At 41.0% G+C, this 120538-nt stretch overlaps 4 protein-coding genes across 6 annotated transcripts; 2 read left to right on the forward strand and 2 right to left on the reverse strand.

The window, feature by feature from the left end:
- Nucleotides 1-3673: 3673 nt before the first annotated feature.
- tmem167a (transmembrane protein 167A) lies at nucleotides 3674-8353 on the reverse strand. The gene is made up of 4 exons (XM_059336590.1): nucleotides 8236-8353; nucleotides 6639-6748; nucleotides 4721-4755; nucleotides 3674-4603 (listed from the first exon to the last, which is right to left on the reverse strand). Exons 1-4 carry the CDS (start codon nucleotides 8236-8238, stop codon nucleotides 4533-4535), a joined length of 219 nt encoding a protein of 72 aa, XP_059192573.1. The 5' UTR covers nucleotides 8239-8353; the 3' UTR covers nucleotides 3674-4532.
- A 16-nt stretch (nucleotides 8354-8369) lies between these two features.
- Nucleotides 8370-33374, forward strand: LOC131974329 (DNA repair protein XRCC4-like). 3 transcript variants are annotated; one of them, XM_059336587.1, is made up of 8 exons: nucleotides 8370-8484; nucleotides 12605-12746; nucleotides 13835-14037; nucleotides 24057-24223; nucleotides 24851-25015; nucleotides 25953-26053; nucleotides 29758-29890; nucleotides 31634-33374. In XM_059336587.1, exons 2-7 carry the CDS (start codon nucleotides 12608-12610, stop codon nucleotides 29880-29882), a joined length of 900 nt encoding a protein of 299 aa, XP_059192570.1. In that variant the 5' UTR covers nucleotides 8370-8484; nucleotides 12605-12607; the 3' UTR covers nucleotides 29883-29890; nucleotides 31634-33374. The 3 variants fall into 3 exon arrangements, with proteins under 3 accessions (XP_059192570.1, XP_059192571.1, XP_059192572.1); XM_059336588.1 differs by having other exon boundaries at nucleotides 32560-33374; XM_059336589.1 differs by having other exon boundaries at nucleotides 32684-33374.
- Nucleotides 33375-38097: 4723 nt separating this feature from the next.
- LOC131974409 (versican core protein-like) lies at nucleotides 38098-94041 on the forward strand. The gene is made up of 13 exons (XM_059336699.1): nucleotides 38098-38134; nucleotides 38470-38520; nucleotides 43518-43901; nucleotides 45032-45206; nucleotides 45320-45447; nucleotides 47675-47968; nucleotides 87390-87503; nucleotides 87631-87744; nucleotides 89368-89526; nucleotides 89794-89876; nucleotides 92258-92402; nucleotides 92536-92718; nucleotides 92832-94041. Exons 1-13 carry the CDS (start codon nucleotides 38098-38100, stop codon nucleotides 92987-92989), a joined length of 2025 nt encoding a protein of 674 aa, XP_059192682.1. The 3' UTR covers nucleotides 92990-94041.
- A 3585-nt stretch (nucleotides 94042-97626) lies between these two features.
- Nucleotides 97627-105535, reverse strand: LOC131974328 (hyaluronan and proteoglycan link protein 1-like). The gene is made up of 4 exons (XM_059336586.1): nucleotides 105270-105535; nucleotides 100279-100617; nucleotides 98855-99157; nucleotides 97627-98694 (listed from the first exon to the last, which is right to left on the reverse strand). Exons 1-4 carry the CDS (start codon nucleotides 105358-105360, stop codon nucleotides 98405-98407), a joined length of 1023 nt encoding a protein of 340 aa, XP_059192569.1. The 5' UTR covers nucleotides 105361-105535; the 3' UTR covers nucleotides 97627-98404.
- Between the last annotated feature and the right edge of the window lie 15003 nt (nucleotides 105536-120538).

Here is a 120538-nt window from a genome sequence, read left to right on the forward strand (position 1 = left end):
CTATTAGGCTATGAACAACCAGAATAATGTTTCCTGACAGCTTTCTACAACTGCAAACACAACTTAGAATTCAAAGATTTTCAAGGATTTCCAGCACCAGTAGGAACCCCGTGTCTATTATAAAGTCAATCAGACACATGTCCATCAGGCCTGCCGACCCAGACTTGCCCTACACGGAGGATATTGGTATCTTTCAGCTGGCAACATTATTCTTTTCGTTTGTTCCCTCAAAGGCTGAAAACAAAGGTTGCACTTTCCTAATGAGGAAGTGAGGACAGAACAAAGGCTTTACAGTATGAATGTGATGTCAAGCAGTTTTAATCTATCATACTGTGGCCTTTGTAATCCTCTATGTCTAAAGAGGCGTTTGGGGTTGTGACTGAAACCAAAAACAGCCACAAGAGAGGACTTGCCCTCCTCAGTATCAGTAAACTAAGACACCAAAAGCTTTTAAATAAATGAATAACCAGGAAGAAAAATATGGGGTCATTGGGAGGTTGATCACTGAGATACACCAGCAGTACTCGTTTTAGTAACTCTTTTTCTGTCTCATAATCATATTACTTTTGCAGATTTCTTCCTTCTGGTCATCTTTTATTCCTTCCAACAACAACAAAAAAACAAAACGTTAAGTGGTTAAAACAGGCTCCACTGATCATTTAAAGGGTCAAGGTCTGTTTGGGCACTTCTGGTCTGCTCAGCATGGCATCACAGAGACTTTATTAGCCTGATTGCCTTTGAAGTCTTCAAAACGACTGCAAGGAACTCTCCTGCCTGATCAAAGGAGGAAAGAGACAAGGAAATGAGAATAATGTGCTCTTTTGCTGCTGTACGGATGATAATGTATATGGCATATTACTTTAGGTATGAATTATCATGGACATCATTAGAGCTGCCTAAGGAACATTACAAATGTCCAATTAACTGCTGAGGGAAAGTTTGCAAAACAGTGACTGATTGGCATTTGATTTAGCCAAGATGTAATTGTCCTTATCGCTCATCTGCGAATTATTTCAATCATTACAGCAAGAAAAAGTATCAGCTGCAAATTAAAGTGAATGAGCTCAGTATTGTACCAATCAGTGAGGTCGACATGACTATCTGCATCAATCATGTGCTTTTTTACGGCGCAGCTGGCATTTGTCGTAATTATTCATGTAAATTAATGATGCATGAAACACCACACTGTATTAGATGAAGTGCTTTGGATTAATTGTCCAAATTTCATGTCGCCACATTTTTGGCTGCATCTCTAAATCTCTTCAAAATAAAATTTAAAAGGGTTTGTGGAGAATTGTCAATTGGGCCTCATTTAGGCAAAAACAGGGTGCATGCACTATGTGCTAAGATCTGGATTTTATCCTTTGCTGCCTGTCATTCCCTCTCACTCCCCTGACTTTCCTGTCTCTCCCCAAGCTGCCACTATCAAAATAAAGCACAAAATGGCAAAAAATAAACAAATAATCAAAATTCGGAAATAAAATCAGGTCATAAGGCCAAAGACAGAAAGTTTTTAAGAAACGCCACAACGTTTTCATATTTTTCTAATCAGTTAACTGTTTATATTGTCTGTAGGTGTTATTTTCCTAAATTGAGGTCTAAAAACTATTTTGAACCCTCCGTCCCACTGCCAGGAATAGAGTTCTTGTGCATGGAATATTTATTTACCTATTTGTTAACACAGATGCAGTAAAATGTGAATATATTAAATAAAAAAGTGTGCTTTGTTTTTAATTGTGAAATGTTCACAAATTAAGAGTATAACGAAGGAAGTCATATTTGACATCTACAGTGTACCAATTTAAAACGGGACCTATGAGAAAGAAAGGAAGACTTAAGGTAAGTAGGTAGTAATGGGACATTTAAAACAGAACTCAAACTGAAAGGAAAAAGGTCTATTTTCTTATGTTTTTAGCCATTTGGCGTCTACAGCAAAGCCAACTCAAACACAGAAATCAGGACATGCATTAAGTCACTTTAAAAACAGGCACAGTCCAAATGTTGTTTTAGGCGTCCACTTACTGAGTCACTGCCAGATATTTTCTGTGTCATCGTAAACTGTGCCCACAGTTTAAGGGGGATTAAGAATAGTCATTTTGATTTAGAAAAAAAAAGTTTTTCTTTGTCCTCAACCGACCTTTAAGCCAGACCCATAAATCTGCAGTTTCCAACCATCTGTTTACTTTATTAATATTTTGAAGAATTATTCTTTACCACTGCACTACAGAAGACTAATTTGTCAATTTGTTGTGTATGTTTGCTAATTTTGTGTGAATAACAACACTGATGATAACAGCCGCTATCATCAGCTGGAGAAAGTGACTGCGGGTCTTCTCTATCGGTTTCCTTTCATCATCACCCAAGACATTAGCTTGTTCATTGACCCAGTGATGTCCCCCCGGTCCAACAGTATCTCTGCTTCCCAAGATAGAAGCAGATCACAGAGAGTTTCCTGCTCCTCTGTGTCTCCTGTATCTGCGTCACTGCCTGATAATCCAGACTTTACCGGCAGCCTTCACTTGATGCTTTATCTCAACCTGGGAGTGCCAAAACGGATGCACACCAATATGGTGCCAATGTTTCCTAACAAGGCACTGTGTGGGAGGGTGTCGGGATCTGGACACTCATCAGTGATCAGGGTATCAAAGGTGAGTGTGTCAACAAGTCTACCCCTTTATTTAAATCGGAACCACACAGAGGAGACGGAATGTGTGTGGGGTTGTTTTTATCCAATACAACTTAGTGCTTACCTCGACGCTTTTTCTTTCAATTTCTCACGACAAACACATTCTGCAATTGTACTATTTCCTTAACTAGTACATGTCAGATTTGATGAATTAAAACATTTTGTGGCTGACGATATAAATCAAGTCAGACACAGTGTTCTGAAGTTGAAACTTGCCACAATTATTTCAGAGGAATCTTATAATTTAAGCTTGTCTCATGTGGTATTTAAAATAAAAACAATATCGGGAAATCTGCTTTCATGTTGCCACATTTGTCCACAATTACATAATGAAAAATTGAGTAAATTTGTCATCTAAATCCACAATTACACATTGTTTTAACTTCTGTCTCCTGACTTTCAACCAACACTTAAATTACATCTCATTGGTATGCATGTACCCCCTGCTTTCAATTCTAATGCATCTTCAACTAATACATACACAGAACTGAATACTAGACAGATATCTAGTCATGTCATGTCATGTGGTACAATCAGCTGACAGCTCTTTGCAGTGAACCTTGTTGGGATGAGTGTTGACTGCAAGGTTATAGAAGAGGTTATCGCAAACTCTTCACTGTCCATCTCACTCCATGAGAACTTCAGATAGGAGCTAATGCAGAAATAATGCAGAAATAATCAGTTGTGGAAGTAAACTGAGTACGCTGACTCAAGTACTGTACTACTGCAGTTTTGAGGTACGTGTACTTTAATTGAAACTTTTCTCTTCATGCACCTTTCTACTTCTTCTCAACAAGATTGGATATATTTTGACTACTCAAATTAACGTTTCACAGCTTTATAGTTACTTTAAAAAATAAAATAAAAATTGATTTGATTTATAAATTGAGAATTCTGCACAGAAAACATGGAGTATGATTAAAACCTTTTCATTTTTTCAGACAAAAACATTTCATGTTTTCAAACTTCTCAAATGAAAAGATTTGCTGATTTTTCTTTTTTTCTTTAATGTTCTAAGAAAAAATATATTTTTAAGTTTTAAGTCACACTACACCGTACAGTGTGGCATTATCACTATAAACAGGTTTCATCACAAAAAAAGACAAAAACCAGCCTTCTCAAACCAGACTTCCAAAAAGCTCCTTTAATAAATAGCGGCAAACTGACTGACTTTAAAAACATCAGAAGCTCTTTGAGGCAAATCTGTAGGACAATTAGCCACCTCAATAGCTATGCTATCATTCTGTTTGCTGTGTAATATGATCACCATTTCTAGATACAACAAACAGGGCGGAAGTTACAAAGAGTGCTGAGATTATTTAAAATCGCAGCTCGTTCTAACTCAGCTTACAAATATAAACCTCCAAGTGAATCGCATAATAGTTATGAACATTTATGAGGGTCCTTGTCGATGCAATTGTGAAAAACTGAAAAGGGGAAAAAAACCTGTTTGAAATGTTTGGACAAACAATGTATTCATTTGATCCCACCAATGATGCCAGAATGTGACTTTTTTTTCCTTTAACTGAATGGCAGATAACAGAAAGCATTGGCCCCCCACACACATACATCTAGAGTAAACATTCCACAAAAGCAAACACAGGGACAGACGTGGAAGTCCGTGAAGGGATCTTGACACACTCTGGGGCTATCAGCTCATCCCCGGGCCCCTACACAAGACCCATTTTCTCTCCCCGTGGCTGCGATGAGTGGTGACGGCTTTCCGTTTTTACATTATCTGAGTGACAACCACTGGATGTCCTGTTGTGCTTCTAGGATCATACTGTCCAGGCCTCGTTGTCTCTTCATTTCCCCAATGTTTCCATTCCTGGTGTTCTTTGGACTGCTACTGTAGAAACAATATACTGAAAGCCATGATGACACAGCAGCAGGCCACCCAGGGGCTCTTCCGCTCACCTGGACAAAAGAAATAATGTAAAGTTTAAGGCTACATTGTTTAGAAACATTTCACAAACATGATGAGAATAAAAAAAGATATTATGATAAAAAAATATGGAGCAATCAAGGGCTTACCTATTCTAGCACACTTCCAGAAAATTCCTAGAAGCCTAGGAGATAAAATGATTGGAAAAATTACAAGCAGGAACGGCTGCCTCAATTGATTTTATTGCTTTGTAAAAGATAATTGTCTGTTTAATACAATAAAACAGAAATGGCACTGTTGATATTAAAAGAGGATGGATTCTGTCTGCTTTGATATGCCAAGGTGGCATGGTTCCTACATCTTTTCCAAAGTGAAATTCAAGCACCTTTCAAGCATTTTCCAGCACTTTACAGCTGTGGTATCAGTTATCATATTGAATTGTGTAACAACCAGAAGTTTCTTTCATCACACCATTCTACAGAAGTTTGACAAATTAAAACATGTTTCAAAAATGTGTTGCCTGTTTGTAAGTAGACTTGGCATCCTTTATATTGTAAATTTCAAGCACTTTATTTAAAATCCAAGCACTTTTAATCCTTGAAAATACCACAATAAATTAAAGCGGTCAAGGATTTCCAGCATTTGTACAAACCCTGGTAGCTACAGTGACTGCTTGTCAGACTCCTGTCATAACTTTAGAAGAGGACTGTGATCACCTTTCCCAAACAAAAAAGAGAGGGACAGCAGGGAAGTCGTATTATCTCTTGTGACAGCTGAGGCAAATGTGGCATTCCAGGCCTCCACTTTTCTGATGCGTTTGTTGGCCTGTGTGAGGGTGTGTGTGTGTGTGTCTGCAAGTTATTTGAAGCCAACTTTCCTCAACTTTCAAACTGACCAGATGGTGTCAGCATCCCATTGTGAAATTCCTTTTTATTGACTTAAAAAAACACTGGTTTTAAAAGGTATATTTTCCACAATTATTTTATGTATTTTTTGTAATTTTTCTGTACAAAATATAATTTCTTCTCCTTAGATTCCTGGCCTATCCCAACAAAACAAGAATTATTTGCATGTGTGGCACCACATCAACACAAATAACAGCTCATGCCTTAGTCAACGAATCAATCAAGAGGGAAAAACTATTAAATCATCCCATCTGCCATTCTCAGTCTCATGTGTGTGTCTAAGAGGATGTCCCTCCCTGCTCCAATGGTGTGTGTGTGTGTGTGTGTGTGTGTGTGTGTGTGTGTGAGGAGTGTGTGTGTAAGTAAGAGTGTGAGAGTGTGTCTGGCTGTTCCTGGGCTGTGCCAGACTTATTCGAAGTGAATCATGGAGTTTGTACATCCAAGAATAATAATGATCCAGTGATGATGAACATTTAGGCCTTCTGCTACTTTACTCGCCTCAATGAGGAGCTTCTTATTAGCTGAAATAATAAGCAAGTGTCCTTATTGGCACCATAGTGGAGAGAATTACAGATTATAATACACTAGTGAGTAAAAGGGGGATGGATGATTTCAAACTGTAGGGCTTAAACACATACACTTCATTTTGATTCTACACTCCACGTACAATCAGCTTTATCACAGACAAGTTCTTGATGGTAAAAAAAAAGGTTTTCTATTCAGAAAGAAATTTGCTCTAATATAAGTTGAAATACAAATGTGAACTACTTGGAATCAGCTGTTTGAATTGGAAAAGTTGATAGTGAAAAGAAGAAGCAGAATGTATATAATTTAAATGAAACTCAAAACTTTTATGCATCTTATTACTGCCTAAGCATCTTCATGAATTGCTGTAACATTACACAGTAGTAGGCACTGACTTAAATGATAGTGACCATAAAATTATGATGTGATCTTTTTAAAAAATATTTTTCAGTGTCCTTATTGCACACTGAGGCTTAGTCTCAGATGGTGAGTATATTAACACTCTATAATTTGGTTATGCAGTTTGATATAACAGGGTGTCCTATTCCAAGGAAAGTGTTTGAGAGGTAAATTAATCACTGGGAAGACTTCAATGGCAGATTCATTGTTAAGTAGCTTATCTCTAATAGTATCATACCCGGTCTTGTTCTTGTCTAGCAGACTGGGAGCCATCGCTCGGACATAGGCACAGGTACAGATCAGGAGGAGAATCACTGTTAACAGTGACTGGAAGTTGAAAATGGCCGACTGCAAGATGAAAGAGAATGATATATTTAGTAGACATGATCAAGCAGCTGACAAGCAATAAGTCATACACATTAGAAACACTGACTTCACTTTGGTACATGTTCTGTAACTCTAATGTAACTCTACTTGACACAAGGAATGTTGTTGTACCAGCTGTTCATTCTGTGCTACAAAGGAGCGGGCTGGCTGTTAGATCCAGTTAGGCTCTCATGCCTGAAAAAGATTCACTGCTGGATTGGAGGACAAATAGCATGTTTTTTTTCCATAGAGTGTAAGCCAGTCAAATTGTTTCCCTGATTGAAATATAAATTAGTGGCCCTATTGTTAAACAGACCTGCAATGTAAGTTACGAAAATAAGTTAAACTCCACATCTATACTGAAGTGGGGATTAGTTGCCGGACAATACTGGACATCTAATGGACAAATTTAAGGGTGCTCACACATTTCATCAACTACTTGCATAGGCACTGCATACCAATGGGCATTGCATTGATTTTTATGTAACCCTTTCAGTAACTTTGGTTTCTATGGACAGAAATATGTGCATTGATCCAAAACGTCTCTGTTTGTGTAGTGCCATTCTGGGATGATCTTTGTGCACCTTTAACTTGAGTTTTAGGAAAATTTTACATTATGCATGAAAATCACAAAAATAGAAATAAAAAATATATAATACAATTTTTTAATAATTAGCAAGGACAACAGATATTTTTTTCTGGTCTTGTCCCCACAGCACTAATTACACCCCTGCCATATCAAAATTAGGAGTAAAATATAATTACTAACTGATTGTGAGAACGATTAATACATTACTGCCATTTTTTATTTTAAACGTATACATTTTGTATAATAATTGTGTAGGTTGTGATGCAAAGTTGCTCAAGATTACTGCCTGCAGCAATGTATATTATACTTTTAATAAATGTCAACGAATAATCAATAATCAAGTCATCAATTACTCAACTTAGCATAACCGTTTGTTTTAACTGTCCCCGTTATTGCAAGCTTATAAACAACATCCTCGTAATGCTAATTCACAAAGTGAAGCTGCAGAGTTACACACATACAAATGCATGCTCTATGTACTCTGTGCAGCTACGTGGCACACGCCTCAAAACATTGCGATGCTAGCATTCATCGCACTCATTCGTTTATTATACATTACATTAAGCCTTTGTGATCAAAAGACTCGCGTTGACACACCATCACAACTTGCACGACGATTTAAAAATAGATATTACGGATATTTCAGGACATAAACATAGATGTGATGAATAGATTGGCTAAACTTTTAGCCTCTTTTAGCTATCCCTTGCTAGCATGCTAGTTTAGCATTTACTATAAGTCCTGATTTACACCGATTGCTAGAAGTAGTTGTTGTCACAGTGCTTTTCCAACACAGATTAGATGTGGAATGTGTTATAGATCCTGGATAAAATGAGCTGTAAAATAACAGAAGTACTTGATCAATGAAATACAAGCTTACCATTTTTGTTGTGAATCAAAGCCACATCACACTTCCTGCTCTATGGAACGTGCGTGACGTAACCACAGACGTTTACGAACGTAATTACGCAGTGCGCCGCGAAACCGCGTTCCCTAATTGGCTGAGAGCAAAACACGGGTGACAGTTGAATTCTTTCAGAACCGACAGGAGAGAGAGCAGCTTCAATCATTCCAGTTCATTAAAAATGCCGTCGTTTTGGACACTGCAGTAGTAAGCCAATACAATACCGTAAGTTTTTTGAGGAAATATGTTCGATAAACGTTTTATCCACAACCCAAATTATTGTCAATTTGGGTCGACTGAGAAAACCACTGATATAAAAGCAGCGCGAACCCACTGCAACATAGCACGTTAAAACACTCGCTGACTTGCCTTTAAATGTGCATTATATGCAACCAAACTTACCGGTAATATTACCACACTTTGTTACACTATGGTGCACTTTGTGTTGAGGGTAGTGGTAAGCTAGGTAGACAGCAGACTTGCAGAACCCGGAAGTTAATGTAACATATTAATAATTAGTCTGTGAATAACATACAACCCAAAGTATTTGGGAAAGAAAAGGAAGTGAACATCTGCATCATAAGACAGTAGTGCTGAAAGACTGCTTTAATATTTCCACTTTGGTCACTGCTAACTTGAGATGGATGTCTGTCTTTTTTTTCACATGTTGCAGACTCCACAATGAGACAGTTATTAAAAATAATCCATAGTTGTAATCCTCTAGAGAAATGTGACATGTACAGGTCCATCCATAGCCTAGATCCTCCCCTCTTTTTTTGGTGACGTAAGACATACATTTTTGTGGTCCACTTTTCCCTCAGAGTTTTCACAATGAAGTCCCCTCCCTCCAATCAGCCACGACAGCATCTTGATCCTATTGAAACCATGTTTCATAAATCCCCCTCAACCCTTCCTTTACAGACACTCCTGGGGAGCTCTTCATGTAAGAAGAAATCTGTCACATTGTAAACCACACATAAATTATGTTTTGCATATTTTACAACAAGAGCGTGGATAAAAACTTGGTGTTTTAAAAGCAACTAAGTCTTGGAATGGAGAGTCTGATTTCTGAGAGCAAGTGATGAGCATGTGGACTTTTAACAGACTATCATTGATGTGATAAAGTTTTATAGCCTACAGTGCTATGACTGATTTAGGCTACATGCCCGATTACTGCAGTCAAATCAAGGCTTGGTTTAGCCTCAGTATTTAATTTTTTTATTAAAGAGTACATTAGGTCAAACTCTTTAGAGTAACATGCATGCGTGATGCCAAGAGTGAAGCTTTTTTTTAAAGCTGTGGTTGATGCTGGTTTGAAGTGATACTGGAACTTCTGTAGTGACAAATGTCATGTGGATTCTTTGCAGTTTTGACCCTCAAAGAAAATATGAGCCTTGGTCTCTCTATACTTTTACACAACCACAAGCTTCACTGAGACATTTGTGACTGAGCACGGCTTAGGTTTTCACAACTGTAACTTATGTGAATATTGGAGATGTGGGAATGACCTGTTATTGTGCGGTTGAATCCGGGTTAGCACGATGTTGTGTACAGCATTACACGGAAGAGCTGAGGTCAGGAGGACAGCCTTTGCAGGCTGGCAATGTATGTTTGTTTAAAATGATTGCCATCCTTTAGAAATTAGTCATCTCTTCAAGGTTTTGAATGCAGAGCTGGAGCTGGTGTGATCGCTGTTCTGCTGCGGCTCACTCCTGTTTGTTCCAGTAGATTGCAGATTGCGTTTTCTTTGCAAACAAACTGTGGTACAGTTTCTATTCTGAAATGTGTTATTGACTGAGGTTATATTTAGCCAATTCTTTGTGTGATTTCAGTGGAATTTAAATTACGGCAGTACATTATCTAGCATAGCTGAATTATTGTTGTTCTGCTGCTGCTCTAATTTCATTTCCACTGATTTTTAACAACTATAACAACTCATCACAGATAGAAATATAGTTTTATTCCAGATTATCTTAAGGCAATATGTCCTCTCTGAGGAGTAGAAAGACAGATGCATTGTAGTAGTGCTGTTTTGATCACACACATACATATCTGAAACTCATTGTCACCACTCTCAATGCATCTTTTTAATCTTTTAAGAGTTCTTCATGAAAAAGAAGACATGTCTTGTCATACAGCACAAGACAGAGCATGACGCTGATCCATCACAACTACAGCACAGTCTCCGCAAGCAAAATGCCCTTGGTTAAAATTACAGCAGTTTTCAAACCTGGTCTTTATGTAGAGGCATGCATCAGTCAGCTTATGGTCACACACGCTTTAGCCTTTAAGCCTTGATTTATTGTAGTCTGTTTTGTAATTGTAACTCATACTGTTTCTATTTGTCAAGTGGCTTAAGGTAACCAATACTTGGAAAGAACAATGAATAAAAGGCAATGGCAGAGTCTGTTGCTGTTTAGAGCACTACTGCTTTAATCCCTGTCTGCTCATGATATCAGTGGACTTGCCAAGGAGTTCTCCTTTTCATCTTGAAACCGCTGTATTGGAGAAAGCAGGAGGGGAAAGTCCAGTGAAAGGACAGTGAGAGGACTGGCCTAATTGTCTGGGCCCATTAAAGAGACAGTTAACTGCCTTTGCTTTTCCTAGTCTGAATGAACTCCTCATTTAAGACACAAGATGCATAATTAGAGACTCTCTCTCAGTGACTCATTTGCCTAGTACTTCCTGCACAGTTATGCCTTACAGTTTTCATAGGCATCACGAATGACAATGAAAAGGTTGAGGAAAAAAAATTATAGAGGGAGTAAGAGAAGAGGCTAAAACTTGTGCGTCAAAGCTGTAGGGGAGCTTTGGTTGATGATTTAAGCATTCCAGTGATTGCCGATTTAGTAACTGAACAAGAAGACTTTGGGATTGACTTTGAAGATTTCGCCCAGCTCTCCATTCCTGACAGACAGCACTGTTTATTTAATTGGAGTGTCCTTCTGTCATTACCACAGGTCATCGTCCCTGCACAACAGATGTTACAGTAACTAATGAGTAGCTGGGCTCACTTTATGAGGTTAAAGTTGAACCCTTCAGCTCCCTCATCTGGTTCATCCCCCTTTCGTCCAGCCACACCCCTTCTTGAAGCACAAAGGGTCAACTTTAATCTGCTGTAAGGTTCTTTGTGCATGTGCACATGTGCAAGCACTCGTGTGTGTGTGTGCAGAGGGCACATGTGTACATCTGTGTCAGATCTCTGCTGCATGTCTCATTTTGAATAACCTTGACCACCTGCTGTCAGCGTATAGGCGAGGCATGCAAAGAGAGGATACAAAGAAAAACGTGCTGTCACATTCTAACTTATAGCACGGTGTCCGAAGGCGCTCATTTTCATTTTTTCCAAACATGTCCAGCTTGGCTAACTGCCAATTTAGCTGTCCTTTTCCCTCCATCCCAACACACTTTGCCCTGTAGTTAAGCAGGGAAGATGTCCAACTCACCTCTCACTTCACGTGGAAGCAGTAATCACATGTTTTGGCCTGGACATCCGTAATCAAGTAAAAGTTTCTCAAGCCCTCTGAGACGAAAAACCCCCAATGTGTAGCCAGTAAACCAAAAGGACATGTCAGCTACAATGTCACGGATCATATTGTAATCCTTAGATCAACTTGTTTTGTAAGTGATCTGTTGAACATAGGCAGTTTCTGGCAGGAGACTTAACTTTAACTGCATTAGTGAATCAGTTAGCCAAGGCATTAACCTGAGGGCAAGGTGACATTACCAAAAATGCTTGCTCAGCACAATCATTGAGCAGTGTAGTGTTGGCTAATAATGATTTAGTTTAGTTCAGCAGTACAAAGTAACTCGAAGAGCATGGATCCCATTGGCTTTGCTTTGGCCGTCATGCTCTGGCATGGCCATGAATAAATTAGTTTAAGATGTGTAAGCAGTGGCAATAGATGATTGTCAGTTCATGACGGTCAGGATATCATCTGTTTTCAAACAGCCTTTTAGGTTATATTCTTCTATTTATCTCTAACAGTGTGTAATTACCCTGCTGGTGGTCAGTGAGCCCACACCTTCATGCAGAAACCTGCCAAATCTCTCCATGATTCCACTGACTCAGAAAGACCTCCATTGAAGAAACACACAGGGATGTTTATTACCGAATCCAAGATGGAGAACAATGATGCTCATTGATGCAACAGGAATATTAACACAATCTTACAATGTCATAATGGGTTGATAGGGGGCTGTTTTCGACAGAGGTGCTAGGACCAAATACTAACAATAGGCCTGCAATATATCCTGAACATAATGCCATGGGCCCATTGCTGGAAAAGTGAATCATAATGGCACTTTGTTAAGTTTCTTAATTTCTATCTTTGATGTTCTGCAGGTCATGAGTGGTACAGTCCGACAGATCACTGTAGCTACGGATCAGGGCACCCCTTACTTCCTGCGAGTGGACTGGGCCGAAGACCTGGGTGCTGGGTTCACATTAGCTCTCACTGATGGCAACTCTGCATGGATTGGAGAAGGTAAAGACTTCACATATGCAGCAAAAAAACAAACAGTCATGGACAACTCAAATTATTAGTTAATTAACAGTCTTAGGCCACCTTTGTAATGATTCCATTGAACCCACAATTTTCAGCTGATGTGGACCAGAAATCGTTTTACAATGTTCTTTATGAACTGGTGCTTTCTTACAATAGCTTTTGCAACTTGGTTCTTATGATTGGGTGCAAAATAATATTCTTTCCAACCGCACATTAACACCAGTCTCCCAGGTCAAAGCTCTGGGTTTGTGCCATCCTCTTCCGCCTCATCAACCCATAATGCATCCACAGCCTTTATGCAACAGGAATGGACAAAATATCTTTTGATACCTTTCGAAATTCAGTTATTTATTTGGTGGGATATTTACAACATTTAGTGGGTTACCTTTTGCAGGGACAACCATTGACTAGACTGGGTTGTCACCTGGTCTACCATTCACTAGACCGTCCAAGCTGTGTAGGCACCTGGCTGAATCCCATCTCAGAATATTATAACTGCTGCTTCTTTAACTGGAGGGACAGCAGTGACCTTGTTTCAGAATCCCTCTTCACTCCTGTTCTGCAGCTTACAGGTGTAGAAAGTAGATTAAACTCTACAAGGCTTGTCTTTGTATGTGCAAGTCAGTGTTCAGTGTGTGTGTGTGTGTGTGTATGTGTGTGTACGTGTGTGTGTGTGTCTGTGGTAACATATGCACACGAGTACATTTTCTCTGGAAGGACACCTGGAACATAACCGCTCCCTGTTTTCTATTGCTGTCCATCTGCGGAGTTGACAGGCAGAGAGATGGGGTTGTGACAGATATGTGCGGGCTTCTGGGTCGTCAGTGTTTCAGTGTTTGATGTGTTAATTGGGACCCTCAGCCCCGTGTGAGCAGCTGTGCAACAGCTGACGACATTCTCCTCGGTTTCTCCGCATGCTTCCTTTTAAATCCACTTTGCATGCATTGCTACATAATTAATGTTTATAGTTTTTTTCCTGCAGTCTGCCATCACCTCTTTGCCCTTCTGTCAACTGTAGGATTTGAAAATGATGCAAACAATTAGAAAAATGCCTTCTGTGTGTCCAGTTTCAGAAGATGAGGTGACAAGAGAAGCCAACGATATCGGAACCACGAGGGAACGACATGTTGAGGATCTTCTTCAAGTGCTAGCAGGAGATGAAGGAGGAAGAGGAGGAGGAAGGAAAGGAGACGGCAAGGAGGTGTATTCTTTCCATGTCTCTCCAGATCACTGTCATCTCTCATATCAGAAGACCTGTAGTGACATCTCGGTAAGCAAAAGCTTTGGGTAGATTTATACTTCTTCATTATAACCTGTACTGATAAAGCCTTTACATATCTGCAGTGCCACCAGCATTGCCTGCATGCAAGTGTCAAAAATTGCAGCAGGTATTAACATACCATACTTTTAGATGGAGTGTATTGATATTTCTGCAGTTTTAAACTGCTGACCTCTCGTACTGACATATGGCACAAGGTTGGACTGAAACACTAAGGATAATGAGATCATCTGTGGATGATATTTCCTGTGCTTTGCACCATTGTTCAGGGACGCATGACTTTTATAGTAATGATCCAAAAGAGGTATAGCCAACTGATTAACTTAAGTGTATGGTGAGAAACACAAGTATTGAGGAATATGTTGTTGAAAGTCAATGTACAGAGCTCTTAGATTTATTCTTACTGTAATTCTGTAGATCTATCAGTAATTCACCCTTTAATTCCACATCATACACTTCCCCCTTGTCACTGTTCCCTGAGGATAAAAACATCTAACGACATGCAGCAAAATAGAAAGGAAGTCTTATTTTTTTTTACAGGGGGGCTGTTAAAAAGATAAGGTTTATATTGTCCCCACATTAAAGCAGAATTAGAATGGTTGCCTCTAGGCCAGTGTGGAAAAAGCCAGAGATAGGAATCATTCTGTCATCCAATTGCAACAATATAAGGCCGTTGTCTTACGGCCACAGCTCATAAATGCTTGGGGAAAAAGGTTCGCTGTTGGTTAGGTGGACGTAGCTTGCGTTAATGTAAACAATCAGTTCCCTCAATAAAGGCACAACTCGTCTTGAATTGATGTAGTAGTCACTGACAGAGACACGTATTGCACGCCTTGCGTGGCGATTCTTGCTTAGTTCACATTGAGTGACAGGTTTGATGGAGTACAAGTCGCAGTGCTTCAGTGGATTTTGGAGTTCTTCTGCCTCCAGGGAGTAGGTCACTTGGGGTCCTGGGACTGCTGTGCAGGTAGAGGAGACCAGAAGGCCAGGGGGTTAGGAACACTGTTGAGACAATAAAACCCAGATTTATGGACAGGGCCGTCCCCATCTAACAATGTTAAACAACAGTTGATTAAAGCCTTTTTCTTTTCTTTCTCCAACTCCACCCTGGCTTTCTGGGCCGTGTATGTGTGCTCAGACACATGCACACAGACTTTTTCACAAAACAATTATTTTTGCTGTTTGTCTTTTGTACAATGCCTATACAAAGTATGCACCCCCTTGGATGTTTCACCCTTTTGTTGCTTTTACACATGAAATCATGGTAAATATAATTTGGCTAGAATTAGCAAAAAAAAACCCTATTTAATTTCAAAGTGAAAACAGATTTTTTAAAGGGGATGAAAATTTATGCAATCTTTAACTTAACCTTATATATTTTTCACTAATAGACATTATTTTGTAAAAATCTTGTTTATTGACTGGATTTCTTGTGTAAAAGCAACAAAAGGTTGAAACATCCAAGGGGGGTACATACTTTTTATAGGCATTGTAGCTGCATTTCATATTTTAATAATAAAATCATGACATCAAGAAGAGAAAAAAGTGATATTTTAAACAACATTTTTTGTTGTTGTGTATTTGTTGATGCTCTCTCTTCGTTCAGAAACCCATACAGGTACACGAGATTTCCCAGAAGGCACCCCAGTTTAACTTTTAATCAAACTTTTAACTTTTTATCAAAGCAGTGCAAACAACAGTAACAGAGCTAATATTGTTAATGGGGGTTTGCACACACCTGGCTACTACAACAATATGGTCTCGACAGCGTGGGACGGGATGTTCTTATCAATGGTGCTGACAGAGCTATTAGTTGTTCATTGAGAGTGAATGGTGTAATTTAATAAAGGTTTTTTGATGGAATAATAGATAATTGATTTTTGACAATAAATCAAAATGCATTTCTGATGCCTTTATTGTTGAAACTCTTGGTGCCTCAATGCACTCCATCAAATCACTGAAACTTCTTCCAAATGCATGTCATTACTAGCAAGTAAATCACAAGAGAGACAAACAAATAAACAGCAGCCATCATTTAACTTTTGTATTCCCAAATGAAACGATTTCACTGCTTTTGACATGACATAAATAAACTCTTTGTGTGAGTGGAAGTTTTTTAGTTTCTTTGCACAGGGAAAAAAGTTGTTGCCAGAACGATCAACTAGACCACACAAAATGATTGACAGTGGTCTAAATGTGTCCAGCCCCAAGTGTGCTTTTCAAAAATGTAATTCATGCTCACATTGTTATTGACAGTGATCATTACTGTGTGCAGTATGTGTGCGGTAGACGCAAATCTAAGAATCCTGGGGGGCTATTTGCATTAAGTGCTAATGACCAGTCTTGTCTAACACCTGCTTCTTTTCTTTTTTCTTCCTCTCCCTCATTTGCCGTTTTTTTTTTTTCAACACGTCAGAGTTTAAAAGTGGAACATATTTTCCCAGCCTGATAATTTCAGGGTGCAGAAATGACCAAAAATGAGGCAAGTTTCTTTTGGGAATGGAGGAAAAGAGGCTGGAGACAAAACAGGTGGCGAACTTAACCTGACATTAATTTTTTATGAATATAACCCCAGAAGTTGTAATGATGAATGTAATTTGGGTCTTTGTTGTTAAACTGCTATGAAGCAGGTGTTTTGCATGGCTAAGTCAGACATTATCTCCTCCTTAATGTCAGTTTAAGTACCAATCTGTCACTGGTGGAAAAATAAATATTCTCGTACTGACACTTGCTTATACAGACACCTAAAGATCTTGCAGATAAAGGACTTTAGAGCATTTAGGACTAAATGATTTGGCTCCTGAACAACTTAATAACTCTGTAACTAATATTTTTTTTTCAGTTTAGTTTTTTGATTGGCCTATTTTTGTAGAATGATATAAGCTGGCTTACTTTATTTGACTTCAATATGTTTCTGCCTGAGTTGCCTTGATTTGCAGAATATTTTAAAATGCATGATGTAGTGTTGTGACAAGCAGCATAATGGTCACATATGTTTAATCAGTCATCCGGAGGCATTTTCTAAAAATTTGTCTTGGAGTAGCACTTACAGCTCAGTTCTTACTTCCTAGCTATCGATCTGGGAAACTGAGACTAATTCGTCCCAGCTGTAGTAATTGACGCTGCAGGATTCTGGATGAGTTTTGGTGGATACATGTGACACTGATTTTCAGCGTTTTATATTTGTCAAATAGAACTTGTTTTATAGTTCACTCGGGATTCCAGCTGTGCAGCATGACGCCAGTAGTCCATGTTTTTGTATTTTGATTGAATTATCCCAAATTCTGAAGTGTGAAATTACACAAAAATTATACTTGAACATATTGAGTGTGTTTGTACATTCACAGCATGTGTTTGTCAACATTATTTTCAATATAAATACTAATATTTCTTAATCGTCAACATTATGATTTTAATTGTTGGGACCAAAAGTAAAAACTTCAAAGATAAAATGATGACAAAATGTTTATAGGTAACCTACTGTCCGAGTCACATTTTAGCTTTAATGTGGTCATTCATTGGCTTGTTGTTTTCCTTTCTGTCTTCATGTAAGTAGACTTTTCTTTTTTCTTTTTGTTCTCATTTGTTAAGTGTCTTTTCCCCTGTTTTTAAAAGTTGCAACTTTTAAATGATGCTTGGTTGCAGATGTCAAAGCTCTCTTATTTTCATTTTTTCTTTCTTCTCTATTTTTGTGTCCTACACCAAACATCACCAAGCCATGTATCTAATAGGAAACCTCTGCAGTTTTTTAATGTCTAGTTCACTGTGCATATAATTAGCCATAATAATATGTTGGAAAACAACTAGAGAAACTGCAAGCTGGAGATAAATGACAGGATGAGAGATCCCTTCATCAGGGTTTCCTTTTGGTTTTCCAAAACAAGTATTTCCAGAGTGTAAGGATGTTCAGCCTTTGATTCTCAATCAATTGTGGAGTTACTTATTGCTGTTTTGATGGAGTTGTCATACTGGCATGTAGTGCTGCAACCAGTACTTATTTTCATACGGATTCATTTTGTGAATGTATTCACCATTAAACCAGCAAATGTTTGGTATCTTTGCCCCAAATGATTGATAGGTTATCATAATAGACATATAAATTGTAAAATGCAGTGAAGCTGAATTAAATAGCAGCAAAAAATAGAAACACCCCAGCAAGGCCAGGGCCTCTCCCACATGATTTTTTGAAGCACCATCTGTCTTCTCCTGCAGACTTATCTTTCTAATCACATTAGTTATGTTAACAGTGGCCATGTTCTGATAGGCCCAAACACAAATGCCCACTAAACCCACTGCTGGCAATGCAAATTTTCAATCCCATGAAGCGGCCAAAAAGCTTTTTATTGTGGTTTCTGCAATCATGAGTGGTTACACATTTTTTTTTTTTTTTTACAGTTTTAGTTAAGTTTTGTTCTGCTTTTTAGTGTGGGAAGTTGTGGTAAAACTGGAAGCCAGATTTTTATCCTGACCACATGATAGAGTCTGATCCACCGACGCATCTCTCCTTCTGTCACCACCAGCAACTTCCACATCACAGTAGTGTTTCACTGAGATGTTTTGTCTCTCAGGTTAAGAGTGAATCTTAATAATACTTTTAAACCTCTCTCAACCCAGCATTCGAGGCAGGTACCTGAATGAAATGAAATATTTTAACCATTCTCTCCTGCTATCTGCTCTGGTACTGTGCCATAGCACGGCCTGTGTTTATGGGAACATTCACGTTATCAGGGATGGACTGAGTGACGTGGCCCCTCACTTCCTGCTCTTTATCTGGCCCTACGCCTCTGCACTGCGGACGATGGAGCTGATGGGACAAGCTGATCCAGCTCCATGCCCACACTTCCCATACTGAGTACCCTTGCCCACCCTTGAACACTGTCTCTTTGTCAGCAGGCACACAGACGTGATCACCCACTCACTTCCCTATTCCCTTCGACACAACAGCTTTTTTAAAATGGCAAAAAAGGAGACACATTCACTTATTTTTTCCCTTCTAAGAAATAAGATGATGATAAAAACATGTTATTATGAAGTGGACTGTAAATCAGCAAATAAGATTAATGCATATGTCAGATATATTTAATCTTTGAATTCCAATGATGCTAACTTACTGTAATAGCATTGATTAATAGATATTGATTAATGGGGTTATTGTTCTCTGATCCATGGGAATAAAAGGTGGGTTTTGTCTCTGGCGATGTGTTGGACAGTGTGATAAGGAAAGCTTTGTGTCCTCCATGCCCACAGTGTGTTATGGTATCTTTTTCACTGGGACTGTGTTCTTTTGGCTTTGTCCTCCACACCTACGTCCCTCTTCTCCACGGGTTTGACCTTAAGGTCTGGCTTGCTGTCTAGAGACACACACACAAACAAACAGTTGGACCACACACGCATCCGAGCGTGTTGTCCAACAAACTTTTTAACCTTAATCCTGAAAGACGGTCACAGAGTTTGCTCAGTTGTTTTGTCTTTTATACAGTATCCCATAAAAGCAGATTTTTGGGGGATTTGCAAGGTCATGATATTTGTCTCCGCAAGACGTAGGGAGAAACCCTTTTTTTAAATGTCCTTTCCTTTTCTGTCACTACTGTCCTGACATCTTACAGTAGCTGCATTGATTGTTTCATTTTCATGTATCACCCTACCCTGTCATTAATATAACATATGTGTAACGCTGTTAGAGGCTGATACAACAGCTACAGACAATTTATTTACTTTATTGTTGTAGCAGAAAAATGTGGCAGTAGGTTGTGGACCACAGACAAACAGTCTGACCTCCCACACCTTGGCAGAGGCCGGCAACAGAGTGCAGATTGACCTTTAACTTTATCTCCGCATCTCTGGAGAGAAGCTTGAGAAAATAAATAGAGCTTTTTTAGCCATTTTCTGTCTCTCAACAAGATACTCAATTCACTAAAAACATGTTTTACTATCTATCACTGCCTGGTATGCAAAACGTGTGTGCTTGCCTACAATTCTAGATTTATATTTTGTTTAGTGATTCCTTCCTCTTTCCATGCTGCACAGTAAGCTAAAGGTAAACTTTTGATGATCTGGAATTTGCTTGTTTACTTCAGCAGGTTTTCTCAGAAACCCTGAAAGTAAAGACAGCGAAACACACAACCTCTGGTATTTAAAAGAAGCGACAGAAGAAACAAACAGCAGCTGCAGTGTCATTTGCAATGTTAATCCGGTAAATAAGGGTTGTGCTTGCAGCAGTTTAGATCTCTGTATCTGGTGTCTTGAACTTGTAATACCATGCTGGTTAGGGAGATTTATGGCTTTGAACAATGTCAATGGGTAAAACTTTGATGACAAAGTTGGACTTTTGACATTATAATGGAGCGAGATTTGTATTGTAAATGTAGGACATTACAACATTCTTTCAAGTGTGGAAATATTAGTGTACTCAGCATGTCAGAGTCCTAAGCCTTCACATTATCCTTTCTCACCTGGCTGATTTATTGCCAAATGCTTTTCCTCTGGAAGCACAGCGCAGATTTGGCCACAGGTAGTAAAAGATAGAGGAGGGGTTTTTGAGGAGAAGATGGATGGGAGGTTTGAAGGGAGATCAAAGCTTTCGTGGTTATCACACGTCCTATGTGTGCATACTGTAGATAGTAATATGTAGCTTACCTTAGTGGGCAAGTTACTATGTCTTTGAAGTGGCCATGATGATTTCTACACTTTTAAAACTGAAAACCATGACTGATCAGCCATTCTTACTGGGCCTCTTCTCACACCAGTCACACCATTTCTTATTAATGATGGACATTCTTGCACAAACACTGAATCACTTTGTCAACTTGCCGATGACAAACTTCCTCTAAATCCCAGAGAGAAGCCTGCACTGTATCACTGTGACATCCTGTTGTTGTTTTAGATTTTTATGAGTTCTCGGGAAGCTCATCCTGCTTAGATCCTGGGTGGTCTCCTCTGTGTTCCTGTCCTATTAAGTTGACTTTTGTTAAATAATTGAACACAGACTGGCAGCACTGGCACTGAATAAGCCTGCCACTTGTCAAAGCATTTTTTTTTTACATATTTATCTCTTAATTTATTTTATTTTGGAAAAATACTGAATAGAGTCAAGCGGCACTAGATTTCGACTATGTGTACTATCGTTCAAAATACTTTTGTGTAAATGAACATTAGTATGTATCTTTTCAGATGCATTACTTCCTGAGAGTCTCCTGACTAGTTGGAGATGCGTAACCATGTGCCAACCCGTGCCAACCTCAATTATCATTCTGCCATAGGGGGAAGAAACACTTTGGCTTCTTTATATTTCGTTATACCAGTCACTATTGTATTGGGGGTTGCAAAGCCCAGGATGCAGGGAGTAAAAGTATCAAAAGAACACATGAAGAAGACCATGTGTAAACAGGGTATGTTTCAATTTCCAGAATACTAGTTAGCATGACGGAAAAAGATTCAATATATTTTAATTAATCGATGATCGATCAATGGTCATTGAGAATTTGGTCGATCATGTGGAATTTTTAATCGATCTGTGTATTTTTTTATTTTAATATTATCTATGACTGCGTATCAGTACTCACTGAACTGAAACACGGCCGAGCGTTCACTTCTGCGGCCGTACGTTAATAAGCCAATGAGCTGAGAATTAAGTTGGATAAAGCTAGAGTTTGCAAACCGTAATGTTGCAATAACAATTATAAAACGCACAGAAATACAAGTTGAGTATTAGTTTGAATAAAAAATAGCTTACTGTATCAAACCTTGCTAGCATGAATTACTAGGTTTAATTTTATCCAAAACTTATTTAAACACAAAACATATTTAAATATGCAAAACTACTGTGAAAACTAACCTCATGCCTTTTTTGGGGGCTAAAACATAAAACATTGAACTGTTTGACATTATCTTTACAGTATCACCTCACGTGAGTTAGTTTTACGATTGACAGAATCAAGTCTCTTTTCGTCCTTTCAAAATAAAAGTGTCCGTTATCAAAACAGGCTTTTGCATAGTACTGTATATAAATATTTTTTGCCCATGTGTGCATGCAGCGATTAATTGATTCATTGATCATTAACTTTATAGATATTCCAGTTGGCATTTTTCTTCCAAATGCCTATCCCTAGTCCTGGTATATAGTATATCAAATGCAGAACGTCAAAAAATGAAGGATGTCCAACTGCATCCGGTTGCATTTTGCAGTATGCAAGCCAGCATGCTTCTCTGTCTATTCTAACCCACAATCCTCTGCACAGTGGAACTTATGTCACAATGACTGAGCCACCGAGAGAGCAAAAGCAGATGACAGCTCATTGACAGAAGCCGCAACAGATATATGGTCAAATGACAAAGTAGTATGTCTCAATTCTATGCATGAAGCATGCCAACTTCAGGCGATTAGAGAAAAGTCAGTTTATCAACAAAGTCATTAGGATACATGGTCTCAGAACTATCAATGTCTTGTGCAAATCCATCTTGTAGATGTTGAGATGTGAAAATGTTTGACAGGATAAGTGAACATTTGATCCTCTGGCAACTTCAGATGGAAAATCAGGGGATCTCCAAAGTGAGGATTTGTCAAATTTTGTCAAAATGGATTTGGCAGAATATACAAGTTAATACAGTGATTATATTTCTCTTTGTTTCACTGAATTGTAGTCTTTTCTGCACCAAACATTACAGAAAAGTTTGTATTTCTTGCGATAAAGTGAGAGTGGAGCAGAAAAGCAGAGGAAAAGAGAGAGAAGACAATTAAACTTTGAGAGAAGACAATTAAACTTTGAGAGAAGACACTACCAAAGAAACAGTTATGGCCAAATTAGTGAAGGAGCGGCAGCGATGTGAAGCAAATGTCCATTCAGCATGCTGAGGTTCACCAGTGGAAGGAAAACAGCTGTGCGGCCTGCCAGGACAGCATCGACCTAGGACAAAAATGACAAGTATTTTATGAGAGCTTTTGAAGATGGCGGCTTTATTACAGTGGGTCTGCGACCCCGACACAGCCCAGTGAAGATTTAGCACCTTGTCACCTTCTGGTTTCCCAGTGCATCACAAGCCGTACCTGTATCTGTGTGTGTCTGGGAGAATCTCCAATGCAACAAGCAAACAAAGATTGTGCAGCTATTTGAAAATACATTTGGCAGCTTTAATGAGCACGATCCAGGTCAAATGGTACTTCTTTGCCTCTGAGTATTTTTTATTTAATCACAGCTGTTTGCTGTAGATTCAGTCCGACTGCTATGGTAGAATTTTGAAAATTTGACACATAAACTAAATGTTTGAAAAACTTCCGGATTTTTCTACTGCCAGCTGCCAGATGCAACGCCACAGCCCCGCTCTGTGACTTTGTGCCAAAATACAAACCAAATGAGGAATGCTTTAATAAACCTGAAGCCTGTCTGCGATTTCAAAGAGTTACAGACAAGAAGCAACAGAGAGGAAACTGTGTGCTCACTTGCATAGTTTACTGATGACCAATGAGTTCATCCTGAATTTCTACCAGACAGAAGAGACACCTCAACATTTGAAAAAGTCTCGCACTTCAAAGAAAATGTGATGTAATGGTTTGTTGCACCTCTATTTTGCAGAACTTCTTGGGATGACATTGTGGTGCAAATGCTTACTCATTTTTCAGATCAGCTTTCTAGTGCCCTACTCATGCCAGGATTGTAGTGCTTTTCCCAGGTGCTTTCCCCCAGCCTCTCCTAGAGGGTCCCCTGGTACTCCCAGGGCAGCTGGGAAATGCAGTCTTAAATCTGTCCTGTTGTTTCTCCAAGTCGGTCTAATCAAAGGAAGGCACCCAGCGGTTATGCTTACCATGTACCATGAACTATCTTAACTGTCACCTGTCAATGCAGAGATTGATTGAGTACTGAGGTACTCCCACATTGCTGAGCTGTTCATGAATAATGAAGCCAGTATACCTGCAAAGAAACATGAAATTGATGCTGAAGCTCATGCAATTTATACTTTGACTTTGCTCTCTCATTTTCCTTCTTTTTCTTCTCTTCTTTCTCTGATTTCTTCAGGTGCACTTGGGTTCTGTGGAGCTCCAGCCAGCTCCGGACCCTCTAGAGCTGAACCGGGAGATGATTGGCCAGTCCCTAAAGCACAGTACAGATCTGGAGTCAAGAAACTGCCAGCTGTTGGAGGAGAACCGTAAACTGAAACAGGAGCACCAGAGAATACTCAGAGAGTAAGGATGAGGAGAAAAACGGCCCTGTGTTTTGTGGTCATTACAAAGAAAGGATATGTGATGAGAGCAAATGCCAAGCTCGAATGGAAAATACCCAGACGGAATCTAATTATTTTCTTAAGATGTTCAGTAATGGTATTTGTTTGTTGGTTGTCTTGATCGCATGCAAGCTTTCTTTGCTTCAGTCAAGTCATGCTGCCAGCTGTTTATATGCACCCAGTATGACATCATCACTGGTCGCCCATTTGAGAGTATTAAGGGTTCCACCCAGTTTTGCAAACTGTGCTTGTGATTTCTGGGAACTTACTTCAAATGATTCACTTGTGTGTCTTTTATTTCATATGTGACTTTTTTTCAAATGGCATTTTTGTGTGTTTGTTTATCTGCTTGTGGATTCCTTGGCCAATGAATGAATTGCCAGAGCCACAGGGTGAGGGTGACTTACGTCTGCACAGGATGGGGACATCGGCATCATTCCTCTTTGCAAATTACTTTAAGAAAGCAAACAACATGGAGCTTTTAAAACATGCATTTTCTGTCTGTGTTTGCAGGTGCACGTGTGTCCATGTCCAACTGAAAGTCTGTTTAACTTGTGTTTTTGCACATACGTTATTTTTTTCTCACCAGGCTGGAGCTGCAGGTTGAGGATAAAGAAAAGTTGGAGGGGGAGCTGTACTCACGTTTTGTCATGGTGCTGAATAAGAAGAAGGCCAAGATCAGAGGCCTGCAGGACGCTGTCCGCCAGCTCCAACAGACTGATGAGCAGCAGAGAGATGAGGAGGGGAGACAAAGGTCAGGATACTGATTGTGCATGGCTTACACTAATTCTGTGATGATTCGATATAACTGGCTAGCTTTGCTACTTTAAAATGCAGTTGAAATATGTCACATGAAATATGTTTGATTCTATGTGCCTGTCACATATTTTCTGTTTTTATTGAAGGGTTTATTTTCTGCCTTATTATTTGGTGAGAAATTTAAAACTGTGAAAATGCCCATCACAACTTCAGAGATCCCGATATCATGTCAGCCTGAAACACAAAAATATATAATTTGCAAGAAAAAACAGCTTATTCTTACTTTTAAGGAGCCGGATCAATTGTTTGTCCATCATTAGTTTGGAAGCTGAAATAAATCAATAATCAAAAAAAAGAGGCTATTAATATTCTGTTAAATGACTAATTGTTGCAACTCTTGTCTTGTATTCTTGTAAGTATGCCCTAATATTTTTTGGGAAACACTAAACTCTGGCATGGATTTAGCTATTTTACTGTGTAGCACTGAGGAAAATCGGCATATTCAGGTCATTGCTTTCATTGCACATTTGCAAGTTTTGGATCCAAGCAGGTCAGCACAGCGCTGTCAGATCAGCAAATGTGTTTGTCACACCTTTGGAGTTTGCAGGACACAGACGGTGGCTAATTTGTTTCTTTACAAGCCTGTATTATTATATCTTCCATCATTGCAGGCCAGTGTACGGATGGAAGATTTTACTCATACTCGCTGCTTACGTGTCTGGCTTTGCCCTTGTCCCTTGTGGCCAATAATATAAAATATTGAAAGATGATTACCAAGAGGTTTTGCCAGCATAGTAAAATGAGACGCTGTATTTTGTAGGCCATATTCACACATTAACAATAATAACTTTGTTTTCCACACTTTCCCTCACACACACTGATTTAATAGATTAAACATGTTCTCTTCTCTCAAACCTGTGTCTTTCCTTTAGTGACAATGACACAACTCACATTGAAGACAACAGTCAGGACAGAAGAGAGGAGACAGTTGAGAGCATCCATCCATCTATGGAGCCAACTATTCTCATCACAGGTATGCGATGCAATTAAATAAACAATTCTATGCCAACTCAGAATAAATATTTTGGTATTAAAAATCAAAGAATTAAAAGTCTTTTCCTGCGTCAGAATGTTGCAACAACAATATCAATGATAATAACCAGACTGAAACATCTCCTTGTTCTCTAATTACTCAGAATGAAATAACAAAGACTTTTTCTCTAGGGGTAGGGCAGAGCCTAACCAGTGCAATTCATAACATGATGAGAATTGGCAGTTAGTTGTGTGTTTGTGAGTTAATGTGCACAAATGTGTGTGAGTTTGATCTCAGTCTATGCTAAAGTATAATTTGGGTTCAGGTCATAGGATTATGATTCTAGTGCTGCATATGAATGCGTAAACACAAAGCAAGCAGATATCCCATGTATCAGTTAAAGAGGATAGAAGGCGGGGCTAAAAAAAGCTAAATGCACTTTTTATGCTTCAGAAAGTAATTTCAACTGGACTTTTAGTCTCATAGGTCACATTTATAGAACCAATACAATCAAGTCAAGACAAAGTTTATTTCTATTGCACATTTAAAACAACCAATTGACTTTTATTGACCAAAGTGCTGTACAATTAAGTCTAAATACAGTAAAAAAAAAAAGAAGGTAAATTAAAAGTTGTACAATAGAAACAAGATAGAAACAGAAAAGAATAAAATAAAAATACAATCATAATAAACAGCTACAATATATTTTGTGGGTCCAGCTCAACTAGAATTAAAAGCCAGCTCAAAGAGATTCATTTTTAGAAGGGACTTTTCCAGGGTCTGATATGCTCTGATATGGAGAGGTAAGTCGTTCCACAATTATGTAGCAACCACAGCAAAAGATCTAAGCCGAGACTGCGGAGTATCCAGAAGTATCTGGTGAGCAAACCTCAGAGCTCTCCCTGCAGTACGCAGGTGCAAAATGTTGGCTAAATAAAAAAAGTGCCAGCCCAGTGACACAATGACACAACATCAGCACATTGTGCTCCAATGTTTCACTAACATACACATGCACCATGTTTTGGTGGAGCAGGGTGTGCAAGCATTGAACATGGCAAACTTTCGCCCATTCCCGGTACTCTTTGTGATGTCATAGGTCACAATGTGACTCAGTATTAATGCAGACTCTTAGTTAAACTCTTGAGTTTTAGCTTTCCTTGAACTGATTTTACTGTCTAATAAACTTGACAGTTGAATGTAATTGATCATGTAAGCAGGGGGTTCTAACGTAAACTTAAAAGCACACACAAGCAGAGAATATACCCTCGGGTAGCCAGGTTCTGGGAAACACTTGTGAGTGAGTCATAAACCCACCCAGAGAAGTCTACTGTGATTGCTTCAACACGGGCCAGCCGTGAGGTGGTCTTCTCCTTCCTGCATCATGCAGAGCAGGCGTGATGTCACATCTGCTGAATCATACCCCCCCGTACAACAAGTTGCTATCTGCTGGGATAACCCACTGATTGTTGTCTTAATGGTTGTGTTTGTGTTCAGAGCAAACTCAAGCCCTGCACCCCGTGAGACTTACAGTTGCAAAACACATTGATGCTGTAGTGACATCAGCAGGTTCTGTTGTTTGGCACGTTTTCTCACTTTCACACAAATGCATGCGCACACACCCTCCCCTTCAGTGAAGATGGATGGAGGTTTTTGATTGCGCAGTATGGGTCTTGGCTCACACAATTTGTTGTTTGCAGTCCAAAAGGGTTTTACAATGCTTTCTTGTGTTTTCTGCTTGTCAGTAAAAATCACTCAGCATTTACAGTATCTCCTATCGTTGTGCTTCGAGGAATTTTTCTCTGTTCTCTCCATAATTGCAGCTTTTTAACATCATGGCTGTGTTTTTCCAATAATGTTGTAGTATTTACACTAATTCAGCTGTCCAACAAATCCGTCTCTGGGCGTTTCTCTCTTGGCGTGCACTTGGTCGCTCTGGAAACACGCCATATTCATGTCAGTCGTTGTTGCAGTATGCTAATGGATGCCTAATGCATTGTTATTCCTTCTTGTTTATATTGTGCAGCCTTTGTCTTGTAACCTCAGCAACCAATCAATTCACAGCAAGCTTCATAATGATCTGAGGACATGAAACATACAGTATAAGCCACAGCAGTACTTTGTTTTTACACATTCAGTAAACAAAAACAGTAAGTAGATTAACTTGTATTTCCATGTAGAATCTATCCAAACTCCACACAATTCCCCTTTCACATGCTTGACCCCAGTTAACCCTCGTGCCTTGAGGTGTGTTTTCATATTGCCAGGTCTGATAAGAAGGAGTAATGGCAGGGCAGAATTGGAGACAATAGAGGAAACTCTCTATTTGACCTGTTCCCTCCAGTTTAGCATCTGATAGTGACAACATAGGAAGCATATCACTCACAATAGGGTGATTGAAGATAAAAGAGATAGATAAAAGAAGGTGAATGAAAGGAGAAGAGGGATGGCAGTGTGACATAAGGGATGAGGGGGTGTCTGAGATGGAAAAAAAGATACTGATAAAAAAGATGGAAGAGGTCTTTTTAACAGTCTTCTTTTTAACTGACTCAAATGTCAGACTGGTTTCCCCCGTTGTTAATTTTACTGTGAATATCAACACGAGCCTCAATTTAACCATCAACATTAAAACGTTTTATCCCTTAATCAGACAGCTGATCAAGTTTTCTGTTCATGTAACCTGACTGCTTAATCTGCCAATCTTGAATTTGAGTGAGCTAGCAGCAGTGTTAAAGGGCAAACAGGTGTGCTTGTGTGTCTGTCCGTATATAAATGATTGTATGACCGGGCTTGTGTGGAATGCCAGATCTCTTCCCGATAAAAGTCGCAGGACTTCAGGTGTGGAGTTGTACAGGGTTAACAGAGGTTATCTGAGGCAGTATGTCCTGAGACTGCAACCAATGTGCCTCAAATAACACTAATGGACAATCTGTTTAAGTAGTGAAAATGGAGAGTTTGGGCTTTGGTAATGAATGAATGAATAAATCCCAAAAATTTAGAGGGATTTGAGGAATTTTCAGGCCAGCAGTCTGAGATAGAAATGTAATCAGCATCTAGTACCTTTGATGTACTGTAGGCATGATTGATTTCTTAAATGACCTAGATATTTCAGTTATATTAGCAATCATTAACACCTAGAAGCGCAGATTTTCAGTGTAGTTTCTTTGTCTCTGTCAGCTGAATTCTGGAAAAACTATTGGCCTGAGTTTCTTGGAACTTGGTAGGAGGGTGTAGCATGGGCCAGTTCTTCATTAAATCTGGGAGCGGATCTAGATCATGGGTCAGATATGGCAATTAAAATGTAGCTTTTGCTAACGTTGTGAGGTAAAGTCTTGTGCTACGTTCATGTGGTGTCGGAATGATAAAAAAAATGACTACCTAATCATATTTAATTCTTCATGTGATCTGTTTCCTTTTCTCTTTGACTGGAACGAATGGATGAATGCTATTAATTTCGTCTATTTGAATGCTGTCATAAGTGAAAAAATAGAACACATCTTTATAGTGTTCATGCTGTTTCCACATTACAATATAAATTTCATAAACACACAGATGGAAGACTGACCATAGCATGTGAATGCCCCACTGGCTTTGGTGTAGGTCTGTGTGATATAGGAAGATCCACAGTACCAGAGGTATTTTTCTAAACAGTTTTATCTGTGTGTGTGTGTGTGTGTGCGTGCGTGCACTGTATATATTGTTTGCAGGTCGTAATCTTGTGTGCCATGGCATCTCTGTGGATCATACTTTTTCTGACGAGGAAGATGAACGGCTGAGCCGGAAGCGTAGGATGCTTCACTCCCAGAGCCCAGAACCTTCACAGCAGGAATAAAACCGCAGGTGAGTCAGATAACCAATGTATCACCATATTTGGTATTATAGTTGTTCCTGCCACTGCCTCCCCTAGATTACTTACATTTTTCAGTTCAGAGCTGTTTTGCTGAGCCTCTTTTCACGTTCAGTAGCTTTACAAAACTTATCATTGGAGGAGTGGAGATGGGAAAACAAGATTACACATTACAGACTTTCAAGTAGCTCATATTAAGATAGTGTCAACATGACACACAATCTTTGTAGTCTTCTTTCAGTTTAAGAGTAAGCTGTTCCATGTGGCCCCAAAACCAGAGTTTAACAACAATGCAAGAAGATCATTTCAAGCTTTCTTTTATGGGCCTGTGAAACATGTCCCTCGTTTCCCTAAATTTAAGTTTTTTTTAATTTTCTGCACTTAGACATACTTCTGAAAAACCACATGCAGTAACTGATGTGGGGTGCCTATTGAATTTAGCCCCCATTCCTTCCACTCCTCCCATTAAAGGAGGTTGAATCATCATTTTGTCGTCATCACTGGTGTTACAGAAAAGAACCACACATGCACACTTCCCAGCATCCAACAGCGTCAGCTCTGGACCCTTGCACATTTCTGCATAATTATCTGATTTTCTCTGTCATACACCTTAAAGTATTAATTGCTCCCGCTGCCTGACCACAGGACTGGTCTTGCATGTGGAGTTGGTCTCTAGATGCTGCTTCCTCCTAATAAATGGGCCACAAAAAACAAAAAAAACAAGAAACGAAATGAATGTTCAAATTCTTTCTATGACATTTACCTTCTGAATTTCTTCTGAAATCCCTTTGGGATCATTATTGGAATTTAGAATACATATCTATGGGTGTGAACATCTTAACAACATGACTAGAAAGATGACTGACTCACTGGTGGGTCTGACAGAGTTTAAGATATTAATCAGCTTCTGTTAATGTTTGGATTGTCAGAGGAGTCGCCTGAACATCCGCCTCATACATACAATGTTGTGAGGTCTTTCTACATCCAACAACAGCTGTGTGTTTTCTCATACTGACGCACTGCAATAGAATGACCAGAGCTTCTTGGACTGCTTCCTTTTTGGACTGCAAATGGGCTCAGACTAACATTGCACGTTATTTGCATTCTACTGCTGCCAAAAAAGAGTCTAAAAAGCAACCTTTGTCACGCTTAATTATCTCTATCTACATTAAAAAATGCACATAAGTGGTTACTTTGGGATCATAACATCATTCTTCATGCTGTCAGTCAGTTTATGGTACAGTTGGTAAGCTGATCACCTATCTTACATTTGTTGTGGTGACACCTCTTTTGAATCTAAAAACCTCATAACATCCTCCCACAGCTTACATCTGGGTGTTGGCTGGCAAATAAACAAAACTGAAAATTACTGCACTGTGTACTGCCGTTTGCTCCAACTAAGCACTGGCAGCAGTGAAAACGTGCACTTCTTTCTCTGTCATTTGCACCTCGCCTTTGCATTCTATCAGATTTCATTCGTTGCACATCTTTTCTCATGAACTTCTTGGGCAAAATACATGGTGATATTATTCAGCCTTGGCTCATATCAAGATACTGAAATGTAATTGCCAGTACATCTCCATAGAGAGGGATGACATATTACGTTTGTAATATGATGTTTGTTTTATTACCGCAGTTTATATACAACCTCTAACTTTTCCCTCTTTCTACTCTCTATTCCCTTCTGCTCTGCCTCTCTTTCCCCATGTCTTGTCTCCACCCTCCTCAATGAATAGATGACATCCGGGACTCCTCATGAACATGATTAAAGCCCTAAATCTAAGGCTTTTCTGATGAACAGGTTTTCTTGATCCCTCTCCAGATATGTGGCAAGCTATTTTTCGGCTAGTCAAACCTTACCTCGATACATACAACCAAAACAGTGACAACCAGGCAACAGTGTCCTGGAGGTGTCCCCGCATTTGATGCCAGATTTTGTCTCAGATTGAGAAAGCAATTCTGAGAAAGCCAGAGCATGTTACTGCCATCTGGTTTGCTTTAACTGCAACAATTACCTGCCGCAACTCTCATGAGAGACTTGCCGCTTGTCTCTTGTCTTCAATAAATCAAAAGACGAACAATTAATGATGCTGTGTTTCTCTAAACTCTCCACATTGAGTGGCCATGTGATAGCAGGCACTTAACGCCCTCCAGTGCTTCCTCAGGAACTGCTGGTGCTGCTAATGACTTGGAGACCATGGTGGAGAATCTGGACCAGGAGGATGGAAGCAATTTCTCAAGATTTTGACTTCGCCCTGAGCTCCAATTTGGCTGCCAAGACCCTCTGCCTTGGCTTGGTGTGAGACCAGAGAAAGAGTAACAACTACTGAGGGACAGCAGGCTACACCCAGAAAACAGGGTGTCACCAACAACGAACCGTAGCTGCTTTGGTGCTGCTTATTCATCATGTCTTGCTGATGTTTTCCTCCCTCTTTTCATTATGAAAATAAACTATACGCCATCTCTTTCATTTCCACTTTCTAAGCTAGCATTTTGAATACAATAATTTGACCTCCCCCTCATTTCTCATTTTCATCTGCCCTTTTATTCTGTAGATGTTCTGTGGCCCAAACTACCTGAGGGGTGTTTTCCAGAGGGTTAATGGGGTTGTGTTGTCTCTGTGTCTTCACCTCCTCACCTCTTCCTTTACCTCTGCTACCAGCTTTAGGTCCTGAGGTCATCACAGTGTGTCTTCACACTGACAGTAATGAACGTACGGAGACCTGTTCAGGGTCTTTATCTGACCATTCTACCTTTGACTTCTGGACCTTGCTGCTGTCTTTTAGGATTGTGATGTTACCTATATGTCTGCTGAAGACCACGGGTGGCCGCTGGATAATCCCACAACACGCGCTTGCTGGTTTAGTAATCCTCACAGGAATGTCTCACTCCTCTATACATCCCATAAATAAGACACTTTAAAAAAGGGGAGGTGCAGATCAGTTTCTGATGATCATTTACAGATGAGTGCCTAACTGTGCGATGGAAGTTGAGACAAAGTATGAAATACTAGAAAACTATTGGTTCCATCAGAATATTAAGATAGCATGCTTTGTTATTGAATGCATTATATTGCAAAACCAGCCCCTTTGTGTTATTTCCTTATTTTGAAAAGAGCCATATGATCATTTTTCATAGCCTTATATCAAATTTATTCATTTAAAAGACATGAATCACTTTGAATTAGCTAATTTTAGAAAACATGTTTTTATTTGGTTTTATATATATATATCAAATGATCCCTGGAGGAGAAAGTAATATTTTATTTTGTATAATATTGTATTGTATCTTATGTGAAATGTCTCAAAGATGAGGTTGAAGATGTTAATTTCAATGTGACTTGAATAAACATTTTACTTTGGATTGTCTTTGCCTGTATTTACTAAATCACATCACTGACCAGCTATTAAGCAGCATACGTTTCTGTTTTGTTGGAGCTCTGTATTGGCTTTAGCCTCAATTAAACCAATCAACAATTATATTTAAAGGTCAGTAATTGTTGAATTCCTGTTAGTCCATTGATTTTTATTAACATCTGATAGCATTTTGGAATAAAAATGTGAAGTTACAACCAAATGGCCTTCTAGCGAGGGCAGTCTATAGATCAGTGTGGCTATGCAGCAGCCCGAGCAGATGAAAGGGTTAACACTGTTTGTGAGAGAGCGATGATGGCTGTGCCTGCCTGAAATTAAGTGTTCAGTCACTTGCTTATCATCGTCATTCACTTACTGCATGCACCTGTAGATTTCCCATCATCCAGGGAAATGACAGGAGTCTTCCTGCCACGGAGCTGCAGAGAAACAGAGTGGTCTTTGTCTGCGCTCTCACTGCTCACCGCCATGCACTGTAATGTCTGAAACAACTTGGCTCTACACAAACAATCTCCTGAAACTAAAGATGGCAACTTATTTGAGAAGATTTAATCAGATACCCTGTTATGAGTACCATGCTTCAGACATGGTGGGCCAATGGATGAATGATTCCACATTTGATGATTGCGCTGCAGCCCGCTTACTGTGTGAATGATCCAAATTTTGCTATCCAATAAAATCTGTGCAGCAATAAACAGATTTTAAATGCTAATTTATTTGTCGATTTTCTTTTTCTCAACTCAGAAATTTAATTTGTTTTATTGCACCAGTTATGTCAGACTGAATTATCTGTTACTCCTTTTGCTCACAGTGGGCAGTACTGCTGTTTTGCTGGGGGCGGGCACACAGATGGAAGTAAAGCAGTGGGCAGGCTGTTTAAAACTGAGGGAATATATTTCAGGGCAGTACAAAACCAGCAGTGAGTCTTCCTGCTATACCACTTTGAATTTAATCTGCTATGTGTGTTAACTATGTGAGACCTAAGAGCTAGTCTATACATATACAAAGACTTGTAGCTTGTTCTTTACCTTCTAGTACAACTGTATGGCCGTTAAACCACAATAGTCAACATATACAACACCTTTTTTAGATGTTGAATATCCATTGATAATGTGAAAAATGAATACAGTGTGAGGTGTATCTGATATACCATTACATACCATAAAAGCCTCATATATTGAAGACACACAGTATACTGTACATTAGGCAAAATCTTACTAAACCAAACAGAAATGTCTGCTCCACATTTGATGCTGACTTGTCTTCTAGTCGTAAAGTCTTTTCTGCACACGTCTGCTAAGTTTTGCCAGTGGCAAAGAGTATACGCTTTGTTTCAACCAAGTCATTAAAACAGTCTTTTGATCATTACAATTAACGAGTGGCTTCTCTTTGAGATGCTGGTGTGAACTGATTGGACTCATTATTTAAATTAAACCAAATGTTCTGCAGGTTTTAAGAGCATGGTAGTTGAACATCGACTGTGTGATAATGACAACCCGCTGCAGAGTGTGCTTGAGGGAGACTTTCTCTTTTTTCACATTGTGAAACAGTTTTTAACTTTGTTAAGACATAAGTATATATTTTCTTCTTTAGATACTGATGCATGGATAAAACTTTTTTAGCAAACTTTAATAACAAAGTTCACCATTTACTTTTATTACCCTTTAGTATTAATAGACTAAGCTCTGACTCACATATTTGCTTCTTAATACTCGTTTGCAAGTGTGTTGGCTTGTGTTACCATCATATTTTTTTCATGGTTTTGCATGTGAGAGTGCTACTCAGACATGTACAGTAATGTATAGCTACCACGAAGCAATTATCATCATTATATCAGTGCATGCCACCCAAGTATTTTAATAGATGACTAAAATGGATTTTCATTGCAGTTTTACCAAAACATCCTTTAAAATGGTAATTGAAACCAAAGAAACCAAAATGACTTTCTACAGTTGACTTGATTTTCTCTCATGGCTGGGAATGCATTATGTTATTATCTTGACTTCCTCTTGGTCAGAGACCAAAGGATCGACGGGCCACATTGCCGTCTGTCGTGTAGGCCTAATTGCTGCTTGGCTTAATAACTGACTGTCTCACACACCCATTTTTTTCCTGTGGTTTAAATACAGTGAGACACATGACTCCTCTGGGAAATTTTATCATAGGTACTTGTGCAAATGTCGTAGATCACACATATTTAAATATGTCGGTGCTAAGTTGTCATATATGACACAAACTCAGATTTGAAATACTGTAATCCTGCGTTCTCAGAGGTCGTGCATAGGGTGACTTCAGCTGAAGGAATGAGGTTAGAGAATTAAATGTTTCCCACAATTCTGCATTATGTTAACTGCAATTGGCAAAGATCTGTGACGTGGGAATGGTCTGGTTCTAGTTATCAAACTCTCCCCCACCTCTCTCTCTCTGTGTCTCTCTCTCGCTTCCCCTGTCTTTGTTCCTTTGCCATCCTCTCAGATTTAAGTGGTTTGCTCGAAGGTGGTGGATGCGGTGAATCATGAAGTTCCAGTCTGCTGGGTCTCTCAAACCGGCACAATCAGATCAATCTCGATCCTTTCTCAGGGGCTTTGACACTGAGGTTTGGGTTGGGTGGTTGAGTCATAATCTGATGAAATCTTGTAATCACCGAACACAAATGCGTTTTAAGTGTATTACATTTAACAGACAGGTCTTAATTGTCTCAGTGATTCAGCTTCACCACAGCACCTGTGCTGTGATTTTATCTCCGTTCTCAGGTGATGATTTATGGAGATTAAAGAGATTATTGATATGACTTGGAGAGACAGAGTGTGACTCTTGTCAACCCAGAGGCTGATCCCCACTGTGATCCAAACTACTGTATCCTAAGTAGAGCTGGAGTGAGAAATACATTCCCTTTAATGAAACTGAGACTGGAGTTCGCCAGCAACACATGACTGAAGAGTAGAGAGATAAAAAAAAATAAGAATGGAACACCAGATGACTAAATAAATATAGGTTTGAGGAGGTTGATGGCTCTCACGAGGCGTGTTAGTGGACAGCATGACAAACCTACGAGTCGGTATCTTTGTAACAACCGTCAGATCGACTGACAGTCCACCAGCTGTCAGCCCCATGACAGACACCTGCCTGTTGATTGACACCTGGTGCTTACCTGATTGACACCTGGTACCGAGGACTCCAGACAGTCGTGCCACTTGTGCACTCGTCCTCACAATGGCAGTGTGAAGCCTTTTCCACCTTTTCTTTGGCTTTTTTCCTTTCAACTATTTTTATGTTCTTCGGAAGTCGTAGAAATGACTGGGTGTGTCTTTCGGCTGCTGCTGTCTGGTTGTGTATCTATTAAAACACAGTTTATAGTTTACTGTAACATTTCCAAGTCTAAAATACTTCATGTAAAACATGTTAGACTTGGCCAGCAAGGTAAAGGGCAAGCAGCTTTGATGCAGATGTGTCCAACATATCTCTTCAGAATATGAATAAGAAATCTAGCAACATTTTCTATACAATTTCATATACCAGCAGGACATTAATGGCCTTTATTAGAGCCTGACTGATATATTAACATGTCAATATAAATACTGATCTTACCTTACTGACCCTTATTCAATCCTAATTAATGTTCAGTATTTAATATATCTTTATTGTATTTGTGTAACTTATTATTGTTTTAGTGTTTAAAACTTGCACTCATCGCACTGCTGATGTCATGTTTATTACAGTGTATTGTTAAACTGTGTGTATGTATTTGTCACAGTTCTATAATAACATTTGAGGGCTCAATGTCAAAAATGAATTTCAGATAATATATTATCTGTATGACTCTCAAATACAAATATTGGTGTCAGCCTCAGAAACCCAATGTTCACACTGCACCATTATTTTATTTTTAAGCTTCCTTTGTGGTACTTTTACCTCAGACAATAGCGTTAAATGGTTTAAAAAAATTATTTTGGTCTGAAAGATCATGATTAAAATCAGTTCCTGTGTTGTCGCTGACCTTGCCTGGCCTCTTACTAAAGCTGAAGGGATCAGCTTCGGTGGTCTGGGCCTCCACACTTGGCTCCAAAGGATCAAGGTTCATGTCTGTCCAGAGGCAACTTAATTTTCCCACATTTTCTGCTCTAAACAGGGGGTTCGCTCACAAAACACAAACACACACACACACACACACACACGCTTATTTCCCCTTACCTTGGGAAATCACAGCAAGCTGTTCTTACTCTGTGCGTCACAGGTTTGGCTTTTGTTCAACACTTAAATTGTACATCTTGATTCACACTGTTGTTTATTAATAAAGCTCATTTATACAGTAGGAAACATAATGGCAAACATATCAGCTGGCTACATAATTCCAGATTTCCTCTACTCTGTTTATAGATTTGCATGATTTACTTTTACAGAATCACAGAAAATCCAGATCTAGGTAGATACTGTACATGCAATCAATAAATCAGAGAAGCTTTCGGCCTTTGACATTGACAGTTTCATTACATTGGATCCCTTGCAGTTAGAGAAATTTGACTCCCTTTTGATGCTGTCTGAGGTGGCATGGGGCCGGAGGTAGACCACCTTTATAGGTCATGTGATATGTGGGTCATCTTGGGGCCCACACAGCAGATCACCAGGATCAAACGCTCTTTGATTGGCTCTTTGACTCATTGATTTACGAGTAGTGAAAGGCAACATGAGTTCCACAGTTACACATAGAGACGTTTTACACGGCAGTAAGTGACTTGCAACTTCTAACTTAACGATGACTCAGTTAAGAAGCTGCAGTTGTAAAATGATTAAATGATTCCCGTAACTCTAAAACTGAGTAGTGGTCAATTATGTCGGTGTCAGGTGGCAAATTCCACCCAGAATCAGGTCAGTTTGAGCTCTTTGTCAAGTTTTTGGTTAAAGTATGAAACGTATTTCCTGGAGCTTTGACATCAGAATGCAATCTGTCTTTGTCACGGTGTGTTATTGATTGCTGTACACTCACCTTTTATCTGCTTGCTCAGAGCTCAAAACTGTCTCAAACTGCTTAAGTTGAAGATGCGCTTAAAGGAAACTTTCAATTTTGGGGTAAACTGTCTCTGTAAGTGTCATTTGCTAATTGTCTAATGGAGATAGGAAATTAGTCAAAATTGACAACCTGTGAACTCCAGCCTTCTCTCTCTGTCTAACTTAGTGTTTCTCTTGTCTCCTTTCTTTCTCAGAGTCCGGCTGTCCAGACCAGTCCAGCCTTGCAGAGAAGAAATGCACTGTGGGTAACTGGTGCGGAGCCCTGAGATGATTACAATGCACTCAGGTATGGAAAAGGCACCTAGGATTGTTTACAAGGGCCCTCGGGCTTCAAGGGCAATCTTCTGTGTTAGAGGCTTATCACCTCTGCTCTGGCTCTCAGCTGGTGTGAGCGCCTTCAGAAGGCAGCACCATGATTTTGAACAATTAGTCCGCCTCACTAGAGTCAGCAACCAGACCCACCATTCAGTTTGATTCACATGCAGAAGCCTTCACGTCTGTCAGGCTGTCATTAAGGAGCATGAACATGATACCATTGTGTGACCTTCTGCTGAAACCATCCATGATGTTGTGCTATTAAAATGAAAAAAAAGCTCCAATGCAAAGTATGTTGAAGGAAAAAAATGATTATTTTGCTCTTACAAGAAAATATGCTTAGATAAATGTTCATTAGTTTATGCACTAAACAAACTGATAAAGAATAACTAACGATCACCTTGATAAGTTGGAAGTGCTTTGCAGTCTTCATACAATCACTCTGCTTGCTTTACGTTTCAAATCCTACAGGGATCATTAAATATTGAAAACGTGCATACAGGAAGTCTACTTTAAAATACTTTTATTTTAAGGTTCATGAAGTATCATTATATGAAGTATCAAGTATTATCATCAAAGAGGATCTCTCATACAATGAACACCAAAACAGATAGTTAAAATAATAAATAAATATACATAATATGTAAACAATGTATATGTTTGCATTCAACACCATTCTGGTTTTATGTCAGATGAACAACAAATTGGATTATTCTGTCAATTTATTTTTATTATTCTGAGATGTCAAACAAGTAATGTAGGTTTTATGTTCAGTCTAAATATTCTTAATATGGACATATCAAACTATTTGCTGTCCTGCCATATCCCTAACTGCTGGGAGTTATAATCACTGCCACACAGAAGATTACCTACCACACACACACACACACACACACACACACACACGCTCAGCCCACTCAGCTAAGCCCTCCTATCTATCTAACAGTAGCCAATCGTGGAGATTATTAGGCAGCAGTCGATAAACTGTGGTCCATCCTCTCCCCCGTGTGGAAAAGCCAAGCACAAAGGTTAACAGTTAACCACTGTTTGCTGAGTACTTCCTTTGCGCATCTCGAAATCGAGGCACCACACCTGCAACTCCAAAAACTGTCCAAAGTGGCTCAATGGGGTGGATGGTCAGAACTCCCTCATAGTATTGACAAAAATGTGTTGTCAGAAAAAACAGCAGACTGTGACTCAAATCCAGCCAGAGACATGTCTGCACCACCCCGTTTCCATTGCGCACCCTTGGATATGACTGTTGCGCTCTACACAGAGTATCAACACGAGACTTGCATCAAAAATTGTTGATTTTAACCAACAAGCGCTATAAACATGACACACCCATCATAAAAGTTTATGTTTGGCGTAATTATTTTCTCATTTGATTGCTTTTATATGAAAATATCACATTTGGAACTCTCCTGATGTGAAAATACCCTCACTCTAAAATGACAAATGTGTCACCTGCACAAATGATCCACGTGATTTCGGAACCGTCTGATTGGATGAGGATGCACCTCTCAGGCACAGGGCCAAATTAAGTTTTACCCCTCCTCTCTAAGGTGTCTCATTCACTTTTCTGATGGGCACTCTGCCCCTCCTCTCCAACACTGACGAAATAACAGCGTGCGTTAGGCAAAATTGAACTTGTTGCTTGCCAGCACTTCACGGTTTCTGTCGCCTCGTTCAGAACCAGGATCATCCCGAAGTGGGACCCTGCAACTCTGGAACATCAAGGAGAAGAGAGAGGCGCACCGAGGAGATAAGTGCTGTTGCGCCGACTTGGAGTGGACCTATTTGGGCACATTTTACGCACCCATGTTACGCACTGGGACTAACTGGATTTAAGGACATACATCATTATTCGTGTATTTTATGGAATAAAACAACTTTAAACGTAAGTATTTTACTTTTTTTTTACCTGTTTGAACTGAACCATACATCTAGACTCCAAAGTAGAGAATTGGCAATTAATGCCTTGTTGGCTTTATTGTTCGCACCGTATGTAACATTTTATTATCATATATAGCAAACGGTGACACATAAAACAAATAAATCTATTTCAGTAAACTTCTCAGTCTACAAATGGTTTAACTCGGACGCACCCAGTGATGCCGTGTTGTCCTCAGATAACCTACACAGTGTCCCGCTACTGAGCGACGCAAGTGAATGTCAGCCCTGCGGATTGAAGAAGTTTTAGCAGTAAATTCACACTTTACAATCTGAAATTAGAATGAATGCCGCGCTATTTATATTTCTGCTGAACGAGCAGCAGGTGTTTCCGTGAAGAAAAAAAAGAAAAAGTCACAGAAGCAGCAGCAAAACCAGAAGTCAAAGTTTTCATCAACTTCCTACTGGATGACAATATCAATATTTTATCTTCCAGATATTTCTGTTTGATAGCGGAGAGCATCTCCGAGTTGCACATAAAGATACACCGGCTTCAAAAATCTGCAAACAGTTGTAAGCCTGTGTGATGCTTAAGTGCTGATTTTTCTCTGAACTATTGTTTTTTTTTTCTCTTCTCGATTTCCTAGAAAACCCTTCTGCGAGTGCCAGTAACTCACGCTCATTCTTCATATATAAATTATGTTGTTGCTATTATTCTATTATTATTATTATTATTATTATTATTATTATTATTATTATTATTACAACATGTATTTTAGTTAGTTTATTTATTTATTTTACATAAATCAGAAACATACATGCAGAAAGAGATTTAAAGGTTATTAGCCGTAGACCTCATTCTCTTATTGTCTTCTCAAAGTCTCATTTTATTTAGTTTCCATTAGGGTGGGTCTGTTGACTTGGGATACCCACCCTGAAATAGTTCAGATGATGATCTTTTGCCATTGCCAATTGCCATTATATAGTGTGAGTAGCTCGTTTTTATAGACTATAACAGTTTGCAGCTCCCACTGAGACCCACCACTTGTGTTTATACAGTGGGGTGGAAATAAGGACAGGGGGCTTACAACTCCTGTCGTCCTGTCTACAAAAACTCTGCAGTGTGACCCCACAGGAAGCTTTATCGCTGCCTATTTCTAATAAAATCAAATGAAAATGTTCAGATATATGTGATGTTGATAGCTTCCACGGGCTCTTTAAAGTCAGCTTATTTATAAGAGGGAGCTCCATCCATTATTATCTAGAAGAATGTATGAAACTGTATTTATATTAAAGTTAAGAGCAAGTAATCTAGGTTAGGCTGTGCTTATGTCTGGATATTTGATTTTTTTTTAGATGAGGAATCAGATTCCTTTTAGATGAGGAATCAGCTCTGTCAGAGCACAGAGAATATCTTCAGCAGTTTTATGTATATTATAACTCAACAAACGTATGGAACATGGATGCACGAAAAGAAAACCAAGAGAAGCAACACAAAATGTAAAGACATTGTATAAAATGTTTCCTAATGCACATTTTTTTAATTTTTCCAACAGATGATACAATATATAAAGTATATCCTGTGGTTATATTGTCTCTGTGAAGCTGCGACTGCAACAGGTAAGTTATGAATGAGTGAATGCTTCTCCCCCTACCTCTCTGCTCCTCAGTCACTCCTTTCTCCCTCCCTCCTTCTCACCAAATCTCTTCCTCTCTCTCTCTTCTTTTCTTTATCACCCTCCCTCTCTCCCTTCCCCTCACTCCTTTTCCACTCTGCTCACCTCTGTGAGTTTCCCTAAAAGTCATTAGACGTGGTCACATTCAGCTGGCGTCTGTATTCAGCTTATCAGCAGCAAACTGACTGATGTGTCAGCTGTGCCTCACAACATTAAAGTTTCACTCTGTGCTTATAGTAGCAGGCTGTGATGAGCCCCCTCCAGTCTTCCCGTCAAACCTGCAAAACTTTAGTCAGTGGTGAAGGTGACCATTGAGGTTCACATGTAGGGCTCCTCTGGCCCCCCTGGCTCTGCAGGCCCCCAGACTCTGGGTACAGATGGACACCTTTCAATTAGACTTGGCTCTCAGTCTGGAACAGCTGGTTTCACCCCTCATCCTAATAAGGCCCTCTGCTAAAGCACACACACTCATGCCTCTGGGGCTGTCCCACCACTGTTTCCAGAGCATTCCCCACATTGTTCCCTGTGACCCCCCCCTCTCTAAAAAAAATAAAAAGGTGAATCCTTCTTCCTCTCCACAGGGCTGAGCGTGATTCAGCCTGTTGCCATTCATTTGTGTCTGACATCCCCTTTGCTTCGCTTCATCACATAGAAGTGGAGTGAGACTGAGATGCAGTCAACAGCTTTAAATGACCTCAGGGGGAGGTGGATTACACTGTGTAACAGTTAACCTTGTATGGCTTTGCAGTGGCGCAGTTCCTTACTGTTTGCAATATATTCAAGATGTGGGATTAAATCAAATATCTTTACCCAGAGTAGTAATGTAGGTGTGCAACATGAGCTGCAACTGTTCAGCTGAGAAAAGAGTAGGAGGTCATGAGAAGGGAGATACGTAATATTTTCTGGTGTGCACCACATTGATGACATATTTTACTTGTGTTTATGTGGGTCTACCTGTCATCATCTCAGCAGTGGCCCAACATGAATTGATGCAGCCATGACTCCACTGTTCAGCCAATTATCTCTAACATACTGTACATACACTGCAGTCAGTGTTGAATATGTTCCCACACCCAGCATTTTAAGGATGAGGTTTGACTTTCCAAGAGCCGTTTTCAGGCCATGATGCATGTTCTCTTTTATTAGGCTGGGTGTAGTTGTCACACCCCGTCAACATAAATGAGTCGGGCAGTTTATAGTGTCTACATGTATCTGTAGGAATGAGAGTAAACAGAAGAGACATGCTTTTGTGTTTAAGATGAAAAAATGCATAAAAGAGCAGCAAGAAATGCACAATACAGTAGTGAATAAAATGTGATTTTGAAATGCATTTAACTGTTTTGCTTTTTGCCTTTCAGCCTCCAATGCATTATCAATAATCAGACCAGTCACTGGGTCCCTCTCAGGCAAGGTAAACCTTCCCTGCTTCTTCTCCACCATCCCAACATCAGCACCAGTGATCAGTCCCAATGGAGTTGCCACTTATACCAGAGATTACTTACGGATCAAATGGACCAAAATAGAAGGAGAAGTGGAATCCACAGTGCTGGTGGCACAAAATGGCGTCATCAAAATAGGCTCCATCTACAGGAACCGTGTATCCGTGCCCAGTCACCCTGAGGATGTAGGCGACGCCTCATTGACGATGGTCAAGCTGCGAGCCAGTGATGCCGGCACTTATCGATGTGAGGTCATGTACGGCATAGAGGACACCCAGGATACAGTTAACCTCGATGTCAATGGTAAGAGATTCATGATAACTTTCCCACGTCATACCAAAAGCTCTAAAATTGCTTCCCCGAGATCCTCTCTGAACATGGAGGGGGGTTGCTGCAAGGGTTTAATAATAGTGAAATGCAATACAAGTGGTGATAGAAATGTAAACGATATGAGAGAACTATGGGCGCCCTTCTGCTTACTTTGATAGCAGCAGCTACCCAGTAGTTACGCAGAGTAACCACAGTTTTAAGTTCTTTTTTTAGCGGCGATGATGCCCCCTTAAAAAGAGATGAGACTTCACGTCCCTGTCCATACCAAGAACTGTAGTGTTTTAATTCCAGTGTTCAGCCATCTAACCCAATAAGCCATTAGAGCCTAAATATGGATGGTATTACAAATGTTGGCCCACAAAAGCTATGTTATAAACTCATCCATCCCTGTCATCTTGGGTGCCACCTTGTCAGTGGGGATTTTTCTCTTGGTGGGGCACACAGTGGGTGTTACCAAGTTTTTTTTTACTTTGCCTTTACTGAGTAATAACAGTATTCCCCAATATCCCTCCTCAAATTTACACAAGTACTAAATTATGTATATGATGATGCAACAATAGTGTCGTACTCTACTTGGGAGGGATTATTCAGTCCATACCTAGTGTCATTATATGCACTCTACATGTCAGTTGAGAAGTATTCTGGGAGATATAATTCATGTTTTAGGGATGTACAAAACATGGGTGGGGTGGGGGGATGCTGGGATAGTTTTGGTTTTCACTGGTTTACAGTCTGCATAACCTCTGTTCCAGCTGCAATATCTGCAATGTTAATTAGGTCTATCAATCATATACTCTGCGTCTGTTTACTGTCCACAAATATGGGGATTTCAAGGCCATGGCATCATCTGCAGTTATCTTGTTCATTTGTGGTGAACTGTGGAGTATTTCGCTTATCCTCTTGGTTTATTGCAAAGTTCCCCCTTTCCAGAGAAGCTGAGAGACTCAATTATTTCCCCCATGGTGTGTGCTTTATAAGACATTTGATATAATTTATAGCACTGAAATTATGCTGATGAATTGCAGATCACTATGTTCATGATATTATACAAAACATTAAGTTTCGTTTTTGATGGTCAATTTTTGTCTTCTATTTGTGGCCAGGTGTTGTGTTTCACTACCGGGCAAAAGCCAGCAGGTACACTTTGGACTACCAGACAGCCGTCCAAACTTGCCAAGACATTGGAGCCACCATCGCTACATCTGACCAACTGAGAGCAGCCTATGAAGATGGCTTTGATCAATGTGATGCCGGCTGGATTGCTGACCAGACAGTGAGGTTAGCTGCATTTTAATTATCTGCTGTAAAGGCATTTATCTTTAACAACACTGCTATTCACTGATATACATTTGATGGCTAAAACTAGTTTTGTTGTTTGTCTTTCTGTACAGATACCCAATCACAAAGCCAAGGGTGGGCTGCTATGGGAACCTTAAGAGTAAGCCTGGTGTGAGGTCATATGGGACCAGGAAACCCACGGACACCTATGATGTATACTGTTACGTAGACAAACTTGATGGTGAGTATGCCACAAAATGCGGCTCTTCTAGTCCTAAGCAATGAGATGTCATTAAGAGGCAGTGACACACCCTCTGAAATGCCTCCGAGTTATTACAGTCCCAAAGTAATTATTTTTACAGCTTATAAGACCTTTGTGAACATAAACTTAAATGTTATTTGAATACTGCACTGGTGGCAATGTGTGAACTTTTATATATCTTGTTGCACCAAATCATTTAATGTGTTGAACAAAGGGAGTTGGGGTTAAAGAGAAGCTCCTAATAAATTCACTCTAAAGCAGCAATCGACAATTATTCCTAACCATAATGGTTTTTGAAAAAATCGGAAACCAAAATGTGATAATAGGAGTTTTGAATGTCTTTGGCACTGTTAATGGGAAGTCCTCACTTCTCAGCCAACAGCCTCTGTCTGTCTGTTCATTATCCAGCCGGTTACTGCTGATGGACTCCACTCCACTCAGAGCGTTTTATGAGCGTTTAAATCCCTTTTGACACATTTTTAACTCCAGTCAGGCCTCTGTAGTCGCTCTTCTTATCTGGGCAGTTTATACAGTGCAGCCCTGCTACAATAGATAATATCAGTTTCAACTTATTTGGCACAGGTTGCAAATGAATTAGTTGTGCATATGAAGCCACCAGTCAGCATTGTGACATCTGTATTATAAGATGTAGACAAATGGTGTCAGCCAGGGAATGTCAGCCCGCCCTAAAGCCCCCTGGGACATGCACATATATCTTCCACTTAGTGCTTCAATATCTCCAAGAAAATATACATGCATCTTTGACCTCACTGTTCTCTGGGCTATTTGTACATGACATGTAGGTGTTTTCTCATTAAACTGGGGTTTACACACATACATCAAAACACTCTACTTAGGAGTTAGTTGCTGTGATTTACTGAGTTGAATCATTATTGTTTGTATTAATTGGTGATATAAAGTTGCATAATACACACTTTTGTCTGACATTTTTGCCTCATTTTATATATATTAAAGCAGAGAGCTACCCAAAACATGGTGGAGAAAAAGAGGAGGAGAGAGAAAGGAGAGGTTTTTGTTGCATTGGCATGGGCCTCCTGCTGCTGGCACACCACAATGCCATAGTTCTTCATTAGTGTAATAATGTTAATCAATAAAAGCTCAGTTTTATTTTGCCTTTTAATACACTGGGAAAACAGGCATGTTTGTCTGATGTGGTTTGATAGGCTTTGAAGTTGAAATGAAAATGCAGTAACCATACCATACAAAATAACCATAAGTTATGTGTGATTGTAGTGTATATATTTAAAATCTATTACACCTTTGAGATGCACACTTTTTTATTTGTCTATAATCATATGGTTTATATAGATTAAAATTAGCTTTTTCAAAATTTCCAATAAAATTAGCATGAAAAATAGTGAAGATTGGTTGTTGAAAGTGACTGTTTGTGGAGGATTTCTATGTCTCTTGTCTGCTTTTAAGAGGGGAAGATATGTCTGGGTGGAAAGTATCTCCTAATCTCAATGCAATTGTAAATCAATGGGATAAAACCAACATGGGATATTTAAACGCTACGCCCAAGACTAACTGAAAACATATAGTCAGTCAGTCATCCTCTTTTGTAATGTTTGGTTTCAATTAAGATCTCGACTCTCTGTAGTCCATGTATTATCCTGCAGGCAAAGACAAATGGCCATAATTGCCATTGTGCAGTGACCTTTCTGAAGGTAAGACCCTCACACGAACACTGAAAGAAGGAAACATAGAAGGTGTAATCTTGTTAATTCACCCCGAGGGGAAACCCAATGTCCTGAAGCACAGACACATTCATTGACAGGCTACGCACATTGTCTGCATTGCTATCCCACCTCAGATTAATATAATGAATGAACTACTGTTGTCCTAAATATGATAGGTGGGAGAAGTTTTGGGACCGTGCCTTGCACAGCTGTGACTTTTGTCAGCTGTTTTTGGGCTATGTCTCTTCTGAAAGGTCAAAATGATGTAAAAGATCTGTAGTTTGAGGTAACTCCAAATGCCTTTTCAGCTCAGTTTTAGTTCAAATAATTTCAAATGAAATATGCAATGACTGCACATCTGTTATTGAGTTGTGTTATATTGAACTGAATCCTCTGCCCGGGGTGTCTTAGAGTAATCAAATTTTGTTGCCATGATCACTCACGATATGTTGCCATGATGTCTTTGACTTATTACTTTTTCTAACTTTTTACCATCTTTATTTCAGGTGAAGTCTTCTATGCCCCTGTGACCAATAAAATGACTTTGGAGGAGGCCAGTGCAGAGTGTAAGAAGAGGAATGCTGTCCTTGCAACCCCTGGTCAACTCCATGCTGCCTGGCGACAGGGTCTGGACAGATGCGACTATGGCTGGCTCTCCGACGGCAGTGCAAGACACCCTGTTGCATTACCCAGAAAGAAGTGTGGAGGAGGCCTGCTCGGCGTCAGGACCATGTACCGCTACAGAAACCAGACTGGCTTCCCAGAACCAACCAAGAAGCTCGGAGCCTACTGTTTTAAAGGTAGACTCACTCACAGGGAGTTGTTGTTAGTAATTAGAATATTCACTGTATGTCATGGAACAAAGTGTTACATGCATATGGTAGGTCATATATGTTTATATTTTTGTTTAGACAGATAGCAATTGAAGGCGCAGACCATGCCCTGTGAAAACCAGGCCTGGACTGTGGGGAGCTATGATCTCATCTCCTATTCCCCTCTGCTCCCCCACCCTTTGATTTTCTGCTTCTTTGCACTGCTGTACATATTCCCACATTTGAAACAGACAAACATTTTGAAATGTTTACAACCTGTCTCATCTTTTGTCCATTGTTCTGGAGGCAGAAGTTTCTTCGGAGCATTGCCTGTTACGTGCCAGACTAGACTTACAGATTACAGTGTTCAGTTGACCTCACTGTCTCACAGTTTAGTTTCCCTCCCATTTCCGTGGCAACAAAAATTAGTCAAGAGGAGAGTAGAATCATAGTGCAAACCTCTGTTTACTTTGAAAGCAATGGACAAGGCAGTTCTTATTCTAATGGGGGATTAATGACCAACCGTTTGCTTAAGAGTTTGTGAACAGTCAGTATCTGTCTGTGTTTTTTTCTAATCTTTATTACTTCCATCTGGGCTAATCAAGGCTCTGTAAGCCTTATCCTTATACAACCTCACTGGTGATGTGAAACAAACTAAACAATTTATGCTGTTCAAAATATTCAAGTGTTTCATTTTAGATAATGTTATCACATTTAGGAAAGACCAAATTCATTTTTATTCATATCATAACAAATTAAAAATAAAACTTTGTAGCCAAGGTGTTATCACAAGGAGTTGTGAACTCTTTGTTTCAAACCATGGCTAAAGAGAATATAGCTAAGGATCTTATAAATAGTGACACTTCATGGTTCACTGAAGGTATGCAAAATTAGACTAATCCTTCAAAATGTGAGTGTTCTTAACTAATCAGTGTCCCCGGGGTAAAACCAAATGACAGAAGATAGTCGGCATCTAGAGAACGAGCAAAAGTAACGAATACCTCACCTGTCAGCCTTTTTAGTCTTGCTATCTTATTCCCTTTTCGCCTTTCTCATCTTGTTTCCGCTGTCAAAGTTTGCCCTCCGTCATTCTCACTTGTACTTATCAGAGCAGACGTTTGGATAATGGACAAAGCTACTGCTGGACTTCTAAATTCAGTCATCCTCGGTGACCCCTGACCTGGCCTTTCCATCTTTACAAATGAGAGGTTGGACAGATAAGCCGTCCCCTGCCTGGCCATTTACTGCCCCTGAGCTATGCTAGCTCTCGCAGTGATAAGTCCTCATGGAGTTCAGAGGGCACACAAACAGGCCACCCTCACGTCCTGCTCTGTGTATTCCATGTCAGCTCTCTCAGTCGTGTTGTATTAACGCCCCTGTCTAAGTGCTTTTCAAGTACCCTTGTTTGGTAGGACTCACTCAATCATTTCCTGCTTTCCCACTCTTAATAATATCTGAAGAAAATGATGTAAACCTGTGTCAGTTAGACTACATAGAGAGACAAGGAGAAAGGAGGTGGAAAAGGGAGGATAATTGGTCTGTGATTGGTCTCTGCATTGGTCCGAAGAAAACAAAGGCCTCAGTAACAGCATTGGTGAGATAATGCATGCTCTAGGAGCATGGCCCATTTTTCCTGATAGGAAAAAACGTGTCTCACACCTTACATCAGAGATAGTTTCATGAAGAAATAGGGCTAGTACGTAATGGTCAACAGCTGGCTTCACACAGTCTGTCTGCAGCAGCGAGGAAAGCTTTCTAAGTTTCCTGTTAGGGGTGTGAGTAAATGAGAGTGCATAGGAGGACAGAGGCGCAGTAGCAAACATAAAGGAGCTAAAGGGACTTACATTAACAAAACCTTAAGAAAAAGTAGACAAGTTTCTCTGTGAGCATTTTCAGACCATCACTGAGAGATGAAGAGGTTAAATCACGGGCTGCTGCTCAATGAAAGGACAAAATACAAGTAAACACTCCACCAACAAACTGTTAGAGCAGAGTGGACAAAAATAGTCAGGGCAATTCTAACAAAACCACAACACTAGATTCCTTAAAGTTTATATGCAGTTTAATTCCTCTGTTACAGTCATGTGAATCCTTTCAGGCAGATCCGGAAATGTTTAGAGAAACATTTACAGTGCACTTAGCTTTTCACAGAAACTAGAGCACTTTGAAAATGACCTCATATGCCACAAGCTTACGACAAACTATTCAGTTTCATCAGTAACGAGAGGCCAACTATTAAATGGAAAATCTACATGATAACATTGGCTTAACTGATACCTTAATATAATTGAGGTTATTTGCCAGTAATTGTGGTGTAGATAAAAACTTCCAGAACTTAGCATTCGTTCCACTGGTTTTGTTGAGAATCTTGCCTGAATTAATGTTAGCACAGGTTATAAACAACATTAGGAGTTAAGAGAGGAAGTCCTTAGCATTAAGGTTTCTAGTAAACTTTTAACTTGGGGTACTTTAATGTTAAGTGCCACATAGTTATTGTAGCTATATATATATATATGTATATATATAATTTGAGGCTTGAACATGAGGCTTGTCTCACAAACATCTTTCCACACCTCAGCAAGGCGTCTGTATTCTTAAAGTGTAACAGTGTGAATACTGGCTATTTGGCTCAGTAATGTGGCAGATATCGCATTCTTTTGCCAACTGAAGAACCCACTCTAGAAATTACTGATTCAAATTCAAGTGAGGTGATTGATGTGAAATGATACTCCTGAGATGACAGAGTGTGTGGTGTCTTGTCAGTGATCACATTATAATAATTCTGCTTTATATTTAAAGGAGTAAAGCTTTTTTGAAATATGACTTTTTTCCAATTGTGTTTATGTGTGTTTTTTAGGAAGGACTAAGGTGATCAACCAGACTTCCTTTGTGGATGTGTCTGTGGTAGAAATCTCCACCACCACCATCAGCTCCACCACCTCCATCCCTCTGCTTGAGAGTAGCACCACCACACAAACCCCAACATCCGAAACTGTATCAGAGGCAGAAGAGTCTTCGGACTCTGCAGCCCCTACAAATCTTCCATCTATGTTTTCTACCAGTATGACTCCACCTCGCCCCACTCTGCCAGGCCAAGAGGAAGAGTTATTCACCACAGTTGCACCCACCATCAAAGAGGAACATGAAGATGATGAAACAACCGCACCAAGCTTTAATGTTGACTTTGTAAATGAAAATGTAACCTATGTGGAGCCCGGTCCCCACCGTGGTGACGTATTCCCTGAACCCCAACACACAACAGAGAGCACTGATACCACAGAGTCGGTGGACGAACCCACCGAGGAGCCAGACGATCTGTCAGTAATTGAGATCAGCACAATCCAACCTGATGTCCCCATTCCCCCTTTCGGCACAGAGCCCATGTTTGCAAAGGGGAACACTGAGGAAACCATTCTGCAGTCTGGGATCACCACAGCAATGACCTCTGACCTCACTGACAATCCAACAGAGTCAGCTGAACTAACCAGCGAGGAAGTGGACTTCTCAGAATCCCCCTCAACCGCAGATATTCATTCAACAACACCATTCCCATTCATAGACTACGATGAAGATGGGATTGAGACTGGTTTTGCTCTAGAGGCACACCCACCTACTCAGCCACCCCAATGGGACGCCTCCTCCAGCCCACCAGACAGCATTGGCATCAGTGAGGGCACACCAATCCCCACAACCATTTCCACTGACACCACCTTTATGTGTAACACCCAACCCAGCAGCGAGGTGGAGATCACCACCACAGGACCACCAGAGACCACACCTCCAACACAGGATGTAGAGGCAACGCAAGAGACCACATCTGGAGTTGCGACCTCCCCCATTGATGGTGGAACGTCAGCTGAAGATGTGACATCGTCAACAAGCGTGCACGTCTTTGATGAGTCCACCACTCAGGTGATAGAGCACAGCGGGGACTCCCTGATAGAGGACAGTACAGCCACAGAGATGGGCACAGAGTTCTTTACATCCGCTCCAGCTGTGGCTAAGACGACCCCCACCCCAGGTACAGTGGTTGCTGAAGAACAATCCATCCAAGTGACCACTACCATGCAGAATGTATCAGGTAAGACATACCAACAATATAAATTTAACTTTTCTCACTTTAACTTTAACTCAAGTTTAACTCAAGCTTTTTATGCAGTGCACATGGTTCTAATCTAAGTGTATTTTAGACTTTATTTACCACAATGATAAAATGTGTTAAGTATTGGAGGAGGGCCTGACTGAATAAAAATAGCCATTATGGAGATAGTTAAAGCTTTCCCCATCATGTTTCAGCTGGCTTTAGTTTACTGAATTCCAATCAAGCTCTGCAATTTAATACTGTGTGTCCAGTTTACTTTATGGCTATATGAATTTGTTGTATTTGGTCTGTGTTGTTTTTGCAATTTGTTACCAGTTATGGCACAGTTTGTCGAGAATTTGATATTTCTCATGAATAGCCTTTTTGTATTCTTTATCATAATGTTGCATTGTACGGTAGCTTTGAGTTGGGGGAGGCTGTGCTGTCCAGGGTGCTGAAGTAGAGAGGAAGTTTGATATTGACTGCCAGAGAAATTAAGTGGGTGGAGTAAAATCATTTAATGTAAACACAGTATAGGCGATGTATTGAGCCTCTGCTGTTGGGCAATTTGATTTTTTTAAAAAACATTTTAGCGAGGCACAGTACTTTACCTTTTATTTTAACCCCACTACGGAGTTTATGGCTATTTTACGCTCGAATAATGGCACATGTAGATATGTAGTTGTTGTTTGTGTTTGTGTGTGTGTGTGTGTGTGTGTGTGTGTGTGTGTGTGCACTTTGTTGTACATTGTTTCATCTCATTTGTCAAATTCTATGAAACTGACACCAGAATTTTACTTCTTGTGATGTATTGTAGATGATTGTCTTGCAATGTAACAACTATCACACAAACGCTGTGTTGTGATACCATTATCATCATGGGCAGCGTATCTTGATAGTACCGTATGAGTTGCTCTGTGACTCCCACCCCTAATATTTTTGGGTTATTATAATCTACATATACAGTAAAACACTCATAGTATCCAGCATATTGTGCTCATTTTTTGCATGGTGAGTCATTTCTTTCCAAGTTCTTTCTTAAGTCACCAAGTTGACGTGTTTAGTTTTCCGGTTCCCTCAGGCATATGTTTGTGTGTGTTCTCAGTGTGAACTACTGCTGAAAGACTGCTTAGCCTGAGGACCTCCTCAGTCAGTCCAGCCTAGCAGATGTCCTGATAATCATTACAACATACTGTGGACAAGTGAGAAAATGGGAAAGAGAGCAGGAGAGAAACTGAAATAAAAAAACAGGCTTGAGACTGCAGTAGAGAGAGAGTGAAATCAGGACATAATTTACTAAGGTTTCTTTATCTATCTATAATTATATAATATATATTTCTGCTTATTTTTGAGGATACAGGGATGACTCAAATGTTCCTATTTGAGTTAAGCCAATAATGTTATTGCAGACATTGCTTAAAGATATTTAGTTACAGCAAATTAAGAATTTTAAAATACATATTTAGTCTATGACTTTAAGGTCAACAGCACTTGCTCTCACATGCAAACAGCAGCTGCATAATTTTGTACTCCTTTAATTTTCTCTCCATCTGAGCTGCAAACATTGCCGTGGTGACTCATTCCTTGTCCCCCAAGAGCAGCTCTTGTTGGATGAGAGGGATCTGTTGAATTGGAAAAGACACAAGTCAATGAATTGCTCATTTGGCAGTTTTTGGAATTTGGTCTGGATTCGTGGTAAAGGTGCCTGAGAGAGCAGCAATCTGTACTCCAGGTTTACACACTCTAAACTGCGGGTGTGTTTATCAGCACTGTGTACATGTAATGTGGTCAGTTTAGTTGTCAAGAGTGCACATTACATAACTTGTATGTTTGTGTGTGCACATGTAGTGCTGTATGTTAAAGAGATCCAAAATCTGTTTGTGTCTTTATACCTTGTGTGTATTTGTGCCGCTACTCACTATGCATTTGCAGTATTTCTCTCCTTCTGTGTGCATGCACCAGCTTACTCACAGCACGACTGGCAATAAAAGAGTTATGTTGGCAGTGTACCTGAGCAAGCACAGATGCCTGTCTTCGGCACAGACTGGCCACCACCTCAGAAGGTGATGTCATCTGTAGCACAAAGTCTCCCCTCTCTGTGAGGACAGCTGGGGCCTGCCTGACCAAAGCAAATGATTATAGCTGCTTTTACTGCGACATCATGTGATGTGGCTCAGCTGAGGCACTCTCTCTGCCCTCCCAGTTTGTGTGGGAAAGTTTGTGGAAAAACTTGTGTTGTCTGGCTGCATGGTAACAAAGTCCACAGTAATATCAATGAATGAATATTTAGTGTTGTGCATAATTTGCCATTGTTATTGTCATGTGAACAGTGCCCATGTGTTTCTGATTAATGGAAGACCGTTAGATACACTGTTTACCAAGTGTTTATATGATGATCCTGAGAGGCGTGCCAACCACAAATGTCATTCAACAATGCACAAAGCCACCAACTGGACTTTCTTCCTGATATAAAGCATCTATTTAATATTCACTTCACGTAGGCTTGCTAAATTGATTCTTAAAGCAACAGTGTGACATTTTGGAATACATGTATTAACCATTTTAGAGCAAAAACATCCTGAAATTAGCAAGTGGTCCCCATTAATAGTCTTGTTGTAACCCTGTTAACTGTTTGTTTGATGTAGCTGTTAGACAGGGGCAGGCGAGCAGTTTCCTCCAGTTACCAGTATTAATGCTAAGCTAATCTAAGCTAATACTTAAAGGGAAGTGTGGACTTATTGAAGTTGGGTTGTATGAGGTACTTATCCATAGTCAGTGCATTACCTACAGTAAATTACAGTTGGCATGACCCTAGTTTGGAGAGCAGCAAATGTAGTTTAGCCTAGTCTATAATAAACAAATATTAGGTTTACATTTACATTTACATTTACATTTAGTCATTTAGCAGACGCTTTTATCAAAAGCGACTTACAGGGGAAAAAAGGGGAACAATCAAGGTATAGTGCAATAAGAGCCATTAGTGCAGAAATAAGTGCTAGTGACAATTCTTTAAGGAGTAGAATTGTCGTGGTGCTAGGAGAGAAGGTCCTCTCTGAAGAGCTGGGTCTTCAGGAGTTAGAGAGGGACACCCCTGCTCTGGTAGGAACTAGTAGTGCATTCCACTAACGAGGAACAAGACATGCAAAAAGTTTGGATTGCCTTGCGCGAACAGGTGGCAGAGCCAGGCGGCGTTCATTGGAAGAGGGCAACAGTCGTAGAGGTAGCATATGCATGCATGTTCAAGTAGCTGGGTGCAGTACCGGAGACAACTTTATAGGCGAGCATTAGAGATTTGAATTTGATGTGGGCTGCAACAGGTAGCCAGTGGAGCTCGATGAGCAGCGGTGTGACATGTGACCTTTTTGGCTGGTTGTAGACCAGGCGCGCCACCGCGTTCTGGATCATCTGAAGTGGTTTTACTGTGCAGTTTGGCAGGCCCGTCAGGAGGGCGTTACAGTAGTCAAGTTTTGAGATGACGACAGCTTGTGTCAAGAGTTGAGCGGCATGACCGGGTAACTGAGGCGACGTGACTGGAAAAGGTGAGTTGGTCATCAATCATCACCCTTAAGTTTCTCACCACACTGGTAGGGGCAAGACACAGGGAGTCAATTTGATGTTGATGTTGTGGTGTATTGTAGTTTTAGCATGGAGGATGAGCAGTTCAGTTTTTGAAAGGTTCAGCTGGAGGTGATGTGCCTTCATCCAAGTAGCTATGTCAGAGAGGCAGTCAGAGACCCGTGCAGAGACCGATGGCTCATCAGCACTGAGCCCTGGGGAACCCCTGTGGAGAGGCAATGCAAAGTAGACAACTGTCCATGTCAGCATACACTGAATGAGAAAAAGGTTAAGTGTATGCTATTTTGAGATTATTTTCCCCACTTTACCGTGCAGTCAGACAGCCCTGTTTACATTCATACAGGGGACACTGAAGCCTTTATCTATAAACAATAATTTTACCTTAAACTTAAGCTGATATTGATTTTTTTTCACCTTTCACTGCTGCCCTCGTCGACAGCAGTAAATTGCTTTGCTTTCATGTCTGTCCTCCTGACTGCTTCTCAGAATTAGGGGTGTGCCAACCGCCATCTACTGTAGGTAATGCACTAACTATGGATAACTAAGTATCTCAAACAACCCCAGAGTGAGTGAGATGGGGGGGAGGTAGTGTGTATGAAGTGTGTGGGTCAGTCAGGTGGGTTCATTGCCTGAGTTCCCAGGCCTAGACTTGGTCTTAAACAGGTGTTTTTCTTCAAAACTGAGCTGTTGCAGGTGTTCTTGTTTGCAACTAATAATCTTTCTGAATCACTATTTGTGGGAAACAGAGAGAGAGAGAGAGAGAGAGAGAGAGAGAGAGAGAGAGAGAGAGAGAGAGAGAGAGAGAGAGAGAGTAGTTTGTATACTGAAGGATTTCATGTTGTTGTGTGTGAATAATATTTTCCTCCTCTTTGCTTGTACTATAGTGTGCAAACACTGGTAAACAATTCAGTCCCAACAGGACCAAACTGTTCATTTTAGGATTTACTGGCTCTGTTCTCCTTGCCACCCGCCCTTTGTATATTATCAGATTTGTAAAAACCTTGATGCTACGGCTCACTCCTAGGGAGGAAGGTCAGAGAGTTAAAGATCCTCACTTATTATACTTTTCCTCAATAAGCTGGTGCATGGATTCAAACCCTTTGCTTAGTTTCAAAGGTTATGATTTGAATCTATTAGTTCACTTAATTGAGCTGTAACATATGTCTTTATTATCTTGGCAGGGATGTGGTAGTTTAAGGCAGCTTTCTTTTAAAAGGAAGTGGATTATTTCCAGCCAGAGAATGTCATGTTTATTTATATAATAAAACCGTTTGAGGCAACATAGCGTAGGTGGATGATGATAAAATTGTAACATTGCATGCTGTGAAGGGAATTGAACGCTGATTCTGTGTTAGACTTAAAATTAAGGGCAGACAGCTACGGACATCTGAAATCACTTAGTCAGTGAACCTCTGTTTAGATTATATACAGGGAGTGGACACAATAACACAATCAGTGTGTTGTCCAAATTAGCCCTACTATAAATGTTACCTTTGTGAAATGTATTAAAAATTGGACATAAATGTTTTATTCAACTCTGCTCCATTTTTTAAGCAGTAGATTGTGATTATGTTGTTTAGGGTTGTATTATAGAGCATAGTTTTTCATGTGTTTTATTATTCATACCTAACAAAAATAAATTGTGAAAATAGCTACATATGATATTTCAATTTTTTACCTTCTGTGTCATTTGTCTTCTAAATAATACGAGCAGTTCCTTTAGTAAATCAACTGAGACTTTGTTAGCATCACTGGAGGACTTGGAAATTCCTATGTTCAAGTGGCCTCTTGATAATATTTTCTTTTCACATCCACTCAGAACATAAATCTTTAAATTATGGTTTGGATGAAGTTCAGACACAAATATGTTGGAGAGGGATTTATTTGCAGAGTTTTGCAATGTTTGTTTATTTCAAAAATTTTTTTTGAAAGAATGATTTTGCGAGAATAAAACTGTGAGTGCTTTGTTACTGTGATAACCACAGCTTTTCTATAAATCTCAATTTCACACATTTAGTTGAATAGCTTATTTGTAGCATTAATCCATTGACTTGCTAGAAGATGCAGCATAAGAAGAAGTAGTTCATATGATGTGTTTGGACACAGAACTGCTTTCTTTTGCCTGGTAATTGTCCTTGTCTTTTAAATGTTTGTCACACTGGCTTTTTTGTTAACAAGACTTTGTTCTTAGACTTCACAGTGAAAGTCATGTTATGGTAATCCCTATGCCTAATAAACTGAATTTGATTTTAAAAATGGTGGAGTCCCCCATAAAATTAATCTTTAAAGGAGCCTTTCTCAAAGCTGTAAAGTCTCCTCTTTTGTGAAGAGATGTACTCTGGTGTTTATTTGTTTGTTTTTAATATATGAACTACACTTTCAGTTGCTTCGCAATTATATTGTCACATTGTCACAATCTGCCTTTTTGTTACTTATTTTCTTCCCAGTTGACCAAGATTCTCAGTCTCCCACCATACCAGTTGTGCCTGACCATCCAACCGCATCCATAGCTGATGGTGAGCCCATCCTGCACAGCGGAGAACCAGACCATTTCTCCCAGGCTGCTGTAACTATCACTCCAACTGTAAGTTTCATAAATGGTAAACATGAGATCACACTGGAGCCACAGGGCCCAGAAGAAAAAGAGGCCAAAGGTACCCAGATATCCACAAATGTGACGACTCTGGGAGCAAGCGAAGAAAATACAGCAGTGTTTGATTACGATTGGACCGATGTCCCTGTTGATAGCTCTACTGAATCTACAGAGGAACCGACAGCAATCTTGACCTCAACAGAGATCCCAGATGTTGGTATTGATTACTATGACACTAATATAATCCCAAGGGTTGAATCAACACCTCCTCAAATATTCCCTGGTGTAGATGAGCTGACCACAAAAGGCCCCACACAGAAAGACACAGTGTCTGAATCAGAAAGTACACAAAAAACTGAAGCTGGTCCAACTGCCACAGACGCCACAGAGGGGATGAGTGATGTCAAAGCTACATCTGCTGACGCTGTTCCTACAGTAACACCAGCTGAACCACAGATCACCAAAGCAACTACAGAAACTCAAACTATGGCTGATAAGGAAACCACGTCTGCCATCACCACATCTGTACAACAAGAGGTAGGCGAGTCAGGGAGGACTCCCACGTCTGTGAAAAGTGACTCAGACGTGACTCAGACAGAGACGACTAAGGACCAATCCTCTGTTACTTCTTCAACCGAACATTTCACAGCCAGTGATAAAGCTGAACCCACAGAGGACACAAAGATCACATCTGCCCCTCCAGCTGCTGAAGACAGCACTCAGTCTATGTTACAGACTGTGCACACTCCCTCCTCTGATGACGCTGATGGGAAAACATCAACATCAACAACTAGTGACTCACAGAGCTCCACTCAAGATGTGGAGGGAGTGAAAGAGACCCAAAGCCCAAAAGAATTTGCCTTCAGCACAACGGCTCCTTCAGCATCTAGTGGTTCAGCCTCTCCTGAACAGACTGCCAAGACTGAGATAGAGATGGGAAGCACTGAATCATCTGCATCTGTAACACCTACCCTGGCTGAAACTTCACAGGGTACACTCACAAGTCATGGAGGGAGCACAGCAAGCCAAATGTCTCCCGTCTCACCTACTGAGAAAGTTGTGACTGATGCAATGTCTACACCAGAGGAGGGTGATTCAACGGTTCAAACTGTAAACATGTTTACAAGTAGCCCTGCATCACATATTTCTGCAGGGACTGCAGCATCATCTTCAAGTTCTTCACCTTCGAGTGCTACAATTACAACCGATCAAGCTACACGGGAGAGGGAAGTAACATCAAAAACAGTAGAAACACCGGGCACTGATAAAACGCCCATAACTGCCACTGTTGAGACAGAAAAAACATTACCACCCACTGTGGATGAGGAGTGGAAACAAAATGAGACAACAACTCCGCCCTCTCATGAATCCACTGCAACCACAGTTTCCCCCTTATACAGTGCTATTGAAATCATTAAGACGACAATGGCATCGTTCACTGAATATTTAAGTCAATACTCCACACAAAATGCACCACTAAGTACTAAATTATTTGAGGAAACTGCCTCTGGTATCACAGATGAAACTCCAAAAGATAAAACTTTGTCACCTGTGGCCTCCTCTTCTTCTGCGATAATTAGCACAAAACAGACACCTGTAAGTGGCATTATGGAGACAGGTGCATCACATCCTGATGATCAAACTTCTGCGACAACAAGAGCTAGTACAGCCATGCTCAGCACAGAGAAATCAGTTACAGGTACAACACAATATGAAACAGCTGATGGATCAACCACAGCTGGTACTGTAGCTCCTTCTGCTTTCAGCACTGGGATACCACCATCAGCATCACAAGCAATTTCTGACATTGCAGCCACTGAAAAAATATCAGTTAGTCCTGAAGCTAGCTCCATCTTCACACCCACAGATGAAGTGAGTTCTGAGGGCCAGACATTATCACCTGATGTAAAACCATCAGAATCAGAGATAACATTAAGGACTACTGTGTCTTCTGACATCAGTGGAACCCCAATTCCCTCCTCTACATTCAGCACAGGCAGTGAGGTGACAAGGGAAGACACAGAAAAACCATCCAGTTCACAGGAACCAGCAGTTAGTGGCATCACTGACATTGATACCAGCACATTAACAACTTCAACAGCTGAATTGAGCTCTGGAGGTAAAACAACTACATCTTCTGCGGACGGCAGTGACAAACCAACCACACCGTATGAAGGTGCAACAGGGACAACCACAATACCAGCTTCTACTCATGAAGAAAGCTCATCCAAACAGACAACTGAAGAAACAAGTAAAGAGTTTATAACATCCACAGCCTCCTCATTGTTTAGCACAAAGACTCCAGCACCACAGGTCACAGGTCAGACAGAAAGACTGTCAGACGCTACAGTGACTGAAAAGACCCAAGAGAGTTCTGTACAGTTCACTACAACAGATGAAGATGGGTCAAGTGACAAAATCTCAGACATGACTACTCAGACATCTTTTATTTCAGAAACATCTTCTCTGTACAGCACTGAGACGCCACCATCAGCATCACAAGCAACGTCGGAAATTACAGCCACTGAAAAAATGTCAGTTAGTTCTGAAGCTAGCTCCATATTCATACCCACAGGTGAGGTGAGTTCTGAGGGCCAGACATTATCACCTGAACCATCCAAGAGCAGCATTACAGAAGGAACAGTAAAACCATCAGAATCAGAGATAACATTAAGGAATACTGTGTCTTCTGACATCAGTGGAACCCCAACTCCCTCATCTACATTCAGCACAGGCAGTGAGGTGACAAGGGATGACACAGAAAAACCATCCAGTTCACAGGAACCAGCAGTTAGTGGCATCACTGACATTGATACCAGCACATTAACAACTTCAACAGCTGAATTGAGCTCTGCAGGTCAAACAACTACATCTTCTGCGGACAGCACTGAGAAACCAACCACACCGTATGAAGGTGCAACAGGGACAACCACAATACCAGCTTCTACTCATGAAGAAAGCTCATCCAAACAGACAACTGAAGAAACAAGTAAGGAGTTTATAACATCCACAGCCTCCTCATTGTTTAGCACAAAGACACCAGCACCACAGGTCACAGGTCAGACAGAAAGACTGTCAGACGCTACAGTGACTGAAAAGACCCAAGAGAGGTCTGTACAGTTCACTACAACAGATGAAGATGGGTCAAGTGACAAAATCTCAGACATGACTACTCAGACATCTTTTATTTCAGAAACATCTTCTCTGTACAGCACTGAGACGCCACCATCAGCATCACAAGCAACTTCGGAAATGACAGCCACTGAAAGAATGTCAGTTAGTTCTGAAGCTAGCTCCATATTCATACCCACAGGTGAGGTGAGTTCTGAGGGCCAGACATTATCACCTGAGACATCAAAGAGTGTCATTACAGAAGGAACAGTAAAACCATCAGAATCAGAGATAACATTAAGGACTACTGTGTCTTCTCATATCAGTGGAACCCCAACTCCCTCCTCTACATTCAGCACAGGCAGTGAGGTGACAAGGGAAGACACTGAAAAACCATCCAGTTCACAGGAACCAGCAGTTAGTGGCATCACTGACATTGTTACCAGCACATTTCCAACTTCAACAACAGAGTTGAGCTCTGGAGGTCAAACAACTCCATCTGCCGTGGACAGCACTGAGAAACCAACCACACTGTATGAAGGTGCGACAGAGTCAATCTCAATACCAGCTTCTACACACGAAGAAAGCTCAGCCAAACAGACAACTGAAGAAACAAGTAAAGTATCTGTAACATCCACAGCCTCCTCATTGTTTAGCACAAAGACACCAGCACCACAGGTCACAGGTCAGACAGAAAGACTCTCAGATGCTACAGTGACTGAAAAGACCCAAGAGAGTTCTGTACAGTTCACTACAACAGATGAAGAGGGGTCAGGTGACAAAATCTCAGACATGACTACTCAGACATCTTTTATTTCAGAAACATCTTCTCTGTACAGCAATGAGACGCCAAAAACCACTATGTCACATAGAACAACAGAAAGTGCTGAAACATATGAAACAACAAAAGCAATAACACCTTCGGGAGAGCCCTCACCTTCTTCTGGTTCTGATGTGACAGGTATAAGTTCAGTAACAATGTCTCCAAGTTTGGTGTCTGTGTCAACATCTGTGTTATCTGAAACACAAGAGACTGTAACCACAAGTCAGACAATGAAAGCATCAGCTACAACAACTGAGCAGACTACTAATATGTCCAGCAAATATATTACAGGTTCTACAGCTTCTTCGTTGTTCAGCACTGAGAAGTCAACAGCATCTCCAGTTGAGGAACAAGAGAGCGCTGTCACAGCTCAGACAGAGAAGTCCTCAGTCCCTCCTGTAACTGATAAGACAGAGCAAAGTTCAATTCTCTCTCCAGAAGATGGTGACCAAACCCCTGACGTGTTCGCTCCTACCTCTTCTGTCACAGGTAAAGGTTCTGTAAACTACAGAACAGAGGCTACAACAGCAAAATCACCTCAGATTGATGATAAAGATACTAGCAGTGCATCTACAATAGTAGAGTCTATTCCATCAGTCAGTGGATCAACAACAAAACCTGAAACATCATCATTCCTCACTACCACAGATAGAGAGAGTTCTGGAGACAGCACTGATGATTTCACTGAAGAGTCAATCATCACAGCAACTACTCTCTCTTCATTGTTTAGTACAGAGTCACCAACAGAAACAACATCACATGAGACTGAAATTAGTGTAACTTCAAAAACAGCTGTTACTGTAGCTTCATCGATATTCAGTACAGAGAAACCGACATCAGTGTCTCATGAATCCCAAGAGACTGTGACCACAGGTCAGACTGAAAAAGCATCAGGCTCTCCAGAGGCAAGTTCTACTTTCCAAACAACGGATAAAGAGAGCTCAAGTGAGCAGACCACTGAGGTGTCCAGCAAATACACTACACGCCCTACAGCTTCCTCATTATTCAGCACTGAGAAGTCAACAGCACCTCCAGTTGAGGAACAAGACAGTGCTGTCACAGCTCAGACAGAGAAGTCCTCAGTCTCTCCTGTTACTGATATGACAGAGCAAAGTTCCATTACCACTCCAACAGATGAAACTGGTTCAGCTGTCACTTCAACAGATGAAGTTGGCTCTGGTGACCAAACCCCTGACATGTTCACCCCTACCTCTTCTGTCACAGGTACATCTGTTGTCTACAGTACAGAGTCTCCAACAGCAACTTTACCTGTTACATCAGCTGCTGTTGCAGGCATCAAGGATATCAGTTCATCTACAATGGTGGAATCCATTCCTTCAATGAGTGGATCAACCATGAAACCTGAAACATCATCATTCCTCATTACCACGGACAGAGAGAGTTCTGGAGACAGCACTGACGATTGCACTGAAGAGTCGTTCATCACAGCAACTACTGTCTCTTCATTGTTGAGTACAGTGTCACCATCACATGAAACGGAAACAAGTGATACTTCAAAAACAACAGTCACTGCAGCTTCATCACTCTACAGTACGGAGAAACCAACATCATTGTCAATGGAAACAAAAGAGACTGTTACCACAAGTCAGACTGAGAAAGCATCAGGATCTCCAGAAGCAAGTTCTACTTTCCAAACAATGGATAAAGAGAGCTCAAGTGAGCAGACCACTGAGGTGTCCAGCAAATACACTACACGACCTACAGCTTCCTCATTGTTTAGCACTGGGAAGTCAACAGCATCTCCAGCTGAGGAACTAGACAGTGCTGTCACAGCTCAGACAGAGAAGTCCTCAATCTCTTATGTTACGGAACAGACAGAGCAAAGTTCCATTACCACTCCAACAGATGAAGCTGGTTCAGGTGACCAAACCCCTGACATGTTCACTGCTACTTCTTCTATCACAGGTACATTGTCTCTTTACAGCACAGAGGCACCAACAGCAACTTCTCATATTACATCCTCTGCTGTGTCAGAAATTGATCATAAAGATATGAGCACAGAGTCGCCATCAGTTACAGCATCAGGTGAAACTGAAACAATGGATTCTTCCAAAACAGCTGTTACTACATCTTCATCAGCATACAGTACCGAAAAACCAACATCACTGTCGCAGAAACCACAAGAAACTGTTACCACAAGTCAGACTGAGAAAGCATCAGGATCACAGGTGACCGGTTCTACTATCTCAACAACAGATGAAGAAGGTTTGAGTGCGCAGACCACTGAAATGTCTAGCAAGTACACTACACACTCTACAGCTTCCTCGTTGTTCAGCACTGAGAAGTCAACAGCACCTCCAGTTGAGGAACAAGACAGTGCTGTCACAGCTCAGACAGAGAAGTCCTCAGTCTCTCCTGTTACTGATATGACAGAGCAGAATTCAGCTGTCACTCCAACAGATGAAGTTGGCTCTGGTGACCAAACCCCTGACATGTTCACCCCTACCTCTTCTGTCACAGGTACATCTGTTGTCTACAGTACAGAGTCTCCAACAGCAACTTTACCTGTTACATCAGCTGCTGTTTCGGGCATCAAGGATAAAGATATTATCAGTTCATCTACAATGTTGGAATCCATTCCTTCCATGAGTGGATCAACCATGAAACCTGAAACATCATCATTCCTCATTACCACGGACAGAGACAGTTCTGGAGACAGCACTGACGATTTCACCGAGGAGTCGTTCATCACAGCAACTACTGTCTCTTCATTGTTGAGTACAGTGTCACCATCACATGAAACGGAAACAAGTGATACTTCAAAAACAGCAGTCACTGCAGCTTCATCACTCTACAGTACAGAGAAACCAACATCATTGTCAATGGAAACAAAAGAGACTGTTACCACAAGTCAGACTGAGAAAGCATCAGGATCTCCAGAGGCAAGTTCTAATTTCCAAACAACGGATAAAGAGAGGTCAAGTGAACAGACCACTGAGGTGTCCAGCAAATACACTACACGCCCTACAGCTTCCTCATTGTTTAGCACTGGGAAGTCAACAGCACCTCCAGTTGAGGAACAAGACAGTGCTGTCACAGCTCAGACAGAGAAGTCCTCAGTCTCTCCTGTTACTGATATGACAGAGCAGAGTTCAGCTGTCACTTCAACAGATGAAGTTGGCTCTGGTGACCAAACCCCTGACATGTTCACCCCTACCTCTTCTGTCACAGGTACATCTGTTGTCTACAGTACAGAGGCAGCAACAGCAACTTCTCATATTACATCCGCTGCTGTGTCAGAAATTGATCATAAAGATATGAGCACAGAGTCACCATCAGTTACAGCATCAGGGGAAACTGAAACCATGGATTCTTCCAAAACAGCTGTTACTACATCTTCATCAGCATACAGTACCGAAAAACCAACATCGATGTCGCAGAAACCACAAGAAACTGTTACCACAAGTCAGACTGAGAAAGCATCAGGATCACCGGTGACCGGTTCTACTATCTCAACAACAGATGAAGAGAGTTTGAGTGCGCAGACCACTGAGATGTCCAGCAAGTACACTACACACCCTACAGCTTCCTCGTTGTTCAGCACTGAGAAGTCAACAGCACCTCCAGTTGAGGAACAAGACAGTGCTGTCACAGCTCAGACAGAGAAGTCCTCAGTCTCTCCTGTTACTGATATGACAGAGCAGAGTTCAGCTGTCACTCCAACAGATGAAGTTGGCTCTGGTGACCAAACCCCTGACATGTTCACCCCTACCTCTTCTGTCACAGGTACATCTGTTGTCTACAGTACAGAGTCTCCAACAGCAACTTTACCTGTTACATCAGCTGCTGTTTCGGGCATCAAGGATAAAGGTATTATCAGTTCATCTACAATGTTGGAATCCATTCCTTCAATGAGTGGATCAACCATGAAACCTGAAACATCATCATTCCTCATTACCACGGACAGAGAGAGTTCTGGAGACAGCACTGACGATTTCATTGAAGAGTCGTTCTTCACAGCAACTACTGTCTCTTCATTGTTGAGTACAGTGTCACCATCACATGAAACGGAAACAATTGATACTTCAAAAACAACAGTCACTGCAGCTTCATCACTCTACAGTACGGAGAAACCAACATCATTGTCAATGGAAACAAAAGAGACTGTTACCACAAGTCAGACTGAGAAAGCATCAGGATCTCCAGAAGCAAGTTCTACTTTCCAAACAACGGATAAAGAGAGCTCAAGTGAACAGACCACTGAGGTGTCCAGCAAATACACTACACGCCCTACAGCTTCCTCATTGTTTAGCACTGAGAAGTCAACAGCACCTCCAGTTGAGGAACAAGACAGTGCTGTCACAGCTCAGACAGAGAAGTCCTCAATCTCTTCTGTTACGGAACAGACAGAGCAAAGTTCCATTACCACTCCAACAGATGAAACTGGTTCAGGTGACCAAACCCCTGACATGTTCACTGCTACTTCTTCTGTCACAGGTACATCTGTTGTCTACAGTACAGAGGCAGCAACAGCAACTTCTCATATTACATCCTCTGCTGTGTCAGAAATTGATCATAAAGATATGAGCACAGAGTCACCATCAGTTACAGCATCAGGGGAAACTGAAACAATGGATTCTTCCAAAACAGCTGTTACTACATCTTCATCAGCATACAGTACCGAAAAACCAACATCGATGTCGCAGAAACCACAAGAAACTGTTACCACAAGTCAGACTGAGAAAGCATCAGGATCACCGGTGACCGGTTCTACTATCTCAACAACAGATGAAGAGAGTTTGAGTGCGCAGACCACTGAGATGTCCAGCAAGTACACTACACACCCTACAGCTTCCTCGTTGTTCAGCACTGAGAAGTCAACAGCACCTCCAGTTGAGGAACAAGACAGTGCTGTCACAGCTCAGACAGAGAAGTCCTCAGTCTCTCCTGTTACTGATATGACAGAGCAGAGTTCAGCTGTCACTCCAACAGGTGAAGTTGGCTCTGGTGACCAAACCCCTGACATGTTCACCCCTACCTCTTCTGTCACAGGTACATCTGTTGTCTACAGTACAGAGTCTCCAACAGCAACTTTACCTGTTACATCAGCTGCTGTTTCGGGCATCAAGGATAAAGATATTATCAGTTCATCTACAATGTTGGAATCCATTCCTTCAATGAGTGGATCAACCATGAAACCTGAAACATCATCATTCCTCATTACCACGGACAGAGAGAGTTCTGGAGACAGCACTGACGATTTCATTGAAGAGTCGTTCTTCACAGCAACTACTGTCTCTTCATTGTTGAGTACAGTGTCACCATCACATGAAACGGAAACAATTGATACTTCAAAAACAACAGTCACTGCAGCTTCATCACTCTACAGTACGGAGAAACCAACATCATTGTCAATGGAAACAAAAGAGACTGTTACCACAAGTCAGACTGAGAAAGCATCAGGATCTCCAGAAGCAAGTTCTACTTTCCAAACAACGGATAAAGAGAGCTCAAGTGAACAGACCACTGAGGTGTCCAGCAAATACACTACACACCCTACAGCTTCCTCATTGTTTAGCACTGAGAAGTCAACAGCACCTCCAGTTGAGGAACAAGACAGTGCTGTCACAGCTCAGACAGAGAAGTCCTCAATCTCTTCTGTTACGGAACAGACAGAGCAAAGTTCCATTACCACTCCAACAGATGAAACTGGTTCAGGTGACCAAACCCCTGACATGTTCACTGCTACTTCTTCTGTCACAGGTACATCTGTTGTCTACAGTACAGAGGCAGCAACAGCAACTTCTCATATTACATCCTCTGCTATGTCAGAAATTGATCATAAAGATATGAGCACAGAGTCACCATCAGTTACAGCATCAGGGGAAACTGAAACAATGGATTCTTCCAAAACAGCTGTTACTACATCTTCATCAGCATACAGTACCGAAAAACCAACATCGATGTCGCAGAAACCACAAGAAACTGTTACCACAAGTCAGACTGAGAAAGCATCAGGATCACCGGTGACCGGTTCTACTATCTCAACAACAGATGAAGAGAGTTTGAGTGCGCAGACCACTGAGATGTCCAGCAAGTACACTACACACCCTACAGCTTCCTCGTTGTTCAGCACTGAGAAGTCAACAGCACCTCCAGTTGAGGAACAAGACAGTGCTGTCACAGCTCAGACAGAGAAGTCCTCAGTCTCTCCTGTTACTGATATGACAGAGCAGAGTTCAGCTGTCACTCCAACAGGTGAAGTTGGCTCTGGTGACCAAACCCCTGACATGTTCACCCCTACCTCTTCTGTCACAGGTACATCTGTTGTCTACAGTACAGAGTCTCCAACAGCAACTTTACCTGTTACATCAGCTGCTGTTTCGGGCATCAAGGATAAAGATATTATCAGTTCATCTACAATGTTGGAATCCATTCCTTCAATGAGTGGATCAACCATGAAACCTGAAACATCATCATTCCTCATTACCACGGACAGAGAGAGTTCTGGAGACAGCACTGACGATTTCATTGAAGAGTCGTTCTTCACAGCAACTACTGTCTCTTCATTGTTGAGTACAGTGTCACCATCACATGAAACGGAAACAATTGATACTTCAAAAACAACAGTCACTGCAGCTTCATCACTCTACAGTACGGAGAAACCAACATCATTGTCAATGGAAACAAAAGAGACTGTTACCACAAGTCAGACTGAGAAAGCATCAGGATCTCCAGAAGCAAGTTCTACTTTCCAAACAACGGATAAAGAGAGCTCAAGTGAACAGACCACTGAGGTGTCCAGCAAATACACTACACGCCCTACAGCTTCCTCATTGTTTAGCACTGAGAAGTCAACAGCACCTCCAGTTGAGGAACAAGACAGTGCTGTCACAGCTCAGACAGAGAAGTCCTCAATCTCTTCTGTTACGGAACAGACAGAGCAAAGTTCCATTACCACTCCAACAGATGAAACTGGTTCAGGTGACCAAACCCCTGACATGTTCACTGCTACTTCTTCTGTCACAGGTACATCTGTTGTCTACAGTACAGAGGCAGCAACAGCAACTTCTCATATTACATCCTCTGCTGTGTCAGAAATTGATCATAAAGATATGAGCACAGAGTCACCATCAGTTACAGCATCAGGGGAAACTGAAACAATGGATTCTTCCAAAACAGCTGTTACTACATCTTCATCAGCATACAGTACCGAAAAACCAACATCGATGTCGCAGAAACCACAAGAAACTGTTACCACAAGTCAGACTGAGAAAGCATCAGGATCACCGGTGACCGGTTCTACTATCTCAACAACAGATGAAGAGAGTTTGAGTGCGCAGACCACTGAGATGTCCAGCAAGTACACTACACACCCTACAGCTTCCTCGTTGTTCAGCACTGAGAAGTCAACAGCACCTCCAGTTGAGGAACAAGACAGTGCTGTCACAGCTCAGACAGAGAAGTCCTCAGTCTCTCCTGTTACTGATATGACAGAGCAGAGTTCAGCTGTCACTCCAACAGATGAAGTTGGCTCTGGTGACCAAACCCCTGACATGTTCACCCCTACCTCTTCTGTCACAGGTACATCTGTTGTCTACAGTACAGAGTCTCCAACAGCAACTTTACCTGTTACATCAGCTGCTGTTTCGGGCATCAAGGATAAAGATATTATCAGTTCATCTACAATGTTGGAATCCATTCCTTCAATGAGTGGATCAACCATGAAACCTGAAACATCATCATTCCTCATTACCACGGACAGAGAGAGTTCTGGAGACAGCACTGACGATTTCATTGAAGAGTCGTTCTTCACAGCAACTACTGTCTCTTCATTGTTGAGTACAGTGTCACCATCACATGAAACGGAAACAATTGATACTTCAAAAACAACAGTCACTGCAGCTTCATCACTCTACAGTACGGAGAAACCAACATCATTGTCAATGGAAACAAAAGAGACTGTTACCACAAGTCAGACTGAGAAAGCATCAGGATCTCCAGAAGCAAGTTCTACTTTCCAAACAACGGATAAAGAGAGCTCAAGTGAACAGACCACTGAGGTGTCCAGCAAATACACTACACGCCCTACAGCTTCCTCATTGTTTAGCACTGAGAAGTCAACAGCACCTCCAGTTGAGGAACAAGACAGTGCTGTCACAGCTCAGACAGAGAAGTCCTCAATCTCTTCTGTTACGGAACAGACAGAGCAAAGTTCCATTACCACTCCAACAGATGAAACTGGTTCAGGTGACCAAACCCCTGACATGTTCACTGCTACTTCTTCTGTCACAGGTACATCTGTTGTCTACATTACAGAGGCAGCAACAGCAACTTCTCATATTACATCCTCTGCTGTGTCAGAAATTGATCATAAAGATATGAGCACAGAGTCACCATCAGTTACAGCATCAGGAGAAACTGAAACAATGGATTCTTCCAAAAAAGCTGTTACTACATCTTCATCAGCATACAGTACCGAAAAACCAACATCGATGTCGCAGAAACCACAAGAAACTGTTACCACAAGTCAGACTGAGAAAGCATCAGGATCGCCGGTGACCGGTTCTACTATCTCAACAACAGATGAAGAGAGTTTGAGTGAGCAGACCACTGAGATGTCCAGCAAGTACACTACACACCCTACAGCTTCCTCGTTGTTCAGCACTGAGAAGTCAACAGCACCTCCAGTTGAGGAACAAGACAGTGCTGTCACAGCTCAGACAGAGAAGTCCTCAGTCTCTCCTGTTACTGATATGACAGAGCAGAGTTCAGCTGTCACTCCAACAGATGAAGTTGGCTCTGGTGACCAAACCCCTGACATGTTCACCCCTACCTCTTCTGTCACAGGTACATCTGTTGTCTACAGTACAGAGGCAGCAACATTAATGTCACCTGGAACATCAGAAAATGTTGACACAGATCAGACAAAACTGCCATCACTCACAGGAAAACCATCTGTTTCTCCCAACATTGCTGAGACAATCACTAGTTCAATAACAGTGTCCCCAAGTTTGGCTTCTATTATAACTTCCTTTGTCACAGACATTGTTGATCGTTTTATCAGCAGTGAGTCTACATCAGTGGACTCCATTTCTTCCATCAGTGGACCAACCATGAGCCCTGAATCAGGATCCTTGTCAACTTTCACTACCACTTCTACTGAAAAGAAAGGAGACAGCAGTGATGATTTTACTGCAGAGTCAACTCTGCCCTCAATATCAAGTACAGAGACTCCATTTGTGACAATATTGCATGAGACTGAAATAAGTGTAACTTCAAAGCCAGCTGGTACTGCAGCCTCATCATTATACAGCACTGACAAACCAACTTCAGTGTCAACTGGAAAACAACAGTCTGTAACCACAAGTGGGACAGAGATTGTCACTGCACTCAATACAAGTCCTGCTTCCTCAACAACGGATGAAGATGGGTCTGGTGACCAAACAACTGACATGTTTGCTCAGACCTTCTCTGTCACAGCTAAATCTTCTCTCTACAGCACCGAGGAACCAACAGCAACATCTCCTTTCACATCATCTGTTGTTTCAGAAATTGATGAAGATTTTAGTAGTGAAACTACAATGGTGGAGTCCATTCCTTCAATCAGTGGATCAACCATGGAACCTGACACATCATCGTTCCTCGTAACCACAGATAGAGAGAGTTCTGGAGACAGCACTGACGATTTCACTGAAGAGTCTTTTATCACAGCAACTACTGTCTCTTCATTGTTGCGTACAAAGTCACCATCAGTGGCAACATCACCTGAGACTAAAATTAGTGTTACTTCAAAAACAGCTTCATCATTATACAGCACTGAGACACCAACATCAGTGTCACCTGAAACAAAAGAGACGGTTTCCACAAGTCAGACTGAGAAATTACCAGTAACACCAGAGGCAAGTTCTATTTTCACAACAACAGGTGAAGTTGGCTCCGGTGACCAAACCCCTGATACGTTTACTCCTACCACTTCTGTCACAGGCACAGGGTCTCTTTACAGCACTGAGGCACCCACAGCTACTTCTCCTGTTACGGCATCTGCTGGCTCAGAAATTGATGAAGATACTAGTAGTGAAACTACAATGGTGGAGTCCATTCCTTCATTCAGTCAATCAACCCTGAAACCTGAATCATCATCAATCTTCATTACCACAGATAGAGAGAGTTCTGGAGACAGCACTGATGATTTCACTGAGGAGTCAACAGCAACTACTGTCTCTTCATTGTTGAGTACAGAGTCACCATCAGTGACAACATCACATGAGACTGAAATTAGTGTTACTTCAAAAACAGCTGTAACTGCAACTTCATCATTATACGGCACTGAGAAACTAACATCAGCGTCACATGAATCCCAAAAGATTGGAACCACAAATCAGACTGAAAAAGCATCAGGATCACCAGAGACTGGTTCTACTTTCCCGACAACAGATGAAGAGAGCTCAGTTGAGGAGACTACTAAGATGTCCAGCAAAGACACTTCAGGTTCTACAGCTTCTTCATTGTTCAGCACTGAGAAGTCAACAGCACCTCCAGTTGGAGAGCAAGACAGTGCTTTCACAGCTCAGACAGAGTCATCCTCAGTCTCTCCTGTTAGTGATGAGATAGAACAAAGTTCCATTGTCACCCCAACAGATGAAGTTGGCTCTGGTGACCAAACCCCTGACATGTTCACTCCTACCTCTTCTGTCACAGGTGCATCTTCACTCTACAGCACTGAGGCAGCAACGGCAATGACACCTGAAACGTTCGAAAGTCTTGGCACAGTTGAGACAAAACTGCCATCACCTACTAAAGAACCATTTTCGTCTCCAATCTCTGATGAGACGCTCACAAGCTCAATCACAATGTCTCCAAGTTTGGCTTCTGTTGTATCATCTGCTGTTTCAGACATTGAGGATGATGCTACCAGTATGTCTACAATGGTGGAGTCCATTCCTTCCTTCAGTGGATCAACCATGAAAGCTGAAACATCATCATTCCTCATTACCACTGATAGAGAGAGTTCTGGAGACAGCACTGGGGATTTCACTGAAGAGTTGTTCATCACAGCAACAACTGTTTCTTCATTGTTGAGTACAGAGTCATCATCAGTGACAACATCACCTGAGACTAAAATAAGTGTTACTTCAAAAACAGCTTCATCATTATATAGCACTGAGACGCCAACATCAGTGTTACCTGAAACAAAAGAGACGGTTTCCACAAGTCAGACTGAGAAATTACCAGTAACACCAGAGGCAAGTTCTACAACAGATGAAGTTGGCTCTGGCGACCAAACCCCTGACATGTTCACTCCTACCTCGTCTGTCACAGGTGCATCTTCACTCTACAGCACTGAGGCAGCAATGGCAATGACACCTGAAACGTTCGAAAGTCTTGGCACAGATGAGACAAAACTGCCATCACTTACTGAAGAACCATCTGTGTCTCCAATCTCTGATGAGACGCTCACAAGCTCAATCACGATGTCTCCAAGTATGGCTTCTGTTGTATCATCTGCTGTTACAGACATTGAGGATGATGCTACCAGTATGTCTACAATGGTGGAGTCCATTCCTTCCTTCAGTGGATCAACCATGAAACCTGAAACATCATCATTCCTTATTACCACAGATAGAGAGAGCTCTGGAGACAGCACTGACGATTTCACTGAAGAGTCGTTCATCACAGCAACTACCGTTTCTTCATTGTTCAGTACAGAGTCACCATCAGTGACAACATCACATGAGACTAAAATTAGTGTTACTTCAAAAACAGCTTCATCATTATACAGCACTGAGACACCAACATCAGTGTTACCTGAAACAAAAGAGACGGTTTCCACAAGTCAGACTGAGAAATTACCAGTAACACCAGAGTCAAGTTCTACAACAGATGAAGTTGGCTCTGGCGACCAAACCCCTGACATGTTCACTCCTACCTCATCTGTCACAGGTGCATCTTCACTCTACAGCACTGAGGCAGCAACAGCAATGACACCTGAAACGTTCGAAAGTCTTGGCACGGATGAGACAAAACTGCCATCACTTACTAAAAAACCATCTGTGTCTCCAGTCTCTGATGAGACGTTCACAAGCTCAATCACGATGTCTCCAAGTTTGGCTTCTGTTGTATCATCTGCTGTTACAGACATTAAGGATGATGCTACCAGTATGTCTACAATGGTGGAGTCCATTCCTTCCTTTAGTGGATCAACCATGAAACCTGAAACATCATCATTCCTCATTACCACAGATAGAGAGAGTTCTGGAGACAGCACTGACGATTTCACTGAAGAGTCGTTCATCACAGCAACTACTGTTTCTTCATTGTTGAGTACAGAGTCATCATCAGTGACAACATCACCTGAGACCAAAATAAATGTTACTTCAAAACCAGCTGTTAGTGCAGCTTCATCTCTCTTTAGTACTGAGAAACCAACCCCAGTGCCATTTGATACACAAGAGACCATAACCCCAAGTGGGGCAGATGAACTACAAACAGCACAAACAAGTTCTACTTTAACAGCAACAGATGATGGTGGCTCAGGGGACCAAACCCCTGACATGTTCACTCAGACTTCCTCTGTCACAGCTAAATCATCTCCTTACAGCACTGAGTCACCAACAGCAATATCTTTTGTTACATCCTCTACTGTTTCAGAAATTGATGGTCAAGACATTACTAGTGCAACTACAATGATGGAGTCCATTCCTTCAGTCAGCGGATCAACCACGAAACCAGAAACATCATCATTCCTCATTACCACAGATAGAGAGAGTTCTGGAGACAGCACTGACGATTTCACTGAAGAGTCGTTCATCACAGCAACTACCGTCTCTTCATTGTTGAGTACAGAGTCATCATCAGTGACAACATCACCTGAGACTGAAATTAGTGTTACTTCAAAAACAGCTTCATCATTATACAGCACTGAGACACCAACATCAGTGTCACCTGAAACAAAAGAGACGGTTTCCACAAGTCAGACTGAGAAATTACCAGTAACACCAGAGGCAAGTTCTACAACAGATGAAGTTGGCTCTGGGGACCAAACCCCTGACATGTTCACTCCTACCTCTTCTGTCACAGGTGCATCATCACTCTACAGCACTGAGGCAGCAACGGCAATGTCACCTGAAACATTTGAAAGTCTTGGCACGGATGAGACAAAACTGCCATCACTTACTAAAGAACCATCTGTATCTCCAATCTCTAATGAGTCGCTCACAATCTCAATCACAATGTCTCCAAGTTTGGCTTCTGTTGTATCATCTGCTGTTACAGAAATTGAGGATGATGCTACCAATATGTCTACAATGGTGGAATCCATTCCTTCAGTCAGAGGATCAACCATGAAACCTGAAACATCCTCATTCCTCATTACCACAGATAGACAGAGTTCTGGAGACAGCACTGACGATTTCACTGAAGAGTCGTTCATCACAGCAACTACTGTTTCTTCATTGTTGAGTACAGAGTCATCATCAGTGACAACATCACCTGAGACTAAAATAAATGTTACTTCAAAACCAGCTGTTAGTGCAGCTTCATCTCTCTTTAGTACTGAGAAACCATCCCCAGTGCCATTTGATACACAAGAGACCATAACCCCAAGTGGGGCAGATGAACTACAAACAGCACAAACAAGTTCTACTTTAACAGCAACAGATGATAGTGGCTCAGGGGACCAAACCCCTGACATGTTCACTCAGACTTCCTCTGTCACAGCTAAATCATCTCCTTACAGCACTGAGTCACCAACAGCAATATCTTTTGTTACATCCTCTACTGTTTCAGAAATTGATGGTCAAGACATTACTAGTGCAACTACAATGATGGAGTCCATTCCTTCAGTCAGCGGATCAACCACGAAACCAGAAACATCATCATTCCTCATTACCACAGATAGAGAGAGTTCTGGAGACAGCACTGACGATTTCACTGAAGAGTCGTTCATCACAGCAACTACCGTCTCTTCATTGTTGAGTACAGAGTCCTCATCAGTGACAACATCACCTGAGACTGAAATTAGTGTTACTTCAAAAACAGCTTCATCATTATACAGCACTGAGACACCAACATCAGTGTCACCTGAAACAAAAGAGACGGTTTCCACAAGTCAGACTGAGAATTTACCAGTAACACCAGAGGCAAGTTCTACAACAGATGAAGTTGGCTCTGGCGACCAAACCCCTGACATGTTCACTCCTACCTCTTCTGTCACAGGTGCATCATCACTCTACAGCACTGAGGCAGCAACGACAATGTCACCTGAAACATTTGAAAGTCTTGGCACGGATGAGACAAAACTGCCATCACTTACTAAAGAACCATCTGTATCTCCAATCTCTAATGAGTCGCTCACAATCTCAATCACAATGTCTCCAAGTTTGGCTTCTGTTGTATCATCTGCTGTTACAGAAATTGAGGATGATGCTACCAATATGTCTACAATGGTGGAATCCATTCCTTCAGTCAGAGGATCAACCATGAAACCTGAAACATCATCATTCCTCATTACCACAGATAGACAGAGTTCTGGAGACAGCACTGACGATTTCACTGAAGAGTCGTTCATCACAGCAACTACTGTTTCTTCATTGTTGAGTACAGAGTCATCATCAGTGACAACATCACCTGAGACTAAAATAAATGTTACTTCAAAACCAGCTGTTAGTGCAGCTTCATCTCTCTTTAGTACTGAGAAACCAACCCCAGTGCCATTTGATACACAAGAGACCATAACCCCAAGTGGAGCAGATGAACTACAAACAGCACAAACAAGTTCTACTTTAACAGCAACAGATGATGGTGGCTCAGGGGACCAAACCCCTGACATGTTCACTCAGACTTCCTCTGTCACAGCTAAATCATCTCCTTACAGCACTGAGTCACCAACAGCAATATCTTTTGTTACATCCTCTACTGTTTCAGAAATTGATGGTCAAGACATTACTAGTGCAACTACAATGATGGAGTCCATTCCTTCAGTCAGCAGATCAACCACGGAACCAGAAACATCATCATTCCTCATTACCACAGATAGAGAGAGTTCTGGAGACAGCACTGACGATTTCACTCCGGAGTCATTCATCACAGCAACTACTGTCTCTTCATTGTTGAGTACAGAGTCACCATCAGTGACAACATCACATGAGACTAAAATTAGTGTTACTTCAAAAACAGCTTCATCATTATACAGCACTGAGACACCAACATCAGTGTTACCTGAAACAAAAGAGACGGTTTCCACAAGTCAGACTGAGAAATTACCAGTAACACCGGAGGCAAGTGCTACTTCAAAACCAGCTTTCACTGCATCTTCATCATTATACAGTACTGAACCATCATACATGTCAGCTGAATCACAAGAAAGTGTAACCACAAGGCAGACCGAGGTGACACACAATACAACAGGTGAACTAATTCACACCACAGAAGCCCCACCTTCTAGCACTCATCACCTACTGTCAACATCAATGGCATTAATTACTGGTCTCTCCAGCCAGTCCACAATGCCAGGATCCACAGTCTCTACCCCTCTACAGTCAGCATCAGACATGACAAGTACACAACAACCACAAAAGTTATCAAGCACAGTCAAAGCAGCAGCCATTCAGATCATTGATGGAGCTGAGACAGGTTCTGCAATCACAGAGGAAGTCAGCTCATCTGGGCAAACAACTGAAATTCTAACAGAGGAATCATCCACACTGTCTTTTTTGCCAACTACAGACCAAACAGTGGATCCAAGCAACCACTCAGCTGTCGTGATTGGCAGCTCACAGGAAACCACTACTGCATCTCCAAGCTCCATAAAGCCATCCATTCCTATCATTGATGACACGGAGTTTCCTGATGAAAGCACCAAAGTTGCTGGTCCATCATCAACCACCATCTCTTCCATGTTCAGCACAGAAAAAACAGCAGTGACAGCAGCATCATTTGCAACTAGAACAAGTGATAGCTCAAGATCTACTGATATTACAGCTTCATCTTTGTACAGTTCTGAGAGACCATCATCAGTGTCACCTGAATCCCAAGGGACTGTGACCACAAATCAGACTGAGAAAGCATCAGGATCACCAGAGTCCGGTTCTACTTTCCCAACAACAGATGAAGAGAGCTCAGTTGAGCAGACTTCTGAGATGTCCAGAACTATAGGTTCTACAGCTTCTTCATTGTTCAGCACTGAGAAGCCAACAGCACCTCCAGTTAAAGAACAAGACAGTGCCATCACAGCTCAGACAGAGAAGTCCTCAATCTCTCCTGTTACTGATGTTACAGAGCAAAGTTCCATTGTCACGCCAACAGATGAAGCTGGCTCTGGTGATGGAACCCCTGACATGTTCACTCCTACCTCTTCTGTTCTCTACAGTACAGAGGCACCAACAGCAACATATCCTGTTACATCATCTGCTATTTCAGAAATAGGTGAAGATATTAGTAGTGAAAATACAATGGTGGAGTCCATTCCTTCAGTCATTGGATCAACCATGAAATCTGAAACATCATCCTTCCTCATTACCACAGATAGAGAGAGTTCTGGAGACAGCACTGATGATTTCACTGAAGAGTCAATGATAATAGCAACTACTGTCTCTTTATTGTTGAGTACAGAGTCACCATCAGTGACAACATCACAAGAGACTGAAATTAGTGTTACTTCAAAAACAGCTGTGACTGCAACTTCATCGTTATACAGCACTGAGAAACCAACATCAGTGTCACATGAATCCCAAGTGACTGTTACCACAAGTCAGACTGAGAAAGCATCAGAATCACCAGAGACCGGTTCTACTTTCCCAACAACAGATGAAGAGAGCTCTGTTGAGCAGACTTCTGAGATGTCCAGCAAATATACTACAGGTTCTACAGCATTGTTCAGCACTGAGAAGTCAACAGCAACTCCAGTTGGAGAACAAGACAGTGCCGTCACAGCCCAGACAGAGACATCGTCTGTTTCTCCTGTTACTAATGAGACGGAACAAAGTTCCATTGTCACTCAAACAGATGAAGTTGGCTCTGGTGACCAAACCCCTGACATGTTCACCCCTACCTCTTCTGTCACAGGTACATCTGTTCTCTACAGCACAGAGTCACCAACAGCAACTTCTGTCACAGGTGCATCTTTACTCTACAGTACTGAGGCAGCATCAGCAATGTCACCTGGAACGTCTGAAAGTCTTGGCACAATCCATCCAATGTCTCCAATCCCTGATGAGACAGACACTGTTTTCAGCACAGGGAATCAAGTGATGACAACTGTTGCAAGTTCAAGTGAAGCAGCTTCAATTGCAACAACAGATGTTACTTCATCTCTGCACAGTACTGACCAACCAACAGCTGTTTCAACTAGCACATTGCATGAAGAGGGCTCCGGGGACCAAACCATTGATATGTTTGCTCAGACCTCTGATGTGACAGCTTCTTCTGTTGCCAGCACAGATTTCCCAAGTGTCACTCTCTCAATAGATGACGGAGTGGACTACAGCATCAGCTCAGACTTCACATTAATTGAATCCTTACCTACCTTTGTGAGAACAACTGTTAAGCCTACCATCACCGCTTTTACCACAGTTTCTTCCATGTTTAGTACAGAGACACCAGTGGCAGTGACTGCAGAAACAACAAAGGCAACCGCAGCAGATGACACATCAGTTACTCTTACAGAGGTTCCCACAGAAGCAACAGGAAGTGCAGCTACAACAATGACTTCAATGCTTAACACAGAGGGGACCCTATCGATCACAGCGTTCGCTGGAACTGAAACAACTGAAGTTTTAAAATCTCATATAACTGTAGCTTCTTCTCTCTACAGTACAGAGAAACCAACACCACTGCCACTAACTGCCTCTAGCGAATCTCCAAGAACATTCCTATTCTCTACAGATGAAAGTGAGACAGCTGATACTCAAAGCACATCACAGCCTGCTGTTGAATCATCAACCCAGACCTCACCACAGCTCATGACAAAAGAGTCTACAGATGCGACCCAATTTTCCACCACAGTTGAGGCAGTTACAGCATCAGTGTCTGAGTCAGGAAGTGGTGATTTTTCTGAAGCAGAGAGCTCAGGAGATGACACATCTGCATCCACATATGAAACTCCCTTTGAAACATCAGCAGCGTCTGAGCAACCCTTTGTTGGACAAACAACAACATTTAGACCATCAGTTACATCCACATTTGTTGAGGAACAAAGTTCAAGTGATAGTCAATTTACAACAGTCCCAAGTAATCTCTATACACTTGAAACCTCTCAACCTTTGGCAATCCCCACAAAAGAAACCTCTACTTTCATTGACTTGGAGAGCTCTGGTGCCTCATCTGATGATGAGGATTTGGTATCAAGTGCAGATGGATCCGGTGCAGAGGTATCCACTGAGACTACCACACAACCACAGGTTGAATTCACTGTGGCCACAGATGAGACTGAAACATATGAAACTAAGAGCACATCTGACACATTAAGTGCTGCATCCACAAAACAGTCCAGTACACAGCTTACCAAGGAATTTATATCGTCAACCCAATCCCCACACATGACAAGCACTGAGCAGGGCAGCGGGTCCTTTACAGATGAGGATGAGAGTTCAGGTACTGACATTTCTGACGGATCAACTACATTTCTCACAAGTTCTCCAGCGATGTCCACTACTGTAGCAGCTACAAAAGGAATCACTTTGTCATCTTTTTCTGTTGCTGTCACTCAGGAGAGCTCAAGTGATGAAACAACAGATAAGTTCACTGACATTAACCTGAAACCTACTGGCACTGCAGCTTCTTCTCGTTACAGCACTGAGAAACCACCTCCAATGAGCACAGCCTCTTCCCTGTTCAGCACAGAGAAACCTAAAACAACAACATCATCTCATGAAAGTGGACCATCTGATATTCCAAAATCTGCTGTAACTGCAGCTTCTTCTCTCTACAGCACTGAGAAGCAAAACATAACGACATCACATGCTGTCACATCTGCCCAGTCAGCTAGCATGTCTATATCTGCGACTGATAAATCAACACCAAGTCCAGCTTATACTGTGACAGAGGGAGTGAGTTCTGGTGACCAACACACTGAGATGTTCACCTCAAAGCCATCAGTGGTGTACACTGGCACATTTGGAGAAGCAACAGGTGAAACGGAAACCTTTGTTTCAGTCACATCAACCTCTGATGACCAGGTTTCCTCACAGGAAGGTGAAATTACTCCACATACAGAAAGCTCCATCTCTTCTGAAGCGACAGAGTCTCCTGTTTCAAGCACTGGAAAAGATGAAGTTACTGTAGCTGAGCACATAATGCAATCCTCCTATACAACTATGTCCCCCCATACAATTGACGCTTCAGTTAGTGATCACTCTGCAGTTGACTTCACCACAGAAAGCTCTAGCAGTGAACATAAGCAAGATGAAATTACATCAATGACCACCCCTATTCCCTCCATTATATATCACAGCGTTACAGACCAACAGGTTGTGATCATTACTCCCAGTAGCAGCCAAACCCAGACTGACCTAACTGAACAAACACCTACCATGGTCCTGCATGTGTCTAAACCATCAACCAGCACAACCATCATATTCACAGAGGAGGCAACAAATGAAGATGAACTGTTCTCAGCAGTGACACACAGTATGAAGGAAGGCAGCTCTACTCCTGAGCCTATCACCAAAGAAGATAATATCATTGATGTAGATACTATCTCCATAGTTCCTTCTTCATTTAATCCAACCATCCAGACGGAAGAGGCTGGAGGTGTCTCACCAGTTACAATGACTCAAACACTGGCAGTAACAGACGAATCAGAGGGTTCAGGGACAGATAGTGCCACCTTCTTTACTCCTACACCAGTAACTTTACATGCAACCTCAGCCACCGATTCATCATTCGCCTCAGCATCTTCTGAATCTTTGCTGCCCACTTCAAAACCATCAACTGTGGAAGATGTGTCCAGTATGAAGACATCAAGTGAAGAGATTGTTACATCCACACCACAAGCCACCCCAGCTAATACTCTGTCCACAAAGCCAAGCTCTAAAGAAACATATGATTTAACAACACCACATACAACTTCCCCCACTGAGACTCAAACCAAACCAATTCCAGAGCTAGTGAGTGATGATGGATCGGGTGAGGACACTGCTGAGTCTATCACTGAGATTGCTGCTTCGTCATCTTTGTCTTCTCAAACTTCAACTGAGACAACAGACACAGGCTCAGTCTCTCCGGTGTCCAGCGAGGAGTATATGATCAGCACAGTTGATAAAGAAAAATCTCCAACCTCCACACCCACTGTCGTTACATCCACAAGTTATGGCACAGCAGATGGGATCTCAAGTTCAACCATTTCCACACAGACTGCTGCACCTTCAATTGATGTCACCCCACAAACACCAGTGTCCACTGAACCTGGCACAGCTAAATTAACCAGTACAGCATCAGATGATGAATATTCAGGAGATAATGACTGGACAGCATCTGAAAAAACAGTGAAATCTACAGCCTCTTCACTTTTCAGCACTGAGAAACCAACTGTTGCCCCTGATACAGGACATACAGATGACGGGATTCCAATAACAGATAAGGCAGGGCACATCTCTCCAACCTCACCTAGAACTGCCACAGGAGAGTCTACAAAGTCCCCTACAAGTGCTTCCTCTTCTTTCTATAGCACAGTGCTACCATCTGACACAGAGGTGACAGATGTGACTGGTATTGACACTTCAAGTGATCAAACTTCTGGTATACTGACAGCCTCAACAGTAAAGGCCGCACAAGTAACATTTTCAGGTAACACAGCTGAACCTGCCACTGGGGAGACTGAAGTTGCAGTATCAAGTGCTGCTTCCAGTCTTTATAGCACAAAGAAGCCAACTGTCACATCATCTCCTGATGTTACTGGGAAGGATGAACGGAGTCATGGTACAGAGCCTGTGACAGCTCCTTACAGCAAAGATCCATTTTCAGTAACAAGTAGCACAGATGTTGCAAGTGAGGGGGGCTCTGGGGATGAGATCCCAGATACCACAACTGCATCACCTAAGACAGTGTCATCTGAGAGTGAAAAGACTGCAGCCACTCCAGTCTCCCCTCAGTTCAGCACAGATAAACCAACTGCAATGACCCAAAAGGATGAAATGAATAAGGTAACCTCAGCGGTAGAGAAAGCATCATTGTCAGAAACAGTTTCACCCGCCACAGATGGTGCAACGTCAACGTTGTCTTCTCTACAAAGCACTTCAAAGCCTGATGTGATAGTTCAGTTTGTCACCACTTTTGTACCAGAACCAGATACAACACCATCTGAGGTGTCCTTCCAACAGGCCAGGTCTGAGATCACATTCACTGATCATCCCCAGACTGACATCTCTGAGAAATCTGTGTTGGCTACAACCAGCCCGATGTTCCCCAGTGAGGAGTCAAGCCAGCACTTTGGACCTAGTGATGTTACTCCTCCAACTGGAGTTACAACCACGTCACTGGATGATGAGACAGCTGAAGCACCAAGCAAAGCACCTATAACCAAAGAAAATACAACTGATGTTGAAGGTAGCACAGCTGAAGATAAAACATCCACTGATGCTGCATTAACTTCACGCCCTAAAGATGGGATGGATTATACAACTCCAAAACCTGAAGAAGAAACTTCAAGTGTTCAAACTGCATCTTCTACAGATTCAAGCTCAGGGGAAACATCTGCTGAGAGTTCAAGTGAACAAGCTCAAGAGGCTACAGCTTCTCCACTTTCATTGCAAACAGAAAATATTCCATCCTCAACTGTGTCTTCACTGTTCAGCACTGAGACTCCCCTGATGGCTTCCACTTCTACTGATGCTGCAATAACTTCACAGCCTACAGATGAAACCGTAGATTCTAGAGGGACAGAGCCTGCTGAGGTGGATTATACAACTCGAAAACCTGAAGAAGAAACTGCAACTTCTACAGATTCAAGCTCAGGGGAAACATCTGCTGACAGTTCAAATGAACAAACTCCAGAGGCTACAGCTTCTTCACTTTCATTGCAAACAGAAAAGATTCCTTCCCCAACTGTGTCTTCACTGTTCAGCACTGAGACTCCACTGGTGGCTTCCATTTCAGATGTTACTGATCCAGAAGAAGGTTCGGGTGACATGATAACTAATGTCACCAGTTCTGACCCTGTCACCCCAGCTGTTTCATCCCTGTCCAGTACTGTTGCATCGGATATTATTACCAGCACGTCAACAACTGAGATGGCAAAATCCCAAACAGACAAGCCAGAATCATCTACATATGAACTAACTTCAGGTCAGAAGTCACCCGAGACCTCCATCACTGAATCTAATACAACACAGTACCCTGCTGTGACCACCACTGCAGACTCACCAAAGGCAGCAACATCTCATGAGTCAGGATCAACAGGTTCTGAAAGCAAGGAGACACAGCCCACTGGTGTTACACGTGCTCATGCTAAGGTTAGCACAGTTGAAGATAGTAAAACATCTACTGATGCTGCAATAACTTCACGGCCTACAGATGAAACAGTATATTCTAGAGGGACAGAGCCTGCTGGAGTGGATAATACAACTCCAAAACCTGCAACTGACATATCTGCAAAGCCTGAAGAAGAAACTTCAGCCGTTGAAACTACATCTTCTACAGATTCAAGCTCAGGGGAAACATCTGCAGAGAGTTCAAGTGAACAAACTCAAGAGGCTACAGCTTCTCCACTGTCATTGCAGACAGAAACGATTCCCTTCCCAACTGTGTCTTCACAGTTAAGCACTGAAACTCCACTGGTTGCTTCCATTTTAGATGTTACTGATCGAGTGGCCTCTGAAGAGTCATCAACAACATCACCCAAAATGGTGACAGGACAGAGTGAACAGACTTCCACTTCTCCCTCTGGCACTGAGAAATCAACTGCAGTGTCACCTGAGACAGACACTTCAACAAATACAGCAGGTTCAGGTTATGAAACATCATCATCAGAGAGCGAAGAGGTCCCTGTATTAACAGAAACAAGTATTATCAATTTAACAGAAGAAGGTTCAGGTGACATGATGACTAGTGTCACAAGTTCTGTCACTCCAGCTGTTTCATCCCTGTCCAGTACTGTTGAGTCAGATATTATAACCAGCACTTCATCATCTGAGATGGCAAAAACCCAAACAGACAAGCCAGAATCATCTACATATGAACAAACTTCAGGTCAGAAGTCACCTGAGACCCCCATCACTGAATTTTATGCAACACAGTACCCTGCTGTGTCCACCACTGCAGACTCACCAAAGGCATCAACATCTCTTGAGTCAGGATCAACAGGTTCCGAAAGTGAAGAGACGCAGCCCACTGGTGTTACACCTTCTGATGCTGAAGCTAGCACAGTTGAAGATAGTAAAACGTCTACTGATGCTGCAATAACTTCACAGCCTACAGATGAAACTGTAGATTCTAGAGGGACAGAGCCTGCTGAGGTGGATTATACAACTCGAAAACCTGAAGAAGAAACTGCATCTTCTACAGATTCAAGCTTAGGGGAAACATCTGCTGAGAGTTCAAATGAACAAACTCCAGAGGCTACAGCTTCTTCACTTTCATTGCAAACAGAAAAGATTCTTTCCCCAACTATGTTTTCACTGTTCATCACTGAGACTCCCCTGGTGGCTTCCATTTCAGATGTTACTGATCCAGAAGAAGGTTCGGGTGACATGATAACTAATGTCACCAGTTCTGACACTGTCAACCCAGCTGTTTCATCCCTGTCCAGTACTGTTGCATCGGATATTATTACCAGCACTCCATCAACTGAGATGGCAAAATCCCAAACAGACAAGCCAGAATCATCTACATATGAACAAACTTCAGGTCAGAAGTCACCTGAGACCTCCATCACTGAATCTAATGCAACACAGTACCCTGCTTTGACCACCACCGCAGAGTCACCAAAGGCATCAACATCTCTTGACTCAGGATCAACCGGTTCCGAAAGCGAAGAGACAGAAGATATAGACCCAACAAGCACACAGCCCACTGGTGTTACACGTGCTGCAGAAATCTCTGCAAGCTCAGAGACTAAAATAGAGGTCACCACAATGCCTGGTGAAAACATTCCATCTGAAGCTACTTCAAAGGTCCTTTCAGGAACAGCAGTTTCACAGCCTGATGTTATGGTCATATATATCACAACAGCTTCCCCTGTACAACAACTAACTACTCCCCAGGAGCCATTTGAACAAGCCAGGTCAGTGATCGCAGAAACACACCGTCCTGATCTTTCTTCTCAGGATATATCACTGACCACAACTCGCCCTGTGTTTAGTCATGAAGCAAGCCAGATTACAGAAACAACAACAGCTACAACACCAAAAGATGGAAAAGTGTTCATTACTCCCCCACCTGCTGTTTCTCAAACATCTGAGAGTCTGCCTATTGACTCAATGAGCAGTACTGAAGGTAGCTCAGAAGAACAGACAACCAAGTCGCCTGTTGTAGCAGCAGCTATCACTGTCTTGCCGTCTGCCTCACCTGCAGCCAGTGCATCCTCCTCCTCTAGCTCTGAGAGTGTTTCGGAAAGCAGCAGCTCAGAAGAAAGCATGTCCACAGTAGGTACTGTTAAACCGGATGGGGACAAGGTTGAGAACATCACCTCTGAGCTTCTGCCTGCCACAACTAAGTCATCCTTCATCCTCAGCAGTGGGGATGAAAGTGGGTCTATCAGTCCTGAGAGTGCATCTGTCAGCTCTGAGAGTGTGTCTGGTGGGATGACGACTACAAAGAAACCTAATAACAGTGTGGAAGACCATTCTCTGACCCCAGATGAAATCCAGACTGTATTCAAGGTAAATGCAACCGCAGCTTCAAAGTCCACTAGTGTTGATAGCCCTACTGGGAAAGAAGAAGGTGTGAGCAAAATTGAGGGAGATGTGTCTCCTCACACTGAAATACCCACAAGGACTCATACAGAGTTCACAACAATGACACCAGCTGAAGCACAAAGCCAGCCTGTTTTAATTGCATCTGTAGCCACAATTCCATCATCTTTCTCTGAGGAGGAAGACAAACCAGACAGTGGCATTCCACTCATTGAAGGAGAACCACCACAGAGAGGGGGAGAAACAGCTACGATATCTGGCGCAGGAATCAATTTGGGACACACTGTCTTTGGCGAGACTGTTGAAATCCCAGGTACGTTTCTTAAAATGCTTTTCATTCAAATACAGCAAAAGTCTGTAAAAATGTCCTTTTTTATTAAATAAAAGTTTTGTCTTGCTTTTTTTTCTCGAACCAGAAGTTTACAAATGTTCACAAAATATTTGTCTGAATGGAGGAACTTGCTACAAGAAGGGCAGCATCTATACATGTAGTTGTGCTCCTGGTTACGGTGGTGATCGCTGTGAAACAGGTAGGATACTATCAGTTTCTCTATGCCTTAGCTTTCACCCAGGAAGCATCACATCAATCTTAAGAGTTGGAAAAAAGATGTGGTTTTGGTACTTTTTTGTTATTCATTATATCTGTTTGTTATGTAGATGTTGATGAGTGCCATTCAAACCCTTGCCGCAATGGAGGTACATGTGTTGATGGGCTGGCTTCCTTTACATGTGTGTGCCTCCCAAGCTACTCTGGGCAGTACTGTGAGGAGGGTAAGTTTGTTTTAAATTTGATGAATTCTTGTCTTTCCCAGTATTCTGTTTCAGATTAACAAACGCTTGTTCATTTCATTAGTGTTGCAAATTGTTTCAACCATCCATTTAAACTGACTCAGCTTGAACTATTTTTCAAATGACAGAATAAACAATTGTAACCTCATAGGCAGGTCTGCTTTTGGTAATGTGTTTAGATAATTAATCCAATCACTCACCTGAGTCCCTGGGAAAGAAACCAGAAAAAATAGACTATGAGTCATTCCAATACACAGAAATACAATTTTAGTGTATTGTCTTAGGTTTCTCCAGGGCATTATCTGAGTCATACACACCATATTTATCTCATCACAATCATTATTTACAGTCTGTTTTTAGGATTGCCTGAAGGTCTGTCATGTCAGAAAATACTTAAAGCACCCTTGAGCTATAGTTTCCACAAGTTTCAGACACACAGACAGTTGACACATTTTCAGTATACCGTATTTCAGACAGTCATTCCTCAGTGCCAGGTCAGATGTGGTGAACTCTTCACTGCAGGTCTGCTAGACATAAAGTCACTGATATTTCCATCTAGGATAAGACAAATAGACTACACATTAAAATCTATGTAGTTACCAAACGTATCTACACAAGGCATACATGGAATATAGATTAATTTATTCTAAAGCCCCCCATAATTTTACTTAACTTTCCTAGTTACGCCCCACTTTCATCCCAAGTTCTTAACCTAGGACATCATCTGCCTTGGCTTTTTTCTCTTGACCAGAGTCTACATCCTAAATGTTGTTGGGATCACTCATCACTGAATCACACCCATTCACTGCACTCACAGCTGCTGTCTTTGAAAGTTCTGGCAGCAGAAAGGGAGAAAAGTAACTTGAGGAGGGACAAACCAGAAAGACTCTGCCTCTGTTTTTGTCTGTTAAAGTTTGGACGTAGGACTGAGAACAGGAAGGAGGAACAGACAGTAAACTGAGCTGCTGCAGTGTATGCTGCGACACATACCATCTGTAGCGGCAGAATGAGGGTAGTTTCAAGGTGTGACAGAGAAAAAATCTCCAATCTTTGGTGGAATGATGTGGAAATATACACACATTTTTTAAACAGCTCACCTTATCCCAATCCCAAGTTTCTGAAAAAAAGTTTCTGGGTCTGACAAAAATGTTACCTGTTTACAAATGCATAGTTCATGCTCTATTCATTTACCCGACTGTAATTTGGAATCTTAATTAACCAATTTGGTTTTGGACCATCTGCTTTAGCATTATAATCACACCTTTTAGTCGTAATTAGCACTTAATTGGTTGTTTGCCTCCACGTCCTTATCATGCTGATGTAAGGGGCTGTAGGAACTAATCCATCACATTGTTCCTCTTTCATCTTGATTAGAGACAGTAGTCAGAGATAACAGCAGGTCTAAAGGGCAGGCATACTCAGGTGTTAAAAGTAATGTAGATGCAGTAGATGATGTCATGGATATTAAGGTGGTGAGGTAAATAGACTGATGCTTGGAAGTAAAAATGTTGCCCTTTGAAACTGTTAATACATTTCATCTGTTGCAAATCTACTTGTTTTTTTTTCCCTGTATGCCTTATTCCTTCTTGTTCTCTCTGCCACCAGATACAGAAACATGTGACTACGGCTGGCACAAGTTTCAGGGCCACTGCTACAAGCACTTCCCCCACAGAAGAAACTGGGACACAGCAGAGAGAGAGTGTCGCATGCACGGGGCTCATCTCACCAGCATCCTCTCTCATGAGGAGCAACAATATGTCAACAGTAAGTTAAAGTTGTCGATAATAAACAAGAAGAACGGGAAGAACCTACTTTATGAAATGTACATGATACCATTGAAACAATAAAAGATCTCCTTTAAAGTCACATTAAATATACAAATGTAGCTGTACAGTGAATTCAGAAAAAATGATTCAGGCTTTGAAAATAACTTTATTATCTTTGTCTTCCTCTTGCACTTTCTGTGTCCTAAAAAGGACATATGGCAACAGAGAAATGTAATCTGCTGTGTTACTCTACCCTGTATGGCAGAACTTGGACTTGACTACCAGTGGATTGGCCTGAATGATAAGATGTTTGACAGTGACTTCCGCTGGACTGACGGCCGCCCTGTGGTAAGATAGGTTGCTTTCTCACATATTTTTGTCTCAACAAACGTGGCACAGAGACCATGTAAATATTTGGGAAAGATGCAGATGACAGATACAGTCATCTGGGGAGAGATGTTCTTTTAAAGGGCTGTGGTGACTTTCTCATGACGCACTCTCGTCTGCCTCATATCGCTACACCCTGGTGGGTTACTGCTCTGGTAATAAATCTGATGGAGCACATAATATAAGGCAACACCTTTTAATATGTATGATTACAGTGCAGGAAATCAATAGCTGCAAAGATGCTAATCCAGTCATAAAAGAGTAGGTGAGGGGAGGAAAAGTAAGGTGTTCATAACGGCTGTGTTTATAAAACAGCTCACAAGTGGGAGCGTGTTTGGTATAGTGGTTGTTGTTGCTGAGGATCCCCCTCACTGGACAGGAAAGTGGCTAATTACTATGTGCATCCGTGTCGTATAGATTGATGCCCTAACTTCAAAGATATTCCTCCAGGACTAGAGATGGGGGGAAGCATAGAGGCAGCCTGGGGGTAAAAAGATAAGCAAAGGCTGCCTATGGGGACCCTGTCTCAGCTGAGAGTTTGAGGGGGATGAGGGTGTGAGTGACACTGTGTAGAGGAGTCTGGCAGGCGTAGACAGGTATGGTCCCTTTTCAACCCCCACATGCATGAGAAGGTCCGGCCAGCAGGCAGCCACCCGGGGGAAGGGCCACCAGGCAGGCAGACACACAGATGGACAGCACCTGTGCTTGGCTGCAGAAAGAGAAACACTGGACAGAAGCTGCCCAGGGGGTCCGGGTGGGTGGTCACCTCCACTGGATTTAAGTATAATACTGTTAAAAAATGTGATACATTTATATTTTAGAAACATTGAAATAAATTTGATTGATCGCAACAGTGGGGCACTGAAACAGACAACTTGGTGTATCTTTGGTTGTGTGTGTGCATATGTGTGTGTGCGTGTATATATGAGTGTGGGTGATCAAAGTTTGTTTGATTATTTTGAGGAGGATGCAGGCCTGCTGTGCAGCTGATGGGTCACCCATTTGTTAACTTGAAGAGTGCTGAACAGGAAGTCCGTGTGTGTTTTTCAACCATAATGACAGAGTAGCGGAGCCTCTGGGCATGATTGGAGGAGTGGGGGGTCACAGCTTTGAAGAGGCTGTTTGAACCTAGAATGCGCTGAAAGACTGCAGGTAGCATCCACTCCTGGTTGAATGCCCCACAGCACTACAGCTGTGTGTATACTGTATTTATGTGTAAATGTACATCTGTGTTTGTATGTATTTTTGCGCCTGCAGAGTTACACATGTAATGCTAGGCATGCAGACTGCATGATGTAATGACATAATGCTTATAGTTTTCCATCATGACGAAACCCTCTATCCTGGTACCAGTAGCATTTACTGGATACCTATCATGTCTCGTATATGAAGTAACTTGTAATTGTGTGGGGGTTTTTTTTGTAATTTTTTCACTTATTTTGTAGCTTAGTGTGAGATTGACTGAACATAATTAAGGCCATTTTATAAATGTGGTGGTTTCTTTGCCTCTAGTTAAACAGACTCTGCAAGTGTCACTCAGAGCTGAATTATGATAAAGTTGATTGAACACTTACAAACATACAGTTGCTCCCTCTTGTGGCCTTCAGTTAAAATCACAGTGATTGTCAACTGCTGCCAAAAATAGTACAGGAGCTCTATTTTGGGGAGATCACTTATGTGGAAGGATATACTGTAGGTGTTTGCAAGAGAGCATGTGCTGATTTGGTAACCTCTTTTGTCTTCAGTTTGATTTCATGCTTTTTATCAGGCAGACTAAATGTACATACTTGTTGCTTATTCGTATATCAGAATCAGCATCAGAAATACTTTATTGATCCCCAGGGAGAAATTGCTTTTTTACAGTTGCTGCTGTATAAGTAATTCTGTAAATTAAAAAAAAGGTTTAAAAAACAGGGGGGAAAAGCATTCTATACTAAATATACAACAATATAAAATACAAATGCAAGTCTGCAAGTGAATTAAGATATGTACAAATAGAAATAAAAAATAAATATTAAATATAGAATGCATGTGAAGTAAATAGAGATATGTACCAATATACATATATCTAACAACAGTGTGACAAATTGAATTATTGCACTTGATTTGTATGTGAAGTCCGTATAGTTCATTTCAGGCAAAGATGAAGCCCAAGGTGCTTCCCATAACAGGAACAATAACACTAGGAAAAGAGTAATAGCAATTGCAGTAAGTGAGAGAAAAACAAGCAAACAGTTTGATTACCATAACCATCATAAGATGCATTTATATTCAAAGAATGATTCCCTAAAGGACACAATGCCATTGTAATGTCTTACTCTTTTATTCTGCTCTTATTTCAGCAATATGAAAACTGGAGGCCCAACCAGCCTGACAGCTTCTTCTCTTCCGGCGAGGACTGTGTTGTGATGATATGGCACGAGGACGGCCAGTGGAACGATGTTCCTTGCAACTACCACCTCACCTTCACTTGCAAAAAGGGCACAGGTAAAAAGAGTTTTGTGTTTGCACAAATCCTCTCTTACTTTACAGAATGTATTGATTTAGAGATGGGGAAATACAAGTGTTCTGTCAGTGTAAAATTCCTCACTTTAATGTCATCTTCCCCTCTGCTTCTCAGTGGCCTGTAACCAGCCCCCTCTGGTGGAGAACGCACACACCTTTGGTAAGAAGCGTGAGAAGTATGAGATCAACTCGCTGGTGAGGTACCAGTGCCGGTCAGGGTTTATTCAGAGGCACGTCCCAACTATCCGTTGTCGTGGGAATGGACTATGGGATAGCCCTAAGATCACCTGCATGAACCGTAAGTACAACAAGTATTGCTGTCAACAGATTGTTCTGTTTGTCTCTCACTGAACAGCATTTAAACAAGCACTATCATTATTTGAGAGCTGATATATGTTTATTTTCTAACAGCATCGAGCTATCAGAGGACTTTTATCAGAAGACATCAACACACCACTCTCTACAGCATTAATAACTTCAAGAGATGGCCAGATGAGACCATCCGTTTTCACAGTCCGCTCTACCGGGGAAGAAGAGACAGGACTGAACCAAAGTGGAAGAGACAGTAATTGCCATGTAACATGGCACAGCTTCCCTGGGACAAGAACACATGGCTGATGCTTGTGCGGAAAGAGAAAAAAAAAAGATTCCCCAAGGAAAAAGCACAAGAGAAAACTCATCAAACAAACCAAGAGGATAACCTGCAGTTTTCTTGCATTTTGGATGACGACGGAATCCTATGAAGTGCCTTTTAAAAAGATGTTGAAACATGACTTTTCTTATCATGGGGAACTGTTTTATAACAATGCCAATGTGGAAAAAATACTTTCAGCTGGCTACTGGAAAAGCAAAAAGTACACTTATCATTCTTTTTCAAACTGCGGAAGTTTTTTTTTGTGTCCTTAGCTTTTCAAATAATACATTCATGACTGTTGTCTAATACCTTAGTACACCATCTGTGCTATTTAAAATCACCATAAGTGTTCCTTATTCATAGAAAACAAGCTGTTGTGAAATTATAGCGCTTATGTTATGTAAAGGAATCCATTATGTTGTTGTGCTGTTTTAAGCTGGACTTCGATTTAATGAGCATGCATGCATATGCATTTATATTGAAGTCCTCAAACTTTTAACTATGTTTATTTTATTTCAAGACATCCAAGTATTCAGAGCAGAACTGGCAATATCTGATCATACAATGAACTGATAATTTACATTAGCAGAATGTTATACACATGTTATTTACATACTTACAGAACTGTAAACCTCTCTAAAGAATCTTTCTACAGTCATCAAACCTAATCACTATGATTTTTTGCTTTGCTAAAAGGAGTTATTTAGATTTCAGATTAACAATACACCCGTGTCTTGGTAAATTTGACCAAATTGCTCAATTAACTGCTGGAGACCTTCTTTGTGGTAGCACCTAAGTACTAAATGACCACCTTTCATTAGCTCCAGCCGTCGATGGATGTTATCAATGTCTCGTCCAGATAAATGTTTGTGGATAGATTTCTATACAAAGGTATTTCTAAAAAAATAATTCAAATGGATATTTCTTTTGTGTGATTTTTTGCAGATTAATATGGGAGATTTCACTCTAATTAGTTACAGACAAAGCCTGTATTTTGTGCTCATGCGTTTCAGTGAATTACTTACAATTAGTTGCTAAAGCATGTTTACAATAACTGCAGTGCTGTTCATAATTACACACCAAAGTGTCTTGCTCTCATCTGTTGCTGTAGCCTGTAATGGTTTTCTAGGTAATTTCTCTTCTTTCTTTTCTTCTTCTTAATTTTTTTGTTATTGTGGTCAACTGAAATCAGCCTTTGAGAGAATGTATTTTGTGAAACACTCAAAAAGACTTGAACGTAGCGGCTGTTTAGGCACAGATGCATATAATTTATTTTCAAGCTGCTCTTGATCTCCTTACTTGTAAAATACAGGTAAAATATGATGCTGTTGCCTGTCCCAGCAGTGCTCTGCATGTATTATTATTGTATGTTCAACAGGAGACCAGCCACAATCACAGACTGTCTAAACGGAATGCTTTGAAGATGAAAAGTTACTCAACAATACAATGGATTTATTCGTGTTTTTACATCTTTAATGTCACCAGTGGACCAAAGAATATGGAGGGCCCCATCGGCTGCAATAATGTTCTGTAACATTAACAAAATATTTGTACATGTGAATGGTTACGTGTGTCTCTGCCATTTTTGTAATGGAAAAATATGTTTGTTTTGTCTGCCTGTGAATGTCTGTGTGTGCCTTAATGTGCATATAATATCATTTTTATATTTATGACTGCTTTTTTTTAATTTTACAATGTGAATGTGTGGGATGTTTGTGAATTTTTTTTTTTTAACGAGATCAAACTGTTTTTTCCTGCTCTAAATCACCAAAGAAATAAAATAAATATATGTATATTATATACTAAAAACATTTAATTTGCACTTTTTAAGGAATTGTTTTGAAATTTACAGGGAACAATGTATACTGCTGTGCATGTTCTCCTTGTGCTAAGTTTTTCTCCAGATGTTGTGGGTTTCCTCTTAAGACATGCAAGTTTGGAGCAATGGGGTTTCTAAATTGTCCACATGTTTGTCTTTCTGTTTCATAGCAGTTTTATGGAGTTGCAACCTTTTTAAAAAAAAGTATCTATACTAGGCAGGTTAAGAGGTATACGAGGTAGTGCAATGTTTCACCAGCAGGTAGTGCTCTCAGACTAAGTCATAAACCTGAGTTTTTGTCTGCCTAATACGACAGAAAAGGATAGATATTTCATTTCCTTCTGTAAAGTGCCCACACAACTCATGGAAGCTCTAAACATAATGTAAGGAATTTACACTGAATTATGTAGACCATCATACCAATGCCTCTTTCTAAAAGTATTGCAGTCTTGCACATACATCAAACACTTCTGAAAAACCCATCAGACATGCTCTACAGGTCTCCTCGTAGACAGGCGGTACATTCAGGGGGAGGAGATAGGAAGTAGCAGTGTGAATTATACCTAACATATGGAGTAAAAACTGGATTAGGGAAGTGAACGCTTCGGCTGAAATGGCTGATGCTGCAGAACTGTGGAGCTGCATAAGTATACCACTCTACAGTTTTTTTAGTCAATAGCATGGCTGTAGGTGGCTCCTCTTGAATGTCAAATACTTCTTATGCCTACATGGCGGTGCATAGAGGAAGCAGATGAATTCCCTCGGTGTAAAAACAGAAGGTTTTTGAGTACATCACAATGCATCACTATTCCCAGAACACCTCCTTATGCAGGACTTGACTTGAAGTTGACATTGACACAGTCTAATAGCACAAAGCTCCATTACCAAGGTAATAACATCAAGTTGGTTGATGTAATCTATGTGTAAGTTTGGGTTGCTGTGGTTTTCACTGTGACTGCCCACTCTGTCATTAGAGTAGACTTGTCTTGTGATTAAGGGCTGCTCCTGGGTGCCCCAGCAAGAGTAAAACCTATATTCCTGGCTCATGAAATGCAGATGTCTCACGGGTGATCAGCGGAAAAACTTGGCCCCTTTCAGCCCAGATCTCTCTGGGATTTAACAGGCTTTCTTAGTTTGTTTTTGAAAAGGAAACCCACGTTGGCTCCTCCTGATTTCCTGGGTTTGACAGGCGTTTCAGACTCTTGTCTAGTCCGATGTAGAGTGTCTATCATTCACTCATTACTCTGCTGTTTTCCTGTCACGTGTTACTGAAGGTGGATATCTGTGAGTGACATGCATTTTGGGATGTAGCATTGTCAGAATTGCTGATATTCAGCACAACACTTGAATTGTTGAAACCACCGAAGTAAACCCAATAAGATGTTCAGCAATTCTCCTGCAAAATCAGTTGGCAATGACACAGTGGTTGCCCACAAGAGCAATTGCTCATCCATTTAACTATGTGCTTCCAGCATAAACAAACCCCAAGACAAAGAAAAGCTTGCATTCTGCCACAAGTATGCAAAAGAAAATCCTCAGATTTTAGTTGAGAATTCAGAATCACTGATAGACTTTTCTATGCTGAAAAAAAGAACATTTCTGCATCTCTCCGTGTCTTCTACTGCAGTGTCCATTGAACAAAAAGCTTGCTTCAATGGACTTTTCTCCAACACACACATTTACATTTCACTGCTGTATCAACCTAAATCTGACCCCATTCCCATGCATTCCCACTGGCACTCTTAAGCACTGTGTTACTGTTCCCTTTGTGCAACTTAGTGGTGGGCTGGCAGCCTGGCACTGAATAAAAAATGCCAAAGAATAAATAATTGTGAGGAGAGTCTAATCTTAAATCCTCTCAGCGACATGGGTTCATGCCAGATACATGGCCCCTAATTTGGCATCTTAAACAATACTGTTTTAAATCTCTGCTTAATGCTCTGTGTCTTCACATAATGCATGTTGAATTGTTTCCAGCAATGTAACAATGTTCATTATTGAAAAAGAGACAAAGACTGTTTTGAAAGTTGTATTTTTTTTTATTCCAAACTGCTTTGTTGAAAAAGGTACATGGTGATAAGATACAAAAATACCTTCACAAGTGTATACAAATGCACAACTGTGAGAGACATTTTTTAAGTTTTGCTTTTACAAACAATGCATCACCATATTACCACATGTAACCTGCAGTAAGTACCATATGTCAGTGCCCAGGGTTAGAAAAAGTCAAGCACACATATCAAATTATTACCAGATCTGTACGTCCAAAAACATGCTCATGGGGTCCACAGGACACTAAAATGAGTTTTTGATGGTTTTGATTCTTTATTCCCAAACGTTTATTCAGATTCAGTCACTAAAGCATGGTTATTAATGATTCCTTATTCAGGAGTGATTGCCAGTATTACTGTGCCAGTGGATATGTACCATTTACAGCTCACAACCTCGGGGAGAATTTATGAAACTGCAGTCAGAGTGGATTCAGCCCACACATTTCTAAACTGAACTTGTAAATACTGTGATATTGGATGTATTGTATATCTTCTGCAACTGTTAAAAACTGGTAAAAAAAAAAGTTATAATCAGGGCAAAAGGGGAAGAAAACATTCACAATCTGGCTGAAATTTTGCTGATTTGTATTGTTTTCCAAAAACGTAATAAAATATCTGCAAGTGACAGAATCTGAACACTCTAAACATAAAAACTATAGTGACAAACATTTAAAAGTAATTAAAAAACACATTTTGTTAAAACAGACATACTGCATATGGTTACAATAGTAGAAGTCTTTCAAATTGTAATTGAGAGTTGGTGTAATGGGAGCTATCAATGCAAAATAGGTCACAGTCCATTAAGACATTTACATTCATTTTCTTTGTTAAACAGTAAATTTGATCACAACATCCTGCAGTTTAGGGGTGGAAAAAAAGAGCTTAAACTCAGAATAAAGGAGGATCCAGTTGAATACTTACTGCAATATCACATAGCCATAGCTCAACAGTGGTAGTATGTTTGACTCTGTAATTCAGGTTTTCCTTTGATGTGATACGTTGTTTTTGATAAATGCATAACATATCACATCGTTTCGTTCTTAAGATCAATTTTAAAGCAGCAAATGTCATCTGCACATGAGCGTAAATGCTCTAAATCTAGAACTTCACACATCTGATCATTCTGCGGAGGACAAACCAAACTTAGATCATGTTTCACAACCATCAAGTTCTTGTCTCTGTCACATCACTCATACATTAACACTGTTGCCTTTTCCCAAAAAGTCTGTGTAAAATTAATGAATGCACAGTTAAAGAAAAACAAAACTTAATGGCTACAAAATATTTTGTCATTCATTGCATATGGAAGTAAGGTGTACAGTATTTGTTTTTTTAAAGTTAAAGAGGGTTATCACAGTTTCAGAAAGGTATTGAGCTCATGCTAATTAGGATCAGAAGCTTATCGCTTTATGGTGATTTTATTGGTTGTAATTGTTGCTGCTCTTTGGTGGTTATTGCTTCCCTACTCTGACCTACTGCCTCACTGCTCCTCCTTGAAACAGTAGACACCGTGAGACTTTTGCATCTTGTCTGGGAACCCGACAAGGCGCACTGCAGCTTCTGTGGGGCTGCAGTTCTTGCGGGGCCTGGAGATGGGGTAGCGGACACTTCCATCAGCCAACCAGCCAGCATCGCAGCGATCGTAGCCTTCCAGCTTCCAAGAGGAGTATATGTGACCCACCTTGGCGATCTCTGCACCATCATCTATGCACGCCTGCACAGCTTCGTCAAAGGTCAGCCTGTCGGGCTGCACCAGCCAATAGAAATCCCCTGACAGCAGAGAAAGCAAAACAGACAGTTAGGAGAAGAAGAAACACTTTTCTTGACAGAATTCAAGTACCTGTGAGTTTATCTCCTGCATTTTTACATACAAAGCACAATTTTAACAAAACCATGAGTCAAGAAAATGAATAAACAAATGGAAACTCACCTTTGAGCTCTGAAGAAAAGCAGAACACGTCAAATTTGCTGTTCTCTTTGTTACGGGAGCCATAGCTTCTGACACCAGGGCCGTTATCGGTGCCACCACAAGGCCCTCTGGGGGTATTGATGGGATACTGCACAGTGGCATCAGCCAGCCAGCCAGCGTTGCACCAGTCCATGCCACTCTCCCAGGCCGCAAACAGCTGATCAAAGGTGGCTACAGAGGCATTCTGTCCCTCACAGGCCTGCACAGCTTGTTCGAAGTTCATGCTGTAGCGGACCATGCTTGGGGAATATGGGAACACAACACCTGAGCGTGGATGAAGGGGGGAAATGATTATGATTATATGTCAAGCTTTCAGTTAGTGTTTAGTTTTATGTTAGTGTATGTGCCTATTATTATTTTAAGTCCAGTCCAAGCAGCTTGCAAAATGCCAGCAATTGTCTCGAGAGGCCAGACTTTGCAAACTCATTAATTTTGTGCTTGGAAGAAAAGATTATTTAATGCAAACTAGGTGTTAAGTTCTGCTGCATTAAAGATCAAAGCAAAGTACTCTGAACTGCTCTAACTGCACAAATCCAAGAAGAAGTAGTAAAATAATAATTCAAAAGTGAATCGACACATCAGTACAATCCAATTCAAGAGAAATATGCACATGATGCAGAAGACTAAATTGCAGAAATGCTCTGATATTTCCTATCTTGATGCCGCATTCCTTACACCAAGTTTTAAACATTAGCAACTTTATTTTGTGATTGCCAAAAGATTTAGCAAGTTTTAACAGCTGTAGTAGCACAATGGTAATATTTTGTCTCAAATGACATATGCGTGTCCAGCCTCCACCCGGACTGATCCTTCACACATGTGAAAAACTATCAACAAACTGTGGGTGGGAGCCGCCCTTTTGGTACAGAGGAGCTCTAACACACTGCAATGATTTAGTGTGTCGCCATGCCCGTTACCAGGGATTTATGTATGAATATGTTAATAAACCTAACTTGCATGAAAAGCAGTTTCTCTTTGTAGGGCACATTTTAAAAGGAAGACAATGTAGGGATTATGAAATATGTTGAGTCAATCAGATATATGAGGATGTGGGCTGGAAAAGAAGGAAAATGTGGTTCTATTTACTGAAGTTGAACAGTATTCAAGATCATAGCTGAATCATTACAGCGGTTTGGATAAATCAGCACAAGCTGTCTGTTCTTTTCTTTTTCTATTTCCACAAGAAAAGCTAATCTGGATGTTTTCAATAACTTGAAACAAAAACCATGTTGAGAAACATGATTTATATCAGACATTTTTAACAGGAAAAGGACACATATAAAATGACTGGTGAAAGAACTTCTAATGTAATCACAGCTGATGCAATAACTTATACTTTAAAGCCCACCCCTAAGCCAATGTTTATATAAAAAAAAAGGATTTACCATCAGTGAGACCACCTTGCACTTCCAAAATAACCTCTTGCACGGTGTCTTCCATCCCATTGGTGATCTCACAGCGGTATTTTCCCATGTCATCCTTGGAGATGTCATTTATTATCATGGAGGCATCTTCATTGTCTGTTTCCGGCAAAAAGACACGGTTCTCGAAGCTTCCATAGGTCTTTTTGTGGAATCCCATTGAGAGCAGCACATCCTGATTCATCGCTTCATCATCTGCCACCTTGGTCCATTTGACTCGGATACCAACACTAGCCATCGTGTCTTTGGACAGGAGTCGGCAGGGAAGGCTGACATTGCCACCCAGCTCAGCCAAAACCTTAACTGGGAAAAAGGAAACATGATATAAATTTATTGGGGTTGGTGGTGATTAAGCTTATAGGACTTGGACTTATACTGTAAAAATGATGTAATGTTTATAGAAATCACAACTATATTTTGCAGATTGGTTTCAAAGATTGCATCCAGAAATGTTTGCTTTGAGTTTGTGCTTGGCATGAAACTAATGCAGTCTGTTTGAGAAAGCACCAAAAAAGGAAAAATCCCCTAAAAGTGTTTTTCTCAATTTCCCCCTCTTTATTGCTCTTTCTTTTTGGACATAATTGTTCCACAGCATGTTCTGGCATGTGTGTATTACTGTACACGGCATACATGCAAAACCTTTCTCTCACACAGAACTATCAAAGAGTCAGGGTGTATCCTGTTTGCTTTATTAAATAGAGTATTGGACACCATCCAGTCTTGAGCCCCCGGAGCCAATCGTCCTCTTCACTCTCTTTCCTGGCACTTATAAACCTTAAGGTCCTCTGCGTTAACCCTAAAAATTAAGTGCTTATCTCTCATCTGCCCCATCTGATTTGTGTAAAGAATGTCGGACACCAAGTGAATAACAACTAAGCAGATAATATAGTTAGTGATACACAGGATCTAGCTGTCATCATTACATTTCATCTAGGCACGCCTGTCTAAACTAGGCCACCCTTTAACTCTAAACAGCAGGTCAATTGTGTCTCACCATTGGTTCCCACAATCTCCCTGACCTTTTTGTTTAGACCTCACAGGGCTTGCTTAGTTAAGAGGACCCCAACTACTAAGGGGTCGCCTGTGCCAGGAGGAAATAAGCACCAGATTGATGGATGTGCATAACCCCTGACCCCAATCACCGCAGGTACAGCCTTGAACACTCAACCTTGTAAGTGGAGTCAAACCCTGCAACACACAGGACTAGAAAAAAAGAATACGTTAATTACATAACTGAGTAGCCCAAATCAACTGCCTTTTTAGATAAAAGTTGGCATAACTATTAAACGTATGGAAGCAAGCAGTTTTTGGCTGAATCCTAGTTCAGTGCTGCTGCCATGTCTAGTATCCACACAAAAAATCCTTGGTCTGTTTCTGATTTATTTCCTTCCCACTTACTCAGTATGGATGAACTGTGTCGAACCAGGCTGTCTCTCCTTTCTGACTGAGGATGCCAGCGTTTGTGTTGAGGCGCCTCGCTTTGAGCAGCAACACTAGAGCCATGACTGGAATACTGTGTCACTGGCTCCTCAACAGGAAAAACGTTTCACACACACACACACACACACACACGAGGAGTGACACTGAAACGACTTCTAATCAACCCCGTGCCTAAACTGTCCCAATCCTCTATTCTAACCACATAGTGGACGCGTGTCTGGACTTTGTTCAGTGATGCTTGGATCATTAGTATTGAGCTCTCCTGCAGAAGGATTTAATTAGCAGAAGCACTGCTGACAGACCTAATCTACCCTTCAGTCCAACCTCATGCCACTTTTCCTTCCATTTTTTCATTTCTTTCATAAGTCTGCAAACCTCCTCATACGCCAGAGACATCTTCTGTTACCCAGTCACTGCACCCAGTAGCCTCAATGGCCTCTGGACCGGTCAACAACATTTTTTACGAGCTAGGAAACACCCTTTTTTGTCACTGCTAATTACTAATGTCCTCGAAAGCAGTGTTTAAAAGCAGTCTGGGCAAGAGTTCTCTTTGCCCATTCTGTCAGTGAAGAATGACTCACAACTTCACCATGCCTCATAAATTCTCTGCATGGGTAGCAGTTGCATGAAGTGCAATTGAAATCTGAGGGATCCAGAATGACTTAACTGCTCTTCAAAAGCTCCGGCCAAGGTGAAGCCGAGGATGATGTCATCACCAGCTCGCCAGATGTGATGCCACCCAAAATTTGAGACAAAAATTTTCCAAATTTCTCAATCTTACTAAGGAAATTAGACTTGATAGAATAAAGGGGTTCATTGTACTGTCTTATGGAAACAGTATTCTGAACACAGACAAGAACTACCCACTTTATGTGGTTTGTAATCCTAAAATGTGAGATGGAAGCAGGGAGGAGGTAGTGCCAACATAATGCTGAGGAAAGCTTGGAATGATTACTGTTTACATACTGACCTAATACCTCATGGATCACTTAATGAAAGCATAACAGGGAACTCTCTCAGACATATCATATATTCTGCAGCAGCCAGACCTGGACCTTCAAAATAATGGTTCCTGCGAGGCAGTAGAAGCAGACAGAGAAGCATGCATGTTCAAAGTAATTCCACGCTCTTTCCTGCTCCTGTAGTAGCAGACATGTCCCACGGGAGAATGCGGCCCCGGCCATGCAGGGCACACCACACTCATAAAGCAACAGCCTGGTGTGTGTACTTAGCCCTTCAGGAAGAGAAGGAAGCCTTTCTTTTCTCTGTCACACCTCACCCACATCCTATTTATATAAGTCTCTCCGAGGTCAAAGGTCGTGTCAAATTGTCACATTTAACATAAAAATGGGTCGTCAAGTAATTCCGAACGTTTTCTATCTAAAATCTCTTTTGGAGTGCAGCTGGAAGCAAAAACACAGCAAAGAAGTAAAGGAACACATGTGCATGACAATAAAAAAGCCCCACAGCTGCAGCCAAGACCCACTGCCATTTTATGACCGAGCACAATTCTCTCTCACTCTGTTAAAGGTTGTAATAGCGAGTGATTGGAACCATCTGCTTCATTGTAACACAGAACTGTAAATTAACAACAACTTTACAGTTGTCCAATTCTACTCAGTGACCTATATTTTCCCAAACTACAACTGTGTAATTATGTTGTAAAAAAGCATAATGCTTTACGTTATTTAATGAAAAAAATGTTTAATTGGCTCAAATCCCTTCTCTATGAAAGGGGATGATGAGAGAGCAGACACTGCACATATCAGTGTGTGCCACACCCACTGACAGAGCAGCTAGACATGAGATGCTTTGCACTATCCCACAGCTTTGTCCTCTTCTGCTGCTGGCCCGCTTGTGTCAATATGGAGAAAGAATTAACAAGCACAGCTGGGACAAACACAGCAGGCCAACTCCTACACAGTCATTCCAATAAACTCTTTCCTGCTCTCTGTCATGCAGGACCAGAACTAACACAGAGTGGGTGTGTATCACAAATGCAGTCTTCACACATGTATAGTATAGAATCATTTGTGAATTAACACAAATAAAAAAGCACCAAACATGGCTCCACAATTTTTACTCAGCCCCAGCCCCAGCCCCATTTCCGCCCAAGCTCCCTTTCCCACCCAGCCCTAGCAACAGGGCCAAGCCCCAGTAACCAACAACTACAGTGAGCATTAGACTTAACAGACTATTACCTCACAGGGAAAGACAGAGTCATTTGGCTGCTGTTCAGCATGGGGCTCTATATGTTTGGCTGCGGGTCATTAATCTTAACTTCGCTCCTGTCAGGCTGCCTGTTACCATGGCGGATTTCCAAAAGCGCCCAGTGCCAGATTGAGTCAGTAGGTATAAGGACAGGCAACGCCCCGTGGACAGACAGAGAATACACGTCTCATATGGCCAATAAAAGCTATACTGTATGGAACAATGATTAAGCTGGCCTGAGCCTAGCCAATGCTTCCACGTAATGCAGACAGTGAGGTCATGTATAAACATAAGCTTATACTGTACAGACACATACACACACACACACACACACACACACGTGACATCACTGGCTTATGGCAGCAATTCCAGTATTCGGATACAACAGCATCATCTCGTCCCAGAAACTATTCCCCCCACAGACAAACCATTTCCTTCCGTCTTGGAAGAGAGAGAGAGCTGAGACACCCCTAATTTGACATCTACTGAGTCAGCTTGCAGGGCTGCTGAAGGCGCATGAAATATATAACATGAGAGCTTCTACTGTAACTTTTCTTTTCCACCACAGCGGTAGATCTATTCTGGTTGCAATGGTCTCAGTGTGTCATCCTGCAGACAGGTGTGAATTTGAATGATAACAGCCTCATGATGGAGTGCAGAATCTCCCTGATAAGGTGTTTTTAGATTTTCTTTTTCTGTCTGCCACAGGAAGAAGACAGACAGATAAAAGAGACTGATAAAAAGACAGACAAAACTGACAAAAGGTCAAGACTTTACTGTGGGAAATTCCTGTTAATCTGTTAAGAATTTACATTTACAAATTGACACATCCTACTAGCCCAGTTTCAGCCACTGAGAAAATTGTGATGCATTTTCAAGTACAACCAGTAGTATTAGTGGTGCGGTTTTCATTCATTAGTGTGTGCAGTGAGTCTCAATGAATGGCAGGGTGATTTACAGTGTTCACAAGCCAGTTCATGCTGTGGTGTTCTGTATGCAGCAAGTCAATGAGTCAGTGGTGAATGACACTGTGTATATGTGTGTGTGTGTGTGTGTGTGTGTGTGTTACCCCAGAGACCCCTCTATTACCTACTGCTACAAAGACCCAGTTGTTAAAAGCCTGAGCTGTGGTACCACTTTGCTCAGGTCTCTTACACAGCTCATCCTGCAGTTCTTCTTTCTCTCCATGCACACAGACACACACACACACACATTAATTAAAAAAATATGGAAACAGACACACACAATCAGCCACACACTTGAATATCAAACATTTTTCTTTTTTGACATGAATCTTATCTTACCTGCAAGTGGTGGAGGAGTGCCTGTTGGCAGACTGTATGCACTGCCAGCCAGGGTGAGGGAGAGTATTGTGATGCACAGCAGACTCATCATTTTCTCTTCTTTTTTTCTCACACAAAGGGCCCTCTGCAATAAAATTATAAATATAAGACTTCCTAAGAAAAAAACTGCACTAAGTTATCTAAGCTTTAAATATTTTAAGAGAGCCAAATGTTAGCTTTAAGAACTTTTCTTCTGTTTTAATTTTTATTCATCTAGCTGCCCCTCCTTCTGTCTGTCTTTGTGCAGCAGCCGCCTGTGGTGCTACTGGAAAGTTTGGGCTCCTCAGTGGTCCAGACAAGTGCCTTTTATTGAAGCCTTACATGGTTAAGACCACTCCCCCTCCCCTCAGCCCATCACCATGCACAGCTCTATACTGGCTCCCCTTTGCCACATTATTTATGAAAAAGTCCCTCCTCTCTCTTGGGAGAATGAAGGATACTGCAAGACTCCAGACAATTAACCTGTAAGTCATTATCCAGAGAATAGTGCATTAGATAGAATTTGAGTCATAAAAAGATCTATGATGAATGAAATGCAATAAGGTTTATACAAGTTAGATAAAAAAAAACAAATGTATCAGATATATATTGGTTCCAGCATTAACATAATTTTTGCACCACATCCATTGACCCATGACTTGCAGACTTGGTATGTTTTCACTCTATTAACTCTGATTCATTTTGGATTACGCCCCATTTAATTATGTCTGTTTTATGGTCTCTTTATCAGGCTTCAATTACACATATCAGAGTTTATGTCCATAAGTTAAATATTATTGTCATGCATAACTCAGAACTCTTCCCTCTGGCCATACACATACACACTAGTGATAAAAGTGGTGCGTATTCATTTTGCAGCCTTGTTGGCTTATATGTACATTTGATTCAAGACCATTAAATGTAAAAGGGTAATAAAAATGATGTAGGCCTGCCTTCAAGTAAAGTCATACTTTACACTCGTCTTCACTTTCTGTCTTTTCCCCATCACATTTATTCTGAAGATAACATGTATTTGAAAGTGTTTAAAGTTGTGTTATAAACATCTGCAACTAGGAAAGTAAGAGACTAAGTCAGCTGATGCCCACCCTCCCCACAGTTAGAAACTTCCAGCGCTGCTGTGATTTGTGACTAGTTTCACTCACTCTCTTCTGATGCTGTAGCAGAGCAGAGACAGCAGAGTAGCGCTAAGGGGTCAGGAAATTATTTTGCGACCAGCCGTGAGCACAGGGAAGCTGTGTGGTCTCTCATAAACGTTTTCTCAGCCGTCCGGATTGTCTTTGAAAGATGGCAAGGCTGGGAGTGGAGCGACATGCTGCAGATGCTGTTCTGGACCTCTCCATCACTGGAGTTATTACAGCTGGGACAAGTCAAGCTGTTTTCTTTCTTTCTTTCTGTCTCTCTCCTTCTCTCCTCTGCCCCGTCTGCCAATCCTTCAAACCCTGCAGAGATGTCAACAGAGTGCATGGTGGGCCCCCTGTTGTATATTCTACAGTCCAAGCTTACCCTGGGCACATCCTCTCTGCCCCTGCCTCCAATCCTCTGGAGATCTAAGGAATTGTTATGCAAGACAGCTATAGGCCCTAGTACACAGGGGGAAATTATAAACATACATGGCCCCAGTGAGAGGGCAAAGACTCTCCTGACACAGACTGTGAGTTTAAACCAGAGCTGCAATCACCTATGGCAGCATCTGTGAGATACTTTCAGAATATCAAAGGCAGCGTATAGCCCCCAATTACAGCAATTTTACTGTTAAGGGCAAGATTGCTGCTTAAAAGCGAGCACTTCCTCCCCACCAGCAACCAATCATTTGTGAGAGCACAATGTGTGAACATGTGTTTGAAAAAATGTACTTTTGTGTTGCAAAATGCCTATTCAGTTCTGCTTGACAAAAGAATTAAAAGAAGAATAGGTTGCAGGAAAATTGGCAGTGCTCGTGCAGGGTACGTACACAGTACATGCACAACAGAGGTGTAAAAGTAACCAGTGCAATCATCAAAAAGTGTTACTTGGCTTAACATATGTTGCCTATCCATCAACAGATATCTCAGCCACATTATGGAAATGTAAATATTTGGGTAGTCAACATAATTGTTTTTGAAAAGGCTTGGCAGTTCATGTGAGAGCTACAGTGGGTTTGGAGAGACTGCTTGTACTTGTGGGATTTCTGCTCAACATAAGAACTCCTTAGTGTTCTCTGCTGATGAAACACACGAATGATGAAATGTTACATAATTGCTGGTAATTACCAGCTGCATAAAGGGAGATACGTGCAGTACTAACAATGACATGCCTAATTCATAAGAGGTAAGGGTTTTTCCTTTTTCCATCTGCATGTCTTGCTCATCTACAAGAGTAAAGGAAAAGATTTTTGACCATCTTTTTGAATTATCATCACTGAAGAGGATGATTCAGGACTCTATACTCCAGTAGAACGTCTTTGCTGATGACTTGTCCAGATGAAGACCTGCATAATAAACTTTGACTATATTGCCCTGCAAAGGCAAAGTGCAGTAGCTAGAAAATCAATAACATGAGTTATGCACTGTTTTGGGCCTGAAACCATGGATGCTAGGATTTGGCCAGGGTTAGGCTTTACTTACAAATATAATACAGTTTTTGTAGCATAATTTCAGAATAATCAGCAAAAGAAAATGCAAATTCAGGCGAGTTTTCATTCACTACTTACTGTGCAGTAAATTTTAGGTGTTGGTTCATCGAGGTGAGAGTGGTGCTAATCCTCCAGTTAGGTGCAACTGATGAAGTAGAAGGTGCTATAAGATGATGTCATTTCAAGAGCAACATTCAAACAGACTGCCAAATGTAAAAATGTGATGGAAATGTGGCAATTATGTTTGCTCCATGTATTTATTCCATGGATGTGTAAAAAGAACTGAAAACAGCTTTGGAAATGGGGCCCTGTTCATTCCTATGAAAGTAGCTGAATGGCACATGAAGCCTAAAAAGGTTCAACTTGAATGAAATTAAATTGAGATAGTAAAATGAATATTTTTTCAGGGGTTGTGACATCTTTATCCACTGATAGATGTCTCTTACCTAATGTAAGTCTATGAGAAAAGTCTTCTTGACCCCACTGGCATCACATGATGGACCACTACATCTGATCTTGTGGTCTGCCGTCATTTTATGTCTCTTCCATGTAGTGAAAGCTTCAGTGGACATCTGATTCACATGCTTTATATATGTCATGATTAACTCGCCCAGTCTGTTTCTATTGCATTCTGTGGCATTTTGCTTTTATCGATACAGCATCTTTTCCACCTCCACCACCAATTGTTAAATGTGCAAATTGAAAATGTGTCTCATAAAAATGGTAGATGGAAAAGCTACTGAAATGAAAACGGAGAACATTTTTGAAATCCTACATTTAGGAACTTACAGAGTACATTCCAAATGTAGACATTTCTCAATACAAAGACCTAGGTTTGACCTAACACATGCAATATACTTGAGATTCTCAGTTATAAAACAAGCAGCCCTGGAGATTGGTATTGGCATTTTCATGAATAGCACTTTTCCATATCACATTAGTAAGAACATGTGTGTCTATTTCTTAATACTTAATACTGTATAATCTTGTGCATCTGCATATGTGCACATTTGGGAGTACAGAATGTACTATCCTGTATAGATGTATATTGAATGTCTTGTGGCTGAGAGGAGTCCCACCCAGAGACTCCTTCATGGGTCTGCTGCGTCAGAGCCAAGTCTCAGGGCCATGAGCGCATTCACAGCTGGCTCTCTGCTGCCTCAGCTCCCAGCTCTTGGACGGGTGGTACGATTCCTGTTAACATAAAGCAGCTCCCCGGGTCCCGGGCCACTGGAGGCATAAGGGGAGGATGTCGTCCGAAAAGTGACAGTCAGGACCTTTGGGAGTCTCTTATATAAACCTTTCCATAAGGCTGGACAGGAAAAGGTCAAAGCTGAACAAGCATGGGTTATCCCATGTAAGCCTCATGCACATTAGCCACAGCCAAACATGTGGTCCTCATTATCTGCTCCAGTACAACACGTGATTAGACTTGGAAACGATTCTGAAGATGACGTAGGGATAATACGCTGTTCGCTCCTGGTAATAAGGCGGCAAGGAAAGGATGAAGTGCGAAAGTGGCTTTGTTGGATGAGAAAGCAAAATGAGTACATACGTAAGCAGAGGCGTTCTGACGCCACGCAGCTGGTGTGTCACAGTCTCATCTCCTCCATATCAGATCTGGGAGGAACAAAGGAACGTTTCATTTTGCATTTTGTAATGGGTATTCTTTGTCATCGGATCCCGTGTAGAGTTGGTTCCACACATGGTGGCCTTCGCTTGGCTTCTCTGGCCGTTCTGAGTGCCATCTGTGTGGAGTGACTGAATGGTGGCCAGGGCAGCAGTGGCAGCAGAAAAAGTAGAACTATGCTTGGGTGTCAGGACATGTCGTCCATCTGCTGGCTTTGATACGGAAACACACAAGCCAAAATGCAGCAGTTAAAAAAACCCAGGAGGTTCAAATTATTCTTTGCAGCCAAGTGAATGAAAAACCACTTGACATTTAGTGACATTTATTTTATCGAACTTGTGATGGATGTCTGTGTCTAGCTAGAGGCTGTTTATTTTCTTGTGTGAGGGACATTTATGGTGTGATTTGGTTTCCCTATTGTCTTTGGTTTGCTACCATCACACAGAGGTGGAACATCTGCTTCAGTACTTTATCACTGTAAAAACAGTGACAGTAAGTTACAGTTTTGACTTTGTGTTACAGAGATATCTACTGAAATAAGCACAATCACCAGCTTTACATCTAAAACTAAAACTAAGACTACCATCAAAAACTGAGACCCTACGATAAAGAGACTGTTGCAATGTCTGGTTCCCACCCAGTGGAGACTACTCATTCAGCGGAGGCAGCGATGTGATGCAAAGTTAGGATTAAAAGTTTGGAAAATTCCCTACACATTAATGAGTACATTGCAAGATTTATTGCATGTCTAACTGTACACAATCTTGAACCGTGTCATCGCTGCAATTAGTGTCAAGTTATTCTTGCACAAGGTGAAATACTGTCCCATATGTTTTGGAGCATATGGCCAAGGATTACACAATGCACCTTCACATATTACACATCCAGTAGTTACAAAGCAACATAACTATAGCATTCATTTGGAGTTGTGGGTCTGGGTCTGATGAAAACAAGTCCAATATTCCCTCTGTTTTAGCTCTGTATTTGGTCACCACCAACTCCTGAAGGGAATATCTGGCTCTGTGGCTGCCAAATGCTCCACTATATGTTCACCAGCTGGTTGCAACCTAGTACTTAAAACACTAAATACTGCTTCCACCCAGTATCTTCATCCAATTATTTTTCAGATGAGGCTGCACTATATTGAACTTGCAAAACATCCGGATTGAGGATTATCTGTTTTTTTGGCATCTTAAGTACATAAAAGAAGCCAACTGTGAATCAGTTCTCACTCTCACTCTCAAACCTTTCCAAAGAGTGTTATATCTGTCTTATATCTGTCATGAGATCCAAGCCAAGTTTGAGTCATATTGATGTATCACTTAAAAACTGTAATTAATAAGAATATAGACCGTTTAACAGACATTTTACATCATTAAGTAATTGATTCAGTATTTAAATTCTGCTGTGTCATAGGCAGCCATTTGTTTCTGCTTCTCTCTCTGTTTCATTTTTTTGTCTTTCCATCAGATGGTTTGCCTTCTTCGTTCACTTGGCTGCCAAGCTCTCACCGGGGGGGCATGTGGGTGTATGGCTCCATGTTAGCCGCAGCTGTAGAGGACTGTGGGAGAGTCATTGCACTTTCTCAACTTGAGAAATCACACCGGTCATATCAGCTCACAATATTAAATCATGTCATTGAGGACGACTGTTCACCATTGGAAGCCTGGATATTGGCAGGGGTTTTGCTGTCAGCAACCATAATTAAGTTTTTGACAGAACTGATTTAATCAATTCAATGTATCATGGAGGATCGCTATGGTAAACGTGAAGATTTTTATTGTAAAAGCACCGCTTTTTAAGCTGACGTTTGAAAAACTGAATCTTCATGGAGCCGCAGAAAGATTAATAGATATCTGTTACTAATATTTCTTACAGTCATTTTTCTTTTTATTAGATTGGTGAAGATGCAGATGGCTTGTAATGGAAATAATTATTATTTTTCACTCTTCTTATAACAACATCTGTTGTAAAAAAAAAACAAAAAAACATGCACACGTCACTGACGGAACACACCCCAAAAGTACCTCACATGACTCAGAGTGGTACACGTATATATGAGTCATGCCCTCACAAAACAAATGGCCCATGGTTTGAATGCATAGTGAAGTTTAACTGGAAGCAGCAACTGGATTCATTTGACCTGTGTTTGATGTGAGCTAATGGAGTCTGGGTATCCATAACACAGTGAGTAACACATGGAGACTGCCATGCTACCCTCACATAGGCACACAGTCGCCATCATTAACAGGAATCAGGAAAGAGGAAAAGATGACAAGGTCGTCATCAAATGTTCTTACATAAGAAATGCCAAAACCTGCCAGAGTTATATCTGTGTGTTTCTCAACATTTTACTGACAATAGAACATTCAAATTCTGCTGTGCTTTTAATGAAGTCAAGACAAAACTGAGTGTGTGGTTTTGATTTGATTAGATTTTTTTTTTTTAATCTGTCATCCATCCATTTTGTAATAGCTTATCCTTATCCAGGGTCACATTGGGGCTGGAGACAATCCCAGCTGACCTTGAGTGAAGGTTGGGTACACCCTGGACAGATTGATTATAACAGGACTGACACACAGAGACAGGCAGCCATTCACATCAACATTCAATTTAGAGTTAACAGTGAGCCTAACATGCATGTCTTTCGACAGTGGGAGCAAGCCAGAGTACTTGGAGAATTGCACGTTCTCTCTTTGTTAGCTGGGAGATCGTGCAAAAAGCCCCAAACCACAGACTCCACACAGAAGGGCCCCGGGCCATGTTCAAACCCAGAACCCTCTTGCTGTGAGGCACCAGTGCTATGTTTTGCCCCACCATGCCACCAATTTATATCCTATCAACTACAAATCATGGCAAATCAAGTCAATTCTATGCATCTATTTATAAAGCCCCAAACCACAAATTCAAATGGCTCTAGAACTGTACAGCAATGGGGTTTTTTCTACATCCCACAGTGACAATGGTTTCCAACTTGAAACTTGCTTTAGGTAGTGATTACATCACAGTGCACATTATGTCTGCTTTTATCCTTGCAAAACTTAAGATATTGTTCTCTGGTAATACAGTGCAGACATATAACATTTAACTCTATACTCTTTGACATGCAGGAATTAATTTATGTGCCTCATTCATTTCAACTTATTACTATTGTTATTTAAATATTTCACAGCACTAGTTTTAGTTTAAACTCCATTCAAGAGTTATTTTAGTCAGCACACTGACATTTTGCGTACATGGAATTTTGCCAAAATGTGTCTGGTATGTGTATGTGATTGGGACGAATTGCTGTAGGCAAGTTCAAAGCTGTTTCAATAGATTTTCATTCGAAAATTAATGGATCTATAGAGTACATTTTATTTGCAACAAAATATTAGCAGTAACATGATCCGTAGTAAAATGGGTTGGAAGAGCACTGGCGTCCTCTAAAGCAATAGCAGTATGTCTCCTTAAATGTTTTGGTTGGAGAGCTGTAAATTCCATACTGATGGAGCTGTGTAAAGATAAACAAAACGGCGCCATGGAAACCTTGTTGTAATTACAGTATGTTGTCAAAGCCCACACATTTCTCCTTAGGTTTTCTGGGATGCATTCACAGACCACATTGGCACAGTTAGAGAATTTACAGTTGCCCCGGGAAATATGTACATTCATCACTTATGGGAAGCCAATCTGCATTCGGTTTCTTCTGGTAAAAGTGCAAAAAAAACTGTTAGTACTAGTGTGACCCATAATGTGTCACAGTTTAAATGATTACTGGTTTCCTCTCCCTTTACAGGGTCCTGCAGGCTATTTTCTTCTATATTACTCATCTGTACATTAAACGACCCTTCCTGAACTATAAGTTAGACCTGATGTCTTGGAAAAATACTGAACTAAAAGTTGTGCAGTTTAAAAGGAGAATATCTTATAATGCAGGTGTGAATGGAAAACTTTCCTTGAAGAAAATACAGTATTGAGGTTTCGTAGCTCAATTTCCTTTTGTTGCAGTGAAATCATTATCACCCAATTTATAGTATTTAAAGAGATCTATGGTTGGATTTGAAATAAAAGAGAAACATTGATTTTTGAAATGCTTTATTGAGCCATAGTGAGGCCAGGCGCCAGAATGTGGTGGAAAACAGCTTTAGCCGAGAGGAAATTTCAGCATCAAATGACAACAGCGATATTAAGGGCTAGAGTAGGCTAGGGAGATAGTTTGGGTGGATTCATGGCAAATTATTGCACCCTTACCAATTTAATGAATAACACAGGAGCTAGCACTGCAGCCACATGTGCTTTTTATTCATGATTGATTTAAAGAGCCGTAAAAAGTCATACAATCCATGCAGACTTCAGGGTCCCAACCGGAGCTCAGGCCAAGGACATGGGCGGGGTCACTCAGCCACCTGGCATTGTGAATAAAAGACACACATCAGCTTCAATCAGTTCTCCAGCATGGTGTTTACGTTTCACTTAGAACTCAAAAAGTGGGCTTTTAGTATCCATTTGCAGATTGGAAACAGATGGTGTCCAAAAAAGATCAGTAGATCAAAACTGGAAGATGCTTTAAAAATTGTCAGAAAAAAAAGTAAAAAGGACTTAAGGGAATCAAATATAAACTCAACATAAGGAGCTGCAAACTGTCAGTTAACCAGAAAATCTTCAGCAATGAAGAAATAATTTCACAGAACAGCTGGACAGGCATGTCAAGTGAAGCAGTGTAGATCTCTCCCAAGTCGGTAGTACACTCAAGTTATAGATACCATATGTTGTTGGAGAGTGAAGGTAAGGACTTGAAGAGAAATGGTTTCAAGATAAACTGTATGATTTGTTTCAAGGCATGTGTTTAACGGAGAGCGGTAATTACTCCAGAACAGTTCCTTCATTTGTAAACGATTAGACATAACAAACCCCTTTAGTGAGCCAAACGCAGGGGAAAAACTGGGTACGAGTATACTGAGTACAGACCCACGGGTCTCTGATTAAGATGGCTTCTGCAGATGTTTAGAAAAGGCTCTCACTTATTAGCACTCATATTAAGCTTATTTCAAACAAAAATAAAGGCCAAAATACTCACATCTCCGAGTATCCTAGCTTAGAAAGCAATGACTTGTCAAAAATGTGCAAATATTTGATCAAATACAACACAAAATATTAAACAACTGCTGGACACAAGGGAAACATGTGTTTATGTGTTAATTAATTGAAGTCATTTTGCATGTGTTGCATAGGCTACATAGATTTGTGGGCAATATTAGCAATTATCTCATAAGGACTCACCATACAAGCATCAAATATACAGGAGCATGTTTCGAGTACATTTTCACCAATACAACTATTTAAACCCTAGCAGTGCTTTTGGGAAGAAAAAAAATCAGACATGAATAAGCCACACATGGCTTGTTGATATTAGTGCACTTTTTTTTAAACAAAAAAAGAGCTTCCAGAGAATATAAACTGATGACCTGATTTGAACTTTTTATTTCAAATTATGTCAGAATTGCAGTAGGTCTATGTCCATTTTGGTTTTCGAAAGTCAAGCCCAACCCATTGGCCTGAAGAGTGAAACTAATGCAGAAGTGCTTTGAACCTGCATCCCTTCTAATGGCCAGCAGGGGGAGACTTCATTGATCGCAAAATAAGTGAAATTGGATGAAATGAGTATACATTTTCCAAATTTAAAAAATTAAGAATATTTTAATTTTATGGGGATAAGAATACACTTATATATATATATATATATATATATATATATATATATATTGCATATATTGTATATTGCAATACAATGTTAAAATGGCTAAAACACTTAAAGCTTGAAAAAATGACACTCAGTCTTGTGTGTTGTTTTAGCTATCTGCCTAGCTAGGCGGGAGCCAGACAGGTTTTTTGATCATTCTTCTAGCCAACAGTGCAGCATCATCCAACACAGTTCCCCCCTTTGCCCCCAGCCCAACTCCCTGCTCACCCCCTCCCCTGCCACACAACATCTCTTCTCACAGAGGATCCTTTGTGTAACAGGAAGCAGTGTGAAAAGAGAGAAGAAATGGGAGAGGGATGAATTTGTTCCATCCTCTTCTCTTGTTGATCTTGCTGAACAGACCCCTGTTTGACAGTAAATAATCCTGGGGATGGAGGGATGGTTGTAAACTTATTATTAATCCCTCAACATTGCAGGAGTAATCATTAGAGTCTCTCTCTGTTTCTCTTGTTCTTTTTCCACCTTGACTCAGACATTGATTTACATTCCCATGCAGGGCGACCTGCCTTACATGCTTTGGCCTCTTTACTCAAAATCATTTACCACCTCTGTGCTTTCCTCCAAGAACAAGGCAGAAGGAAACATGGGGCACAGAAATTGCAAACAAAGAAAGAAGAAGAAACAAACAAAACACGGACGGGATAATGAGAAGAAGAAAAAAATACTATTAAAACACTCACACACATACTGATGTTATACTTTTACTTTCTCTCATTACTGGTTTTATAGCAATGCTGGAGGTTTTCACAAACTCTTAAGTGTGGTATTTGCGGCAAATGGCTGTGATCACACTCCAAGGTTAAGTATGATGGTTGAAGGTCAGTGATTCATCGATACTTTGACGTACTTTACACAACATGACAGACTATAAAGTGCTCATAAACACGTCTGAAACATTCGCCTTCAACAAAAGAATAATCATTCAACTTTTACAAGGATGCCAGAACACACCCCACCCACCCAAATGTATGACTAAACATGAATCAGGAGTATTTTTTTTTGTGTGGGTATCAACCACTTGGGTGTAGCCGTAAACCTCTCTGCACTCACAGAACAAGATATATTTTACTCCTGTTTTCTGTGCATGCTGCTATGTAAACACTAGTTCATTAGAAGTGCCTTTAAGCAGTCCCAGTGCAGGGAGCAGGGGTGAGATAAGGGGGTCGAGGTTGGAGGACCACCCTACAATTCTGTATAGACAGGAAGGCCACCCCCCAAACCTCAAATGGGTTCAGGGACAGTGTTACAGTATAGTGCCCAGCTGTTCTTATTTTCCACTAGTTGTGTAACAACTAAAGTAACATGTGGGATTAATGGAGACTTTTAAATGGTTCACTATTATCTGTTCTTGTGTGCTGAAGCAGTGATATAACCTACTGTATAATGTTTCATTGTTTCCCCACAAAATGCTTCATATTTAAAATATGTCTCTAGTGGAATTCAGTCAAACTGTACTTGTTGCCAGCTTAAACCTGTTAAAACGTACCTGCCTGCCAGCAGGTAATGTTAGGGTTCAGGTTAGACCCAAAAATGATTTTCTTGTTTGAACTAGCTACATGCTAAAACAAATGACGGATGATGTACAAAGCATAGAAGCTTTGATCCAGAAGTTGTGTTGCAATTACATCCAAGAAAGTTCAGATTTCCGCCCTAGCTGTCCAACACTGGTGTGTTCTGGGCAAAGTAACAACTCTTTTATAGCCCAACTGTGTAATGCTCTCTTCATGCCCATTCCCTTTGATTCTCCTCACAGTCTGTTTCCCATTCACCCTTGCCCCCTTACACCTCCTCTCTTCTCTACCGCTAAGCAGAACACCCTCCCTCAAACTGCTCCTCCTCCGTAGCCCTTGGGATAATCATTATTAAACAAAACTGTGTCATTCGATTATAAAAAGGACTGTGAGCCACAGAGATCACCTATAGAACATATACAAGGATGCAAAGGGAGGTGAAAATTGGACACATTACTCATGGGGTCTTGAAAACAAAAGTCCTTTCATTCACTCCTGTCTTGCACTTAAAACCGTTTTACAGCTTCAGCTAGTGTATCTCTGTTCTAAATCAGCCTGACTGACTGCGCTGCCATTTTAACAGTGATGTGCAGCTGCCTCTAGCTGCTTCCATGTTCTGGGGTCCACACATGAGAATAGCTTCCACATGGCCCCTACAGAGGAGGGCAGGGAGAACAATGGAGGAATGAAGAGAGGGGTAGAGACTGGTTCTAAACAGGCCCAGAATGTTCCCCTTCAGGCCTTTAGAGAACTCTGTTACAATTGTTCCCAACACTGCAGGGTTCCATGGTGCAGAAAAAGCAGACCTGTAGTTCGCCTTGATTTATTTTTTATTTCAATTCCAACATTGGCTATGATTGATTTTATCATATTTTGTTGTTGTCCACATTTAAGGTAAAAGAATCATTTATTAGTTCACAGCGAGGGAATTTGCGGTGTTACAGCATCAAAGGGATAGAGCTGTAACAAGAAACATCAATTAAAAAACAAAACAAGATATTATAAGTGACCAGTAAAAAAGCTTATTCATAGACAAGTTAGGTGGCTGAACTCACAGCATTGCACATAGGAAATATTGATATTGAACAGCTAAATACAAATATTGAGATTGCACAGGAGTCAATTTTTCACTTTTGGTATGTGCTGCCTACAGGGAGTGGTGTTGATTTTAAAGTCTGACAGCAGCAGTGAGGAAAGACCTGCAGTATCTCTGCTTCACACACCACAGGTGAAGCAGCCTGACAGTGAAGGAGCTGTTTATATTGCCTGCATGAGGTAACGCAGTAAAAAAGCATGGGGCAAAGTATCTAAGATGTGCTTTTTGTAGTCCATCTTTGGAATGTTGTAGTTCTGCCGATTCACCATGGCAGACCCACATTAATACCATCCGCCACTGCGTGATAACATAATCTAATGGAAGTTCATTGGGCTCTTTGAAACACAGTTGTCTCTATGAATTCTCCTTCACATCTTTCCTCGATCACATGATGTTTTCCCTCAAGGTCAAAGAAAAATGGTTAAAAAAAAAGACATAGGATGTAATTTTTTCCGACTACTTTACCCCAGCCCTTTTCATAATCTACCCCTGCAGCATAATCTACGTCTTTACCGTCCATCTGTCTGCTCCAGTTTGTTTCAACCACCTGTATTTTTTCCAAATGATGGCCAATGCACTGCATGCGTCAGCTGGTTCTGTTGGCTGCATGCCATAAATGTAAGCAAATGGAGTCACACCCCATCTGTGCTAATTATTTACTTAAAAGACAGCATCATCAGTACATTTCTGTTGCAGGGCTCTTCTGAAAGCTAATAACTATGGACCACCATCACTGCGTTTCCAAATCAGGCATTTGGAGACAGAAATCCTGAGGAGACCCCTGTATATCTTCATGTTCACCTTACATGCAGCAGCATCATATATCTGCTCTTTTCATGGGGAAAAAAATGCAGAACCAATCAAAAACCCAAAGAACCAAGTGTGGGACAGTAAAGTATTTTATGTTGAGCTGGTATATACAATGTAAGAGCTCCACAGTTCACTTCAAAGAACCACTATGGCACCATAACTTATCGTGTGCGTAAAGATGGGTGGAGGTCGGCTTTGTGCTCACAGAGTTCGCATTAACAATCTCTCATCTGTCTTGTGTAATAGACCAGATGCTGCAGCTGAAGAAAACAATGAACCAAACTTACAATGGAGGCAGCTATAGGGTGGATATTTATTAATGTATCCCATAAGTACAATGGGAAAGATTGTAAGTAAAAGCCGTCACATTGATATGATTATTCTCCCCTATGGGGTCTATGCTTTATAGAACATAACTCCCTTGGACTAGACCACGTGTATGCTCTCGTCCCTGCTGGGCAATAAAGCTCACTGGCTACTGAACATCAGGCTGTTTCCAATCTATTCCTCTGCCTTTCCCAGCAGCAGGTGACAAGAACACGTAGTCCTAGAAAACCGATGCAGGGTCAATGTTAAATTCATTATTGAGAATATATCTGAGATAAACAGAGAAAGGTGAGATATAATGGCCTGTTACTGTCATTTATTTTTGTTTCAGTGTTATATGGTAACAGCATGTACGGAGGTAAATTTATTTCCAGAGCCATCTGACGCAATGTGGAAACTCTGAATGTGCCTTTTGGTTCTCATCATCTCAGTGTATCAAGTAAGGCAGCATGCACCCCGATGTTTGAAATTGTTCAGTACAAGCTGAAATGCTGTGAGTCAGTATTTGGGAAAAATACTATTTCCTATTTTATATTTCTTATGTCAGCAGTGCATAGTTCATCCAAGGCATTTCAACACCTCCGCATGCGAGCATTACAGCACGTATGGGTGATTTAGCATGATGTATGTTAAACAGAACAGAGTTTGAGTGCATGACACATGGCACAGAGCCACAGCAGTGGTAACCTGTCACAAACAGTAAAGGAAGTATGAAATAATGAAACATCAAGAGCAATTTCTTGTTTTATCGGGATGTATTAAGGCTAAATTGTTGAAATTACTGCATGTATTTGGTTAGATTTACACATTTTGGAGTCTGCTTTTGGGTGACCCCTTACACTTTTTTGGAAGACTGCGACATCCTTTTTGCCAGTATTTGTCACTTCCCACCTCCACCCCATCACTCAAACAACAAAAGCTCAGTGTAGAAATTCTGAATTCCTCTCCATAGACTCTTAACTCCATGGGAAACAGCCAGTCACAATGTTGGCTGCTCTCTGGTCCTAAATTATTTGTCCGTGCTATACCCCCCAAATGTAAAGAAACAGCGCCTTAGGTCTGTTTAATTCGAGCTGAAATGCTACACACTGACCTCGTTGATGTTTTGATTAATTTCACATCTCCTGCAGAGAGTCAAAAGAAACACGTCTGCACAGCAGGTGACAGCAGGAAATGGGACACGGTATCCTATCTGTAACATAAAGCTGAATCAGCAGAGACTGAGGTCATAACTGTGTCAGTCTTTCCTGAGTCACTCTCAGCATGAGCTGCCGAACTTTGAGGGAGGCCTAGATTCACTTTCAGTAACAAGTGGATCCCAGTAGGCCTCAGCAAGATTACGTAACCCAGTAGTCCTGCCATCTACTCCACCATCAAGGCTATAATGTGCAGCCCCTGTATCCACTTAGCAGAAAGTTAAACTTATATAGGTAACATATGGATATAAATAAAGATGGATGAAGAGGACAATAAATGGGGAATATGTACTCAAAATGTAAAGA

This window comes from Centropristis striata, chromosome 7 (genome assembly GCF_030273125.1).
Source record: "Centropristis striata isolate RG_2023a ecotype Rhode Island chromosome 7, C.striata_1.0, whole genome shotgun sequence".
Lineage (NCBI taxonomy): Eukaryota > Metazoa > Chordata > Actinopteri > Perciformes > Serranidae > Centropristis > Centropristis striata.

Bases quoted from the DNA above. Each gene is read 5' to 3' on its own strand.
- LOC131974329 (XM_059336587.1), top strand. From the start codon at position 12,608: ATGAGTGGTACAGTCCGACAGATCACTGTAGCTACGGATCAGGGCACC. The intron at 12,747-13,834 runs GTAAAGACTTCA...CTGTGTGTCCAG, and splicing joins CTCTGCATGGATTGGAGAAG to TTTCAGAAGATGAGGTGACA. The intron at 24,224-24,850 runs GTAAGGATGAGG...TTTTCTCACCAG, and splicing joins CACCAGAGAATACTCAGAGA to GCTGGAGCTGCAGGTTGAGG.
- tmem167a (XM_059336590.1), bottom strand. The intron at 4,756-6,638 runs GTATGATACTAT...TTTATCTCCTAG, and splicing joins CTAGACAAGAACAAGACCGG to GCTTCTAGGAATTTTCTGGA. The intron at 4,604-4,720 runs GTAAGCCCTTGA...TCTTTTGTCCAG, and splicing joins CTGGAAGTGTGCTAGAATAG to GTGAGCGGAAGAGCCCCTGG.
- LOC131974328 (XM_059336586.1), bottom strand. From the start codon at position 105,360: ATGATGAGTCTGCTGTGCATCACAATACTCTCCCTCACCCTGGCTGGC. The intron at 100,618-105,269 runs GTAAGATAAGAT...CCTTTTTCCCAG, and splicing joins CACTCCTCCACCACTTGCAG to TTAAGGTTTTGGCTGAGCTG. The intron at 99,158-100,278 runs GTAAATCCTTTT...ATCCACGCTCAG, and splicing joins GCAAGGTGGTCTCACTGATG to GTGTTGTGTTCCCATATTCC.
- LOC131974409 (XM_059336699.1), top strand. From the start codon at position 38,098: ATGTCGGTGTCAGGTGGCAAATTCCACCCAGAATCAG. The intron at 43,902-45,031 runs GTAAGAGATTCA...ATTTGTGGCCAG, and splicing joins AGTTAACCTCGATGTCAATG to GTGTTGTGTTTCACTACCGG. The intron at 87,745-89,367 runs GTAAGTTTGTTT...CTCTGCCACCAG, and splicing joins TGGGCAGTACTGTGAGGAGG to ATACAGAAACATGTGACTAC.